The sequence below is a fragment of the Grampus griseus genome (genome assembly GCF_964374135.1).
Source record: "Grampus griseus genome assembly, chromosome: 6".
In the NCBI taxonomy this organism is placed as follows: domain Eukaryota; kingdom Metazoa; phylum Chordata; class Mammalia; order Artiodactyla; family Delphinidae; genus Grampus; species Grampus griseus.
Genome location: NC_139000.1, coordinates 14,329,295 through 14,473,473, shown reverse-complemented (window position 1 = coordinate 14,473,473; position 144,179 = coordinate 14,329,295).

The window sequence follows — 144,179 nt, the reverse complement described above, 5'->3', positions numbered from 1 at the left end:
TTATCATAAATCAGTGTTAAATTTTGTCGAAAGCTTTCTCTTCATCTATTGAGATGATCATATGGTTTTTCTCCTTCAACTTCTTAATATGGTGTATCACATTGATTGATTTATGTATATTGAAGAATCCTTGCATTCCTGAAATAGACCCCACTTGATCATGGTGTATGATCCTTTCATTGTGCTGTTGGATTCTGTTTGCTAGTATTTTGTTGAGGATTTTTGCATCTATGTTCATCAGTGATATTGGCCTGTAGTTTTCTTTCTTTGGGACATCTTTGTCTGGTTTTGGTATCAGGGTGATTGTGGCCTCGTAGAATGAGTTTGGGAGTGTTCCTCCCTCTGCTATATATTTGGAAGAGTTTGAGAAGAATAGGTGTTAGCTCTTCTTTATATGCTTGATAGAATTCGCCTGTGAAGCCGTCTGGTCCTGGCCTTTTGTTTGTTGGAAGATTTTTAATCACAGTTTCAATTTCAGTGCTTGTGATAGGTCTGTTCATATTTTCTATTTCTTTCTGGTTCAGTCTCAGCAGGTTGTGCATTTCTAAGAATTTGTCCATTTCTTCGGGGTTGTCCATTTTATTGGCATAGAGTTGCTTGTAGTAATCTCTCATGATCCTTTGTATTTCTGCAGTCTAAGTTGTTACTTCTCCTTTTTCATTTCTAATTCTATTGATTTGAGTCTTCTCCCTTTTTTCCTTGATGAGTCTGGCTAATGGTTTATCAGTTTTATTTATCTTCTCAAAGAACCAGCTTTTAGTTGTATTGATCTTTGCTATCGTTTCCTTCATTTCCTTTTCATTTATTTCTGACCTGATCTTTATGGTTTCTTTCCTTCTGCTAACTTTGGGGTTTTTTTTGTTCTTCTTTCTCTAATTGCTTTAGGTGCAAGGATAGGTTGTTTATTTGAGATGTTTCCTGTTTCTTAAGGTAGGATTGTATTGCTATAAACTTCCCTCCTAGAACTGCTTTTGCTGCAACCAATAGCTTTTGGGTCATCGTGTCTAAATTGTCATTTGTTTCCAGGTATTTTTTGATTTCCTCTTTGATTTCTTCAGTGATCACTTGGTTACTAAGTAGTATATTGTTTAGCCTCCATGTGTTTGTATTTTTTACAGATCTTTTCCTGTAATTGATATCTAGTCTCATAACATTGTGGTCGGAAAAGATACTTGGTACGATTACAAATTTCTTAAATTTACCAAGGCTTGATTTGTGACCCAAGATATGGTCTATCCTGGAGAATGTTCCATGAGCACTTGAGAAAAATGTGTATTCTGCTGTTTTTGATTAGAATGTCCTATAAATATCAATTAAGTCCATCTTGTTTAATGTATCATCTAAAGCTTGTGTTTCCTTTTATATTTTCATTTTGGATGATCTGTCCATTGGTGAAAGTGGGGTGTTAAAGTCCCCTAGTATGATTGTTTTACTGTCGATTTCCCATTTTATGGCTGTTAGTATTTGCCTTATGTATTGAGGTGCTCCTATGTTGGGTGCATAAATATTTACAATTGTTATATCTTCTTCTTGGATCGATACCTTGATCATTATGTAGTGTCCTTCTTTGTCTCTTGTAATTGTCTTTATTTTGAAGTCTATTTTGTCTGATATGAGACTTGCTACTCCATCTTTCTTTTGATTTCCATTTGCATGGTATATCTTTTCCATCCCCTCACTTTCAGTCTGTATGTGTCCCTAGGTCTGAAGTGGGTCTCTTGTAGACAGCATATATATGGGTCTTGTTTTTGTATCCATTCAGCCAGTCTGTGTCTTTTGGTGGGAGCATTTAATGCATTTACATTTAAGGTAGTTATCAATATGTATGCTCCTATTCACATTTTCTTAATTGTTTTGGATTTGTTATTGTAGGTCTTTCCCTTGTCTTGTGTTTCTTGCCTAGAATAGTTCCTTTAGCATTTGTTGTAAAGCTGGTTTGGTGGTGCTGACTCTCTCAGCTTTTGCTTGTCTGTGAAGTTTTTAATTTCTCCATCAAATCTGAATGAGATCCTTGCTGGGTGAGTAATCTTGGTTGTAGGTTTTCTCCTTCATCACTTTAAATATGTCCTGCCAGTCCCTTCTGGCTTGCAGAGTTTCTGCTGAAAGGTCAGCTGTTAACCTTATGGGGATTCCCTTGTGTATTATTTGTTATTATTCCCTTGTTGCTTTTAATATGTTTTCTTTGTATTTAATTTTTGATAGTTTGATTAATATGTGTCTTGGCCTGTTTCTCCTTGGATTTATCCTGTATGGGACTCTCTGTGCTTCCTGGACTTGATTAACTATTTCCTTTCCCATATTAGGGAAGTTTTCAACTATAATCTCTTCAAATATATTCTCAGTCCCTTTCTTTTTCTCTTCTTCTTCTGGGACCCCTATAATTCAAATGTTGGTGCGTTTAATGTTGTCCCAGAGGTCTCTGAGACTGTCCTCGATTCTTTTCATTCTTTTTTCTTTATTCTGCTCTGCAGTAGTTATTTCCACTATTTTATCTTCCAGGTCACTTATCCGTTCTTCTGCCTCAGTTATCCTACTATTGGTCCCTTCTAGAGAATTTTAAATTTCATTTATTGTGTTGTTCATCACTGTTTGTTTGCTCTTTAGTTCTTCTAGGTTCTTGTTAAACATTTCTTGTATTTTCTCTATTATATTTCCTAGATTTTGGATCATCTTTACTATCATTATTCTGAATTCTTTTTCAGATAGACTGCCTATTTCCTCTTCATTTGTTAGGTCTGGTCAGTTTTAACCTTGCTCCTTCATCTGCTGTGTGTTTTTCTGTCTTCTCATTTTGCTTATCTTACTGTGTTTGGGGTCACCTTTTTGCAGGCTGCAGGTTCTTAGTTCCTCTTGTTTTTGGTGTCTGTCCCCAGTGGCTAAGGTTGGTTCAGTGGGTTGTGTAGGCTTCCTGATGGAGGGGACTCTTGCCTCTGTTCTAGTGGATGAGGCTGGATCTTGTCTTTCTGGTGGGCAGGTCCACGTCTGGTGGTGTGTTTTGGGGTGTCTGTGGCCTTATTATGATTTTAGGCAGCCTCTCTGCTAATGGGTGGGGTTGTGTTCCTGTCTTGCTAGTTGTTTGGCATGGGGTGTCCAGCACTGTAGCTTGCTGGTCATTGAGTGAAGCTGTGTCTTGGTGTGGAGATGGAGATCTCTGGGAAATTTTTGCCGTTTGATATTACATGGAGCTGGGAGGTCTCTTGTGGACCAGTGTCCTGAACTTGGCTCTCCCACCTCAGAGGCACAGCACTGACTCCTGGCTGGAGCACCAAGAGCCTGTCATCCACATGGCTCAGAATTAAAGGGAGAGAAAGAAGGAAGGAAGGAAGGAAGGAAGGAAGAAAGAAAGAAAGAAAGAAAGAAAGAAAGAAAGAAAGAAAGGAAAGAGGATAAAATAAAGTTATTAAAATAAAAAAATTATTAAGAAAAAAAAATTTTTTTAAGTGAAAAAAACAAAAAAATGGACAGACAGAACCCTAGGACAAAGGGTGAAAGCAAAGCTACACAGACAAAATCTCACCCAGAAGCATACACATACACACTCACAAAAAAAGGAAAAGGGGAAAAAATAATATATATTGCTCCCAAAGTCCACCTCCTCAATTTGGGATGATTCATTGTCCATTCAGGTATTCCACAGATGCAGGGTATATCAAGTTGATGGTGGAGAGTTAACCCACTGCTCCTGAGGCTGCTGGGAGAGATTCCCTTTCTCTTCTTTGTTCTCACAGCTCCCAGGGGCTCAGCTTTGGATTTGGACCTGCCTCTGTGTGTAGGTCGCTGGAGGACGTCTGTTCTTCGCTCAGACAGTACGGGGTTAAAGGAGCCGCTGATTCGCGGGCTCTGGCTCACTCAGGCCCGGCGGGGGGGGGGGGGGGGGGGGCACGGCGTGCGGAGCGGGCCTGCGGCGGCAGAGGCGGCATGACGTTGCACCGGCCTGAGGCGCGCCAGTGCGTTCTTCCGGGTAAGTTGTCCCTGGATCCCGGGACCCTGGCAGTGGCGGAGTGCATAGGCTCCCGGGAGGGGAGGTGTGGAGAGTGACCTGTGCTCACACACAGGCTTCCTGTTGGTGGCAGCCGCAGCCTTAGCGGCTCACGCCCGTCTCTGAAGCTCCTTTAAGCAACGCTCTTAATCCCCTCTCCTCGCGCACCAGGAAACAAAGAGGTAAGAAAAAGTCTCTTGCCTCTTCGGCAGACTTTTCCCCGGACTCCCTCCCGGCCAGCCGTGGCGCACTAACCCCCTGCAGGCTGTGTTCATGCCGCCAACCCCAGTCCTCTCCCTGCGCTCCGACCGAAGCCCGAACCTCAGCTCCCAGCCCCGCCCGCCCCGGCGGGTGAGCAGACGAGCCTCTCGCCCTGGTGAGTACCGTTCGGCCCTGATCCTCTGGGCGGGAATCTCTCCGCTTTGCCCTCCGCACCCCTGTGGCTGTGCTCTCCTCCGCGGCTCCGACGCTCCCCCACTCCGCCACCCGCAGTCTCCACCCGCGAAGGGGCCTCCTAGTGTGTGGAAATTTCCTCCTTTATAGCTGCCTCCCACTGGTGCAGGTCCCGTCCCTATTCTTTTGTCTCTGTTTTTTTCTTTTTTCTTTTGCCCTACCCAGGTACGTGGGGACTTTCTTGCCTTTTGGGAGGTCTGAGGTCTTCTGCCAGCGTTCAGTGGGTGTTCTATAGGTGCAGTTCCACGTGTAGATGTATTTCTGATGTATCTGTGGGGAGGAAGGCGATCTCCGCGTCTTACCCTTCCGCCATCTTCCTCAACTCCCTTTAGTGTGTTTAAAGAGAAGGTTGCTGCTGGTCAGTTACTGTCTTCGCTCATACAGGAGTGACAAGGCTTCTAAATTCCACATTCTGAATACGTTGATGGTTTTAGATTGCATTTCTTTACAGTATGGAATCATCCTGCAGCAATTCTGCTTCCCTCCAAAGGAGGGCTTGTCCCTAGGGGTCAGGGGCAGACGAAGGCGCAAACCTCTGCTGGGGGACCGAATGAAGAGGAAGTAGAGTGTGGAAGGGAAAGTCAAGGTCTTAGTGTGTACAACGGGGTTCAGAGCAGAGAGCTGCCATTCATATGCACTCGTGCCATAGACCAAGCAAATTTTTGTTTGTTTTTTCTTTTACTCTCTTTAACTGAAAAGGGAGTGATGGTTAATTCTTCTCCCTTGTTCCTTGAGAATAGAATCTGCACAAAATTCATCTCTTTATGTGATCAGTAAATATTTGATTAATAAAAGCTTTGTTAACTAGAAACCATTATAATCATATGACGATTTTCCAAATACATTCAGGCCCCTAAAGGCATCCACAACTTTATTGGGGGTCAGTCCTGACCCACGCCCAGCAAGAGAGGCCATTCTTATTTTTTTCCTAAATTCGACACTGATGAAGAGTACGTAGGGCTTCCTTCCCTTCACCCATTCCTCTCCCCAGGTGCCCAGATGGCTGCCACAGCTGTCGGCACCTCCAGTGATGCAAAAAGACAGGCAGTAAATTATCTCTCTTTGGTTACTGCCTCTGGGTAAGGACCGACCATCTATGAAGTTATCATGAGTGGCGTCAGCTTGCAGAAGTTACGTTCTCCCTGCAGACATTGGGAGCTTTATACTGCTCTCTCCATCTGCCTTTGATCAGCTCCTTCACTCTTTCTCCCCCACCACCCCACCCATGCTGAGCGTCCTTAGACAAGTCGCTTTGCCTCTCTGAACCTAGCTACCTCTCCTTTAAAATAGGGATCCTAATTCCTGTCCGAGAGCGCTGCTGTGTGGAAAAGAAAAAATAATGTGTGAGAGGTGCCTAGCTTCAGGCATGGTGCATTTTAAAGGCGCAATATAGAATATCTGCTATTAATTTCTTCATCAGCAGCTGATGAAAGGGTGGATAGGGGATTAGGTAAGATAATGTATGTAAAGTACTTCACATCGTGTCTGGCACCTAATGAGGGCTCTAGAAGTGTTGGCTATCATTAGTGGAGATAAAGACATGTACATTACAGAAATAATAATAATGCAAAGTAGAAATGGATTAAAAAGAATACAAAGACTTCTCAGCTAGATCAAAGGAGAAAGAGACAGCTCCTTCCAGCTGAGCAAACAGGGTCAGTGTTTCCCTAACTTCCCTGATGGTAAGAATCACTTGGGGATCATGTTAAATAAAAGTTCATCAGCCATAGCCCATGTCCTATTTCTAGGGAAGGGGGGCTGGAGAATGAGCTGGGGAAGCTGCATGTTTAAAAACACCCCAGAATTTATCATGAAGGAAATTTGGAAAACTCTGGAATGAATGACATCCAAGCTGGGACTTGACAGCTAGGTGACAATAGCAATAGTAATCTCGAGCTTTTTTGTGAACCAGGCATTGTGCTTACACTTCCCATTAATCATCAGAAACATTCCCACGAGGTAGACAGGTATCACTAGACCCATTTTGCAGATGAGGACGTTGAGATTCAGGGAGTGGAAAGGACTTAAAGTCACAAACTGGAAAGTGCCAGAACCCGGCTTCAAACGCAAACCTGTCAATTTCAATGTCTGTATGCTTTTCACTAAGCAACACTCTAGATATTGATAAGGGCCACTCCAGTTGTAGAAACAGCCTGAGCAAAGAACTGGAGGGGGAAAAGCTGATGCTACAGAAGTGGCAATAACATTAGTGTGATAGTAGCTAAAGTATAGAGTAAGTGAAAGGCAGTCGTGGAGAGAGGTGGGCAAGGTACCTTGGCCTGTATTGGTTGGGTTCAGATTAAGCTGCCGTTACAAAGAGACCTTCCAAAATGCAGGGGCTTAAGTAAGTTCAGAGTTTGTTTCTCTCTCACATGAGTGATCGATGGTGAGTGTCCCAGGGCCGCAGGAATTTAGAGGAGGGGCAGCTCTGATGCACGTGGTTATCCTATGACCCAGGGCGATGGGTTTGCTGTTATCCTCAACACAGAGGCTCCATCCTTAGTCCAGGGAAGCTGCCCCAGATGTTGCCATTTCTGAGCCAGAAGGAAATGGAGAAATGGAGCACAGGGAAGGCAGGTTTGCCTTGTAGGAAATGGCCTAGAATTTGCTAGAAATGGGAACAGCACTCACCTTACTTCCACTCACCCTCCATTGGCCTGAACTGAGTCACATGATCACACACCTGCAAGGGAAGCTGGGAAATGTAGTGTCTAGCTGGGCAGCCACGTGCTCTACGCCAGGGTCTAATGCCTGAAGATCTGAGGTGGAGCTGAGGTAGTAATATTAGAAATAAAGTGCACGATAAATGGCACGTGCTTGAATCATCCCAAAACCATCCCCACCCCTGGTCCTTGGAAAAACTGTCTTCCACGAAAATGGTCCCTGGTACCAAAAAGGTTGGGGACTGCTGCTCTACAGAACTTGGCAGGAAGGGTGGTCGAAGGAAATTATTAAAAGCAAAGAGTGGTGAATGGATACTGGGGGTTTCTGTTACAGGGCATATAGAGCTGGAGCATTCCAAAAGCAGTGCTTCGTCTTTGGCAGAAACTTTCTAAGTGTTTCATCTGTCTTACCTCAGTTAATCCTCACAACCAATTTGAATCCCAGGACTGAAGGCTTGGTCAAAGAATAAGACCTTTAATTGGTATACAACAAGTGCTGAGGGTTTTTTAACAAGAGGGTTCTAATCATCTAGTCAAGGGATGCATAACATCAGAGGCAATTGAAGGGGACCCAGGACTGGCAGTTGGACAGGTTTGTAAGCCCAGCCCTGTGGCTGCTTCATTCATTGTCTCTGTGGAGTGAGGGTGCTGGAATGGTTGGTTTCTAAGGTGCCTCTTACTGTACAATTCTATGTCCTTGCTAGAGGCCCTCCTGTGAGCACAGAAGTACAGAGGACACTAGAGAGAAGAAAAGATAGATAGGTGGAGAGATATGATGGATCCCGCAGGACAACCACAAAACAAAAAAAGTCTATGTCAACAAGACTGGTAGATGCCATTCCCTCTCTATCATTAAAGTGTCCATGAACACCGCCACTACCCTTCTGGCAAGTAGGAAACTTGGGAGTCATCCTCCATACCTTCCTCCTGTTCACCACCACCCCCAGTGTCTAATCCAACCCTGACAATTTTATCTCCTAAATGTCTGCTGAATCCACCCACTTCTTTCCAGCCCTACCATATGGCCCTAGGTGGAAACTTATCCATCCATCTCTCACCTGGACTACTGCAGTCACCTCCTAGCCAATCTCCACCTTCCCTTCTCTCCCTGCTCCAATCCATTCTTACCAGCAAAAGAGATCCTTTTAAAGCAAATGTAAGCTTGCCATTCCCCAGCTTAAAAACTCTGCAAATGTGTCCCATTGCTCTCAAAAGAAAGACCAAAATTTTGCAGTGTCTTATAACCCCGCCCACCTCTCCAGCCTTATCTCATTCAACTTGTTTCCTCTGCCATAGGCTCCAGTCTTCCTGGCCCTCTTTATGAATGGGCCATGCCCCCTGTCAGCTCATGAAGACTTTTGTAGATGCTGTTTGCTCTTCCTGGAATGACCTTCCACCTCTTCACAGACCTACCTTCACATCTTAGCTCAACTGTCGCCCCTTCAAGGAAATCTCCCCCATCTCCCCACCCCCAGTCTACATTGCCCTTCCTCTCTTAAATTCTACCAACTTATATATTTATCTGTGTGATTATATGGTGAACGTTTGCTGTACATGAAACAGTCTCAGCTCCAAAAGTACAGACACCTTGTTTATCTTACTCACCGTTATCTTTCCAGTGAGTAAATATGGAATGAAAGAATTCATAAGCTAGTGTACATTATTATCCATCATCTGTAGAATACAGTTCTAAACTTCCTATGCTGTCCAAAGCCCAGCTCATTCTCAGTTCCAGCCTCAGAAATATGACCTCAGACCTATATATATCCTGACCCAGATCCTTTCCATCCTCACAATGTCTGATCATGTTAAAGACTGTACCCATTTCACAGATAAAAAAAGTAAGACTTAGAGAAAGACAGTGACATTCTCTAGCATCAAGTATTATGTCTATTTTTAATAATCCTTTATATCAGTTTGTTTAGATTTTCTAATATTCTCAACTGACCTTAGGTGGTGTTAGAATGGTAAAAAGAGACAATGAATGTCTGCATGTGTACAGGGTTTCTAAGAAGTTGGGAGTTCAGCCTTAGAGATCCTGTGACAAAGACATGAGCTGTGGAACCAATGTCAAAAATATAGGAAAGAGGGCTTCCCTGGTGGCGCAGTGGTTGAGAGTCCGCCTGCCGATGCGGGGGACGCGGGTTTGTGCCCCGGTCTGGGAAGATCCCACATGCAGCGGAGCAGCTGGGCCCGTGAGCCATGGCCGCTGAGCCTGCGCGTCCAGAGCCCGTGCTCCGCAGCGGGAGAGGCCACAACAGTGAGAGCCCGCGTACCGCAAAAAAATTAAATAAATAAATAAATAAATATAGGAAAGAGAAGAATTAAGTTCAAGAGTGGACAATCTACTTATGAAGCTGGAAACCCCACATTCTTGAACATTTGAGTAGTCTCCTGGTGGGAGACAAAACCTCTGAGGATGAACCACGTTAAGTTACCTGTGTTGGACTGGTCTGGACCCATAACTGCATACACACACATGCATACACAAACACACATGACCTGAATTTGTTCCCATGGGGGTGCTACCCACTTATTCTTACCAAACCACGTTATTTCCCTCTGAACACTGGGAAAGCACAGCGGATGACTTGGAGAACAGTGAATTTTGTACCAAAGGTGTATGCGTGGAGAAGATCTAATGTTATCAAAGAAAGAAATCAAAGTTTCTAAATCTTTGGATTACACAGTAATTTAAATACAAGGCTTGTTGTGACAAAATGTAGCATGCAGAGTTGGTGGGAGGATTTTGTAAATGAAAGGAAGGAGAAAGTGGTAACTCAGGAAAAGCAAGGAGAATGGAAATCGAAGCTCTCTGGTTGGAGCAGGTGGGAAAGAGCTCCAGGAAGTACGTTAAATGGGAAACAGCAGCATGTGTTCAAGTTACCAGAAGGCTCCAGTGCCCCTTGTCACTCAAATTAACCACGCCACCTGTGGTGTCACCTGCCCACCAGCAGAGGTAGGGAGCTGTGCACCTCTAACGTCTGGATTTGGGTCCATTGATCTACCCTCAATGTAAAGGAGCCCAGGCAGTTCCATAGAGAAGAGCTTGCACTGAATCTTGAGGAGGCAGAGAAGGTCAAGGTGCACCGGAGACCTTCTGTTACTTTCAGGAAATGAGATGTCAGGGATGGCGATCAAGAAGACAAAGGTGGCTGGAGAAAGGCTCACCCAGAGGAGGGACTCTAACTTGAACAAGCTGAAATATAAAAGAAAGAGCCAAGAGCGTAGTTAACTGAAACAGTATAAGGAGCTGTAGGCCTAGATGGACGACGATGATGATTAATGTTTATTTGCCAGGTCCTATTCTAGACCCTCCACAAATATTAACTCACTGAGACCACAGAACAACCCCATAAAGTCTGTGTACTGGGATTAAAGCCCAATTTCCATAGAAAGAACTGAGATTCAGGAAAGTGAGGAAATATATTCAAGGTTACATAAGGACTTCCCTGGTGGTCCAGTGGTAAGGAATCCACCTTCCAATGCAGGGGACGAGGATTCGATCCCTGGTAGGGGAGCTAAGATCCCACATGCCATGGGGCAACTAAGCCCGTGTGCCACAACTACTGAGCCTGCTCGCCGCAAACCGCAGAGCTCACGCGCCCTGGAGCCTGCAAGCCACAACTAGAAAGAGAAAAAAAACCCACACACCACAACTGGAGAGAAGCCCACGCGCCACAATGAACAGCCCACGCTGCAGCCAAAGATCCCGCATGCCTAAACAAAGACCCCACGTGCGGCAACTAAGACCTGATGCAGCCAAAAAAAATAAATAAATAAGTAAAATAAAGGAATATATTCAAGGCGACACAGAGTAACAGAACCAGGATTTGAATCCAAGGAGGCTGATTCTAAACTCTCACTTCTCAATCACCAGCCACGCTGCAGTGTAGTATATACAAAAGGCAATATTAAGTGCCTAAAAGAAAGCCCTAAGGTCCAAATGACACTGGGCCTCCAGTGTCATTTATAGAAACACTGTATATTGATCAACCCAAAGTTACCAATCACAGGTAGTGGAGAGTGGGCACAGGGGCGTAACTGGAGAAAGACCTACTGCCCAGTGTTCTTTCGATGGCATATGTTAACTATTTCATGACCGTCGAGAAGGGTAAGGGTTTATAGATGGAGCAGGTGAGGCTTAAGAGGGTTGAAAGTGTGCAATGAACTTGAATAGAGACTTTGTGTTAAGTGAGAGGTAAGTTATACCCTGGATGAGCCTAGAAGTCATAGCCTGGGTGAGCCAGCATAAGAGGGCTTCTTAGAATCATCCTCAGTTCTAACTTCAAGCTGGTTTCACCTGCCAACTCAACAGAACCTTTGTGTCCAGCTTTGGTGGGGCATGTGGAGGGGGATAGCCCTCTACGTCACAGCAGAGTGGGTTTGAACCCTGGCTCCCAAACTCATCAGCTGGTGAGATCTCGGGCAAGTCTCCTGACCATACTGTGCCTCTATTTCTTCATCTGTAAAATGAGGGTAATAACAGAACGACTTCAAGAGGTTGTTTTGAGGATTAATAATACAGGTATATCACTTGGCACTTAATAAAGACTCAATAAAGATAAACAAACGAGCTATAGCTTTTCTCTGTGGACAAGCCCAGACAGACTAATTACTTATGCCATGCAGGAGTTCCTTTGGGAGAAAAGACAAAACGAGGAGGATCAAACTGAAAATTGATGTTTTTGTTAGCTTGTCACAGGCCTGTTTATCTTCTCTTAGGAATATGAAGCGGTCAAGTCCACAATTCACATTTGGATTATACCCTAGATTTTATCCAACTTAACCCTTTGAGGTAGGTTCATACCCATTTTATAGGTGAAGAAACTGAGGCTCAGAAATGAGAAACAACATGTCCCAGGTTGCACAGTAGGACAGCACCAGATTGCAGAGCCATAACCGAGGTGTCCTGCTCCCAAGACCGGAGTTTCCCTGGCCTCTTAGGGGTCCTGGGCCCCTCCTCTTCTCCTTCCTGCTCTCCCCATCCTGCAGCCGGAGAAGATTAGATGAACAAGCCCCATCTCCGCTGCGCTAGGGCTGATTTTCCGCCTTTTGTAAGGATGATTATCACAAACATTAGTATCCACAAAAGTGCGAGAGTGTCAAATGACATATTAGTTTTCTGTACATGATTGTTTTTTTAATCTGACAGCTTCAAAGTAAGCGTTATATATTGTGTTGATTGGTTTTTGTCGTTGGAGCATGTGTCTGAGAGTTAATTTTAAAAAGTAGTTGTTAGCAAAGGGTAAATACACACATAGGTACAGCATAGGTCTCGTGGGGTATTTGTGTCTTAGAGCTGTATATCTCTAAGAGGTATGTGTGCATGTGTATGTTGTACCTTACGTGTGTACCTCCATAGTGTGTGTGTATTTATGTAGTGTATGCATGTGTGTATGTGTGTGTGTGCATGTGTGGTGCCTGTGTTTATACCTGTGCTAAGTGCACCTGCATTTATATGCATACATCTCTAAGTATATATATATATAGTGAGTGTGTGAGCCTATGTGTGTAGTCTGTGTCCTGTAGGTTAAAATATGGTGTGTCCTGATGTGTTCAGCATCTGTAGGCTGTGTCCTAGGTGAGTGTGTGTGAGTGTTCACACTGCATCTCTGAGTGTCTGCACTGCTTGTGTGCCTGACCTGTGCTCAAGCACACATGTGTGACTCCCTCCCTGTGCCTCTGTCTCCAGGAAAGCTGCGCTCTCCCTGCCTCTCTCACCCCGCCCCTCCCCACTCCCTCCCATCTTGGTGCTGGAGTCTGGTGGTTATGAGCTGGTCAGACACTTTTATCTCCTCCAAATATCCTATTGCTCATACTCAGAAATCACAGGAAGGGGCCTCAGAGACATCGTATATGCTGCATCCTCCGCAGGCCAGGAGCACCCCTGTCCCTCTTACCTGTTAGTCACTGAAAAGAAAAGCTCACACGCCAAATAGCTGCTATCTCAGCCGGGTTTAACTGTTTCTGAGCCAGTTTGAGGTTTGCTTCGATGTAGCTGTAAGTCTATTCCACAGGCCCCAGCTGCAGCGGGAGGGGCTAGGAGCTTTGGAATACCTACAGACCCCAGCTTCCAGCCACTATAAAATTGGATGATTAGTCCTCAAGTGGAATGCTATTTGCAGGGTGGGGTGAAGGGGACTGTGCATTATTGAATCCGACTCTTCTGTGGAGATGATGTGTGAATGAGCAGGGCGTTTAGCCTGGCCAGCCCTGCCCCTTGATGCCTGACGCCCTTCGTTCTCCAGTCAGTATGTCTGCAAAACGTCCCCTATTTTCAAATTGCCCTTTGGGGGAGGGGCTGCCACCCTCTTACAAACCACTGAGCTAAACAAACTATGGAAGTGAGAAACCATTGGACTAGAAGGGACTTAAATGACAGCTTTCTGTCATTATCCTGCTGGCACACTCTACCGTCTTTATTTCTTCATCCATCCATTCATCTGTTCGTTTTTCTGACAAATATTTATCGAGCACCTACTGTGTGCCAGGCACTTTTCGAAGCTTTGGGGGTAGACTGGGAGCAGGGCAAGCAAGGCCCCTATTCTTAAGAACCTTATTTTCCAGGAAGGAAAACAGTCAGCAAACTTAGAAACAGTAAGACCATTGGTAGCAGTGAAACAGGATGATTTGATCATGTGAAGGAGTGGGGCTTCTTCAGATTAAAGGAGAGAGGGAAGTGGGGGGCTCCGAGAGGGATATGTAAGTTGAGGCTTAAAGAATAAAAAGAACCCAGATGAGTAAGCATTCGGCAGGAGACCATTCCATTCTAGGTGGAAGGAGTCATAAGTCCTTGGTGTGCTGAAGGATCAGAAAAACAGCCAGGAAGGTGGAAAAGGATGGGGGTGGGCAGTGAGCGGGGGTGGAGAGGGCAGGGGGAAGGGGTAGAGGAAATTGGAAAGAAGGCAAAGTCCAGATCACATACTGCTTTCGGGATGTGGCTAAAATTTAGATGTTATTCTAAGGTCAATGAGCAGCCAGGGTAGGATTTTTACAAAGTAAGCCACGTACAGAATGGATGAATGCACGTTCTACGTGCACTATCCTACCCGACGATATTCTAAAGAAGATAGTATTATTATTCTGATCTTGCAGATGAAATGAAAGGTTTTAGAGAGGTTGGGTGTCTTGTTCAAGCTCAAACATCCCGGAGCCCAGTTTCTAACCCCAGCAGTCTGACCCCGGAGTCTGCAGGTTTAATCAAATCTAGGAATCCTGCTGTCAAAGGTCCCAGAACTTCTTTGGGTTCTGAGTCATCATCCAGTTTGGGCTTCTGTGAGTTCTAGTTTTTCCTATTCTTGGATCCCCCAGCAGGGGGGTGTCCATCCCTCTTTACTGTACCACGTTCACCCAGACAATAAACCTGTCTCCCCTGAGGTAGCCTCAGGGAGTGCCTGTGTCTTTGCCTCCTACATGGTAAACCAGAAAAGTGACAGGGCAGGGGTCAGACAGAGGGCACCTGATGGGAACCCACTGGAGGGCTCTTTCTACTTCAGCTGGCAGCTCTCCCCAGGCAGAGGAAGGAGGCATTCTCTCTCTCTCCCTCTCTCTCTCTCTCTCTCTGTCTCTGTCTCTCTCTGTCTCTTGCACACACACACATACATGCATGCACAATTCCTCAGTCCATCAGTGCATCAGCCGGGCTCCCCGACTGTAAACATTTACTCCAGGCTATTTTATCTACAAGGCATAAACAGTCCCAGCATATGCTCAGCAGGGGCCCACCCCATAACTGTTCCAGAGCATCTCTGCCTCTTTCCCAGGAGCGGTGATGATGGAGGTTCCAGGCTGCCTTCTGAGGCTTCCTTCCTGACCACTGTCTCCTCATACCCGAGTGCCACAGGCGCTGGGGCAATGACAGCCATTGATGTCCTGGCCCCTCCAAGGGGTACCCGTAGCGCCACCTTTCCCAGGAGGAGGGCCTTCAAATCCACGGGCCACAAAGTGCAGAGGTCTTGGACAAGGCTGGTCAGCACTTTTATTGAGGGTCAAGTTTAAATGTGAACAAAAGAGATTTCCAGGAGATACAAAGGAAATGCACAAATGTTCCTGAAATGGATTATTGTCATACAACATGTGAAAGTCTCTGCAGAGAACTTCATGAAGCCAAAAAAAGAAAAAGGATGGCCTAGTTACTGAGCGCTTCCTGTGGGCCAGGTGTTTTGCTTCTAGCTTCTCACTTATCCTCACTACAATCCTATAGGGTAGATACCATTACCATCTCTGTTTTGTAAGAGGAAACCAAGGCCCAGAGAGCTTGAGTCATTTGCTTCAAGGTCACACAGCCCATAAATGGCAGAACTGGCATACTATCCAGCATACTCCAGTTACTCCAGAGCCCAGAGGAGTCCACAGTGCTGTGTTGCTTCCCTGGGCCATGGAAGCCCGTGTGATAACGGCTGCACCCTAGCCTGGGGGAAGGCAGGCAGGTGGCCTGAGCCATCCACCTCCCTGTACTCCCACACTGGGAGACTGTTTGGATCTTCTCTGTTGTTTGCATCATGGTCACTACCTTTTGCTGGGCTGATAGCTTCTCATCTGGAATGTGAATTCCAAAGACTTGAACACTTATTATTGACACAGGGCAGATGAGGATGTGGGAGGTATCTGAATATTGAATCAGACATGGCTTCTGCCATCAGAAGACTTAAAAGATATAATGATGAGGAAGTATAAGACAGAAATGTATGAGTCCCAGTTGCTTCATATCCTTGACAACACTTAGTACTCTCAGGCCTTTTAATTGTACCCTTTTTGCTAGGCCTGGGGTAACATCTCATATTGGTTTAATTTATATTTTCTTAGTGGATAATGATGTTGAGGAGTTTTCAGATGTTTTCTGGCCATGTGATATCTCTTTTGTGCCAGTCTTTTGTCTGTTCAAGTCTTTGCCAGTTTTTAATTGGGTGGTCTTTTTCTACTGATTAATCTTTCTTTATATATTTCTAATATGAGCCCTTTGTCAGCTATATGTATTGTAAATATCTTCTCCCGGTCTGTGGCTTTTCTTTCACTCTCTTGTTGTTGTCTTTCAATAAACAAATGGTTTTAATTTCAGTGATGTTCTGTTTCTCATTCTTTTCTTTTAGGGTTAGTGATTTTTGTATGTCCTGTTTAAGAATTCTTACCTACCCGAAAGTCATGAAGATATTCCCCTATATTTTCTTCTAGAAGTTCTGTTGTTTTGCCTTTCTCACATAGGTCTATAATCTATCTCAAATTAACTTTTGTATATGTTGTGCAAAAGAAGGGTCAAGGCTGACTTTTGTCCATATGGATAGTCAAATGAATACCACATGATATCACTTATATGTGGAGTCTAAAAAATAATATAAATGAACTTATTTACCTAGAATCACAGACATAGAAAGCAAACTTATAGTTACCAAAGTGGAAAGGGTTGGGGGAGTGATAAATTAGCAGTTTGGGAGTAGCACATATGAACTATTATATATAAAACAGATAAACAAGGTCCTACTATATAGCACAGGGAACTATATTCAATATCTTGTAGTAAACTATAATGGAAAAGAATATTTTATATATATATATACACATATATATGAATAACTGAATTACTTTGCTGTACATCAGAAACTAACACATTGTAAATTAACTATACTTCAATTAAAGATAAATAAATAAACTCTCCTGCCATTAAAAAAAAAAAGGGAGAAGTGAGATCTTTGGCAAACTGGAGAACAGCATCTCACTTACAAAGCACTCAAGCGACATGTTTGTGCTGCCAAATAAAGTACTGACTGACCACAGGCCAGGATCTGTATCCCTGAGCCCCGCCAATCTCTAGCGATGCTCTTTCTAGCTCCGACATCTGCTGGCCTTTGCATCGCTTTATCTTATACGCATGTGTGTTCTTACTTTTCCACCTTCGGCATCAGAAGAGGAGGCATGAAGCCGAAATGAAGCGCTTGTATAACAAGATGGAGAAAAGAAGGAGCCGAGGGCTTCTGTGGTGGCGCAGTGGTTGAGAGTCCGCCTGCCGATGCAGGGACCTCGGGTTCGTGCCCCGGTCCTGGAAGATCCCACATGCCACAGAGCGGCTGCGCCCGTGAGCCATGACCGCTGAGCCTGCACGTCCCGAGCCTGTGCTCCGCAGCGGGAGAGGCCACAACGGTGAGAGGCCCGCGTACCGCAAGAAAAAGAAGGAGCCGAAGAGAAAGATCAGAACCTTTCTCCTCCTCACCCCTCCTCACCCCCAGCCTGCAAATACTCTGCTCGGAGAAGGCAGCATCCCAGCTGGGCTGGGATCAGCTTGGCCAAGGCTGTGAGGAGACCCAGCGCAACCCAAGCCTCATTTCCGAAGTGTGTTATTTCACCCCTGCTTCACAGATAATGTAACTGAGTCACTCAATTGAGCATAAAATAGAAATTTGGCTTCTTATCTGCCTCAGACCTGACTTTACTATTTTCTTTCTGCAAAATACATTTTTCACTATCTTATCTTCTAATAAACAATCCTAGCTTGGCAGCCTTGTGGCAATGGCACTGAATGCATTTAAGAGACATATTTTTCCTCTCTCACTCCCTGCTTAAAGTCTTCTGTTTAAAAGCCTACATGTTTTTTTCTTCCCTTTTGGAAAAAATATATATCCCATTTGTATGCCGTTTTCCTTTAAAGAACATACATATTTTTCATGAGGCGTTCTGATGGATCCCTCCTTATTTTCCCTTTTGCTCACTTGATCAGAATTAAAAGAAGGAACTTAACCTCCACAGCAATGGTGTGTGAATTTGATGGATTTTAGGACTGGATGGTGATGGTCAGGGCGGCACCTTTAAGAAAGGGGCGATTTCTAGAGTGGTCAGACCCCAATAGATCCTCCAAGATTGGGTGGTGGGCAGGACACATTGATGAGAAGCCAGCCATGAATGTTTAACGCCTCCCTCCAATGCAGACTGCCATCAGATGCGTCAGACAGGGAGGCTTAAGCCACAGAGGAAAGAAGAGGGAAGGGGAACCAATATTTATTGGAGCTTTCAGAACAACCTTCTCAGAGAACAACTCCATTAAACAAAGAAGAGGAAACACCCCCATTATTGCAGAGCAGGAAACTGGGGTTCAAAAGAGCTAATGCACATCCAAAAGACGAGATACAATGGCAGGTCTCCAAGCACCACTTTGGGAGTTAGAACCACACACAGATTTTGTCGTGTAGTATGTGTAGTGTTTAGGCAATTGTTTCATTCTGAGTGTCAACTGTAAAAGCAAAGAGGCTAAAAGTCCTTCCTCATCTGACCTCCATGCTATGAATTCCAACTCCTACCATTTTATGCTGGAAAATATAGGAAGTTAGACGTGCATGGATTTTACTGTTTACAAAATCATTTACCTCCACCGCTTTCGCAGTTTATACTCAGAGTGAACCTCAGCCTCTGTCACATCTGATCCCTGATAATGTCACTGCCTCATTCACGTCCTCCAATGTGCCACACCCTGTTTCCCCTTAAAGTCTTCGGGTGTGTGTTTCCAGCAGTACCAGGAACACTTACCCTTACCCATCCTTCACACGGGAGCTCCGAAGCTGCATCCCCAGAGAAACTTCCGTGACCGCCCTACCGCAGGAACCCCCCACCTTTAATCTCTCCATAGCATCCCACTTCTCCTTCACAGTAAAGGACAGGCCATTGCTTCCTAATCTGGCGTGGACACTTGGGACAGTCCTGGGGCACAGCCCTTCTGGAACAGCAGCATCCACCTGCTTCCTTTGCTGTCCCCTGGGGGCTCATGCCTCAGGCTCAGCTGCCCTCTGCCCACACCGAGCAGTACATTTATGCTTGTGTTGCACGTTTAATATCCGTCTCCCCCACCAGTCTGTCAGCTCCGGAGTGAGGAACTGTGTCATTTTGTTCTATAACACATCTCCCTGTGCTCAGTACACTGTCTGCCACCTAATGGGTGCTCTGTATATATTCGTTGAACAAATGAATGAATGAATGTGATTATCACAGCAGCCCTGCGTGACAGGCATTTGTATCCTCTTTTTCTAATAAATAATGAAATCAGTAATAAGAGTTATCATTTCTTCTGTGCTTACCATGTGCCTGGTCGGATTCTAAGAACTTTAATACTCACCATAACCGTCTAAGGCGGGCACTATTCTTATTCCCATTTCACAGACGAGGAAACTGAGGCACAGAGCACCCACAGGCTGAGGCCAGAGAACAGGATTTCCTGTTTAAAGCACCTGCTCCTTCTACTCAACCACAGGGCCTCACATCTGAGCCACCAATGTCATGAAAGAAAGAACGAAGAGAGAAGAATCCCATGAAAATCACCTTGAACTCAGGTTACCATTTGCATTGGGAAGTGATCTGATAAGAGTTTGCGATCTCCTCCAACATTTACCAATCTTAGGTCAAAGACGTTCATACAAAAAGGCCATAACTTCCTAGTCTGGTGTGGACACTTGGGACAGTCCTGGGGCACAGCCCTTCTGGAACAGCGCCATCCACCTGCTTCCTTTGCTCTCCCCTGGGGGCTCATGCCTCAGGCTCAGCTGCCCTCTGCCCACACCGAGGCCTTTGCCAGTCTGAACACCCCATTTCTCACTCACAGCCTGGAGAGCAGGATGAGGTCAATAGGTCCTTCTGTTCCTGCAGGAAGCCAGAGAAGATTAATCTGTGGGACAGAGAGATGACGCCCAGAAGCGGAGGAGATTTATAAAGGACAGAAATTCAGGCCAAGGTCCCTGGTTTTTGTTTCCCTCTATCTGTCTTATGACTACCACACAGCACTGTGGTTGGAAGAAACTTCGAGAGGTCATCTGATCCAGCCTCCTGCCTCCTTCAGGCGAAAAATGATGACCCTCTAATACTCGCAACACTTAGGCTCTCAAGAGCTCTGGCCTCTGTAGGGCTGATAGTGCAACCCAGATCAAGTCCAAGTATTTTAACCTGGCACCTGAGATCCCCAGAGATCTGGTTCCATGCTGCCTAATCTCCTCTTAACCCCCAGGCAAAACTCCACTGCAGCCAAACGGGCACTTCCCCATGTCTCCCAACCTCCGGCCATTTGCCCACGCTCTAACTCCCACGTGGAATGACTTTCCTCCCACGCTTCGGTAATTTGTTAAGGCTCAGAGCAAATTCCCATCACCCGTAGGTCTTCTCCGCCATCACAGGTCTTCATCATGTGAATTCATATTAATGCGGGTGTGTCTTATTTGCTAAATGTTTGTAATCTCATCACTTCTTGGTGACTTAAGTCACAGCTATGACCTATACATTTCTATTTCTTGTGCGCTGAATGCATAAGACCCACACAGTGCAGGGTGGGGCTTCCCTCCCTAATCAGCCTCCACATACAGCATGCTCCACTTCATCTTCGCACAATGCTATTGCCTCCACTACCATAGCTCTTTCCCTTCTTCTCAGCCTGGAAGCGTCCTTACCCATCAAGGCAGCAAAGAACTAGCACTGCAGGGCTATCACATGGCAGGTACTAAGCGAAGTTGGGCTTGGTGTGTATCACCTCACTTAATCTTTACCAAACCCCAGGATACAACTAGTATTATGCCCAGTCTATAGATGATAATACTAAGGTTCAAAGAGTTTAAGTTCATTTATGTATTTATCTCTTCATTTGATCAACAGTTATTTATTTCACATCTACAGTGTTCCAGGCATTCTCCTGGAATGTGAGGAAAATAGGGCTGAATTTAACCAATTCAGTCCCTGCTTTCTTGAAGCTTGTTATGAGATGATAGTAATGTGACAGACTCTCTTCCATTAGCATCACATCAAAACAAGGTATCACAGGGGCTTCCCTGGTGGCGCAGTGGTTGAGAGTCCGCCTGCCGATGCAGGGGACACGGGTTCGTGCCCCGGTCCGGCAAGATCCCACATGCCGCGGAGTGGTTGGGCCCGTGAGCCATGGCCGCTGAGCCTGCGCGTCCAGAGCCTGTGCTCCGCAACGGGAGAGGCCACAACAGTGAGAGGCCCGCATACCGCAAAAAAAAAAAAAAAAAAAAAAAAAAAAACAAGGTATCACAAATGCTGTGAGGGTTAGCAAGGAGAAGCATAGGACTTTTGTAGATCTCACCCAGCCTGGGTGACAGAAAAAAACTCTCCGGGAGCAACACTTCCAGAGACCAGAATGACAAGTAGCATCCTTAATTTAGGCAAGAAGTAGGGGTAAGCTACTACTAGAAATTACAAAACTCATTTTATTGGAGGCACTAGGATTCTATCCCCAAGTCCCTGCTCTTTCAAGCATGCATCACCTCCTCTGAGAAGACGTCCCAGAACACCTACTCTAGGCCAAGCCCGTGTTCCCACAGAACCCTGAGTCTAAGGCCACCTTCTCACTGTGTCCTCACTTGGCCCTTTCCTCTGTGTGTGAACATTGCTGGTGTCTCTTCCTCTTCTTATAAAGACACCACCCAAACGGCCTCATTTTTACTTAATCACATCCTTAAAAGCCCCATCTCCAAATACAGTCACATTGGGGATTAGGGCTTCAACGCAGGAATGTGCAGCAGACACAGTTCAGTCTCTACCACCTTCCACACGTAGAATATGTTACATTTCAAAGTTTACAAAACATTTTAACTGCTATGAAGAACGTGAGCTATGGGGACAAGCAAACCTAGGTGTGATTTCTGGATCTGCCACTTACCTGCTGCTTCACCTTGAACAAGTGACTACGGATCCTCAGTTTGTCTGTAAATTGAGACAACAATGTGTACATTACATGTGTCTTGGTTGGATTAGAGAAAGAGTTATAGAGAGCCCTTAGTGAATGGTACTGTTGCTGCTGGTGGTATTTACGACCAGTCTAGGTTTAGATCCAGACATTAACAGCCAGCATTTAAGGAAGCATGAATATGCCAAACACCATTCTAAGTGGAATCACTCACTTAATTCTTAAAACAAACTTAGGGATTAGGAACTGCTATTATCCTCATTTTACAAATGGAGAAAGTGAAGCACAGGTTGAATAAATGACCTCAAGGTCATACACAACAAATAAATGGAGGATCTTGACACCAGAGCCCGGGATCAGTCTTATTACAACTAATTCACTAAGCACTTTAGACAATGTCTTCAACTTCTCTAAACAAAAGCAATACTATCATGGCTTATGATTGGTACAAAAAATTAACTCCTACATGACGAGGTGCTCAAGAATGGTTACTTCCCTTTTTGCTTGAACTTCACAGTTTTCATAGATTTTTATTAGGGAAATAATAGTAACAACATTTTTTCAGACAAGGCAGCCAATATAAAAAATGTGACATCTACAAATGAGCTGATGAAATCCCCACCCCCCCAGTAGAGAACAGAGCTTGAGTCCATCTTTTAAAGCCTAAAATGTTGATTAAAATACTTTTACAAAGTAGAAAAAATAAAGCTAATATTAAAAAATCCTGCTTTATTAATCCCCAAAGGGAGGATTTTATTAATTCCTTTAGAATCCAATAAAAGTGTATTTTTTAATCAACTTTGTTTTCCAACTCCTGCCCGAGTGTTAAATCATAGCAAAGTAGCTCACATTTCTTGAGACGCTTCCAGACCTGGGTCAGGAGTGTGGGGCACAGATACGGATGCAGAGCTCTTAGACGATCCAGCTGGATAAGACGAACACATGAAGTATTAAGTACTATCAAAGTGATGTGAAAAAGTGATGCTTAGCAGGGTGATCTTTGACCATCTTATTCCCATACAAACAGGAACCATTTGTACATGACAGTACCTGGCACATAGTAGGCCCTCAATAGATACTTAACCAATAAGTAGGAAAGAGAATAATCATGTCTTGCAGACATGGTAAAAAGTTTGGCTTTAACTCAAAAAACAATATACCTAAGACTTTTAAGCAGGAGAGTAACATGGTCTGATTTTTTTTTTTTTTTTTTTTTGGTAAATCACCTTGATTTACTGTTAGGAGACAGGATACAGGAGCTGGGAGGGGAAAGAAACAGGATACCAATTAGAAGGCCATTATATAGTAGGGATAATGTTGGCCTGGACCAGGGTGTAGCAGTGGAGATGGGAAGAAGGGGAGGGATCCAGGATGTAGTTGGGACCTAGAGTTCACAGGATGTGCTCGTAGGTTGGATGTGAGAGACGAAGGGAAGAGAGAATCCGAATGACCTCTTGGCAGTTTGCTGGAGCATCTGAGTGGAAGGTTTTGACACTTACTGAGATGGGAGCAATACAGGAGGATTGGGTTCAGGGTCCAGGGAGGGCAGAAGTCATGTGTTCTGCTTTGGACATGTGAAGGGGAAGATGTCTACAGACATTCAAGGAGGGATGTCAGACAGTGGATGGATGGGTGAATCAGGACTAAGAAAGACGCTACAGTGTTAGCGTACTGAGGGGTGGAGATGGCAACGTTGGGTGGCCCACCGGAAGCCTTTGAATCAAGAGGAAGCCTTGCTTTTGTACCACAATATTAAATCCATGCCTCAGCCAAACTCAAATCATAGAGTTCTCAGAAATAGACAAAACTGTGAGTGTAAAATCCACAAACACCAAGGACACCAGGGTTCAGTGCTTATGTTTCAGGCAGAAACCCGAAGACGACCAAATGGACCTCCACCTCCCCCCTGGGGCTCCTCCAAAGCACTCTAGCCCTCTCCCACACCCAGCAAGTTCTAGGTGAGAGTCACTGGTACCCACATATGGTTAAAGTCCATCCCGAAAACTGGGGGTTTAATCGGATGCATGGCTTCATTGCTTGGGCTTAATGAGGTAAACTAGACCTCCGGTAATATTGCCTGTATAATTGACATGGTTCTCTGGGAAACATTATGCTTTATAATGAAAATACTGTATATAATTAGAATCTAATAGGAAGAAAATAGTAATTAGCCAGAATTAACTGAACAGACGCAATCAGGCAAATAAAGGTTATCCTCAGGAGAGGACCCTTAAGAGTTCAAATGCACGTCCTATAATTGTAGAGAAGCCCCAGTAATTAAGGGTAATTTCTTTCCCTGCATCGTGGTAGAAGGGGGTTTTTTTCTTTTTTTTGCTGAGTGGCAGAATGAGTCTGGCCAAGACCTAAAAGGGATCTGGAAGGTCATACACACAGATCCACAGGAGAAGAGGGAGGGCAAGACAAAGGCAAAGGGCCCAAAGCCTAAAAGTCCAGGTGCGAATTCCAGGTGCAGCTCTGTCATTAACCAGCTGTGTGACCCTGAGTGAGTCACTCCCCCTCTCTGATGATAATGATAATAACAATAGCTACCATTTATTGCGTATCTACTTACTGTGAGCTGAACTAAGCATTTCCCATACGTCGTCTAATATAACCTTCGGTTTCCTAAACACTGGATAAACATTCTCTCTTTTTCATTTGTCTTAAAGCACAGATTTTTCTTTTCATCAGCTTAAACCAGGCAATAAAAAAATGAATATAGTAATGGCAATAATAACAACTCTCTCCAGGGTTGTCGTGAGGACCAGTTAAATGATACCCCTTTTCCAGCTTAAGAGAGAAGGAAACCAGCCTTTATGGACCACTTGTTCACACCAAGAACATTCCAAGAGCCTGGAGCTGTCAGACCCCAAGCCTGAACTCCCCTGGCTATAAAACACCCACCCCATTAAAGACAGTCACGACTGCTTGCGATACTAGGTAGCAAGGTCGTGCTGTAAGGCTGCAGCCGCAGATGTGCTCCTGGGAGGACATGGGGTCACTCACTGAACTGCCTAACCTGCGGGAGGATGAGAGTGGAGTTTTTGCTGGAGGAGAGTCAGCCGTGAGAAAAGCCAGGAAAACTCCTAGGTGGGCCGCTGAGAAACAGGTCTTCACATGCTGGTCCAGAGCGAGAGCTTCAGCGTCATGTGCTCCAGGGTCCCGACATGGGAATTGGAATGCCGACAAAAAACCTTGCTCTCATCAGCGGGAGAGGGGCATGTTTGGCCCAGGGTTACACATCACAGCACTTGGCCCTGTGCCCCCAGACAGCTGATTCTCTGAGCGAATCCAATCAACCTTCAGGAGTACAGACCCTGAGCCAGGCTAGGGTGGGCACTGGAGTTACAGGGGCTGCCCTTTGTGGAGACTGCAGCCCAGGGAGCAGGGTTAAGAATGGGGAGAGGGCAGAGAGGTACATCACGTGTCTTCAGAACACAAGCAGGTAAGGGGTGTGATCAAGGATGCCCAGAGGAGGTTATTGAATACAACCTGAGAAGAATGGACAGATCTGGGAAGACTTCAGGGAGAGGCAGTGTTTGAGTACGACCTTGTCAGGTGGAAATAAGAGAAAGGGACAATCTGGGAACAAGGGCCAACCTGGGCAAAGGCATGATGGCAGATGGATACACAATATATGTCAGGGGAAATCACTCAAGGCTCTGCTATGGCCGATCTGTAGAGAAGCAGGAGTTTCTGGTCCTCTCCTGGAAGGAGATGGGGACACCTTGGGTTCCTCTCTCTGCTCCCACCTTCCTCTCTCCCCGTGAAGGAGTAGTTGGATTTGGGAGACTGAAGGGCAACTCGTTCTGTTGTCCGAAGGCCATTCATGGGAAAGAGCGAACAAGAACGGTGTCTTCCAGGGATGACTAAATACATCTCTCTCGAGGGTCCCGCTACCTGCCTCTGCCCAGGACGGGTGGGTGTTGCTACCGCAGTAGGCCTGTATTTGCTGCGCAGCCTGTCCATCTGTCCCAGGGTGGGTGACTTCCACAGTCCAGATTCAGGCAAGAAGTTCCAAGTGCAGCTGAACCATGAGTGAATCTGAGAGTGGTTTTATTTCCTACCGGAATCTTCGTGTTTGACATTCATTGGGTCCAACCTGGAGGGGGGATAGGAGACAGGGAGTGGCAGTCCTGGCCCTCCCGTCGTGTGCTGCAGGGTCAGTGCAGGGCTGGGTGTGCTTAGATCACAGGGCAAGTGGGGGATGGTGGGAGATGAGGCTGGGAAGGTGGACTTAGGAAATGGAGCAGGTAAGATTCAAGCCATCAGGCAATTTCAGTGCCCTTTCCCCCATACCAAATATCAAATCCATCTGAAATTTGAAATGCACCCTCTCTTTGGGAAATAGGGATCCAGTCTTAAGGGGCCTGCCTATCACTCTGTGTGTTCAGACTTGTGCTCAAAGCATGTCCATATCCCGGATCCTAACATCCCATAACCCATCTCTCCACCTGCCTCAATACAATTTTTTTTTGAAGAAGAAGATGTCGGGGGTAGGATTTTATTAATTAATTTATTTATTTTTGCTGTGTTGTGTCTTTGTTTCTGTGCGAGGGCTTTCTCTAGTTGTGGCAAGCGGGGGCCACTCTTCATCGCGGTGCGCGGACCTCTCACTATCGCGGCCTCTCGTTGCGGAGCACAGGCTCCAGACGCGCAGGCTCAGTAGTTGTGGCTCACGGACCCAGTTGCTCCGCGGCATGTGGGATCCTCCCAGACCAGGGCTCGAACCCGTGTCCCCTGCATTAGCAGGCAGATTCTCAACCACTGCGCCACCAGGGAAGCCCTCAATACAATTTTGATACTAGAGGTATCATACATGAGAGTGGAGAAAGGTTGGAGGGTGTTCATAAGTGCCACCAGAGGAAGAAGGAATGGATGGATAGATGGCCATGGGACCTCAGTCTCTAGTTATGACCAAACTGATGGATATGTAAAGCATGTATTTGTCAAATGCCTACTGCCTGCAAGGCTTTGTAAGAGAAGCCAGGGAAACTTTGGGAGAGGCTAAACATATTCCTTCCATTTGAAGAATTTACCATATAGCAAGAGAGAGAAGATTTGTATAAGATAATTCTAATACAAGGTGAGAGGAAATAAGATGATTAGATTACGTGCTATAAAGCGCTATGGGTATGCAAAGGAGAGTGTGAGAATTCTTTGGCAAGATGATTTAAAATAAGTTTCCTGGAAGAGGTGGTCTTGAAGCTGAGGCTTGAACCCTAGGTAGGATGCAGAGATAGAAGGAAGTTCCTCCTGGTGGGGGAACAATAACAGGCAAGGCCAAGAGGGTGACATTAGGAGGCGAACATGGGGACAAACAGGAAATCATGAAGACCACTAGCTCCATGTAAAGAAGCATTCTGAAAAAGTAACTGCAAGCCAAATGTAGCAGGATTTTGATGTCAAGCCAAGGTGGACTTTGCCTTGCTTTTTGTTTTTGGCTGCACCAGGCGGTATGTGGAATCCTAGTTCCCCAACCAGGGATTGAACCCTTGCCCCCTGCAGTGGGAGTGCATAGTCTCAACCACTGGACCGCCAGGGACGTCCCTGTCCTGCATTTTGAGAAGTCATTTGAGCAGGTGCATGACTCAAGCAGAGCAGGATCCTGGTGCCATTGACCACAGTAGCGCCCCCTAGAGGAAGGGGATGACGAAGAGGAGGCTTCTTCGCAGAGTCTCTGCCCTGGAGCTAGTCTCCCACCTGTGCTGAGTGACAGGCCGAGTGATAGGAAGTGACGTCACAGGATGGTTTTTGCAGACCACCGAGCGCCTCTGCCCCTTTCCTTTTCTCTGCCAGAAGCGGGCCCCAAGGCAGCTCTGATGATCAAAGGTGGAACCTTTTGTCTGGGCCTCGTATGTCTATTATTAAAGTCACTTAATGCCTAATTATTCAACCAGCCACAAGGCTTTCATAGAGCTCCTTGCCTGAGAGCAACTGGATTTGTCAGACACTTCCAAAAAGCGCACAACTCTCTTGGAAGTCTCGGAATAGCTATGTCAGTGGCCCTAATGGAACATAATTTCCTATAAAGGCAAACTAATTTAATATTTTCAGGTATTATGTAACCAAGTGCACACAGAGCAAGGGAAAACAACTGCTAACGAGAAACAATCAGAGTGCAGTACCCCTGTGGAATCAGAAAGCCTGAGGGTCTATTTAATGCTGCAAAGGGGGGCCTCGGGAGTGGCTGACAGCAGAGACAGGAGAAGGGTGGCGTCAGGTGAAAGCACATGGGCTCCGAGCCTGGCTAGATTGGAGTTTGAGTCCCAGGTCTAGCTGCTTATCAGCTGTGAGGCTTTAGACAAGCTACCTAACATTTCTGAACCATAATGAGGTTTCAGCAGCAGCAAAATGAGAACAACATAATCCAAACTCCTTTGGTTGTTGTGAGGATTAAACAGAAAAATTTACGAGAAGTGCATAGCATTGTGTCTGGCACTTAAAAACACTCGGTAAAGGGTTACTGTTTTATTACAGCTGCTACTATCATGGGTCAGAGTCAAGTAAAACTTCCTTTCCTCTCACTCCCCTTTTAGGAAGAAAGGATGAGGTTAGGGTACCAATCACAAAATCTTCTGGGGTAAATAACATACAGCAACAGGATGTGACGGCTGATTTTACGTGTCAACTTGACTGAACGAGAGATGCTGAGGGAGCTGATAAGACGTTATTTCTAGGTGTGTCTGTGATGGTATTTTTGGAGAAGATTACCATTTGAATGGGTAGATTGAGTAAAGATGGCCCTCACCAATGCAGATGGGCATCACCCAATCTGTTGAGGGCCTGAATAGAACAACAAGGCTGAGGAAGGGTGAATTTGTTCTCTGCTTGAGCTGGACATCCATCTTCTCCTGCATTCCAACATTAGTCCTCCTGGATCTCAGGCCTTTGGACTCAAACTGCGAGTTATACCATTGGCTTCCCTGGGTCTCTAGCTTTAGGAATTGGACCGGAAGTAGACCGCCAACTTTCCTGGGCCTCCAGTTTACAGACAGCAAATCGTGAGACTTAGCTTCCATAATTGCCTGAGCCAATCTCTCATAATAAGTCTTTCTATAGAGCTAAATGTGTCCTATTGGTTCTGTTTCTCTGGAGAACTCTAATACACAGAACCCTCCTACAGACCCCACTCCAATAACCTTCCTTTTTTTTTGTTGTTTTTTTGCGGTACGCGGGCCTCTCACTGTTGTGGCCTCTCCTGCTGTGGAGCACAGGCTCCGGACGCACAGGCCCAGCGACCATGGCTCACGGGCCCAGCTGCTCTGCGGCATGTGGGATCTTCCCGGACCGGGGCACGAACCCGTGTCCCCTGCATTGGCAGGCGGACTCTCAACCACTGTGCCACCAGGGAAGCCCCAGTACCCTTCCTTGACTTCACCCCTTGAATGATGTCTTCATTAGCCAAAATCTGATCTCCTCCAATTGGAAGGAGCCATGGCCGTCTGACTCTGTGTTGAATCCCTAAACCAAGCCCAATGTCTGGCACATAGAAAACACTCACACGTTGTTGGAAGTACAAGCATGATCTCTTGCCTGGACCTTGGATTGCAAAAGCCTCCTTATTCTCCACGCAGGGTCACAGCCATCTCCTCCAGGGCACCCTCCTTACTGCAGTCAAAAGGTATTTCCAGAACTTCAGCCCGACTACATTAGCCCTCTGTTTAGAAGGCAAACAGGATTTCCAATGCATAGGCAGGATTGGGAACTGCCAACTCTAGATGCCAGTGGGAAAGCTCTGTCAGAGGATCCTCTGAATAATGGCTCCAGCATCCCTTCCAGCCCAGACAGGGTGGAAAGGATCAAATTACTTTTCTGAAATAGCTTAGGAGTAAGAGATGACCCCAGAAGACCTGAAGGGCATGGCTTCACCCAGTGGAGAGTTGATACCTAAAGCTGCATTCATTTATTCACTCACAAATACCAAGCTCTTATTATATGCCAAGCCTGGTGCTCAGACTCAGGTGACGGCTCCAGCTAAAAGACTTCCTGTTTCTGAACCGCGGTCCCAAGTCGGGAACTAGTAGAGGTGGTTTCTGAGCCTGGTGTGAGAACACCAGCAACTCGCCCTGAGACCCTAATGCCTCCAAGGCAATGACTGACCAATGGCAGTTATTTTCGTTTTATCCAAGACTTTAATTGAACAAAAAGTTATTGAATATTTGTATTTAGAGTAATCAAACTATGTTTCATTTACCAGCCACCATTACACAAGATAGATTTGTTATCTCCAATTTACAGAGGATAAAGAAGTTGAAAGAGAGGAGGTAATTTGCACAGCTCTTAGAGAGTGAAGCTGAAATTTCGCCCCACGTCTGTCTTTACCCTTCCAAGTATAGCATGTCATTTCTGCATTTATTCGCTGATCCATTGATTTAATCAAATCTCACCAACAGTTGTTGAGCACGTCCTCATGCCAGACGCCAAACGAATGAATACTCACAACAAGCCTTCTTCTGTAAAAACTCGTACTGTAAAGATTTTTGGCTTTGAGGGCCATGTGGTCTTTGTCGCAATTACCCTCCCTAGAAACACAAAAGCAAGCACTGACAATACATGTTCCAATAAAACTTTATTTTTTAAAAAAGTCCCAGACTGGATTTGGCCCATGGGTCCTAAACTGTCAACCTCTTCGAGAGAAAAGGAAACTGGGATTAAGATGGGGAAGGGGACTTGCCTAAGGTCACCCAGCTGCCCAGCGATAAGCCAGACTCCCGTCCACATCTGTAGGACTCCCCTGCCCAGGCTCTCTTTACCACACTGCCTCCCAAGAAACCCAAGGGACTCATTCTTTCATCATTGGATCTCCCTCAATCCTCTAAGACTTATCTGTTCTGATTAAGACGAGCTTACCGTGCTTGAGATGGGTTATTGCTTTTCACAATTCTCTCCCAAGAACATAAGAATAAATCAACCTTTCTGTCTTAATAAGTTGATGATCATTGTGAAATATTTAATGTGCTCAGCGCCATCTTTGATCTTCAGGCTTTAGTCAGAAAATCATTCCCCGTTCTTTCCTCACTCAGACATTATGCCCTGCATTTGTTTTTCTTTATTCTTCTTGTTTTTTTCAATCTAATAGTACCTTCATTTCTCTCTGTTTGCCATCTATTCTCTCTCTAAAGTTGAATTTCGTCCTTGATGATAGGTGGTCCCTTTCTGCTCATCTGGCCTTTTTTTTTTTTTTTTTTTTTTGCCTTTGCTCATCACTTTGCATCCCCATATTTACTTTGTGAAAGATCCCGAGACTCTCAGTTCTCAGAAGGCAGCTGTCTAATCCATCTCTCTTCCTCCAGGCAAGACTTCATTCATTTATTTACTCACTCATTCAATAAATGCAGATTGGGCATCGCCAAGCAAGGGTGATATAGTGATGGACAAAACAGACATGGTCCCAGCTTTCACAGAGGGCGAGAGATTTCAGTGTAGTGGGAGAGATAAACATTAATCAAATAATTACAAAATATACAGTCTCAATTTGCGATGCTGAGCAACATAATAACAGAGGGACCCTAATTTATCCCATGGGCGGGGTTCATTGGGCAGGGTCAAAATAAAGCCTCATAAGGTATAGAAGTGAACAGAGATGGGAGGTTGAACGTGTACACCCAGCAGAAGGAACAGAGAAGGGAAAGGCTGTTCACCCAAAACTATCTCCTACCTACTGCTTAAAGTTCTCTGGAGGAAAAGCAACCATACTCTGTTTCAGACGATCACTTAACAGCATCTCAGGTTAGAGGTGCTGCTTCTTGCTTTACATTATAACAAACGCTTTAGGATAAGATAATTAATTGCATTGGAACTAGGAGGGCGGCTAGGTATCATCTGGAATACCCTCTTTACTTTACAAACGGACAAGCTGGTGCCTAGAGAAGGGGAAGAGCTGCCTAAGGCCAAAGGAAACTCCAGCCTGAGCCCTTGACTCCCAGGTAGGTGCTCTTTCTCCAGCTTCAAAGTTAAATTCCGTTACCACGGAGTTTCTTAAAGACGGGGTGTGAGCGTCTTCTGTTATGGACGAATGGCTGTAACATTAATAGTAATAGCCATCTTTTGCTTAGGTGTGTCCATATCCCAGGTACAGTTAAACATTTTACATGCATTAGCTGTTTTAGAGTCGCCCCAGTAACCCAGTGGTTCGGGGCTTGATCCTGGCCCCTTGTTTCTTCCTGTCCCATCTCAGCTGGCTGAGCCCTCTGTTCAGCTGGGGACATCAGGCCAGGAAACAGAAGGGGCTCTGCACACCCAGCCTGCCTTCCCTCTCCGTACCACAGCAGGTGCAACACGATTGGCCATATAGGCAGAATCGGGCTGTGGGCATCCACAGCATACTAATCAGTCCGTAGAAATAGATGCATTAGGGATGAAAACATTTACTGGCAACACTATCTGGCTTCAATCTTTCACCTTCACTGGGTAATAGATGAGCTAGAACATTAAAACCAACAAACAGCCTTTGGTGTTTACAGCAAATGTTTGCAAGAGCATGGAAGCCAGAGGTGCTCTGGGGAACATCTGGATTTCTGGAAACTGTGATTACACAGATGTGTTAGATTCATCAAGCTATAAAAATATCCTGTGATGTATGTCGGGGAAGAAAAACCACATCCCGAAATGGATTTGGTACAAATGATCAATCATAGCAAAGACACCCAAAGAAGGCCGATGTGAATCCAGGCTCTGGGGAAAACTTCAAAACTGGGGTGAAGTGGGTATTTTCAGGAATGGTCTTTGATTGACAAGGGCAGGGTGGAGGCAAGGCCTGAGGATGTCAGAGATCTGTCTGTTTCCACATCTCATAATCCTCTCCACGGTCCCCATTGCATTACTTGGACTGAGTCCTTCCTTTTCTTCACACTTTGGGGTCTCTATATTGCCCCCAGAATATCTTCTACTGACTTATAAAACTCTGTGTAATATGCCCTAAAGCCCTTTTCCACATCATTCATCTTCTGCAGACACTCCCTACTACCAAAATAAGACCCATCCTATTTCCCTACACATTCAATTTGCCTTCACGCAAACACAGAACATTATGCCTGATTTAGTTTGTCTCTGCAAAAATCGTTCTGCTTTTTTTTTTTTTTTTGAATGGTTAAGCAAATGACTAAGTGAATGAGTTGCTTCAGGGCCTTTGCATGTGCCCATGCCCATGCCTAAGTTCTCCCTGAGTCCCGGAGTTCACGCAGGAGCTCTTCTTCCTCTCAAGTCTGATGCCAGGTGGCATCACCTGTGGATCGATTTCCCCTCCACTCCCTTCCCCAGGGAAGAGATTTGCACAAATCTGTACTTTAGTCCATAAGACTTCTTTTTTCTTTTAGACGTGTCTTTCTCACTGTTCTATTAGGCTTTCTCAAAGCCAGAAATGCGGTCCTGTTCATTTTTGTAGCCCTGATGTAGCCTAGAACAATATTCGATACAGAGGAGTATGGCGGCACTAGATGACTGCCTTTCAAGTATAAAGAACTCTTTTCACATGACGTTCCAAGGGTTTGTAAGGCTAAAATGAACTTCACCGTAACCCTGAACACACCTCGGAGAAGTTACATTCTCCGGGAAAGATTCAGGGGGAGTTATTTCTCTCCATTTGGAAGCCAAGATGGGATGAAGTGGTCATAGTGAGAGTTACAGGTTTTATTAATGTAAAAAATATAACAGTGGGCCCAGATGGACATTTAAATCCAGCTGTAATTATTTCTTTTATGAGTACAGTTTTGCAACCCTGAATAGCGTGAATAGGAAATAGTATGAATAGAAAGATAAACACTATGAATAGAAAAAAATGATAGAAATAGAAAAATAAAAGTGTGTGTTATCGATGGCTGCACGTTGATGGAAACGAGTTGCAGTACCAGGTGTAAGGTCTGGGCTGACCCAGTTTTCCTGATTCCTGGCACAGTCTTCATCTCTTGTAGCAGAAAGTGATGAATGAAACTGCATGTGTTTCATGGAGGTTGGTCGCCAAAACAGCCCTTAATTTAGCAGAGAGCATTGCCAGGCAAAGCCCATGTCCATGCCTAGGAGAGTGGGCCCTCTAAATTGCCTTCACGTATCAATATGTGCATTTATACAAAAGTAATTAGGAACTAGAATAAAGCAACAGAAGTTCAGCTAATTACTTAAGAATTCCTAGCATTTAACGTAACAACAGACACTCTCTAGAAGTTAGGTATTCGTCTTTCTGTTCTATGGAGGAGGAGACAGAAGTACCAAAAAGTTCATCATGAGCCCCGTATTAATCAGCACAGGGTATAAATGCAAACCACAGGGATCAGAAGTACAAAAAAAAAAAGAGAAAGTAGCGCTAATGACTAGCATCTCAAAACCTACACCAGCAGTGACAGTGATTGCTCTTCATTATGCACCTTCTATGTGCCAGGCACTTACGATGTCTCATGCCAGCTATAAAAAATAACCAGGACAGGGCTTCCCTGGTGGCGCAGTGGTTGAGAGTCCGCCTACTGATGCAGGGGACACGGGTTCATGCCCCGGTCCGGGAAGATCCCATATGCTGCGGAGCAGCTAGGCCCGTGAGCCATGGCCGCTGAGCCTGCGCGTCCGGAGCCTGTGCTCCGCAACGGGAGAGGCCACAACAGTGAGAGGCCCGCGTACCGCAAAAAATAAATAAATAAATAAATAAATAACCAGGACAAAATGCTATCTTGAGACAGCATTTCTCAAGGGGTGTTCTGGGGCCACTAGTATCAGAATCATCCAGGGATTTTTTTAACTGTACAGATTCTTCTAACCTCAAACTTAGTAAATCAGACTCTGGAGGCGCGGCCTAGGAATCTGCACTTTAACATGCTCCACGGGTGAGTCTTGAAAACACTAAAGTGTAAGCACCAAGTTCATCCAAAACCTCAGAAAGAAGAATTAGCGATTAAAAGCAGGCGTTTACTCACGTTACGTCTGTGTGTTATGCTGGGTTGCAAATGTAGCTAGTTAGGTTTAAATTCACTGAGTCCAGTGTCCACTTTATTCCACAGTGGGAGCCCCATTAGTCTCCATATGCCCTTCTAGAGCCCTTGCAAAGGCCAGAGTTCAAAGCAACCCCTTTGACCAGCAAGCAGGAGCACGTGCCTCTGAGTCGAAACCACAGCAGAAAGGAACAGGTCACCTTCCAGCCCCTTCCATTTTCCACCCTAACCAGAATCCCCCTCATTCTGCAAACGAGACCCTGTAGGGCTGGCAGAGATAGGAAATTGCTTCACCAAGAGCGACTCTGGGAAATGAGGGCCTCCCTATCTGGGAGGCATCAAGAGACAGTGGATGGGCTCCGAGAGAAAGAGACCGACACCCATCCCAATAAGGAAAAGGCTTTAATCTATCGAAGTAATTCTCCTTTCGGGGAAAGAGAACATGAAATTGCACAAAATGACTTGCAGAGTGGCACCCAGTCTGATTAGCGTGGGACCCATATCTCTCTGCACTTAGTATGTAAGGTAGAAACCCCTTGTGAATATGCTTCAAAAAACAAAAAAAAATCCTAACATGAAAAGGGAGAACACATTTGTCTCTTCAGAAGATAGAAGTTTGGTGGAAGGAAGCACATATGTAGAAGACATTACAGAGGTGCTTAATGGGAGGATGGAGAGCCTGTGATCATCAGAAGAAAATGGTGTTTTCGTTCCTGGCGCTGCCACCCCACCATGCCTCCCTGTCACCCGTGGGCTCAAGTCTAATCCCTTAGTTGGGTATTCAAGTCACTTTAGGGTTCAGACCAGGGACCAGTAAACTTTTTCTGTAAAGGGCTAAATAGGAAATACTTTAAGCATTACATGCCCTATAGGCTCTGTCTCAACTACTCAACTCTGCCTTTGTAGCCAAAAAGCAGCCAGAAATAAAACATACATGATAGGTAATGACTGTGTTCCAATAAAACTTTATGTGCGGACCCTGGAGTTTGTATCTCACATCATTATAATGTACCACAAAAGATTATTCTTCTTTTGATTGTTTTTTCCACCTATTTAAAATTGGGAAAAAAAAATTAGTTCTCAGGCTGTTTGAAAATAGGCAGCAAGCCAACGTGGCCCCTGGGTTGTAGTTTGCAGAACCCTGGGCTAGTCTCATCTTGCATTTCTTGCCCCACCTCATAGCTCCTCTGGCTCTGGCAGTAGGAAGGGCCGTCTTTTCCATGCTCATGCCCCTTCACTTCCAGATTCTGTACCACCTGCCTGTTCATTCTGCCTGGATCATCTTTCTCTGCCCTTCCCAAACATCCTCCCGGTTCCTCAAGCCCAGCACCTCTTCCTTGATTACCCCTCCAAGAAGTGACCTTCCCATACATGTTTTATCCACAAGTTTTATCACCCGTTGCAGACTCTAAGCTACTTATAAATAAAACAATATTCATCCTTCAATTAATTCCCCCAAACAAACCTCTGACGTAGGCACTCAGAGGTTTGTCATATTATCCCCAATTTAGAGACATGGGAACTGTATCTTCAAGAGGGCTGTTAATTTGCCTGAGGTCATGCAGTGACTAAAGCCAGAACAAGAAGAGCGACCAGGGCATCAGGTACAACTCACACTCTTAACATTAATGTTATGCTGTCTGAGAAAAGACCTCATAACTCCCAAATTGCATCCTGCACAGTGTCTCAAAAATAGGGGTGCTCACTGGGTGTTTGTCCAGATGAATGTAGAGACTTGTTTACCTCGTTTCTGAAGCCCCAGGAGATTAGTAGTAGGCAAGGACCCCAACACCAGTGAGAAATGACCAATAATAGCTGACAATCCGACTTTGAGAGAGAGCAGTAAAAACAAACCAAAGGATGGTAAACAGCCCAATTCACTCACAAAGCAAAGAGGTCTGGTGCCATTTAGTGTAGGGTCTGGTGGTCCTGCACGCACCAGAGTCCCCCAAGAGCCCTGTTGTGTGATGATACCCTCTAGCGTGGGCTGATTGTAGTGGCAGTGCTGAGTGCTCACAAAATGGTGGAGTAGATGGTCAGCTTAAAAATCAGGGGAGTATGTGATCTTAAAAATCAGGGGAGTATGTGATCTTAAAAATCAGGGGAGTATGTGATCACTTTGTGAGTGGAGTAGATGGTCAGCTTAAAAATCAGGGGAGTATGTGATCTGTTTAGTGGGATACCCCACACAGTGGTCTTTCTCTTCTTTCTTTTTTCCTTCTCTTCCTCCCTTATTCCTTTCTTTCTTTCCTTCCCTCCGTCCCTCCCTCCCTCTCTTCCTCCCTTCTTTCTTTCCTTCTTTCTTTCAATTCTCTGTATTTGAAGACGTTAACTCTTATGTATCTAATGACCCCTACTGTGAAGACTCACTTCTTCCCTGAGTATAATGGGGACTCAGTAGTTTTTCTGAATCATAATAATGCCCAGTGAGGTCCCTCTGTTTTACCTGCTACTCTGTATCTTCTGACTTGGCTGGGAATAGTCTCCCTGTTCTCTGGGGTTTCATATGTGCACATTCAATACAAACTAACACGTACTCAGTTACTCCTGTATGTAGCATCCTGTGCTGGGTGATGCTCATGTGGGACTGGCGATAAGTAAGATACAGTGGTTGCCTTCAAGGAGTTGATGATCTGGGAAAGAATCAGATGCTAACACAACTCAAGAGCTCCATCTTTCTCACTATGCTGAAAGACCACAGTTTCACCAAAAAGGAAAAGGACATGGAACAAGTAAAACTATAGATAAGCCCCTCCACCAACAAACTAACAAACAACCAAAACCTTGGGTTTTCACATATATTCTTGGATTCTTGGTTCCCTTGATCATGTTCTCCTTATGGTCTAAACTGGAGACCGCACACTTTTATTTCTAACATCAGCCCAACACAGTGTTGGAGTCTCCTGGTATCTGGTTTGTTTCCTACAAGGCTTGTCCAAGACTTTCTTTTTGCTCCAGGCTGGCATATGTCATCCATTCTCTCTCTGGAATCTGAACTTGGTGCGTCCCTATCTCCGAATGTGCTGCTCTGGCCTTGACCCTAGCAATTCAAATGGTGCCTAACCAGGTATAAAGAAACTACAGCCACCACTGTGAGCAGAGATCGCCTATCACTAATTCCATAGTAATTCCTTCGGTAAATGTTTAGTGAGAGTCTGTTCAATGCCAGGCACTGTGCCAGGTACTGGGGTACAGAGATAAGGCTAATCCTTGGCCTAGAGACGTTTGTCATTGATGGGGATGACGGGCACTCCATAGTAAGTTCTGGGATCCATTGAACACACACTCCCAAGGCTTCCTCTTTACAGCAGCCCCTGTGCCAGATGCTGGGGTTTCAGGGATGAATAAGACAAAGTCCTTCCTTTGTGGAGCTCACTGTGTCATGGTGGCCTGTGTGGTCTTTAAGGCTATTTGTACATATTCTGGCTTTTCTACTTCTAAGCACGTGTAGTACTGCTTTTCCCTACCTACATTCACCTTAGCCAATGAAACACATGTCACTTCCAGAAAAAAAAAGCTTTTAAAATGATGAAGGCTGTTAGGAGGACAGGAGGAGGTATGATCTTGGGCAAGTGTCTTCACTTCCCTGAGCCTCAGTTTTCTAATCACCAAAATGGGCATAATATCCCCCTCAGAGGACTGTCGGGAGAATTAAAAGATACAGTAGAGGTCAAACAATTGGCACTGTATTATTTCTAACCTCAGGATTCTGAGTTAACAAGTAACAAAAACAACGACAACAAAATCTTAAGATACCTCAAGCTAAGAAACGGGAGGATCAATTAGCCAATATAACTGGGAAGTCTAAGGGACAGAGCTGACTTCCAGAATGGCTGGATCCAAGGAAATTATGTCCTTAGGTCTCTTCCTCTTTCTCTCCCAGCTCGACTCTGGTTGTCTTCATTCTCAATCAGCGATCTTCTATAGGCTGGGCGAGAGCTCCGGGCAGCTCCAAGCTGACGTGACTGCAGAGCAAGGAGGAGATGCTTCTTCAACAGCTACAGCAGGACTCACAAAACAAAAGGACTCTCTGACCCCAGATCACGGGGCACATCTTGGTGTGTGTGGAGACAGCAAGGGAAGGGAAGTGGGGTACTCTGTTAGATGCCCCAAGTCACCGCGTCAGGGCCACTGATCGACAGCTTCCTCAGATTCCCAGCAGTTGAGGGGGGTCTGCTCCCAAAGGAAGAAGTGCTGTACAGGAGTAACCGAGAGGTGTCTGCTGGGTGGGCTGCTCTGGGAAGTAGGACTAGCATATACGGTGGGATGGCTTGTTGAAGTGTAGTATGCAAAAAACAGAAAAAGAAATCTCCTCTTGCTAGAGCATAAAGTGATGTGTGCATGGGTTTTTGTGCGTTTATGTGTGTATGGGTGTGTGTATGAGTATGTGTTTATGGATGTGTGAGGATGAGTGTGTGCATGTGTGTTTGTGTGCCTGTGTGTGTGGATATGTGTGGATGAGTGTGTGTATGTGTACTGGTGTGTATGTGTATTTGTGTATGTATGTGCATATGTGTATGGGTGTGTGTGCATGTGTGTGTGTGTACAGGTGTGCGTGTCTCTTTGCGTTTGTGTGTGTGTGAGTCTGGGTGTGTGTATGGGCATGTATTGTGTGTTTATGGATGAGTGTGTGTATATGTACGTGTGTGGGTTTGTGTGTACATGTGCACATGTGTGTATGGATATGTATGTGTGTTTGGGTGTGTGTATGCACGTGTGTGTGTGTGTGTGTGTAGTGGGCAGGAGATGGCAGGTGATGGGACTAGACAGGCCAGCTGGGGCCAGAGGATTCAGTGACACATCCTACGGGGTACATCTTAAGCCATGAGACTGGTGATAGAAAAGCCTTTCTGGAGTTCTAAAATGTTTGAAGCGGACCAGCAGGCAGCTCTGCAGGCATCATGACGTCTCAGAGTTCACTGTAATCCAGAAAAATAAAAAGGACCAGGAACACAGAGGCCATGGAGGGAACTGAAGGATTGAATGCCAGACACCCCCTGGGTCTGTGCTGGTTCTCCTGGGCCATGCTGCCCTGGGGCTATTTTAGACAGTGACGCAAGGTTTCCAACAGCATCTGACTCGCTGGCCTAGTTCTTATTCCATTTCATTAAAAGTGTCCGTGGGTGGCCCACACTCCATGCCCTACCTGAAGGTACAAAGGTGGGGAGCCACCAGGGGACAGATTCAAGAGAACACATCGGGCTCCAGTCTTTTTATAGCACTGAGAGGATGCTGCCCAGGGAACACGAGGGTCTACAGCACAAAGAAAGAAAAAAGGGTGACTGTACAAAGCAGGAAGCCATTTGGTCAGGAGTGGGATGGAAGAGAGAACAGACTCGGATCAAATCTCAGCTCCTACACCCATCTGGCTGTGTGGCCAGAAGGAAGTCACTTCACCTCTCTGAGCCTCAGTTTCTTCATCTGCACAGTGGGGATAGCAGTACCTTTTCCTCACGGGATTACTATGAAGCTTAAATGAGAGCAATATAGCTGAAGCACATATTAGATTCCCTGGTGACTTCTGAGGGTCCATGCCTGTTAACGTCCATCCTACTGGTCACGCTTAACTCCCAGCCTCCTCTAGAGAGTGTCTCCTTCCACTAAGTCTGTCCGGAGCTTCCCTGGTTGGGTGGAAGTCCCTACTCTATAATAGCTCATCCTCTCTCATCCTACAAGTCTCTACTCAGCCACTAAACTTCTTGGAAAGTCACTGTTCCTTGGAGTGTCACTCTTGCCCTCTGGAAGACGAGAAGGGTGTACTGGTGTGTATGTGTATTTGTGTATGTATGTGCGTATGTGTATGGGTGTGTGTGCACCCACACACATGGGTAGACTTAAGTCAGGGGTCTGTGATACGAGGGACTGTGTGCTTTATTTGTCTTCACAGGGTTTGGTAGCACTTGAACGTGGATGCTTTAAGGTATAACATGCTCTACCAGTGACTGCAGTCCTCACCCTTCCCTCATGTCTCCCCAGCCATTTTAACTCACGTCTATCACTCATCAGGCCCCTGTGTGTGCTTGCCCTTCTGACTTCGGGACTAAATCATTTCAATGACTTTTCCAGCCCAGAAGTTCTATATAAGTGGTCCTCCTGCCTCCCAAATGAATCATTCTCCTCGTCATCATTGCTCCCACTCTCAAAGCGCCTTCTCATTCTAGAACATCTCATTCTCTGCTCTTCCACCTCCACCCAGATTCTACTCATCTTTGACAACTTTCCTATTCCCCAGACTAACTCATGTTTCACGAGAAGCCTCTCGGAAGCCAACCAGAAGTTGCCGTGTTCAGAGCAGGCAGGCAGCAAGTACTTCGGGAAGTTTCTTTAACGAAAGAAAGCTGGGTTTATCCATCAGTTAATAGTTATCATCCTCCATGTCTACACTTGGTACCATCTGTGTGCCAGACACTGTGTTGACCTGCTTACGTACAAGTCCTCATAGGATACACAGGCCCTGCAAGGAAGGTGCTGTTATTCCCATGTTACAGATGAGGCAGTAGAGTTTCAGAGAGGTGAAATAACTTGCCCTAAGTCACACAGTTAGTAAATGGAAGAGCTAAAATTTGAAATCAGTTTCATGCGATACCCAAGTCACCAGTTCTTTTTTCTTTGACTGCGTGAGATCTACTAATAATATCAAAAGTTATATAATATATCCATCAGATGAATATACCACATCTCACTTCTCCAAGGGTTTTCTCAACCACTCATTCGATCTTCACAACAGCCCCTGGCACTGGGAGGAAACAGCTAATTCTTCCCATTTTGCAAATGGTGAAAGAATATAGGCAAACTGAATTTCCTTTCCACCCAGAAGCTGCCCTGGCCAAGCCCTGAGATGAAAGAAAGACAGAGAGAAAGAAAGAAAGAGAGAAAGAGAGAGAGAGAAAGAGAGAGATAGAGAAAGAGAGAGGGAGGGACGGAGGGAGGGAGGGAGAGAGGAAAGAAGGAAGGAAGGAAAGAAGGAAGGCAGTGGGGGAGGAAGGAAGAAAGAAAAAAGGAAGAAAGAAAGAAACAAGGAAAATTCCTCCTCCTTGGCTTGGGGCTGGCTTTAGGGGCAAGACTGAATTTATACCGATCTGCAAATATTTTCCTCTTAAGTGTCCATTTTCACCTGACATAAATTGGACTGAATTGCCTTTACCTAAAGGGGCTGGAACACCCGTCTTTGTCAATTGATCCTTTAACTCCACCATCCTCCTGAAACAATTAGCTGCTCTCTGACAGCTTCCACCTCTGTGGGCATCAGCTACTGGGTCACTAACACCAGAGTTTTTCCTGAGGGTGGTCTGCTTACATCTCTATCCCCCACTTCTCTGGCCCCAGGGGAGGACACAGTTCCACTGGTCTGCACTCACTCACTCCACATTTCTTCTCTGCCTGCATCCAGTGCTCACGTGCTGAAGTAGGTCCTCGGTTCTGCTGTTTCCTTGGCATCCTCATCATCTCTGCCCTGGGTCAGGCCCTCAGCATTCCAGGCCTGGATCTTCCTCCCCAGCCTCTCACCTCACCTCGTCTCCCATCGGTCCCCCTCCAGTCTTCACACTGCAGCCAGAGTGCTCTATCAGTCCAGGGATGCGATGGCAATTATCCGTCTTCTTCGTGGAGGGGGACATACCTGTCCCTATTCCCCATAAGGAATAAGTCTCTATTCTCAATTGTCAGTCTCTGTTCTCAACTTGAGGTGGGGAACGGCTCCGATCGCCACTTGAGATGACACAATAACGTATCCCCCTTGTCCTTTGGGGATGGGGAAAGGTGCAGGCAAACTGTAATAGCTATCATTTATTCCACATGTACTATACGCCCTTTGGTGGTAGCAGCATAACATGGAAACTGCCCCAGTTCCCCTTCGAGCTCTATCACTGCCAGCCAGAGGACTGGATATGTTCTGATTGCTCCTTTGTATCCTTTTCACCTTTCTCTAGCCTGCTGTGTGTTCTGGGAGCTGACCTCTATGATCAGGCTGGGGTTGGGTTCAGCCAGTGCATTGGAGGAGAGTGAGGACAGGGTAATCACCATCCCACTCACCGCACCCCAAGTTCCCTCCCCATCTGGCCAGGACATCAGCTCTTTTAGGGGAACCGTTTCCTAGGATACCGCTGCTCTCTCCAGGTTCTGGTAACTGCTCCGTCCCTCGCCCCTTAGCCTGGGATGACTCACCGCCCACCTCCTCGGCCCACCCCTTTGTAAATAGACTTTCTTTAGTTACTGCAGTTTGAGTGTGTCATCCATTTCCTGCCACGCTCTGACTTCTAGAATGGAGGAACAGAGGTGACGTCGTCATAAGGTAGAACTTGCAATTAGAAGATATAAGTCCTAGAGATCTAATGTACAGTGTGGTGATTACAGTCAACAGTACTGTATTAGATACTTCTGGCTTGCCAAGAGACTAAATCTTAAATATTCTCACCACAAAAAAGAAAAGAATTATGGGCAGTGACAGAGGTGTTAGCATAACTATGGTGGTAATCACTTTTCAATATTTAAGTGTATCAAATCAAATCAACACACTGTACCCCTTAAACTTGCAAATGTTTTTGGTCTGAATCTGACCTGAATCTCATCAATCTGCCTAAGGAGGAGGGTAACGAGGGGATGATGAAAGGAAGAAGAACGAAATGCACTGCTGTTGTGAGAATTAAGTAAGGAGAAGCACTTAAACAGTGTCTGGCTTCTAGAAAACATCCAAAAATACTAATTGTTCTTCGTATTATTAAATGCCCAATGATGTAGGGTTCCCTCCATTTTACAGGCAAGATACTAATTCTAATAGAAGTCAAGTGGCTTGCAAGTTTACCCTGCACTTAGCAGAGTTAGAATTGAAATCCAGGGCTGTCTGCCTCCGGAGACTGAATTTTATCCTGTGCAGAAAAGCAGTGAACTGGGGGAGCGTTGAGACCCTCCCCTGAGATGCTGCGATGGGAGCTGCCTTCTCTGGTGCCTCAGCCTTAGAGGAAACCCCAGGCCCTCTGTGAGGACCCACAATGCACCTGGATAATCGCTCTGTGGATGCTGAGCTGGGGAGGGGGGCCTCCTTGACCCCTGCAGGCAATCAGCTTAGCCCATGAAGCGTGAGATTTAATTACCCTTATCTAAGCTTAAATAACTGTAAATGTTATTGTTGGTCACACAAATTATCTCACCCTTTGAAAACATCCAGGCATTTCCCTGACTCAGTACTTTCCACAGGCAGGGAAACAATGCTGTTAATGTCACAGGAGCCCACCGCTATTTGAACCCCAGTGTTGTGCAGACTGTGTGACATTTTGAAGTACCCAATATGTGGCTTCCTGTTTGTCAGCTGTTGGCAAAAAAAAAAAAAAAAAGGCAGTTGGCTTAGTGGCTGCCACCCAGAGAAAGAGAGAGTGAGAGCTAATGGACAGAATTTGTCACTTGGTAGCTGGGAGACACTGGGGAATTTCCTTAACCTCTCTGGTCTTCTATCCTGCTGCGTGTCTTCAGCCTCTGTTTCTGGTGGAAAGTGGAAAGTTTGGAGATAAGTACATGGCAAAATGGGAAAAATGGGCAAGGGTTTGGACTCACCCAGGAGCAAGGGCTTGGAGGAAGTCGAGACCACTCAGTAGGCATTGGGAGACAGTGTAGCCTGATGGCTAATGCACAGGTTTTAGAATTAGACAGGCTGGGGTGCAAGCCCAACTCATGGCCAGTTGCTAACTAGATGCATTGATATGCATTGAGCAAGTTGCTTCGCTTTTCTAAGCCTCCTTTTTTTCTGGGAAAATAAAAATGATGGTGCCTTCCTTATAGGAGTGTTGAGAATATGGTCGGTGGAAGATAGGGATACAGGAAGATAAATAGATAGATGATGGATGGATAGATAGATAGATAGATAGATGATGAATTTATGTAAAGCACTGGCAAAAAGTAAACACTCAATAAATAGGAAGAATTACCATGAATTACTATTTTGCTGTTATTATTTATAACCATCTCAAGAAGTTATGAACAGACAAGCAGCTGGTGTCCAAGAAGCCAATGACGATATGTGATAGAAGCACTTTTTTATCATTATTGTTAGTATAGTAAGTAGAATTTCTTTTCTTTTTTTTTCTTTTTTTTTTTTTTTGCGATACGTGGGCCTCGCACTGTGTGGCCTCTCCCGTTGCGGAGCACAGGCTCCGGACGCGCAGGCTCAGCGGCCATGGCTCACGGGCCCAGCTGCTCCGCGGCATGTGGGATCTTCCCGGACCAGGGCACGAACCCGCGTCCCCTGCATCGGCAGGCGGACTCTCAACCACTGCGCCACCAGGGAAGCCCAGTAAATAGAATTTCTTAATCAACTATCATACATCAACCCTATGCTAAACACATTAAGGAAAGAAAAGAGGTTTAAGTGGGACTGGGAAAGGAAGAGAGGGAGGGAGGGAGGGAGGGAGGGAAGGAAGGAAGGAAAGAGAAAGGAAAGAAGGAAGGAAGGAAGGAAGAAAGAAAGAAAGAAAGAAAGAAAAGGAGAGAGGGAGAGGGAGGGAGGAAGGGAGGGAGGAAGGACGGAACAAAGAAAGAAAGAAAGAGACTTTGAAAACCACCCATCTAATCCACTTTATAGATTGAAAGCCTGAGACCCAAGCATTGAACAGGACTGGGCCAAAATCTTACAGAAAGTTACTGTAGCTGTGATTTGAACACAGTTCTCCTAACTCCCAGTCCCACTTAAACCTCTTTTCATAGTGCTTCTGTCCACAAGGCAGTTCAAGGATAAGTGAAGAGAGGGAATTCAGATTTCTTTGGCAAGAAAAACTGACAAAGGGGGCAAAATCAGAAATGGAATGTTGAAGCTGAGACCATCATTAGATGCTGCCTGCCAGAGAAACCCAAGCCAGAATGGCAACATCCAATCTGTGTGAAGATCCAGCCGGGACATGTCAGGAAGCCCAGGACCTGTGTGCAGTCCCAGAAAGCAAGGATGTAGACTCCCAGCTGGGTGGATGGAGCCCATCCCCACTGGCAGGCCCTCTTCCGGGCCAAATCGACCTGGACCATCCGCCTCCTGACATTCCTGGGTCCCCGTAGGTCTTTCAGTTGCCTTGATGGTCAGCTTCTGCTCAGACCAGAGGTGCCTCCAGAGATTTATGACACATCTGGCATCTTCTTAAAGAGCAGTCCTATCCCCTCTGGACAGATTCCTCTTCCTCTCAAGAGTTCAGGCACTCCTTTTGCATCCATACAATAATTCGTCCCCTCATTTAATCAACAAACTTCTTTTCATGGCTACCAAACGCCATGCTGAGCCCTGTGTTGACACTGACATGTGACAACTCACAACCTGAACCTCGTTCAGCAGCTGAGGTTGGTAAAGGGGAGGTGGCTTCTCTCCATACCAAGGTGGTCCTAAGAGCAACCTGCTGAGAGTCACAGGCACATCTATTATGAAGGAAGCTTCTCCAGTGCATATCATCGCCTAAAAGAGGAAGACTGGTCCATGATCATGCAGTATAACTGCATCGTACAGGAGAGTGATGCTCAAAGACGGCAGGACTTTCCAAGGCTTCACGGTGAGTCAGAACCCAAGCTTCCAGGAAGAGAAGCATGAGGTCAGTGCAATGTTAATATATACAATTGCTTAGGCCTTATCTCCAAAGAGCAGTCCTCTTTTGGACTCAGACATAGCAAGCTCTTTCTCACCTTAAGCCTGGAACACTCACACTCATCCACTCACCTGCCCGGCACACGCTCCATCCCTGTTCCTTTCTTGGCTAGCTCTTCATCCCTAGGTCTCCACTGAAATGTCACTTCCTCAAAGAAGCTCTCCAAGAGACCCACATCTAGATTTTCTCCCAGGTAATTTTGTTTCGTAGCACCCTGTGCTGTGTGCATACTTCAGGGCACTGATCAAAATTTGAAATTTTTGTATAGTTAGAGATTGATTTTTCCCATGCATGACTCCTCCAAGACCTGAAAATCATCTCTTGCCTGAATGGGTAAGCAAGTGGTGTAACCAGTACTAGAACCTTCCTAGAAGATGTCTTCGGTTCTGACTAATGTAGGGAAGGTAGAAATTACGTAGCTTGCTGAATCTTTGGAATGTTATTGATGTCAGGATGAATGGCACACTTTAGTCTCAAGAGAGTGCCTTTTGGTCAATTCATGTGCAAGTCAAGACCACAGCACCATCAACTACAAAAACCTTTCACTAATTTGAAAGTTGCATAACCCTTCCTTGATCAGCAGCCCAGCCCATCTCCACAAAAACCCAACAGAAGTAGGCATGTCAGTGCAGAAAGCAGGAGGAATGTCTTTTGAGGTGTTTGTTCTCAGCGGTTCCATCCAGGCACTGCTTTTCCTTGGGTGGATCTTTGCATCTTGGGGCATACACCACCCATCCGTGAGCTCTGGGAAACAGTCTGGATAGATCTGAGTGCTCCAAGGATATTGACCTTCTGGTCTTTTTTTGTGGCCAGAACATGTCAGTGAGGAAAAGGTGAGAAGTTCTAAGATAAAAGGAGGTCCAGGGTGTTACCAAGTGTCTCTGTTAAATAGAAAAGAAAATGTAGATTGATTCTTATTTTTAAAAAAGCGTGAGGGAAACACAGTACTAACCAATGTGGATTTGAGTCCTGATGAGGCTTCCCACCTAAGTGGGAAACTCTCACCCGCCCAGTCCTGTAAGAAGTTCCCTCAACAGGGGTGATGGTGACAACACCAGGGTATGGGCCATGGTTATGGAACTGCGTGTGGACCATTCTGCTCAATCTCCTCCACAGCCCATTTTATTTAATCTTCTCAACACTCCTTCAAGCTAGATCAGTGATTCCATTCCCTAATCAAAGAGTGAGGATCCAGAAAGGGGAAGTGACTTGCCCAAACCACTTAGCTACTGAGATTGGGAACGGAGGTTAGAATTCAGCTTTACCTAATTCCAAGACACATTCATTCATTCATCCCACAAAAAAGTGTTTATTGAGCACCTACTATACGATTAGAATACGATTCTAGGCCTTGTGATGGCACCATATAAAGCAGAAGATAGAAATTTCTCTCTTCATAGAGCTCAAAGTCTGCGAACCTACATACGCCTCCCACGTTGCTGGAAAGTGAGTCAGAGACAGAGATAACTGAGGTACTTGGGCTCCTAGGTTTCCGTTTTAAATTTCCTGCCTCCCCCACCTACCACCACCACCCTGATTCTCCCGTCTCTAAAATGGGGCACACGTGCCAGAAGCAGGAGAACTAAGCCCAGCACTGCAGGCCCAGGACCCCTGGTAGGGTCCTGTTACTGCATTATCTGGGGCTGTTTGCAGCCACAGTTTGATGGGCCAGGCTCTGAGGTATGCTGGGGGAGAGGTACTGAGTTTTAGGAGCATCCAGAGACCTGCCACAGCCTGTGTATTTCGAGTGTGTCCTTTTCTAAGCTTACCTGTTCTTCTTGTGTGCTTTCTCAGGCCTGAGGTGCCCGACTTCTGGTACCCAGGCCAGCCCCAGCCACCTGCCTCCAGGCCTGCTGCCTCCACAATCCTGCCCGAGCATCCAGGAATGGAGGAATGGATGCATTTCATCCCTCTGATTTCAGCAGGTCCAGCCCCTTGCTGAGCTTCTGCATCTGACCTGTAAAATGGGCAAGTCAGTCTCTGGGTTCATTTCGGACCCTTGCAACCCTAACTGTCTAAAATCACGCGAAGGAATGTTGACCTGCAGCTCGGGCAGCCTGAACAAAGAGATCATTGAGTTTCTTGCCCTACCTCCTTCCTCCTGCTCCGTGATGCCTTCTGTATCCACCCCCCAGCCCCACCCACCGCTCACCATATGCTGCTTTGTTTACGCTGAGAACTTCTCGCCCCGGAGGTGGCGGTTCTAACGCTCTCTGCTCCTGCAGCCTGTTTTTTCCTGCAGAACAGCTCGCTGCCTGGGTGACAGGCACCAACAGCCCCAACTGCGAGGGGTGCAGCCCAGCCTCTGCTGCTCTTTCTCCAAAGTGCCCAGCAGTATCCCCCAGCTCGGGTCAGCCCGACGGTGTCCTCTGGAGTCTACAGCCAGAAGTCCTATCACTTCAGGGTTTCCTGCCATAGGTAGGGAGAGTTTGTCCCAAGAGAGGGAACAAGGGAAAAGAGAGAAAGAAGAAAGGGAGAGAGAAAGAGAGACAGACAGAGACAGAGAGAGAGACGGGGGGAGGGGGGGACATGGAAGGAAGGAAGGAAGGAAGGAGGGAGGGAGGGAGGGGAAGAGGGAGGGAGGAAGGAGGGAAGATCCACCATGCCTAAGCTGCATACAATGTATATAAATACATCATTCATTCATTCTTTCATTTGTTAAACAAATATTATGAGAATTTATTACGCATCAGACACTATGATGGGCATTAGGGATACAACAGTAGATAAAAGTGGACACATCCCAGCCCTCATACTGATGGAGACCAATAATATCATTTAAGCCTCACAACAAGCTTAGGACGTTTTAATATCTCCATTTTACAGATAGGAAAACTGAGGCTCAGAGAGGTTAAGTTACTTGCCCAAGGCACAGAGAGGAAGCCGGCAGAGCTGAGATTTAAACCCAGCACTGCTTGGCCACACTGCCTCCTGTCCTCAAAAATGGGCTCTGCTGAACCCAGGAAAGACCAGCTGCCATGCACAGACTTATCTGTGAGAACACAAAAGAACCTTCCATCATTTCACCCAACTGTTTCATTGACTCAGGGAAAATTGAGGACCAGAAAGGTTATAGGACTTGCTAAAATCTACAAAGTCCAGTAGAGTCAGGGGTCCGGATTGATACTGGGATTTCCTAAGTCCCAGACTCTGGCTCTTTATACCACCCTCTACCATGTCCCTCTTCTTCTACTCTGTTCTTCGTGTAAACTACATATTTTTTGAGAATACAAAGCAATGTGTTTTCCACTCCTCAATTCATGACGCACTGTTGTTTCCTAGCTGTGGAATCAGCACGTTGCCAAGATTCAGAGGAAGGACAGTTGCCAGCTAAAATAATGGTTATTCCTCAACTTAGATTATCAATTGAGATTTTTATTCTTTTCTTTTTCTTCTAGAGGTGTTTGTTTGTTTGTTTGTTTTTGTTATTTTTGGCTGCATTGGGTCTTTGTTGCTGTGCACAGGCTTTCTCTAGTTGCGGTGAGCGGGGGCTATTCTTCGTTGTGGTGCATGGGCTTCTCAGTGCGGTGGCTTCTCCTGCAGCGGAGCACGGGCTCTAGGCACGTGGGCTTCAGTAGTTGTGGCTTGCGGGCTCTAGAGCGCAGGGTCAGTAGCTGTGGCGTAGGGGATTAGTTGCTCTGCGGCATGTGGGATCTTCCCAGACCAGGGATCGAACCTGTGTCCGCTGCATTGGCAGGCAGATTCTTAACCACTGTGCCACCAGGGAAGTCCCGAGATTTTTTTTTTTTTTTTTTCAATGAAACAGATGTCTTCAGATTTTGTTTGGAAAGAAAATGATTTCTAAATTCCTCAAGTTCCCATTAGGCATCAACTTAGCCAGACCAATCTAAACATTAAGTTATATTCTACACCGAGTTTCCACCAGACGGGAGGAGGAAGGGAAAATGTTTTGCCCAGGGACAGAGGTTTGGAAGGGATAAGACAAAGGTCGAGATGAGGTCAAAGTCCTTAAGAAAAGAATCAGGACTCCACCCGCCCCTAGGGCCCAAAGAAGGATCAGGGAGAGGACAGAACACAATAGAATCCGGAGCAGAATCCCGGGGCATCCAGGCTGCTTCCTCACTGAATATAACAAGACGCGAGGAATCAGGAACCCAACCCTGGTAGAATGAGCGCAGCCGACTCCCAACGGCCCGCCTATGAGGACCTGTCATCTTACTCAGACATTCTGAGGTCAGCGGTCTATTCCAGCGCAGATTCTGAGGCCCCGTGGGAACTGTTACCTCACTGGGGATTAAGGACAGGGGCAAGTGCCCAGAAGCAAGTAGGGCAAGACCCCTGAACCAGCAAAGCCAGAGGCCAGCTGGTGCCCAAGATCCCCTCTCTCCACCACAGGATAATTCAGCTTTTCCCTGCGCCCTCCCATTATCTTGGGAAGGAGAGAGAGGAAGGAAGAGACACACCAAAAGACTGAGCATGTACACGAAAGAAGCTGAGTTCCTCCAAGAGAAATTGTTTAAAACTTGGAGAGATCGCGTTCTCATTTTTTGCCAAATTTTAATATCATCCTTCCTCATCCCTTCCTGTCAGTCGGGTTGGAGGCTAGAGTGACATGAAAGTTAAGGGGTAATTAGTAGGATACTTGTTGGTTTTTTTCTTTCTTTTTTTCTCTCTCCTTTTTGGGCCATGCCACGTGGCTTGCGGGATCTCATTTCCCGGACCAGGTATTGAACCCAGGCCATGGCGGTGAAAGCCCGGAATCCTAACCACTAGACCACCAGGGAACACTGTGGATTTTTTTTTTTTTTAATGTTTGAGTCATAAATTATTCACTCCAGGATATCTGAGTCTCTGGAAACCTCTAAGGGGAGGGAGGTGAAGTCAGATGTAGAAACCCAGATTGGGGGGCTCTCTGCCTTTTGGGGTTCGTGTTCTCTCAGCCACTCCTTGACATGGTTTCTATCGTCTTGATTTACACCAAGAAAGCCAGGGATGGAAGACACCTGAGAGCCTTAATCAACACTGCGCACACACCCTTACTCCGTTTAGGAACCCCAAACCCGAGGCCCACAGGGGGGCTGCCCTGCCCACGGCGACAAGGCTACAAGTGGACGCTCTGGAGGTCATGGTTCTCTGGCTCTGAGCCCAGCGCTCCAGACACCAGAGCGAGGAACACTGAGCCTGTCTCTAGTTCTCTCACGTTAACAGCACTTTACATTTCTCTGTCTCCTTTGTTCTGGTGCGGACTTCTTTTTCTGATGAGGTGACTACTAAGAACCCTCCGATTAGAACACCCTGTGACTCCTGCCCTGTCTTCCTGCCTGGCCTGGAATCACCCCATTTAAAGAGAGCAAACACTTTGCTTAAGCATCTGACTTCCAGGCACAGAATTAAACCTGGAGGGAGGGGTGAGTGTCAATTTGATTAAACTGTTGTCAGCGCCCTGCCCAGCATCCTTTCTGACAGCCCCTGTGAGTGATGTTCTTGTCCAGGGGGTGGCCACAGCACCCCCATCGGCTGTCCTAGGATTCGTGGCTAGGGTACCCTGTTCCTAAAACAGTTTGCTTCATTTCTCAGTTAGCCTCCAACATTCCAAGAATAATCAAACTGCACAATTTCAGATGCATTCTTTTAGACGTTGTAAAAATTCAACCAAAGCTTTAAACATTTTGGTAAGCCAGACAGGGAGGAAAACTAGTTAGCTAGCTTAAATCAGCCAGCTTCTCTGGACAGACATAATGACAAGAGTCACGTGGCATGAAGGTCAAGGCTTAAGGATGGATTCAGATACGTATGCATATAAAATCACTGGGCTGATTACAAAATCACTCTCATCTATTCACTTTGAAAAGATCTCCAAGGAGCTATACTATATGAGACTTGGGTAATTCACAACTGCTGCTTCTTAATTTTTCTAAATGTACAAACCTTCCACTGAGCTTATTCTGCAAAAGCACTGTGGCGTGGTTTCGATAGTCCCAGGCAGGAGCTCTGAAAATCTGGATTCTCACCATACTGCTTCCTACCTGTCCAGTGACTCTAGGTAAGTAATTAACCTCACTAGGCCCCTCTCTTCCAGAAAGCAAAGGCACTACTCTGGGTTAGATTGACCTCGCAAGGCTTGGAGTGACAGAATAAAATCATTCAATCAACCAGCCAATGAACACATGCATTGAATATTTACAATGGGCAAGGTTAAAGAAAGGCACTATGAATTCATTTATTCAGTCAGTATTAGCAACGTAGCTCCTATATCCCAAGCACTGTGTGAGCACTCGAGATACAGTGAAGAAATCAAGACAGACGTGGTCCCTGTGTTCGTTGAGTTTATATTCTAGTGAAGGAACTTGATAATTAACAAGAAAACTAATAAACACAGAAAGTAATTAGCCCTGGTCAGATCCTGTGAGGGGAACACAGCACTGTGATAGAAAACACCAAGGCTGAGGAAGATGACACAATTTAGTACCCTTTAAGTAACCTTGGGGAGGCCTCTATGAGGAAGTGACATTTAACTGAAACTTGAGGGACTTCCCTGGTGGTCTAGTGGTTCAGACTCTGCACTTCCACTACAGGGGGCACGGGTTCGAGCCCTAGTCTGGGAACTAAGACCTCGCATGCCATGAGGCGCAGCCAAAAAAGAATTAAAAAAAAATTATAAACTGAAACTTGAAAGATGCAAAGAAGCTGGCCATGAGAAGAATGGAAGGTGCTTGGGAAAAGTGTTTCCTTCAACACAAACCATAAGTGCCCAAAGCCCAAGAAAAGGTACAGCAGCATGTATTCCAGGAACTGTTAGAAGGGCAGAGTGGTTGGAGCTTACAGAGCAGGTCTGAGAGTGGTCCAGGCACAGATCTCTTCTGCAGGGTGTTCACCGTCTAGTAGACGGGATAAGATGTAGATAGACATCTTAATTACATCTTGGTATATCTATAGACTTTACATCTTATCTATCTGTATGATATATGATATATATCATATATATATGACATCTAGATACATGATAATTTAAGATAAAATCCTCAAAAAAGGGCTAAATCTTATGAAAGAAGAGCAGATTGAAGACTGCATGTCCAGATACGTGGCAGGATTCATTTGAGGCCAATGGGAGAAATGGGGTGAGTTGAGTCTAAGAGGACTGCTCTATCAGTTAGCTCTCGCACATAACAAACCACCCTACAACTTAGTAATTTAAAACAACAACTAGGTATTTAGCCTGCAATGCTGATGGTTTTCAGTTTACGCTGGACCCAGCTGGGCAATTCCTTTGGTTTGGGCTTGGCTGTCGGCTAGAGCGGCTCTGTTTTCAGTAAGGCTTAACCTCCATGCGTCTTTCATATCCTTCTAGCATGTTCTCAAGTCAAGGCCAGAGTGAAAGAAAACCAATTATGCAAGAGACTAAGTAGGAGTAGACGAGGCTTCAGGAGGACTAACCTTAGACTCAGCGCCCTGTCACTTCTGCTGCACATTAGTGGTTAAAGCAAGTCACAAAACCAGCCCAGAGCCATCGATCAAGGTGGCAGGGTAAGAGGGCATGAAGCTCACCTCCCATCACAAACACATCAAAAATACGTCTACATGTGGAACAGTCCTCGCTGAAAACTAACTGGAAACTGGCAGAAAGGCTCCTGTACAACCATGGCTGTAAGAAAAATACACACATAACCAGGAAAGAAGGGAAGAAAAGAGATTGGATCCGGACCTGTGCCCCTGGGAGGGGACTCAGAGGAAAAGGGAAATTACACGGGCAGACACCCGCCCTGGGTAGTGAGTAGTGAGAGCCACAGATTGGGTCCCCCAGTCCTGGGGTTCTATGTTGAGAACACAAGCCACCTTGACTGGTTAGAGAAACACTGGGACTAAAGGAGGACTGTGGGAAGCCTGGACTCCGCTCATGAGTCCTCTCACGCGTGCTGTCTGGCTTGTCCCCGAGCAGGGCAGAGACAGGTCTGCTCTAGCAGCTGGTGTTCCTCGGCGGCCTCGGCATGAGCCGCAGCCCAGGCCGAGCGAGTGCTCTGCCCACACTGACTCCCCATCGTAGCTCAGCCCTGGATCTGGGGCAGCCACAACCAGGGAGAAGACTCGATGGACTAACTGACCATGGGACACAGGGGTGACCAATCCAGGGGTGGAGGCTGGATGGGACGGCGGTGGCCATCGTTGGCGCTTACTCAGCTCATCCCCCAACACGCGTCAAGAGGCCACATGGGCCCCACCTGCCTTGCAATGCGGCCGCCTGGAGGGGGCGTGCTGGAGGCTCGGGGCAGAGGTCAGCTGTGAAAGACAAAGAGGACTTGCACCCAAGGCTGCGTCTGAGTGGAGTAAGGAAAACAGTTGCAGGAGTCTGCACAGGAAGCACGTCAGAGACAGCCCAGACCTCTGCCTCTGGCTGACATGAGCCTAGAGCTCACACAGGCCCCACTTGCTTCTGCACTCCACCTCTCTGGGGCAAGGTCCCGATGCTGAGAGAGTGAAAAACACAAATGTAAAGGGAAGAGAGCCGACTCAGGCCCAACCATCACGGCTTCTGCTTCAGCATCACCATCGGGTGTGGGATCAGAACCCACACCCCATATGGCAGTGACGGCCACTGAGCACAGGGGAAGTCCCACCTCACACCTGAATCCAGCTCTAGCCTCCCATCTCCAGCCCCAGCCCCTACCAAGGAGATAGCCGCCAGCACACCCAGAGGAAAGACGTGCCCTGCACCTACATCACATCCAGCTCTCTCACCACAGGCATGAGGCACTCGCAGTCTGTACAGGGACACTCCCTCATAAGAACACCCCTTCAAGGCCGCAATAGACAACTATTTCACCTATATTCATAGAGGCAGAAAACGTTAAGCAAAATTAAAAGGCAGAAGAACTGCTCTCAATTGAAAGAGCAAGAGAAAATCCCTGAAAAAATAAATAATAAAACAAAAATAAACAGCTTGCCAGATAAAGAATTCAAAGCATTGGTAATAAAAATGTTAAACTGAATTAGGGAAAAGAATAGGTATATAAAGTGAAATTTTCAATAAGGAACTAGGAAATATAAAAAAGACCCAATTAGAAATGACTAATCCAATAGCTGAAATAAAAAACACACTAGAAGGAATGAATGGCAGATGAAGGGATAGAGAAGAACGTATAAGCGATCTGGAAGATAGAATAATGGAACTCACACGAACAGAACAGCCAGAAGAAAATCAAATTTAAAAAATAAAAACAGTTTAAGAGATCTCTGGGATAACATTAAGCATACCAACATTTGCATTATAGGGGTCCCGGAAGAAGAGAGAGAGAAAGGGATTGAATGTATTTGAGAAAATTATGGCTGAAAGTCTCCCAAATCTAAAGAAGAAGGAAGCAGATATTCAGGCACAGGAAACACAGGGGCCCAGACAGACTCACACTAAGACACAGCATAATTTGAAGGGCAAAGTTAAAGAGAATTCAAAAGGCAGCAAGAGAAAAACAGAGAGTCATATACAAGGGAATCCCCGTAAGGCTTTCAGCTGATTTCTCTGCAGAAACTTTGCAGGCCAGTATAGAGTGGCATGGTATATTCAAAGTGCTGAAGGGGAAAAACATGCAATCTAGGATACTAAGCCCAGCAAGATTACGATTTAGAACAGAAGGAGGGAGAAAGAGCTTCTCAGACAAGCAAACACTAAGAGTTCATCAATACTAAACCTACCCTAAAAGAAATGTTAAAGGGTCCTCTCGAAGGGAAAAAGAAATAAAAATTTATAGAAAAGGGAAAATCCCACTAGGAAAAGTAAATATATAATAAGGACTGACAGCCACTTACATAAGCCAGTACAAAGATTAAAAGACAAAAAATTATACAAGAAATTGTATAATTTTGTATAATAATATAATATATTATATTATAATATATTATATTATATAATATATTATAATATATTATATAATATAATATATTATATTATATATATATATTATATTATATAATATATTATATAATATATATATAATATAATATATTATATTATATATATTATATATATAATATATATATTATATATATAATATATAATATATATAATATATAATATAATATATATAATATAATATATATAATATATATAATATATATTATATATATAATATATATAATATATATAATATATATAATATTATATATAATATATATATATTATATATTATATATATATATATTATATATATATATAATATATATAATATATATATAATATATATATTATATATATATAATATATATAATATATATTATATATAATATATATTATATATAATATATATATTATATAATATATATAATATATATATAATATAATATATATAATATAATAATATATATATAAATTATTATAATATATAATATATATATTATATTATATATTATATATATTATATATATAATATATATAATATATAATATATATTATATATTATATATATTATATATATATTATATAATATATTATATAATATATATAATATATATATATTATATAATATATTATATAATATAATATATTATATAATATATTATATAATAATATAATATAATATTGTATAATAATAACTATAATAAACAGTTAAAGGATAAACATGAAGATATAAAATATGGCATCAAAAACGCAAAATGTGGGGTAGGGGAGTTAAAAATGTAGATCTTTTAGACTGTGTTTGAACTTAAATGACTACCAGTTTAAACAAGTAGCTATAGTTGTAGGTCAACGTATATGAACCACATGGTAACCACAAATCAAAAACCTACAACAGATACACAAACACTAAAAATAAAGGAACATAAGCATATTGCTAATGAAAATCATCAAACTACAAGGGAAGAAACAAAAAGAAAAAGAAATGAATAGAGAAGAACTACAAAAACAACCGGAAAACAAGTAACAAAATGGCAACAAGTATATACTTATCAATAACCACTTTAAATGTCAATGGACTAAATGCTCCAGTCAAAAGATATAGGGTGGCTGATTGGATAAAAAAAAAAAAAGACCCTTCTATATGCTGTATGCAGGAGGCTGACTTCAGAACTAAGGACACATAGATTGAAAGTGAGGGGATGATATTTCATGCAAACAGAAATGACAAGAAAGCAGGGGTAGCAATACTCATCTCAGACAAAATAGACTTTAAAACAAAGGCTATAACAAAAGACAAAGAAGGGCATTATATAATGATAAAGTGATTAATACAAGAAGAGAGTATTATACATGTTAACGTATATGCAACCAACGCAGGAGCATCTATATATCTTGAAAACACAAAAGCACTAATTTGAAAAGATACATGCACCCCAATGTTCTATTGCTGTATTTACAATTGGCAAGACATGGAAACAACTCAAGTGTCCATCAACAGGCGAAGAATATGGATTAAGAAGATGTGGTATATTTATACAACGGAATATTACTGAGTCATAAAAAGAATGAAATCCTGCCATTGCAGCAACGTGAATGGACCTAGAGAATATTATGCTTAGTGAAATGTCAGACAGAAAAAGACAAATACTGCGTGATATCACTTATATGTGGAATCCATGAAACAAAACGAATGATGTATATACAAAATAGAAACATACTCACAGATACAGAAAACAAACTAGTTGTGATCAGCCGGGAGAGTGAAGGGGGACAGGCAAGATAGGGGTATGGGATTAAGAGATACAGGCTACTATGTATATAATAGATAGGTAACAAGGATAATTTGTATAGCACAGGGAACTATAGCAATTATCTAGTAGTAACTTTTTTTTTTTTTTGGCTTTGTGGCATACAGAACTTCCCTGACCAGGGATGGAACCCGTGCCCCCTGCAGTGGAAGCATGGAGTCTTAACCACTGGACCACCAGGGAAGTCCTTGTAATAACTGTTAATGGAGTATAATCTGTAAAAATATTGAATCCCTATATCACACACCTGAAACTGATATAATATTGTAAATCAACTATACTTCAATTAAAACAACAAAACCAGCCCAGAGTCAGAGCAGAAATGACAAAGTTATAGGGTAGAAGAATGTGGATTCAAAGAGGCCATTAATTCGCATCTTCAGTATAATCAATGCACCACGGTTGCTTAAGTGGAGAGGTCTAGCGCATTGTAACTGGAGGGAGAATGGAGATGGTGGTGGAGAGGAATCAAGATTGCAGTTAGAATAACAAGGTGTTAAATTTGAAGACTGCACTGAAGATAGAAATGAGAACTCGGCGATGGAAATAGAATTAGACAGAATATGTGGATAAGTCTTGAGGGATGGGTTAGGCAAGATGTCCAGAATTAACTTGATGCACCTGCAAAGAGAAAATGTTGTTGATGTACTGTATACAGACTGCTTCACTTTTTCTCTTGTTGCAACTCCACTCCTGATGCCATTTCCACATTACGAAAATCCTGTAGTCTACGAAAAAAAAATCACTCCTAAAGGGGTTGTTTCTTCAGGTAGGCCTTGAAAGATGAGTCAATTTTATATACAAAATCCACTTTAGGCACTTCTCGGATTATGGTTAACACTATACATATTCTTAGACACAGAATTAACCGAAATCATTGAGACCAAAGGAAATAGAACTTGTGGATGCCCCAATTTCTTTATCTCAGTGATTTTCAACTCTCTTTAATAGCAGAGCCCTTTTATTAAAAACGAAATTTTACATGGAACCCTAATATGGAAAGCAGATGAAACTATATCTTAGCCATATGCATTTACTTCCTAAGTTCCTTCTTTACAACACTTATTTTAAAACCCATCATTAAAAACAATGAGGCTGTTTTGATAAGACTGTAACTCAGAAGTTACAATCTTAAAACAGCCTGAGTGTTTAATATATTTTGGTACTTTGTTTGAGTTGCACTGTGTGAAAGAGAAAAACCTTCTTTCACACAGATAAGTAGTGGTATTCACTCATAGAGTTGTACATGACTGGAAAATCACCGCCCTGGGGTTAAATCAGAAATTCCACTACAGGGTTACAGGCTTCTAATTAATTACACATTCACATTTCAAAGGTATACAAATAGATACATTAGATAGATAGATAGATAAAGTTAGATAGAAACTAGGTAAGTAGGTTTTTTCCATTTATTTCAAAGTCTACATACATGCATACACACACACAAAATAAGTTAACTCTTTGGTAGCCATTGTTGTATGTAAATTTGTTAGATGATTTAATGAAGTGTGTACATTATTTTTAATTATATTTAGTTTTAAAGTAAATTTTTAAAAAGTTTACTTTTAACCTGTGTATTCACAATTGCCCTTCTGCAGAAGTTCCCACCATTCCCTGGAACTCAGCTTTGAAAGAACTTTGCATCTGAAGCATCTTTTAGATGTGCTCATTTCCAAGACTTTGGCTAAGATGACTTTCCAAGGCAGAATAGAGAAGGTAGGAATATAAACATGTTGTGATCTTGAGAGAGAAAGTAGAGAAAGAACACGAACTTGGTGGTCCTATTTGTGTTCAAATTTCACTTCTGTCTTTCACTAGCAGCGTGATCTTGGTCACATTCTTTAAGGCTCTTGAAAACTTAGTTTTACCTTCTTTAATATGAGTATTACAACCCTCATTTCATCCAGTTGTTATGGATCCTTAATAAATGTTACTTCTTTTTTCTCATCCCGGTTCAGTCTACTCTTATATCAGGAGTGAAAGATCTGATCTTTGATTTGATCAAATGCTCCTCTAGACGCCCCCATGTTTTAATAGCATCAGCCTGTCAGGTTGTATCTACGAGGTTTGTAATTCAGGTAGCAAATTGATTTTTGAAAGCACTCTGGGCCTGCTCTGTCCATGTCAGATAAGCTCCAAGCATTAATTATGCACCAATATTGATGTTTTTGTCTGACGAGGTCTAATGTCACCATATTCAAATTTGGCTCCTTCCTTGTTAGAAAACCCTTCGAAATGTGGCCTTGGAAGAGACAGCATGTGTCACCTGCAATATTTGAGATGTCCCAGAATTGAAACCCTCAATTAGAATTAAAGACAGTGCTCGTCCTTGTTCTGGGCCCCAAAGAGAACGAGCTGGTGTGATTCATGAAAGCAGTTTGAGATGCGAGTACATCAAGCATTGCTCGAAAGAAGGCAATCAAATCTTCTTCTGGTAAACTGCACATGGTGGTGATGTGAACAATTTGAATACGGTTGGATTTGCGGAATACACAAGTCAGGTATTACGCTTTGTATTTGGAAGGCTACCCGTTTGCTAATTGGTATGATCAACCATAAATATCCAGCCAGATCTGCATGATTTCACAGAATCATTAGGAGAATGGGGATCAACTTATTTCTAAAAGAGAATTATAATCATACAAATGCCAGTTTCCCTAACTGGAACTGAGCTTAAATAAACCAATCTCATTCAAAGGTTCTTATTGGACCCATTTAATTTACCCAGTAAATAATCACTGTGCTGTGACTATATGCCAGACACTATTCTAGGCACTGGGGGTACACAGAGTGCAGACAGACAAGGTCTGCTCTTGGGGATCATTTATTTTAATGAAGCATTTTTAATTAATTAATTTATTTATTTTTAAATTTTTTTGTGGTACACGGGCCTGTCACTGTTGTGGCCTCTCCCGCTGCGGAGCACAGGCTCCGGACGCGCAGGCCCAGCGGCCATGGCTCACCGGCCCAGCCGCTCCGCGGCATGCGGGATCTTCCCGGACCGGGGCACGAACCCGTGTCCCCTGCATCGGCAGGCGGACTCTCAACCACTGCGCCACCAGGCAAGCCCTGAAGCATCTTTTAGATGTGCTCATTTCCAAGACTTTGGCTAAGATGACTTTCCAAGGCAGAGAAAGGCAGCTGAATGAATCTCTTCTCTGAGTTTAGGGTTTTTATTAATATAAAGGAGTTTGCTAATTTCATCTCAAGCAACTGAGAAACATAAGAGTATGAATATAATTAATGTTTCTTTCATATTGAGTTGTACTATGAATGTTTTCATGGTGTCAGAGAAATAGTGGGAGGGCTCTTAACAGGAGATAATTATTCTACTTGCTCTGCATTTCCTGAAGAGGAATTGGAAAGATGGTTGCTAGTGCCTATTTATCCACTAAAGGGAAAGAAAAGGACCCTCACTTCTGGTAATGAATAGTTCATTTAAGTGATGTTATAGGTATCTGAAACATGGGAGGGGGGATTTTTTTCACACCCTAAAATATTTTCTGCTTTATTGTTTTCTTTCTTTCTTTCTTTCTTTTTCCTTTCAACAACATTTTGAGTGTGTGCCTTGTCCCAGGTACTATATGAGATTAGGAGAATCAGACAAAATGAAATATGGCCTTAACACTCAAGAAATACACAATCTCATTTTTAAAAATAAAAAGGTACATGAAGTCAATTTAGCATAGGACTTATATTTGATTTCTTCTGGAATTCATAGGATGGTCACAGTGTAATGGAAAGAGTAATGAACCAGATATCCAAAGATGTAATTTCAAGTATTTTCTATGTCACTTGAGAAGGCCACTGAATCCCTCTCTATTTAAGTTTCCTCCTCTGAAAAAAGGGAGTTCACAGAATTGGTTGTGAGAATTATTTTATTTTATTATTTTTTGTGTGAGAATCATTTTAAATGGTTGATGTGAAATGTGATGATAACAATAAAACTACAAATAAAAGTAATGGACCACGATAGGTAAAATTTGTGATAACCTGTAAACCTGTAACCTGTGAACTCTGAGATAGTTGGGACTAATGGTGATAAATAATAGCTAACCTGTATGTACTTATTCCATGCACTTGTCAAAAGAATTTATAAATACTAACCAATGTAATATTCAAATTAGTCTTATGGGGTAGGTTTTTTTTTTTTTTTTTTTTGGCCCCATGCCATGTGGGATCCTAGTTCCCTGACCAGGGACTGAACCGGTGCCCCCTGCATTGGAAGGTGCAGAGTCTTATAAACCACTGGACCACCAGGGAAGCCCCATGGGGTAGGTTTTATTCTCACCTCCATTTTTAAGATGAAGGTACCAAGGTGCAGAGATGCTGAATGATTTTTCTAAGCCGTGCAGTAGTTCAGACCATATATGAACCTGGGAGTCTGGCTCCAGAGGTCTATTCCAACATAGTAAACACCTACTCTATGTCAAGGACTGCACTAGGTGTTGCAGGAACTATAGGATGAATAAACTATAGTCCCCATCTCAAAGGGTTTATAGTCTACTGAGAAAAACAAATGCACTGGAACATAAGGGCACTGGAACGTGAAGCGGGGGTGGATCAAGGGGACACCTCCATGAATGGAACGGTTAGGTGAAGTCAGCACGTAGGGGTCTAGAGCACGATGCAGAGAGATTTGACCTTGAGTCTGCAGCCAGTGAAGTTCTTGGAGTGAGGAGTGTATTTCAGAAAAGCCACCAGTGGGAGAGGATTGAAAAAGCTAGAGGTCAGGAGATGAGTTAGAAAACCATGGCATCAGACCGAGAGAGAGAGAGAGTCAGAGCCTCACGTAGAGGGTCAAAGTGCACTTCGTCCAACTTCCAGGTTTGTTCAAATTCTAGAAAAGAAGATCCAGACACAAGGACCAGAAGGTCCAGACACAAGGACCTTGAAAGGGAAAAGAACACCCCACATACCAGCCTAAAGGATCCCCATGGGAAATGACAATATTGAGTGCGAGAACAGGAGGACAACTCCCTTTCCACATCAGAGTCCCCTCTGACAGCCCCCTTCCCAGCCCCCATGGGGTACGAGGAGCAGCTATCAGATGAGTCAGAGCCTAGGGCCCTAATTAGGCCACACTTTACCAGGGAGGGAGACTACTGAGCCTTGAAGGCAAGCCCCATGTTCTCCTAACGGTTTGCACATCCTGTCCCACACCCAGGCAAGGCTTTCCCTCGGGAAGGACCAGCCATGCTCTGGCAGTTCTTGCTTCTGTGCCAGCCAGAGAACTCTATAAACTGAGGCACAGTTGCTCTCAAGTGCTGGCCATCTCTCTGCCTCTCCTCGGCATGCTGGCCCCAAGGGGTGGGTTCCATGCAGGCAGAGCGAAAGAACAGCAAGCTCTGTGTGGCCCTCCAGCCTAAGCCACGTGCTCAACTCTCACTTTGATCAATAAGCCTTTGCTTGGGAGAGCAGGCTCTGTAGAGTTATTGTGCCATCTCAAGCTATAGTCTCTTTATTGTTCTGCACATCTAATTAGTTGGGAATCCTGGCAGAAGGAGGGCTGAATAGCACAGTAGGGTCTAAGCATTTGTGGGTCTCTTGCTGAAATTTCATCCCCAATACACCCATACCTTATCCTGAGCACCTACTATGTGCCAGGCGTTTCACATATTTTATCGGTCAAACCTCACAACTGGTACACAGTAGACATTTAATAAATGTTACTTCTTTCTTTCTCATCCTGGCTCACTAAGAAGGATCAGATCTTTGATTTGTTCAAATTCTAAGTGAAGCAGTTATTACTTCCATTTTTATTGATGAGGATAATAAGGTTCTGAGAGGTTCAGTGATTTGCTTCATGATTCAAACTCAGACCAGTTGGATTTCAAGCCTTTTAGTCTTTTCAATACACTCAAGGAGAGGGTGGATGCCCCCTTCTTCCTTTTATTCTCCTGTCCATCCTACACTTTCCCACTTCCTTTATTTTCCTTCCACATCTTGTTTTGAAATGTATTTAAGGCAACTGACTGTACTGCTTTGCTTGTTTTTATAGTGATGGAACATATCTGGCTGGTTGTATAACGTAATGGTAGCTAATTCACTGAGTACTTACTATGTGTGAGGCTCAGTGAATTAATAACTTTACATATATTATTTCCTTATATCCTTTCATCAACCTTACAAGGTAGCTTCTAATAAAATCCTTTAAAAAACGGGAAATGGAGATGAGAGGTGGTAATTAGCCTCCCTAAATTCCCACAGGTCACAATGAACAAACTAGGATTTGAATTTGGAGAGCCTCCTTGATAAGCCATGTGTGAAGACTACTACTCTGGCTCAGAAGTATTTGTACCAGCCAGTAAGGCACCCTCTACCTCCACTCTTCAATATTTCCCCCATTGCTATCTCCAAAAGTCCCTACTCAGCTTCAAAATCTGTATAGATACCCATGTCTCCAAGCAGTTGTTGGGATTCTCTGCACCTGGGAGAAGTTCTGAGGGTAGAAAGAGAAGGAGTCACCATACATTGAAAGGACTGCAAGCCAGCCACCTGCAAATCTCATTTCCCTGCCTGCTTCTAATAGGCTTATCTCTTTCCCCTTGACACTATCCCTCTGTGACTTTAATAGGGTTGAAGTCAACATCACACTACTTAATCAGTCTTTTCTTTTTATTTGTGCTGAAGCAGAGTTGTGAAGTTAGCAGGAAAGGGGTGGGGAAGGCAAAATTCTGTCTTCCAGGGCTCCCCAGAGACCCTACACGCTTTGGATCAGGGAGCATCCACAGATGCTCATCCACAGATGAGCAGCTGTATTTTATAACTGTAATAATAACTACAAAAGTAGTAATGATAAATAACACGCTTACAACCGTTTACAGTTTATAATTTATTTCCACCTCCATTTGTATGTAGTTTGGTCCTTCCAATTGCTCTCTGAGGTGGGGATAACTATGATATATGTGTAAATAAATAGTTTTAAAATTTATATTTTATTTATATGCATATATATCTTTAGACCCGTGAGCAAGTTGTGAATGGTGTCAAAGGAGGTAGGAAGAACAGGGCTTAAGTTCAGGACTCCTGAGACACCTCTAGTTCTGCCATGAATCAGAAATGTGACTTGGAGCAAGTGGATTCACTTCTAGAATCTCAGTTTCCCGCTCTGTACAACAGACATCATGATTCTCCCAACATTCTCCCTACCACCTCCCAACACTAGATGAGAAGAGTTAATGAGATAGTACATTTTAAATGTTTGTAGATGACATCATACATGTAGAAATCTGAAGACTCAACAACAATACCAATAAAAAACTTAGAACAAATAAACAAATTCAGTAAAGTTGCAAGATAGAAAATCAACTTACAAAATCAGTGGCATTTCTAGACACAAACAATCTAAAAAGGGAATTAAAACAATCCCATTTATAATAGTAACAAAAAGAATAAAATACTTAGGAATAAACTTAATCAAAAAGGTGAAAGACTTATACACTGAAAATTAAAGAATACACAAATAAATGGAAAGACATCCATGTTCATGGATTGGAACTATTAATGTTGTTAAAATGTCCATACTACCCAAAGTGATCCACAGAGTCAATGTAATTCCCATCAAAATCCCAAAGACATTCTTTATAGAAATAGAAAACATGACCCTAAAAATCATCTGGAATCATAAAAGACCACAAACAACCAAGGTGATCTTGAGAAAGAAGAAACAAGCTGGAGTCATCACACATCCTGATTTCAAAATATATTACAAAGCTACAGTTATCAAAACAGTATGGTGGGCATCCCTGGTGGCGCAGTGGTTGAGAGTACAACTGCTGATGCAGGGGACACGGGTTCGCGCCCTGGTCTGGGAAGATCCCACATGCTGAGGAGCGGCTGGGCCCATAGCCATGGCCGCTGAGCCTGTGCGTCCAGAGCCTGTGCTCCGCAACGGGAGAGGCCACAACAGTGAGAGGCCCGCGCACCGCAAAAAAAAAAACCCCAAAAAACAGTATGGTACTGGCATGAAACTATATAGACCATGGGAATAGTATAGAGAACCCAGAAACAAACCCACATACTTATGGTCAAGTGATCTCCAGCAAAGGGTGTCAAGAACACACAATGGGGAAAGGATAATCTCTTCAATAAATGGTGATGGGAAAACTGAATATCCACATCAGAAGAATGAAATTAGACCATTATCTCATACTGTACACCAAAATGAACTCAAAATGGATTAAAAACTGAAATATAAGACCTACTACCATAAAACTACTAGAACAAAACATAAGGAAAACGCTCCTTGACATTGGTCTATGCAATGACGTTTTGGATATAATACCAAAAGCACAGGCAACAAAAACAAACATAGACAATTGGGATGACATCAAACTAAAAATCTTCTGCACAGCAGAAGAAACAATTGACTAAGTGAAAAGGCAACATATGGAATGGGAGAAAATATTTGCCAACCATTTATCTGATAAAGCATTAATATCCAAAATATATAGAGAACTCGTGAGGGGCTTCCCCGGTGGCGCAGTGGTTGAGAGTCCACCTGCCGATGCAGGGGACGCGGGTTCGTGCCCCGGTCCGGGAGGATTCTGTGTGCCGCGGAGCGGCTGGGCCCGTGAGCCATGGCCACTGAGCCTGAGCATCCGGAGCCTGTGCTCTGCAACAGGAGAGACCACAGCAGTGAGAGGCCCACGTACCGCAAAAAAAAAAAAAAAAAAAGAACTTGTGGAATTCATGCAATTCAATAGGGAAAAAAACAAAAACAAACAAACAAAAAGAACCACAAAAAACAAACAAACAAAAACAACCCTGATTTTAAATTGGACAAAAGACATGATTACACATTTCTCAAAAGAAGATATACAAATGGTCAACAGGTATATGAAAAGGTGCTCTTGACATCACTAAACGTCAAGAAAATTCAAATCAAAACCACAATGAAATAGTACCTCACGCCTGGTAGAATGACTAGTATCACAGAAACAAAAGATAACAAATGTTGGTGAGCATGTGGAGAAAAGGCAACCCTTGTGCACTTGGGTGGGAATGTAAAGTCATACAATTGCCATGGAAAACAGTATGGCGATTCCTCAAAAAATTAAAAATAGAACTACCATATGATCCAGAAATCCCACTTCTGGGTATATGTCCAAAAGAAATGAAATCTGTATCTCGAAGAGATATGTGAACTCCTATGTTCATCACAGTATTATTCAAGATGGCCAAGATATGAAAACAACCTTAGTATCTATCAATGGATGAACAGATAAAGAAAATGTGAGATAGATATAGATTTAGACATAGCTACAGGTACAGCAAAATTAGCCTCTAAGAAAGAAGGAAATCTTGCCGTTTGTCACAACATGGATGAAGCTGGAGAACATTTTGCTAAGTGAAATAAGCCAGATACAGAAAGACAAATACTGCGTGATCTCACTTAAATGTGGGATCGAGAACAGTCAAATTCACAGAAGCAGGGAGTAGAATCACGGTCACCAGGGGCTAGAGGGAGGGGGAAATGGGGAGATGCTGTGAAAGGGTACAAAATTTTACTTATGTAGGATAAGTAAGTTCTGGAGATCCCTTACAGAAGGGTCTCCAAACTGATGGTTTTCTTCATCCTTTAGCACAGTATTTCCTCAATAAATACTTGCAGAATTGAACTGAATTGGTGACCTAACTTATGATAGAATATATATTTTGTGTGTGGTGGTTGACTATATAGATACCAGAATAAAATCACTTAGATTCTAGTCTCCAATTTCCATTACTAACAGTAATAAACCAGCAAGTGCTTTAACCACTCTGAAGCATCTGGCACATGTAATGGGTATAACAGTACCTACCTCATTGGTTTATCATAAAGAGAAAAAGCATGTAAAGTGCAGAGTATAGTGCCAGACACACAACTGGTATCTGTCAATCAGGACTGTTGGTGTTGTCCTCTCCCTCCTTCTCTTCCTCAGATGATTGCCTTTGAGGACTATGGGATGGCCATACAATCCTGTCTAATAGCCCCATCTCTCATCATCAACACATCTGCCGGTGCTAAAAGTATCCTGTAGTATCAGAGGGCACAAGAGCATTTGGACAGTGTTGCCAGTTTCTAAGCAACTGTGGACATCAGTCATCAGCATCACTAAGGTCTACAGCTGGCCTCTGTTTCTACAGAGATCCCACCCACGGGGATGAAAAAGGTCCAAAGCTGGAAGCAGCTCCTGAAGGAGGGAGGCCCATGTTAAACCAAACTCAAAGAAACTAGGGTATATTTATATTCCCCTTGGTATTTCCTTCCTACTGCTCTTGGGGCTCCCAAATTAAGAAGTCAAGGCACCAACAGACAGCCGTGTATATACCAACCAAGAGAGAAATACAAGACAGAGATACGCAGAGAGAATCCCACATCCCTTAGAAACCACCTAGCCCTGCCCGCTTTACAGTGAATCACTTTCCCAGGGTTACACAGGGAATGGAGTCCTTTCTCCATGGAGGACCGCTGTGATACCCAGAGTGTTGTATCCAAGCAGTCTTACCTTTATCACCTCCCATGTTCTCTTCCTCTATCAAAGTATGCAACTTATACATTGCAAATAACTTTATTTCCTGGTATGACCATCTTTTCCTCTGATTTGACACTGTTATTAACAAGAGTGAAGAGGGGACAGGATTCCTTCCTTCCAACACTCACAGACTCCTCATCACAGTCTGCCTTGCAGACCTTCAGAATGAATCCTGTCGTGCACTGCATCCCTGTTTATATGAATCACCATGAAAGCCAAGACTTTGAAGTCATTTCTCATAACCAGACTCTCATCCCCACACAGTTCTATATATGCCCACGTCCCACCCCTCCTCCCTCCTCCCCAAATTCTTCCACAGTGCCCTCTTCAAGTCAGGGTTTTCCATCAGGAAGATCTCATATGTCTTCCACTACTTCTCTGGAGATCCTTTCCACAGCTTCGATCTACCTGAACTCTAGCTGATTCCCTGAAGAAGTTTATTCTTGGAGTCCTCTCTTTCACTGTCTGAAGAAGCTGAGGTTGATGGTCTCTTTATTCCTCACCACCTTTTCTAGATCATTCTTCATTCCTCCTACACACACACACACACACACACACACACACACACGAATTGAAGCTGATATCATCAGACTATCCCACCTCTGCCCTCTCCTTGTTCCTGTCAACCCTCAAGTCACTAGTCCTTATTCATTGAAGTTCTTAGTTTGCAGATCACCATCACTCAGTCCAATATTATTTCTAGTATAGTGTTTTTCATATAACATCTGTATTGAGACGGTATTCACATTCAGAAAATTTACCCATTTAAGATGTACAATTTCATGGTTTTTATTATATTTACAGAATTATGCAACCATCACCACAATCTAATTTTAGAATGTTTTCATCACCCCTAAAAGAAACCCTGCAACTCTTAGCAGTCACTCTCTCCCAACACTCTTCCCCAGCCCTAGGCAACCACTAATCTACTTTCTGCTAGAGATTTGTCTATTCAGGACATGTCATATAAATGGAATCGGATAACAGGTGACTTTCTGTGTAGGGCTTTTCTTCACTCAGCATAATATTTGCAAAGTTCATCCATGTTATAGCATATATCACTGCTTAATAATGTTCCATCGTAGGGATATATTAAAATTCTACTTATATATTCATCAGTTGATGGACATTTGGTTGTTTCTGCTTTTTGACTGTTATGAATGAACACTGTTATTCACATTTGTGTGCAAATTTTTTGTGTGGACATGTTTTCATTTCTCTTGGATGTATACCTAGCAGTGGAATTGCTAGGTCACTTGCTGGTTCTATATTTAACAACTTGAGGACCTGCCAAAATGTCTTCCAAATTGACTACACCACTTCACATTCCCACCAGCAATAAAGGAGAGTACCACTTCTCCACATCCACTCCGGCACTTGGTATTGTCTTTTTTTATTTTAGCCAACCTGGTGATAGCTCATTGTTTTGAGTTGACCTCATGGTTTTGATTTACTCTCGCCCCTTCTTCTCCCTTTCCTCTGGGGAACCAGCCTGCCTGCAAAAATCATTTGCTCAGAAATGTTCTTGACCACACAGAAACTTAATGGTAAAGCCTACCTCACATGGGAAGGTCTCGCCTGGACCAGCGTTGCATGTAACTGAGTGAAGAGTCCTCCTACCCAGTATTACGAAACCCATTTTCTACTAATATAAGCTACATTCCCCCCATACACCTACTTTTGTAATTTTATTTTATAATCTATTTTGTAAATCTAATGTGTAATTTCTCAATCATTTCAAAACCTGAACAGGGAGGAGGAGTGCTAGTTAGTGAGCTACCTCAGTTCCCCAACTAGGAACTTTGTATACATTATCTCACTTAATTCTCACCACAGTCTTGCAGTGTATTATCCCAGTTTTACAGACGAGCAAAATGAAGGTGAAATAAGTTGTTCAAAGTCACTCAACTAAAAAACTTATAGAAGATTTGAGCCCATGACTGCATTTCTCCTTTATCTTTTAGTCTTGAAACTACAGAAGGCCAAAGATCTTAACAGAATTTCAGCTCTGGCTCTCACCAGCTGTATCACACTCAACACATTAATGCACCACCGTGAGCCTCAATTTTATCTTCTGTAAAATGGAACCAATAATACTAGCCTTTCCTATGTCAAAAGGGATGTGTGATCCTTATGATGAATATCATATGAGATGATGAAAATGAATGCACCTGAAAAAGTATAGAACACCTTTCACCTAAAGATCTTATTTTTTCAGGTCATATAAGGTATCTCTCAATCCCAAATGTGGGAAGAACAAATTAGGAAATAGTCATAAATTGAATAGCTCTTTTGCGAATGTGTCTGTCTCAAAGGAAAGACAAGATTTAGCTTCATTTCAGCTGACTTTCCAGTCTAATGACCTAGAATTCACTGCTATGCTTTTATTCTCATCCCAGTGTGCTGCAGCCCACTTGGAAATGTCTGATAAACTGGGAGCTTCTTTTGATGCATGAGAAAAGAAGATGTTTTCTATTCCAAGCAGCCATATCTCTTCTGAATATTTTTCTTCATATTCTTCTGGGAGTTTTGATCTCACATTATTTCTCTTTTGATTCAAAGGAAGGGGGAAAAAACCTACAGGACTTTTCAATTATTTATCGCAGAAGGCATTTAAGGCCTCGTTTCAAAGTTGATTTCTGGATTTCTACACTCACTCATGCACATTGGGAAGCTGGTCTGACCTCCTGGGAGGAGAGCTCAGTGAAGGTCAGAAGATATGTCTGACTGACACATGGGACGTCAGACATTCTGACCCAGAACTCTGTCCCCAAGCTGTGGCCAGGAGCATCAGTGTGATGGAAGGGGCTGCTGGGAAACTCTTCCAGCCATCTGACTCTTCAGTTTGGACTCTGACCTCTACTACTCTTCTTGCCATGAAAGAGGAGTTCATAACTTTATTTTAAAATATTATAATTTAATTCAATTTCATTTCAACTGATACTTATTGAGTGCCTATGCCTATTTTGTGCCACACATTGTGCTGAGAGCTACAAAGGTGAAAATTATTCATCATTCATGGGGAAAGAGGTCAAGAGTACCCAGGACTCAGACTGCCTGGGTTCATATCCCAGCTCCGCCAGTTACTGGACGTGAAATGTTAAGCAAGCCTCTTCTGTTTGAGACTGAATTTTTTTCATGTGTAAAATAGGGATGATGACCACAATAATAATAGCAACCATATACTATTTTAATCCATATAAGACACAGAATTCAGTATCTAGCCCATGGCTGTGCATTAACATGATGAGGAAGAGGATGAGAATGATGTTCTAAATGCAACTAAAGCGAAAGAACTATGATCCCTGCCTTGATACTCTAATAGGGAGCATAGACATTAATCAAATAGCTACATAAACTTATCATTACAAAAGTGCTACAGTGCGTTGTGTCGGCTGCCCTTCCAACATCTATCTCCACCCTCCCGCACTGTGTAGCAGCCATGCGCATTTGGGGTGGGGGCAGGAGCTGAACCCAATCTCAGCTCTTCAAGTACATCCTAAATGGCCCAATCCAATCTGTGTAATTTCTATTCCATTGCCACTGTGATTAAGTCAGAGGTGGTCATGTGACCTAAATCAATCTAAGCAAAGGGAAGCCCAGGACTTCTATAGTAGGGAAGAGAATGCTCGTTCTCTACCACTGGATATGACAGAGGAAGTATTTGACCCAATAGCATAGTTAGCAGCCATTTTTGAACCGATGAAGGAACCAAGCTTAAGATGAAGCCAATACTGTGGGGGGGCAGAAATAAGATACATAAAGAAAATGGTCTTTGGTGATATTGTTGAGCCACTAGATCTAGCCTTACCTGAAATCCAGAGGATCTTTAGAAAAAAAAAATAGTCTTCAATAATAAAAATGAGAAATAACCAATTAAAAATGAGCAAAATGATCTGAATAGACATTTCTTTAAGGAAAACATACAAATAACTAGTAAGCATATGAAATGATGCTCAACATCATCAGGAAAATACAAACCAAAACTGCAATGAGATGTCACTTCATACCCTTTAGGATGGCTGGAATCAAAAGCTCACATACTAATAAATGTTGGTAAGAACATAGAGAAATCAGAACCCTCATACACTGGGCTACTTGTTGAACCATTCCCCAGCTATAACCTTGCTCCTTGGATATCCAATGTTTTGACCCCAGTGGACAAGTTAGCTCTCCATGGACCCTTTATCACCCACCCCATCTGGCAATAACTAAAACTGGTGATGCCCAGTAAAATAACAAAATACATCTGCCAGACTGCAAGCCTGAGTATAAATGCCACAGGGGCAAGGAATATCTATCCGTCTCACCTTGTGTCCCTACACAATAGCACAAAGACTGGTATATGGTAGATCCTTGGGCAATATTTGTTAAGTGGTTGAAAGTCTCCCCATTGTACTGAAATTATCATCTAAACGTCTGGCCCATCTTCTACTCTAGGTCTTGCTGTTGAGGAGCACCATTGTCTGATCATCTATGGAACTCCAGAATCTGGCACAGAACCTGTATCCGAGTAAGGCACTCAGTGTATATTGGTTGAATTCTTGGCTTCTTTCATCAAGTCAATTAACAAACTAAATAAGATGTCTGTTCCCTGTGAACACTCACAACTTCCCCAATGCAACTCTTTTGACACACCCAAATCTGTCTTGCACTGTAACGATTTGCAGGAATCCTGTTTACTCCCAGGAGACTGTGAGCTCTTCTGAAGGTGGGGTTCCCATCTCATTAATCTATGGGACTCCCACCAGTTGCACAGAATAGAAAGCAGAATAGAAGCTCAGGACACACACTTGTCAGATAACGGATAGATGATTGAATGAATGAATAAATACAAGGAAAGAGAATTACTTGGCAGAGGGAATGAAGCTGTGATATCTGGAAGGCTGCAACATGGTCTGACTCAGGCTCAGTTTCCACTACATTGAAGTGACACTGGGATCAAGATAGATTAGTAGTTCTCTTGTTTGTTTTATTTTTTCCTTCTCCCACCAGACTGTATTTTCCCTGAGAACAGCACCCATATCTTACGTGCTCACCATTGTGTCCTCACTGTTTAACACATGGTACGTGCTCAATACATGTGTTGTTGACAGAACACTCATCCACCCAGTAACCCCTCAAGGATCCGGCATTCCCTTCCACCTCTCCTCTTTTAATGCTACAATAAGAGGTGGAAGCTCCTTGCCTCCTAAATGAATAAGGATACCATCACCGTGGTGATCAGCCTCCTGCCATGTGCTCCCTCCTTCTGCCTTTGTACTTTTCCAACTGGATCAAATCATTTAATCTGCAGTTAATTCAGAAGCGTCCAAGCCAGGCTCTGATATAGCGGACGATCAAGATAAACGGCTGGAGTATTTTTATGAGCAAAATCTCTCCAGATTTTAGTCTGTAAATCATTTGTTGTGAACCCGCTCGTTGTCTTTAGGCAAGGCTATAACATGAGGAAAATTTCTATTTATGAATCAAAAGTCAGGGGATTAGCAACAGTCTGAAGGAAAGAGACTACACTATAAAAATAAGATGTATCTCTTAACATTCTCCTTACCTATACCCCTCAACCCCTCTCCCTTACATACTTTTCAGCATGGGATAGGAATTCAATTTCATGTTTGTTCTGCAGAATCACAGAGGAAGAAGCAGATCTTAAGGGGCAGATTTTAGAGACTACTTTAGCTCCACACAAATTCAAACAATTCCCTTCAGATCTCAAGTTGAAAGTCACTTCCTCGGAGAAGTCCTCCATGATGACTTAGACTAAATTAGATCCTTCCTATTAGTCATAGCACAAGTTGTTATTATTTTGATTTGCTCTCGCCACAGTTTTAATTATATATTTATTTGTTTGCCTGCTCACTTACTGCCTTTCTCCCTCAGTAGACTGTAAATGCCTTTACGTAGGGATTATGAATTTGTTTTCCCCTGTATTCCCAACCACTAACACAGTTCCTGGAGTAAAGTAGGTGCTAAGCAAATATCTGTTTTAATATGTAAAGATAATTTTCCCAGCTCTTTTTCAAAGTTAACCTAGAAAGCCTACCACAGGAAAAAAAGCACTATTTAACTCTTTCAAGTATTTTAAATTTTATTGACTAAACATAAAATGTTCCTTTTTATAAAATAAATATAGGTTTATTCTATGCAAACCATTGCGTATGTTATCTTATATAATACTCTCAACAGTGCCAAAACCTGGTAAAACAGATGTTATCCTCCATCCTAGTGATAAGCAATTTGTAGCCTGGGAAGGTCAATGACTTATCCAATGTGTTCTAGACAGTGATGGTAGAGTAGCATGAGAACTCACATATTTCAACTCCCAAATTCAAATTCCTGCCACCGTGCTTTGTACTCTCCCTCCTGAAAATCTCTGCATCACAGAGATGCAGAACGAATTTCTTTCCTGATGGAAACTTTTTTCTCCTTTCTGGCTCTCCATCAATAGAAGGAACAAAAGAGGTGAAAACAACTGAAGACCAAAGAAGGGATTATGTTTTCCTTTTCTCTTTAAAACTTGCAGAAAATAGTCAGAAACGATTCTGGACATGGTCAATGTTTTTTAGACTGTGCTAGCGTCTGCCTGCAAAAAGATTTTTCAGAAAACCTTGCAGGATGTCAGCCCTTGGGGCCAGGTCCAGCTCTATGCGAGAGTCATCTTTTGGTACATTGATCCAAAATGCTGCACTTCCAACAAGTTCTAACAAAACACACCCACACCCGCGCGCGCACACACACACACACACACACACACACACACACACACACAGATGCATTTGAAAGAACAGGCAATACATCGTCCCCTTCACCACCACGGCAAGCACAGCATCAGATGAATACAGCAAGTCACACATGTCTACACACAAATGCACCCTCATAATAAATGGTCAATGCACCACTTTTACAAACATATAGTCCTTTTCTGCCCATTTTCCCACTTCACTCCCATAATAATGCATGTGTTATCTGATAAACAAGATACGTCAACCCAATGGTTTAACAGGGGTCTTTAACCTAAGCCTCATAGGATGAGTTTCAGAGGATCTCTGAACCACCCACCTCCGAAGTCGGGTGTGTGTACATTTTTCCCCTGGATGTTAGTATCCACAGATTTCATGCTTATGGCCCTCCCTCCTCCAAAAGAAAAGATTTTGGACCATCAAGTCATGGGGACAATCTCATTAATCTGAAACTCAAGATACCAACGAATATAAAGTTTATAAACTGTCTTTTTCTCCATTTCCTCACTCACACATCTGTAACCCTATGTAGTTCACCTTGCAATTATGACTTTTTTTTTTTTGGCTGCGTTGGGTCTTGCTGCACGTGGGCTTTCTCCAGTTGCGGTGAGCGGGGGCTACTCTTTGTTGAGGTGTGCGGGCTTCTCACTCTGGTGGCTTCTCGTGTTGTGGAGCACGGACTCTAGGTACGCGGGCTTCCATAGTTGTGGCACATGGGCTCAGTAGTTGTGGCTCGCAGGCTCTAAAGCGCAGGCTCAGTAGTTGTGGCACATGGGCTTAGTTGCTCCGCGGCGCGTGGGATCTTCCTGGACCAGGGCTCGAACCTGTGTCCCCTGCAATGGCAGGCGGATTCTTAACCACTGCGACACCAGGGAAGCCCTCACTGGCTTATGTGACTGGCAAGTACAGAGACAGAGAGACATCGGGACCAGCTTGATCAGGAGCTCAGAAAAGTCATGGTGGACCTGATTTTTTCCCCCATCTTTCTGCCCTGAATTCTGTGATGCTGGCTTTATTCTAAGGCTGGGTATCGTCTGAGTCTAGTTAGGAAAACGAAAAACAGATGCGCTCCATTTGTAATTGAAATGTTTATCTAATTGTAGATTTGCATGTAGTTGTAAGATATAATGCAGAGAGATCCCTGTTACACTTTGTCCAGTTTCCTTCAATGGTAACATTTTGTAAAATGCTAATATCACAACCAGGGTACCAACATTGATAATATCCATTGACCTCATTCAGATTTTTCCCCATTTTACTTGTACGTATGTGTGTGTTAAACTCTATACAATTTTAATTTTACCACCTGTGTAAGTTCATGTACTCACCACCTCAATCAAGATACTGAACATTTCCAAAATCTCAGGGATGTTTCTTGACCACACCCACTACAACCTATCCCCACCATCCCTAACCCCTGGCAACCACGAATCTGTTTTCAATTTATAAAATTTTCTTTCTTTTTTTTTTTTTTTTTGCAGTACGCGGGCCTCTCACTGTTGTGGCCTCTCTCGTTGCGGAGCACAGGCTCCGGACGCGCAGGCTCAGCAGCCATGGCTCATGGGCCCAGCCGCTCCGCGGCATGTGGGATCCTCCCGGACCGGGGCACGAACGCGTGTCCCCTGCACTGGCAGGCGGACTCTCAACCACTGCGCCACCAGGGAAGCCCCATGAGTCCTTTCTTGAAGGAGGATCGAACAGCAACAGTGGTTGTTACCCAATGTTGGACCTTTATCAGCCAGTGCTCTCTGTAAGTTTGTGCTCATGGGTTAGACATCCAGCAGGACATGCCTCTTTCACTGTAGCAGTATCCCAGGGGACTTCATTATTGTCACAGGAATTTCCCAGCCCAGGCTCCAAGTGAGAGCCTCACTTGGAGCCTCACCCCATCACTAGCCACCAGCCTGGCACTTCCCGACGGTGGCGGCTGTTAGCACCCTGTGGACAGCCAGGTCCAGGGAATGTCTGCCTTGTTCTGAATCTTGTCAGGGGACAACCCCACCCTGACCTCACTGATCCAGGGGGTCAGACTGATGTCATGGGTGCTCTGTGGCTTCTGGCACTACTGAAGATGGCTTCAAATACTCTAAGAAAGACAAATGAAACCAACCACCGGGACCTACTTCTCCCATGTCAGACGCAGCCCATGCGCTAAAAAGGAGCCCGTCCTCTTTCCTAGTGTAAGCAATTAATGTTTTAAAGCAACATTTAAAGCTATAAATGAATATGCTTTATGGTGTTCAGAGCTGGGATGTGGGCAAAAGTTGACATCGCTGAGTCAGATTGGATTGGACACTCAGACCAGTTTTGTGACCACAGGCAAATAACTCTCCACTCACTGACCTTTGTGTCTGTTTACAGCACTGCGAGGAGGAAGAAACTGGTGATTTTTAAGGCCTCACCTGGCTCTAATATTCTAGAATTTCCCATTGTAGACTCTAACTGGCACACTTAATCTGGGCCAGTGATTCTGTTGGTTCCTTTCACAACTATTATCTACTTATCCTCGCATCTCGGTAGATTTCAATATTCCCACCAATCCCGATGTTCCCGACAGGGAAGCTGCAAAGTGATGGGAGAGCAAGCGGATTGACTTTTCTGAAGCCACATAGATATCAAAGGCAACACTGGGATTAAATCCAGGTGGTCTGATGCTTGCAGCGTCTCCCCGACCTCAAAATTATCTCCGCATTCGTATGTGAACACCCCTGCCAACCACCAGAACCCACAGAGTGTACTGTGTCGTGACTAGCAGAAGAAGGGGAAGGGGATTAAGCTGCAGAATGAGAAACTGAGATTGGAATAAAAAGAAATGGCCTGAAAGTATGTAGGTACCAGAATGGAAATAAGAACAGCCTCATTTTTAAAGACAAAGATGCCCATAAACCCAGAATGTTTGAATCTGGTCCAGGCTGGACACCAAGGCATCGGTTAGGAGTCCTGCAAGCCTCTTTTCATGTTTGAGGCAAAGAGCAGAGTTCAGAAATGAAGAAGAGAAGCAGAGCTATTCATGATGGAGGATGGTCTTTATCTTCTGAAAGGTTTTCTTTATAAAATAAAAAAAAAACCCAATCTCTTCATTTTAGAGAGTATCTTTTATTTAAGAAATTGTTTCATTACTATGTCTCATATAATTTCCACGAACATTATTTCCATTAGATGGAAACATAATTAACCACATTACATATGTGAGAAAGCTGAGGCCAAGCCAGGAAAGATGGAATTAGACAAATTTCCTCCTGATCCCTGGCTTCATAATCTTCACGCCTCAGTGGTGTGGCAGACACAGCTGGTTGGCTACCCAATAGCCATGTTTCCTTTTCTTCCTTAGTAGCAGACTCTATTTTATTTTCAGCGAGACATTAAGCAGAAAACATTATGTTTCCAAGCCTTGCTTTCAACAAGGGTTGATCATGTGACCAAGTTCTGGACCAACAGTAAGTAGACTTTTGTGGGATGATTCCAAGAAGCCCTTTTAAAGGGACCTGAATCAACGAGGGTAGATGCTTTGTACCCCTCCCTCCTTCTTCCTTCCTGATCCCTCGTCATGGAAAGCAGAAGCTCCATCCACCATCTCGGGCCATGAGATGACCTTGGCATCTCAGAAAGCCAGGCATTGAGATGGAAAAGTCAGAATAATAACGGGAGGCTGAGGATCCTGAAGTGGCCGTGCCGATGCTGGCTAGGCTTTCGCTGGAATTTTTTATTTGAGAAAGAAATAAATGATTTTTGTAAAGCCACTATTATTGGGAGGGGGCTTCTTTTATATGCAGCTAGCCTTAACCCTAGCCATGACAACCAGACAGCGTAATGTGAGAAGTGATGCAGAAAGAAGATTCTATCCACTGTGAGACCTGGTCCTCCTTTGCTTCACATGACCACACGAGGAAGCAAGGAATAATGGACGTTACATAATTCATCAGACACCAGCTGCCACCAACTGTATGACAATTATCTTATGTATCACCAAGAAAGAAACAACATTGCCAATTAAACTATGACATGCCACTGATGGCAAGATACAAATCGATTTCAGAAACGTTAAGATGTAAGGAAAAAACAACCTGTGAAATTTGAAGACTCGGAATTTAGCAAAGCACAGAGTTTAGGTTTAAAGAAAGGAAAACTGAGGACCATCCGGGAGCAGTGACTTGTCTAAGTTCAGCAATGGAACCAACATGAGAATTGTTACTGTAAATCTGTAACTGTAAATTGTTACTTTAATAGGTCCCAATAAAGACCAAATTTTTACCTTGACTGCTAGTGACATGTTTATTTAATCAACCACCTGTTCCTGTTTTTCTCTCTAAAATACGTGGCACTGAATAGGCAGAGACAATGGCCCTCACCCCTCCCACACACAATGGACTCTGCAGTCACAAGAAATGATGGAGGCAGATTTCACAGAAAATTTACATTCACACATTATAGGACCTTTGGTCAGCAGCTCTGAAGTAGATGGAGGGCACCAGGTAGCCACAGAGAACCACAGGTTAGGAATCTTCTGAAACACAGGAAATGGAGGTGACCCAGCAGCAGCTGATGGCTGGGACTCCAAGGGGGCTCTGCTCAAATCTCTGCTCCCTCCTCCTACACAATGAAGAGACATTGGTGAATGGTGCCCAGCACAGAGGACACCAACAATCTAGACACCCAGTCATCAGAGATGGAAGCAGTCTGAGAAATTATGCGTCACTCCAGCATACGTGTAGATAGAAATGCTTCTCATCTCTCATAGTGTGATAGGGGCTAGAAAGACCATACTGGTGCCAGTGGGGTTGATCCTGGAAGCAAAGGATAAATTACAGAGGCCACTTCAACCATTCACATAAAGGACACCAGGGTCTTGGACCGAAGAAGTGAAGCCGGAAAGAATAAAAGGGATGATCCAAGCAAACATCTATAAAGCTTCTAAAATATCAAGCTTCTGAGGTCATTTTCCTGGTTTTGGTACCATTTCTTCTTCTGCCGCAAAAAGTCAATGTTCTCACTCTCGACATTCCTCGCTGCAATCTATCCTTCTTTTAGACGATGTATAAATAAGGCGTGAATGACTAATAACATTGTAGACGGCTGATGACAGCTGCATTCATACAGGGAATCCAAGATAGTCTAAATGATGCAGTTGTGATGGCCGAATGTCAAACACAGCCCTGAGAATGGAAAAGTACCTGAGTTCCTGGGACTTGCGTTGCTATTGACCTCCTCACCAGCCTTTCCTGCACTGAGGACGCTCGCATGAAAAATAAGCATGGTTTTCCCAATTTTTTCCTAACAACAACAACAAACTCAATATGGGGTATGTGTGTGTGTAAGAATATTCAAACTAGTGAACTTTTTGCCCAATAAAACAATGTAAAGAAAGGTAAAGGATTACTTTTCAAAATATACAAGAGCAAGGATCGGACTCCGATAGCACAGGGAAGCAGAAATGTCTCGGAGGCCTGCTTTAATGACGACATAAGAATGGCTCAGAATTAGCAGAAGCCTTGAAACCGGATTTTTCTCTGATACTTAAACAAGATGAAGTTCATGAAAAACCTCTAAAACGCAGAAAGCACTATAGACATGTTTCTTCAACGCCACACGGTTGTTTGAATTGGTTTTGTTCTCACAGTGCATTGATTGTATCTCAGTTGAGTCCTCCCCACAATCAGAGCTAGAATTATAGAATTATAGAAAAGTAGCCCAAGCCAAAGCTCTTCCCCAAATTGTACAGTTGTCTAGATGGGAGACAACGGGCGGGGAGTGGAGTTCCAAAATGCAAGACCTCTTCCTTGCAGCTGATCCCAAGGAAAGGCAGACACAGCTGATATTCATTGGTCACTTACCATAGTTGGGAAAACTTTTAAGCATCATCGCCTCAGGCACTCCCCCAACCAACTTAAGTGGGTACTATCTTTATCCCCACTAAACTGATGAGAAAGCTGAGGTTCAGAGAGGTTAGGAACCTGCCCAATGTCCCCCCAAGGAGGTGGAAGAACCAGATCTCAGACAGAGGTCTGGTAAACACCAAAGACATGGCTAGTCATTCTCAGTTCAGAGCTTTCCCACCCCGTTTTCTCACATATGTAATGTGGTTAATTATGTTTCAAATTCCCACTAAATGCCATAAATATGCATTTAGTTTATTTAACATAATAACGCCTCCCAGCTCCTCTGGGAAAAGAGGACCTAAGAGTACCTTCAATCTGGGTGCATCTTGCTGCACGGGGAATTCATTTCTGGAGCAAGCAAATGGTCTCCCTCTCTCTGTAAACCTGCATTCTGCCAAACGCATATATAACGAGGACTTCGGAACACTGAGACATTATTTTCCCTGCAGATCCTGGACCATTTAGAAGGAGATCAGACCTTGTTTGCTTGGCAGGGGGGCTGTGTTAGTGATGCGTTCCAAAGCATAAAAGGACAGGACAGAAGCAGTCACTGGAAAAAAGGTGCACGAGACCTGAGAAGAAGGGCAAAGTTAGGGGTGAGAGGGGAACGCAGGGGAGGAAGGAGGAAGGAGAAGGAGGAAGGAGGCAGCAGCTCTACATGCAGGACTGAAGATGCCTTTGAAATACAGACACCAGATGAGATCTCAGTACAGCAGCCGATCCTAAGCTTCTAGAAGAGAAACTGGAGTTAACACTTCTGTCTGTCCAGAAAGGCAGCTGGAAGATACACATAAAAGAAGGGCTACTCCTTGCCTCCCCCCACCTACCACTCCCCATCACACATATCTTTGAATGCAGCCGAATGCAGGGGAGAGAGAGAGAGTGCTGGGCCCAAAGACACGGGTAGGCCGGAAGGAGGGAGCGGCCTGAAAGCTGATCAAAAACACTTTCAAGTTAAGATTAAACTCTGCAGATTGCAGGAGGCCAATTTAATGGGAAACATTCCTTGTTCTCCCTGTCCCCTCCTCTGGCTTCCCATGGGAAGGGGACTGGGCTGTGATGCTGCTCATCAGAGAAACCCCTGGGTACCAGATCTTATCCAAATGAGCAGCTGCGAAAGGCTAAAAAGATAGAACTGGGGAAAAAATAGTTTACAAAGTGTTGAAAGGGAGAGGAGGGTGGGAAAGGGGGATTTTAATTATCCTGCATCCTTTCTGTGGAGGGGCAGGACACCCAGGGACATTGAAAGGCCATTAGCTCTGAAAGATGAAACTGGCTGGGGAAACAGGGTATCTGGGTTCCAGCTCCAGCTCAGCTCCTTTGCTTTTCCTGGCCTCAGTTTCCTGATAGGACAAATGGAAAGGATGGGGCGATGTTGAGATTGAAATTGTGGTACACTGAGCCCATGTGTACAGTGGTGAAACGTACAGTCTATTCAAATCCCTCCTTGAAGCCAAGTCAGGCCTTCTGAGCCTGGGAATAACAATACCTACCATGAAGTGTTGTTGACAGATTAAAACACAGAGCATACTTAAGCTAGGAGCTAGCACACAGTATGTGCTCAATAAATGCCAGGGTTTTTAAAAAAATCTGTTGCCAGCTGATTTCATGGGGCTCTTAGCCTAGGTGAGTATAATTTCAGTCTTTGTAACCAAGAAGCCTTTGTAACCTCTCACTGAGATGGTTGGGTGGAAACATTTATCAGTTTTTGGTTCAATCATTACGTGGTAAGAATCTGCTGTGTCCAATGCTGAAACAAGTTAGGAGTATGGGTGAAAAACACAAGACGACAATGCACATGGAAGAGAACACTCCTGGTGGTGAAGCCAAATCCGGCCTCTGTACCCCACCACCAAATTAAATCTCAGAGACAGTTTCAGGTGAAGTAGAAAAGAATAGCTTTATTGCTTTGCCAGGCAGAGAGGGCCACAGTGGGGTAATGTCCTCAAAACTGTGTGTCCCGACCTGGAGGGGGTAGTGAGGAGTTTTATGGTAATGGTTCAAAGAGGGCGTGATCAGCTCGTGGACATTCTTCTGATTGGTTGGTGGTGAGGTAAGTGGGAGTCAGCATCATCAACCTTCAGGTTCCAACCAGTCAGGGGTCTGCGTGCTTGTGGGCAGCATAGCGTTAACTCCTCCCACCTGGTGGAGGTTTCAGTATCTGCAGAACAGCTCAAAGATAGTGTTGTGTGTATCCCTTGAGGGGAAGCAGGACCCTGCCCTAAGGCTGCACTATTGTTTCTTAACTGTTCCTCCCTTTTCTCTGTATCCCCTCCCTTTCCTAATTAGCAACTGTTTGAACCTGCCCATTGGAACTCAGGGAAGGTCATGGAGGCTGAATGAAGCCTATTTCCTGTAATCGAGAAATGGGGGACACAGAAAGGCTTTTGTGCCCAGGAGCCCCACAGGGCCCTGCTCAGTTTCAGTCTGAATAGGGACAGGGCTCTGAGTTGAGGCTGGGGAAGCAGGATCTCTGATGCAGGGCCTTGGAGGCCACACGGAGGGGGCCCTGGACTCCTGCCGGGGCTCCAGAACTGCCCTCCCATCCCAGGATCTTTAGGGCCTGGCCCGTTCCTGGGCGCTGGTTCTTTGATGATTTCCACGAGAACTTCTTCCGCATTTTAACTTCACATGTATCTTTAAGATAAACTCATCTTCTCTGAAATAGTTTGAGTGAGGTTTTGTCTCTTTCCAGAAAATAACCCCAGACAAAAGCAGCGCCCATTTTGTGCCCGGCCCGGGTACCAGACTTCACATCAGTGAATGGATTCAGCGGTTACAATCAGGGCAAGGGCCAGTCCTGCACTTACAGGTGCCACCCTGATGGCGACCAGCTTCTTTCACTTGGGGCCCTAAGCACCTCACTCCCATCAGCCTGGTCCTGGCCTACCTACCATAACCCTGTGAAGGAGGCTTGATTACACTCCAGTTCCAGATAAGATGCCCAAGGTCACGACCAGCAGGGAGGCTTCATGTGCCCTTGAGGAGCCGGCCACCTCAGAGCAAGACCTGGTTCAGTTTGCAGGCATGAAATGAGCTTCTGCTCCGGTGGGAAAGGGAAAGGAAATTGCTATTGACAAGGGCCCACCATGTTCCAGCCGCTTCACCAACATGATCTCATGTGATGCTCACACCCACCCAGTGAGTCAGGTATTATCACATTATTTTATAGAATAGGAAACTGGGATTCATAGGGAGTAAGTCACGCACGGGTCTTCACTGGAAGAACTGGGTTTTAGATCCAAGTCCAATTGACTCCAAAAAGCCACCTCTGAACCTCTGAACTGACTCCTGAGATGCGAAGATCTCTATCTTCCTAAGCTCTGTGTTGTCATTGTGTGTTGAGAGCACTTCCTTGGCAGACCCACAGCTCCTAAAGATTGCATCCCCAGCCACTTAAAACAATCCCAGCAGGTAGCAGTTTATCAATAAACATGTGTTACTGGAACAAAGATGTCAACACCAAACCTCTCCCCTGGCCTCAGCCCTCTGCGAACTTGAAAGTCCCCAGCATGACTCAGAAACCTAATCAACGTCAAGGGGTGCTCCACTCCCCATACCTGGGACAGGTGGACCCCGGTCCCTGAGGATGCCGGCACAGTCTTGTCTCTTCCTGGCCCTTTGGAAGGGGAGAAAAGCCAAGGAGTGGTGGGTAAAAGACTTTATCATTAAGGCTGGACTGACAACGAGCACTTGGGGGGTCTCACACAACATCTGCCAACTTGTCCTGGTGCTCACATGAAACAGGGAATTGGAAAGATAAAAGTCCTCAGTGGAACAAAGGAAAATAAAACGAAATAAGTGAAAACAAAGGTGAGCTACCATTGATGTTTGTGGGTCTTGATCTTGATTCCTTCACACCTAGTGCCTGGTACCCATAAGAGAACCATTAATACATAGTGATTAAATCAATGAAGGATGGAGGATGGAGGATGGATGGATGGATGGATGGATGGATGGATGGATGGATGGATGGAAGGATGGATGGATGGATGGATGGTTGGATGGATGGATGGTAACTGAAAGGAATACTGGACCAGGGGTCAGGAGACCTAAGTTCTAATCCCAGTTCTGCCGAAACAGAAACTTACCCTCTGACCACAGGATTTATTCCCTCTAGACTCCATGTCTTCATCTCTAAACCCAGACCCAGAAAAGCTCTGTTGCATGACCCTGAGCACCACAGCTTCCTTGCTGTGTGATGCTGGAGAGCCTGGAAACCCCTTTCTGATACAATGTAGCAGGATTAAGATAGCAACCAAGAGCTCCCATTACAATCCCATGCCCATAACAAGATCATTTGGCACCCTTCCCCACCCTGACTTGAGGTCTACACTGGTTCTCATGGGCAATGCAGAGGGCATCCTTTCTCACCAAATCCCATTGGCTAAGAGTGTTTTTCAATGGGACTCGGGGACTCAGATTCAACTGGTGTGCAGAAAAGGATGCTGTGGAATAAGTACCCACAGTGGGTCTCCTGACGTGAAGTCCTGTTTGCCCTGCTGGCTCAAATCTGAGGTCTATGTCCTTCATTCCTTCTTTCAGTAAGTATTTATCGAGTGCCTACTGTGCATCAGGCACTGTACTAGACACTGGCAATACGTGGAGAGCAAAAGAAAGCCATCCTCTGTTCTCTTGATGCCAAGAGTCTTGTACAGGATCTGGACATAATTCAAATAACCACACACATGAGCACACACTGTAGTTACAGCCAGGCTAAGTGCCACAAGGGAAAGCGCAGTGAGCATTGAGGGCATGTAGCAAGGTGCCCCGTCTAGTCTGGGGGATCAGGGCAGACTTCCCTGAGGAAGTGGGGTCTAAGCCAAAATCCAAAGTATGCGTGAGACTAGGGCAGGTGGAGGGAAGAGTGGGCATCCCGGGACCTCTGTTTACAAGAGCAGGAAAGCACAGCACCTGCTTTCTTGGAGTCTGCAGTCCACGGGCTGCTATGCCTCATTTCCAGGAGCTCTTATTCCAATTTCATCTGTCAATTTTTCTAAGTCTTTATCACACTTTATCAAAATGTGTATCAGTGTGAGAAAGCGAACGTCTGTCACGCCTCCCCTCGGGCAACGGCAAAATTGAAATCCTGCGAAGACGGCAGCACGTTTCTTATTTTAATTATTTTTACATCTTCCTTGGCTGATCTCTGTTTTGGATGATTCTTTTCATTCCCTTCTAGAAGCAGGCCCCACTGTCTCCCTGGGTAGAAAATATGCGTGTCTCTACCAATGTAGAAAAAGTTTCAAGCATGTCAAGGTGTCAATGGGAGAAATAATGTGAGGGAAGAGGTGTCGAGAGAAAGCAATTTAAGTAAAGAACATACCTCCACACGTGGGGGTCGTCTGAAGAGCAATGGACTCAGAGGTGACCTTGGACTCCAATTTCGACTAGCGCGCTATCTAGCTGGATGACCTTGAGTCTGCCAGTGCACTCAGTGTCAGAGCCTGTTCTGAGTGCTTTGCAAGGACTGGCTCATTTAGACTGTACGTCTCTTTGAGATAGGAGCTGCTATTAACCCTATGTACAGTTCAGGCGAGAAACAGGAGCATCCTAGCTTTGTCCCAAATGCCCCGGGAGCCAGGGCAGAGCTGGAACGCAGCTGTGAGCAGTGTGTCTCCAGAACCCCTACTTTAATCACCAGGCTTGCCTTCCTTGGTGCAGTAAAGTGAGTCCCCTTTAAAGATGGGGAACCTTGAGACACAGAGGAGTTCATCACTTGCTGAAACTCACACAGCTAGTAAATGTCAGAGCTGAGATGCGAACTCAGGTAGTCTGACTCCAGAGTCCTGCTCTTATCCACCATACGCGGCTGCCTCGGAAGATGGTCACGCCTCCGTGAGCCTGGCCATGTCTTCGCTGGCCAGCAGCGTAGTGAGGAATTCCTAGGTGCCCTGGCCATAGAGAGAAAGAAGACAAGCAGCATCGCTGCCTCTAGTGATGGTTGTCTGGTGGGGAAGATAGGTGTCAGGCAAACAAAGAGCAAATGCTATAAAGGGCAACACGAGGGCGCTCTGGGGGTTGGGATGTGCTTTAAACAAGGCAGTAATGATACAAGGTCTGGTTCAGTGTCTGGCTCAGAGCAGAAAGCCAGCAAATGGAAGGTATCCCTTCTTTCTTGGTCCATGAACATGGAAGTGAAGGGGCTGAGCAAGAGGTATCGAGAAAGGAATGTCAGGGTGGGAAAGACACCGTAGTGGTCACTGGGTAGAATCCACTGCGTAGAACACAAAACTCCTAAAAAGTATTCTTCCAGTCACTGTTACAATGCTTTCTACGGCAGACAACTCACTACGTCAAAGAAAGAACGAGCACACGTTAAGGGATAAAATATATGCTAAGGTTGGGGAGGGGTTAGAGTTATGAATCTCTGAAAATGGGGGAAGATGACTTTCCCATCAGAATTTTTGTGACGGTTAATTTAGTCCGCAAAACTCTTACAGTGATGCTTAACCTATAGTAAGTAAACACCTGGTAAAAGTTAGTTCTTATTATTCGTGGTGTTATTATTATTGTTGTTGTTGTTATGTGGTACCTGAGTTCCAGTTTCAAAGTAAACAAACCTGGGCTCAAAGCTCACCTCCATGATGTATCAGCTGCAAGGCCGTGGGCTAGTCATTCACCATCTCCAAGCCTCAGTCTTCCCATTAGTAATGCTGACATCAAAGAGTCAAAGATTTTGCATCTGAGATGCTTAGCACGGTGTCTGACTCCCAGTCTGAACTCAACATAGAGAAGCTCTTCTTACGAAGGAGAAGTGGACAGTTGGGCCACTTCTGAGGAGGTGCACATGCCGTAACCGGCTCATCCCAGAGGAGAAGAATTCAAGGGCTCAGATTGTACTATTTCTTCCTCTGAGCTACACCAGAAACCATCACTTTCCTACCATTTTCCCTACCCCATTTCTTCTATTATATCCTAGAGCTCCCCAGGAAATAAGACATCACTGTGGGACAGTCAGAGCTGTGCAAAAGTGGAACTGGCTGTCTTAGAAGGGAGAGAGCTCCCGCTCAAGGAGGTATTCAAGCTGAAAAACCATGATAGAGATGCTATGGAGAGAAATGACTCAAGGGAGGAGAGCTGGGCAGATAGTGTGGGTCATGGTGGCCAAACTGTGTTCCATGGAACACCGAATGTAGAATGTGGCCTCAGGCTTAGCCATAGAGGATGTGGAAGGTCAAATTGCTGAAGGTCCAGGCTCCCCTCCCCCAACTTCAACAAGAGAATCTCCATGTTTACTGTTTTTTGGATGAAGGTTTATATAAGTTAGCTATTGCCCTGGAATTGCTGTTATAAAATACCACAAAACCTCAGTGACTTCAACAGTGAGCATTTGTCTCTCCCTCATCTGCATCGTTCATTTGACCTAGACTAGGCAGTTTTGATCTTGGCCATGCACGCCTATCAGGGTGGTGGGGGAGGGCAGGAGTAGGGGGTGGAGTTGATTGATCTGAGTTGAGTTTGGCTGGAACAGTTTGGTTCTACTCTGTGTTTCCCTCATCTTTCTCCTGGAACCCATGGGCTAGTCTAGGTGTGCCCTTCAAAGGACTCATCACATGTGTCTCCCATATTTTAGACTATTTGGAAAAGCAGACACTTCTCTATATGCTATGGCCTCAGAAGGAAAGCAGACACAGCCGAGAACACTAAAGCCATTTGCCTTTCTGAATGGATTTGGTTTTTACTACATAACTAATTCTGCAGATTGAAGCTTACAAAAACAGCATTTTTGAAAGAGAGGAAATGACTTTTTGCTGTCCATAAATATGACTTTGCTCATTAAGACCTAAAATCTAAGGGACCCAGAATAACAAGTGAAGAGCATAAAACCGCAGAAAGGGGAAGAAACATGGATAGTGCATGAAGAGAAATTTCCTCTCCACTGAGAAAGGAGATTAAAGTATGACTGGATGACAAGAGGAGGTGTAGAGGAGGAGAAATACTAGATCTTAGGGTCCTCCAGCTTCCCAGTCTCCCAGGTCAGTTTTGGATGTGGGATTGTATTGGTTAGTTATTGCTGTGTAACAAACACAAAATCTTAGTGACATATTTCAATATGCTTTTATGCTCTCAGATCTACCAGTCAGCTGGGGGTCAACTTATTTAGTCTGGGCTTGCCTGGGGTGGTTCTGCTCTATGTACCCCTCATCCTCCTTGAATCAGAGGGAAAGCTGAGGAATGTTATCTTGGTGATGGCAGAAGCACAAGAAGGCAAGTGGGGGAACAGAGAAGGCCTATGAAGGCCTAGGCTTAGAAATGACACATCATTACATTTGCCTCATTCTATTGGCCAAAGCAAGTCACATGGCTGAGCTTAAAGTCAAATAAAGCAGGAAGGTTGTGGGTGGGGGGGATAGAAGTGATGTGCCCTGTCTTCGTGGAAAGAATTCCAAAGTCCCATGCAAGGAGCATGAATAACAAGAGTGGCAAGAGTAATGCAATCTACTCAGAGTGGAATGTCGGAACCCAAGTGAGCTTGGGGAATTACAGGGCGGGGGTACAGTTACTTGGCAATCAAGGACCCTGCACAGGCCAGGCACCATGGTGGCTGAGCCAGGGACAGACTCATAAATTCCATACATCCCCAGGGGACGCTGAGTAAGCAGACCAGTGGAGCATGGAGGTGTTGGTGGACCCGAAGTGACACAGTTGGGATGCACAGGAGGAAGTAAGAGGATCTGACAATCATGGGTGGGAGAGAGACCACCAGCAATAAATGCATCTGGATGGAGGCCCACAAGGTCCAAATGCCCACCTGTTAATATCAGGTTGACAAAAGTAAGGGCCACTGGAAATTAGCTCACCCCTCCCACTTTGGGGAAATGAGGAGGAGGGAGGTAGAGAGAATTTTGACCTGCCTGCATCCCAAATTGATCACATTTAAATCTGAAAGTCACTGAGTCATTTAAATGTACAAGATTAAGTTTCTTGCCCCTGGCAGAAATGGGGACTCACAAGCTGAGGACAGTTCCCAAGAAATAATGAAAGTGACATCTAAGCATTGTTTATAGATGGTTGTGACTGTAAACTTTAAACCTGCAAATTAATATGTGTCTACTTCTGTACATTGTAATCACATTTTTTCTTTTTTTTTTTGCTGGACTTCGTCTTGCTTTTCATCAGAAGATCAATTACATTGCTAATGGAAACCTTTCAAAGGCTTGTGTCAAAGCCGCATGTGAAGAAAAGGAGAGACACCCTTACAGAGACCGAAGCTCTGCACAGACCAGCTGGCTTTCTCAGCCCCTCCTCTTCTCTGAGCTCTCACAGATACTGACAGATGCTTTTCTGCATCAGCTAATGTGGAGGGAGTCTGGTTGTCTAGCATACTCCAGGGGAAGTTTTAACTTGTGGCTGAGTGCATTGATTATGTTTCTTTTCCTTTTCATTCTGTGTTTCTGGGAGCGGGTGGGGGGTGGGAAATGAGCCCAGATTGGAGCCAGGCTGTCCTCACTTGACTTACCAGTATTTGGAAGGCATTTAAGATTCTCTCTTTTCTATTGGAATGAGAGTGAAATCCAAAATTCCTAGCTGTCTCTAAATACCAACTGACTAAGCTTGAAGACTCCCAAAATAAACAGCTTAGCATTCCGGAGAGTTACCAGAGACCTGGGGGTTTGGTGAATAAAGCACGTACCTCTTGCCCTCCTCACTCATATTCTGCTCATTCGGCCCCTGCATTGCCAAGGAAGCGGACATGTGTTTGTTTTGTAGCCAGTCAATAAAGGATGAGTTTCTAATACTTTGGCTTGTGATGCTGCGGTCCCAAAATAGAATGTTATGTTGGCAACAAGATGAAATCCAAATTCAGCAGGGTTAGTTTTTCCCCCTTCCTTTCTACCCGCCCCATACCTAGCTATCCTTAAGGAGTTAATTCAAGTCTCAAACTCCCTCCGTGTATCCTCCCATAACACATTAGGCTAGCCTCATGCCTCTTAGCTTTTAAGCAACATTTATTATAGGGTTGACGACACCTGGCATTCCCTGCCCTGTACAGACATTACTAATAGATCAGAGCACGTCTTCCTGCTGATCTCATATGCACCCTCACAATTCTCTGCTCCAAGCAGCCAGTATTGATCAATGAGAATTGGCACTTAAGGTGAAACTGCTTTGTAGTACCAGATTTAGATTCTATTTGGAACCTCTAAGCACTCAGAATAAAAATAAGTATAATAATAGCTACCATTTATTGAGCAAAAACTGTGCAAGATGTTTTTTAAATATCACCTCATTTATTCCTTTTTGCAACATCGCCAATTAAGCGGCATGTTCCCCCATTTCACAGATAAGAAAACTCAGAGGGGTCAAGTAATTTGCACAAGGTCACACAGCTGGGAAGTGGTGGGAATGGAGTGACAGTCTAGTTCTATTATTTTTTGAGGGCCCTGAGGTATTGATTTCTCCAACAATCCATCATGTGCTACAGCTGGTTTGTCCCTAATGTGCCATGCTATTTCATACTCTGAGGCCTTCATTTACATAACTCCTTTTTCCCAGAACGCCCTTTACCCTTTCCAATGGGTAGAAACCTTCTTATCTCCAGAGAACCAGCCCCACAGGCATCATGTCCTTTAGAAAACCCTTCCGGGTCCAGTTATAACTAACCCCATCCTTTTGCGCTGCCCCCTCCTTCAATGTCCCAACACTCAAGTGGATTCTGACCTTTAAAATTCCTCTTCAAAGAACTACTTATTCTTCTATATCAAATCAGTACTAAAAGAACAAATGAATGGGGCTTCCCTGGTGGCGCAGTGGTTGAGAGTCCGCCTGCCGACGCAGGGGACACGGGTTCGTGCCCCAGTCCGGGAAGATCCCACTTGCCGCGGAGCGGCTGGGCCCGTGAGCCACGGCCGCTGAGCCTGCGCGTCCGGTGCCTGTGCTCCACAACGGGAGAGGCCACAGCAGTGAGAGGCCCACGTACCGCCAAAAAAAAAAAAGAAGAAAAAAAAGAACGAACGAATGAATGGATGAATGCAACCCCCTTCAAACAGGAAGACATAACTAGATGATGCTATCCAATGGAGCACACTCAGAGTGGAGACCCAGACCTCTGACCAGCAGAGTGAAGGTCTCCGCCAGGAGACACAGGGTGTCAGATCCAAAAGGCCAGGCCAGAGGAATGATGGATGGATACAGCAGCCTTCTCACTGGTCTCCACCTCTGTCTGCCCCTCCAGCTCTCCTCCACACTACGCTAGGGTTATCTTTTTCAGACAAACAACTGGTCATATTCCTCTCCCTCCCCAGCCTGGCCAATAAACCCTTCCTAATTGCCCCCAGGAAAAAAAAAAGCCCAAACTTTGTAACATGGCGCACAAGGCTCTCCATCGTCTAAGCTCAAACATCCTCTCTAAAGCCTTCTCCTGCTTCTCACCAATCCTGACATCCCAGTAACCTCAAGCAACTTGGATCTCAACAGCAGCCAGCTGGGTTCTTGTGTGTGGACTTTTGCTCACACTGCTCTCTCCTCCTGCAGTGACCACCTTCTTGCTTTAATCCTGGGGAGCTTGTCCTCATTCTCTATGACCCCGCCCACTCATCACCCTCTGCTGCCTCCCAGACTAGGTCAAGGATCCCCCTGTGTGCCCGTAGCCCTTACCTTAGCCACGACACTTACCTGTGCACCTATAAGGCTGGCAAATCAGTGCACAGACCATGTTTGACGAAGGAAGGGTCAGTGTCAGGAAGGATTAGATTCACAATTAATGTCTAAATTGAAGTGTGGGTTAAGGCCAGTGGCTCAAAACAAAGACCAGGATGGCAATTTGAGTTGGAACTTGGTTTCTACGGGTCGCCAGCCCATATTCCAGGGGGCTAGCATGTATGGTGGGAGACACAACTTAATCCTCTGACCACTCTGGGCAAGAAGGAGGATTAGAACATGCAACCCTATTTGAAAAGAACAGTCTAAACGCCTCTCTCTACCTATGGATGTCCCCCTTGACCCTGAGTCTCTGGGCTGCTCCTACATGATGAGAAGTGTACTGTCTCTCTTTCTAGGTCTCTCTGATAATGATACTGAACTTGAACTAAAGTCTTTGACCTTTCTTTTCCATTTCCTACTATTATTCTTGACACAGTTGGCTGGGCCAGGTCCACCTCTTTTTAGCTTCTGGGACTCAATCACTTCCCTTCTATTTTCCACTACCTATAACAACAATAACATTAGATAGTTACACATTAGGGGATGCTCGTGGTGAGCCAGGCTCCGTGTTCCATGTGCATCACCACACTGTATCCTCCCAACATTTTTCTGGTGCCCAGAGAAGCAAAAAAATGTGTCTGATGACACACAGCTAATAGGTTTAATGGCCAGCATTCCAACCTGGTTTTCTCTGGCTCCAAAGCACTAAGAAATTTCTCCTTTTGTTCTTAAAAAATTTCTCCTCTGGAGGCACCGTCTCTCCCTGCCGGGCGGGGACTATGAACTTCTAGCAGACAAAGAAAAAGCCACCTCTAATACATTCTCTCTACCCTGGTGTTTTTCCTTTCTCAGTAAATCCATGTAAGTGTAAAGGGTTTGATGGACAGTTTAATAGAGCTCTCCTTAAACCTGGCCACATTAATGGTTTGGGGCTGGCTAAATGTCAACTTCCGTAGCTCAATAGCTATTTTCCTTCCTTAACAATCAGTGTTTCATTTGGGGTTCTTTATTTGGTGGACAGGGTACAGTGCTTTAATGGGTCACCACCAAGTCAGTGGACCTGGGATTTAAGTTGGATTCACTGTGTGACCTTGAGTAAGTCATTTAACCTCCCTGGACCTTAATGGTTCTCAAATGGTGACAGTGATGTCCAGGTCCTGCCTACATATTATGAGGGAGTATTTCATTGTGTCTGTAATGATGTTTAAGCTCCTTGGAAAAGGGACCAAGATACGTTAATAAATGTTTAGCCCCACTGTGTTCTTAAGTATAAAAATGCAACCTTTCTTCACAGATTGTTTTGCTACTTTACTGCCACTTGGATACTGCAGATGAGTTCTGTCCACTAAACTTGTAATGATCTGTAGTTTCCTGGAAACCGGGAATTTTGTTTTTCTTTGACGGCATTTTTATCTTTTTTGAGCTAATGTAAATTGAACTATCTTCTCTAAGAAAAGAGAAAAAAGAAGCTTTATTCTGTTTCTTTCATATACTATATGTCATAGACACTCAGCCCCATATTACCAGACAGAGAAACTGAGCCTCAGAGATGTTAAGTAACATTCCCATGGTCACACAGCAAGTAAGTGGTGGAGTTGGGACTGAACTTTGTGTCTTTAACCAGCAAGCAATATTGTCTCCAAATGGATAGAGACAAGGTCCAGGCAAGGGCAGGGCAGGGTGAGCTGGAAGCTTCTGAGCAATGGGGAAGCTTTACTCTGTGGCTGCAGAGTGAGTTGAGATGTTTAAAGGCTTAGAATCTATGTTCAAAGCCATAAGCAATGATCACTTTTATTTTCTAAAATCTTTTCTTACTTTTAAATTCCCTGACTCTGGCCCACTTCCAAAGCCTTGGGTTATATGTTTAGATAATAAAAGTTGTCATCCTGGGTCCTGCTTGTGCAAAATTGCTGCTGCAGCTCAGCCCAGTGTCCTGTGGGGAAAACGCAGAGCAAAGAGCTTGACATAGGAACGGCAGTCTTTATTAGATAATATCCCAAGACTGCAGACGTATATTTCAATAGAGTGACTCCTCACCTATTTGAGGATTTAGATAAACTGACCGTCTCACTGGTTCAGAATCTGATCTGGACATCACAGCAGCACAACCTCCAAAGACACGGGTCAAGTAAGCACTTACAGGCTTCATCTCATTTAATCCTCACCACCAGCCCTTTTTGCTGAGGAAGAAACAGAAGCTCAGAGAGCCTGAGTAACTTGCTTAAGGCCACACAGCGAGTAAGGGGTAGTGCTGGTCCGGGTACCCCAGCTGCATGTTCTTAATCACGGTTAGATGGAATAAGAGGACAACAAGGACACAGCTGCACAACCCAAAGCTATAATTACCAGCTGGGGTGCTCTACTCCAAGGCAAGCACTACTTTCTCTTGCTTGGTTTATTTACACCAAACTGACAGCAGAGATCTAACCTTCACTACATTGTAGACACAGCAGTGCAGACACTGAAAGAGGCTGCAGACGCCGCAGCAGTGAGGGAGATTGGTGGGAGGAGATTAGTGGGAGGAGTCACAGGTCTGGGAATGAGGATGTCTGGGTCTTCCTTCTGGTCCATCGGCTAATTCAAAGCTCTTAGGTTCTCAGCAGTGAGTTGAAAAGTTTGACTAAGTGGTCTCTGAGGATGCTTTGGGCCAGAGAGTATATAAAGAAAAATAAAATAAGACACAGTCCTTGTTTTTGAGGAAGGTACAGTCTTCTAAAGGAGACAGATGAAATACACAACTCTGAGACAAGGCAGACAAAAATTAGTGTTTGATAGAGGAAGATGTGGAGAGTTTTTCATGGGAGCCAAGAGTGGAAGGATTCATTCCAAACCAAGATACATCATGGCACAGGTCCTATTGCAAGAACACTGTGCATCTTTTTTTTAAAAAAAAAAAAAAGCTGAATGATAGTCATTGCTTTCAGATTAATGGTACTGGATAGACTAGACCATTGGAGAGACTGTTTGGCTAAGTGTGAAGTGCTTAATACCTCAGTTATGTGGACAATTCATCTATCCAGAAAGTCACCTCCTGGCTTTTCCCCCCACAGTCAAGGTTTATAGCCCAAGAGCTCAATGTTCCTACAAAAGGGGCTTGTACTCAGTAATGATTCTGGCTTGTTCTGTTGTAGAAGCCAATTTATTTTATCCATGTGAAATAGAATCCAGTTGTCTTTGAGTCTCTCTTCTGAATCACATCTAATTTGATTCTTTATTAGTGTTAGTTTTTTTCTTTTTCTTTTTTTTCATCTGAAGTTTTATGAATGGCCCAGAACTGATTCAGAAGTAAATTGATGTAATCGGAGAGGCTTCAAAAACGGAATGAGAACCTGATGGCCTTTGGAGAAGCAGAGGAACTCGAGGTCTGATCCCTCCCCCAACAGGGGGCTTTGGCAGAAGGGAGACACAGCCTGCCCTCTGAACTCTGGTTATGGGAAAATCTGAATCCAGGACTTGAAACCTTCCTATGACCTAGTCACTATTTTCATCACCAGCCTCTGCCCTCTCCTGCACCCCCATGGGCGTCTCAGGCCACATTGAGATGTTTCATTGTTTTTTTCTTTTCCATTATCATTTATTACAGGATATTGAATTTAGTTTCCTGTGCTATACAGTAGGACCTTGTTGATTATCTATTTTATATGTAGTAGCTTGTATCTGCTAATCCCAAACTCCTACTTTATCCCTCCCCCACTCCCTTTCCCTTTTGGTAACCATAAATTTGTTTTCTATGACTGTAAGTCTGTTTCATAAATAAGTTTATTTGTGTCATATTTTAGATTCCTCATGTAAGTGATATTGTATGGTATTTGCCTTTCTCTATCTGACTTACTTCACTTAGTATGATAATCTCTAGGTCCATCCATGTTGCTGCAAATGGCATTGTTTCATTCTTTTTTATGGCCAAGTAGTATTCCATTATATATATATATACATATATATATATATATATATATATATATATATATATATATATACCATATCTTCTTTATGCATTCATCTGTTGATGGACATTTAGGTTGCTTCCATGTCTTGGCTATTGTAAATAGTGCTGCAATGAACATTGAGGTGTATGTATCTTTTCTAATTATGGTTTTCTCTGGATATATGCCCAGGAGTGGGATTGCTGGATCATGTGGTAACTCTATTTTTAGTTTTTTAAGGAATCTCCATACTGTTCTCCATAGTGGCTGCACCAGTTTACATCCCCACTAACAGTGTAGGAGGGTTCCCTTTTCTCCACACCCTCTCCAGCATTTATTGTTTGTAGATGGTTTGATGATGGTGATTCTGACCAGTATGAGGTGATACCTCATTGTAGATTTGATTTGCATTTCTCTAATAATTAGTGATGTTGAGCATGTTTTCATGTGTTTTTTAGCCATCTGTAGAGATCCTCCAGTCTTAAAGCCTCATTGTACAGGGGAAGGAGCTGGAGCTCAGAGAGGAGCGGTGACTTCCTCCAACACAGATGATCAGAGGGTGGGGAAAGGGTTAAATGAAGTAGTTCACTCAAAGTTCTCAGCACAGTGCCTGTCGCTCCTGCAGTGAGGCTGGACACTGGCTGGTTAACATCATCCTCACGGGACCACTGCTCCCTTGTCCCCTCTGCTATGTGGCCCCAGACAGCATCAGCCCCCATCTTTGGGGTCCCCAACCTTTTGCATCCCTAGCTTTCTGACCCTCCCAGGAGCATGGACTCTGGTATAGGATCAACACTTCAGTTTCCTGATCTCCGTCCTTCAGCACCCAGCATGAGACACCTAGTAGAAGCACAGTGATGTTTGCTGGTTTCTCTTGTGCTCAACCCATCCTTGGACGGGTGAGCCAACTGGATTTGTGTTTGTCAAAGAGGGAAAAAGTCTTGCCCTTGGGTTCCCATGTGTTCTGCATCCCCTCCATCTTCCTAAACGCCCTGCAAAATGGGCACCATCTCCAGGTTCACTACACAAATGTGGAAGCTGAAAGCAGAGAGGTCGGAATCTTTCGTGGTGGCTGCACAGCTTGTAAGGGTTTGAACCCACATGGGTGGGTCTAGGTCTGAGCTCTTCATGCTGCCATAAGCTGCCTTTCTCAGGCATCGCCTTCTAGACACCCCTCTTCCATGACCTTTGGAATTTCAGGTCCCCATGCCTTCTTGATTTCAGACTTTGTGTCTTACTATAACTCTGAGATCACACATCTCGAAGGATTCTTTCATCCTTACCCTTGACCCTAAGCATACTTGCTGCTTGGATTCCCTGTAATAATAGACTCCTGGGGAGTGGAAAGGACCTATGAGGTCCCCAGTCAACTCCATCCCAACCCAATGAGCATGGCTCATACTCTGGTTGCACGTCAGAATCTCCAGGGGGAGTTTTTAAAAAGGCAGATGCATGGGCCTCACCCCTGCACCCCCCTCCCCCCGACCAAATCAGAAATCTGCTGGGGTCAAACTCAGGCATCTCTACTTAAAAAGAAAATACCCCCTATGCTTCCAAAGGGCACTCTACTCCAAGGAGCAGACTCGATTTTGGGAGTCATACATCCCTGGATTCAGTGTTGTTCTTCTGGTCCCAGCCCTGTGACCTTGAAGGAAATATTCAACCTATCTGAATGGCCATTTCCCAATCTATAAAATGGGAAGAAAGTTTTTGACTTGTAGAGATATTAGATAAACCAAAGGCAATAAGGCTGGTGGAGCACGGAACACACAATAGACATTCATGAAATCACCGCCACTCCTACAGCAACTGTCTGGGTACATGCCGCTTCCTCTTTTACTCTGAGAAGTCAAGATAAACAGGTCAAGCACTAGTGGACTGCAGCTGAAATGAGGGATTTAGGTGTAAATTCTGGCTTCACCTTTTCATGCCTTTGTTAGTTTGGGCAAGTTGCTGGGCCTCACTTTCCCCATCTGTGAAGTGGGGCTGATGCCATACACCCCAGGAAACATGCAAGGAGACAGTCTACAATGCATTCAGCACAGACCCTGCTTCATCAGAAATACTAAGTACATGAAAACTGAAATGTCCAACATTCACATCTGTTCCTGTTGCCCACGTTTTACACCTCTGTAAAGTCAAACCAGCCACCTCCCACTGACTCCAGCCAGGAGTGTCCAGAGAATGGACCAGAATTTCAAGAACCTTCAGCCAAGTGAACAGATTTTTGTTTTTAAACCATGAGGATTTAGGACTTAATCCACAGGAAATGGGCTTGGCAAAGCACCAGAAGAACCAGCACAACTTCTAACTCAATCTCTGTCCAGGCCATCACTGATGCAAAATTAATTTAACAGTCATCTCTGGCTGGAGCAAGTCCAACAAAAAGTGTGGTCACTTCCAAAGTAGGAGAAGAGGGAGCAAGCCCATTAGACAAAGGCGTCAAGATCAGAACAGGTCTGAGAGATGAGGCCAATCTACCAGGGTGGAATTTAACAAGGACAGATGCTCAATAAATGCTGGTTTGGGAGAACGTTAAGTCCTGTTTCTGGGTTCTCAAAACCAGACACATCAATGCAGGATAGGGAAATTATGGCGTTACTGGCTTCAGTTCCCAGTCAGCTAACAGCTGTCATGCCTTCATGTCCAGGTCACTGTGGGGTCGTAGCTGAGAGAGAAGCTCTGGAACCATCCTGCTTCCACCATTTACCAGCTAAATTATTTATGTTTGTGCCTCTGTGTTCCCATCTAGAAATTAGAGGTATAATAGCATCTAGCTTACAGGACTGTTGTGAGATTTAAATGAAACAGTGCATCAGCCCTGTCCTAGGAATGCAGGGAAAAATAAAGCGACCCCTGTTCTCAAGGGAAGCCCAGGAGATACTGACACATAACCCACCAGGGCTAAGCAGTATGCGAAGTCTGTCCCTGAAATGTTTTAGAGCAGGAGTTGGCAAACTGCAACCCACGTTCCAAGTCTAGCCCTCTACCTGTTTTTATAAATAAAGTTGTATTGAGACACAGCCATGCCCATTCATTTACATATTGTTTATGGCTGTTTTCACACTACAACTTTAAAGTTACATCCTGGCAACAGAGACCATATGGCCTGCAATACCTAAATTATCTATTACATGGCCCTTTATAGGAAATTTTTGCCAACTCATTTTAAAGGAAGAAGTAAACTCTGTCTTAGATGCCAAGAAAGGAGGGAGTTTTTGAGCCCCTATTATGTGTCGAGTCTTCCAAATAGGTGGACGCTTATTTTTTTCTTTTAATGAATCGGAGGTTCTAAAAGTTTTGATAACTGTCCCAAAGTCCTAAGTGTCAGAGTCAGGATTCAAATCTGGGTCTAATGACTCTGCACATCAGGATCTTTTCACGGTCCCAGGCAAACTAATACAATCAGATAGGATATTTGAGATGGGTATTGAAGAATGAATAGGAGTCTTCCAGGTAGAGATAATGTACAAACGATGGAAAGAGTAACCAAAAATAAATGAAAGAACAGGAACAAAATGTCCAGGACATAAATGTGTTTGGAAAATGCAAATAATTTGGTGCTAAGGGGTTTGAGAATATGCTAGCTAGGGAGGGAGATGTTAAAGAAGAAAGGTGTTCTGAGGGTGAACAATGATTGAGAAAAAGCAAAGAACTATCCACTTATTGTAAATCACCCCCCATAATAAGGTCCAAGGAATAGCACTCACACAAAAGTGGATTCCAGGGGCAATATGCACAATCATAGTAAGTCGGACCCCATCAAGCCCAGTTATCCCATTTTACAGATGGCAAAGCTGAGGCCCCCCAAACGAGGATACTTTGCCAAAGGCCACACTGCACGTCAGTAGCAGAGAAGTCAGGATCCCAAATCCTTTCACATCCTTGGATCACCATTCTGCCAGCAGGGGGCGCTGCGGCTACCTCACTGACCCTATAGGATCCTTGAGACTCTGCAGTCAGCTGATGAAGGTCACTCGTTTCCCTGGGACTTGATTAGGTTCAATCGAATTATCCATCTTGTGTGATGGCGTCCCAGACCCATTTCTGCAGGGTCACCACGCTGCTTAGGATGAACGATGCCGGCTGCATGCTGCTTAGGATGAACGATGCCGGCTGCAACGATGCCGGAGGCCTGCCAACGCACCTGTGGTATTTTGGTAACTTCACATATTGCCAACTTCTCATATTAAATACACAACTTACAAGCAGGGCAAAGTTTAACTCACTCTAATCAACTGTAAAATGAACCGGGGACTTGCTGGACCCCTCCAAAGACTTGCATCTGCATCAGGCTCGTCAGTAATGGGGAGCGCTCCGCTTCCCAAGATTGGTTATTAATGAGAGCTGGAATTACGGGTTTCAATTAAGTGCTTTATGCTGGTCCTGAAACGCAGTGGGATCCACTCTGGGGAAATACAAATGCTGAGATGAAATGCAGTCCTCCCTCCCCACCCCGCTTACTTCTCCAGGCACCATCCTCTCAGCCCCGTCTCTGTCTGTGAATCGGCAGCAGCACAATGCAGGGCACAGAGGGTGGGCGTTGGGTCCAAGCCCCGGTTACACTCTCTACAGCCCCTCCCCTGGGTCTGGGCTTCCTTTGCTATAAGGTGGGCTTGTGGAGGGCTCAGTAGGTGTCAGAGGCTCCAGGACAAATGCAAATAAACATGCTCACACCAGCTGCCCTTTCTCTCTAAGCACTGTTGTGAGATTTAATGTCATTTAATAAGCACTGATTAAGTACCTACTACGTGCAAAATGATGTCTTAAGTTGATGCCTGAGAAAACCATCTGGAAAATGCTTTGAAATCCAACAGGACTGAGTTTAAATCTTGGCTCTGCCCTGCTCAAACCATGTGGTCTTGGGCAAGTTCCTCAGCTTCTCTGAAACTCAGTTTCTTCCCTTCTAAAGTGGGAATAACAGCATCTACAAGTCTAAGGCTTTAATATGATAGCCTGGGTGATGCAGCTAGCTACTCCAGAATGCTAGTCCCCAGATCTTGAAGAGTTATTTACAGGTGGTAGGCATTTCTTTGCTCTCTGTCAACTATCACCCATCCTTAGGACTCTTGCTCTTAACATCTCCTCCCCCACTATCATAAGCGTTCAATAAAACCCACTTTTATTGCTATTACTACCCATCCCCAGACCTTTACGGAGCATCTACACGTTCTTAGCCTTGTACTAGGTGCTTTGGAAAAATGCATCGTCCCATGAATCAATATCTACCCTCCAGCACTTTAAGCTCTAATTTTAAAAACAGGAATAGCACAAGTTGAGAATGATTCTGTATCTAACGTGCAGTGTCTAGTTCAGAGAAGGGGGAGGCTACAGCAGCCTGCAGAACTCAGGAGACTGGTCTGGAATTGAAAGCAGCCAACCAGAGAGGAGGCTGCTGGTCACTGAGGCTGGGGGACCGTGATGGAGCAGGGAAGCATCTTCTTGACTGGTTGGAAGGGCACTCCCAGAAAAGCGACAGGGACTGTGGCATAAGCTGTCATGTGGTAAAGAAAGCCTGGACTCTCCCAGCTCTGCTGTGTGACCTTGACCAAGTCCTTTCCTATGCTGGGCCTCAGTTTCCCCACCTGCAAAGTGGGGAGAATAAAACTCACCTCCTTGTGGGCTCATTTTGGGGCTCACCAAGAATGTAGCATGTGAAAATGTCTTGAAAACTAAAACTTATGGACACGTGGAGAAGCATCCCAGGCATCAGGGAGAAACCAGACAGAACAGTGGACACACACACACACACACACACACACACATATACACGCATGCCTTGGTGACTCAAGATCTTCCTTCACCTTGGGGCGTGTGACCCCGAGAGATCTCACTTGGTCCTCGTCACCGGCCGCAGTCCCTGACCCTGGCTGCCTTCCCCTGAGCTGGGCAAGATTTGGGTCCCTGCTCTCACCCTCGCGTTCCTTCACATTCCAGACAGGCCAGCTCCCCATTACTCTGAAACCACAAACAGATTTCCCGTGAACTCATGACAGCCTCGCTGCCGGGAAGGCAAAGCTTCCTTCTCCTACTCAGCACTACCCCAAGGAGGCAGGGAGGAGGCATATGGGGAGACAGACAAACAGCTAGGACCAAACATTCAAGAAGAACTAGGAGGCAGCACGATGATTCTCTCGTGCCAACTAAGCGTTCTGCTGCCTTCAACATAGCAACTTAACCTCTCTGAGTCTCAGATCTTACAAACCAAATTGCTCTTGTATGTGCTCTGTTTTTTTAAAAAATTAAAAACCACTGGCCCTTTTTTCTCCTGTCTTAATAATCACAACTCATATGTGCAGGAGATTTGGGAGTTTATAAAGCTCATCTATACCTATTATGGTAATCAATTCTCACAGCAAACTAGGGAGGAAAATGGTAGAAGTTTATTTTCCCACTTTAAAGATTAGAAAACCCAAGCTCAAGATGAGGTCATCATGGATTAGGGAAGACTCTAATCCTATGACCTGTGTTCTTATAAGAAAAGGAAAATTGGGACACAGAGACATGCCCAGGAAGAGCACTGTGAGATGAGAGAGGCAGAGATTGAAATGAAATGTCTCCAAGCCAAGGAACACCAAGTGTTGCCAGCAAGCACCAGAAGCTAGAAGGAGGCAAGAAAAATTCCCCCCAGAGCCTCCAGAGGGAACACGGCCCTGATGATACATGGATTTTGGACTTCTAGCTTCCAGAACTGTGAGAGAATAAATGACTGTTGCTTTGAACCACCCAGTTTATGGTACTTTGTTAGAGCAGCCTTAGGAAACTAATGCGACAGCATTGGCAGAACAGGAAATGAGTGACAGATGTTCCATCCACTAGTATTCATCTTCCCCTGAAGCTCTGGCCCCTTCTGACTGATAAAGTCTTTGTGGATTTTATTGCCCATGTGATCCTCCCATGTTGTGGAAAGCAGGCAAAGCCCCATCTCAATCCATTGCAGAGAAGGTTTTAGAAACATTGTACAAGTTTTTTTTTTTTACTTCGAATTTTAAATTTTTGTTTATTTTTAACAACTGTGTGAATTGAAATATAGTTGACCACAATATTATGTTAGTTCCAGGTGTACTACATAATGATTTGGTATTTGCATACATTATAAAATGATCACCACTATAAGTCTAGCAACCATCTGTCCCCATACAGTTATTACAATATTATTGACCATATTCCTTATGCTGTATATTACATCCCCGTGACTTATTATATAACTGGAGGTCTGTACCTCTTAATCCCCTTCACCAATTTCCCCTACTGCCCACCCCCCTCCCATCTGGTAATCACCCATTTTTTCTCTGTATCTGAGTCTGTTTTTGTCTTGTTTTGTTTGTTTTGTTTTTTAGGTTCCACATATAAGTGAGACCATATGGGAACTGTCTTTCTCTGTCTGTCTGACTTACTTCATTTAGCATAATACCCTCTAGATACAACCATGTTGTTGCAAATAACAAAATTTCATTTGTATGGCTGAGTACTATTCCGTTATATATATATTACCTCACATCTTATTTACTCATTTGTCTGCTGATGGCCACTGAGGTTTCTTCCATGTCTTGGCTATTGTAAATAGTGCTGCGGTGAACACTGGAGTGCATGTATCTTTTTGAATTAGTGTTTTAGTTTTCTCTGGGTATATATCCAGAAGTGAAATTGCAGGATTATGTGGCAGTTCTATTTTCAATTTTTGGGATAATATGCAAACTGTTTTCCATAGTGGCTGCACCAATTTCCAATCCCACCAACGGTGCACGAGGGTTCCCTTTTCTCCACATCCTCATAGACCCTTGTGATTTGTTGTCTTTTTGATGATGGCCATCTGACAGGAGTGAGGTGGTATCTCACTGTAGTTTTGATTTGCATTTCTCTGATGATTAGTGATATTGAGCATCTATTCATGTGTCTGTTGGCCATCTGTATGTCTTCTTTGGAAAAATGTCTGTTCAGGTCCTCTGCCCATTTTTAAATTGGGTTGTTTGTTTTTTCAGTGTTGACTTGCATGAGTTCTTTGTATGTTTTGGATATTAACCCTTTATCAGATGGGGTTAATCAGATATATCATTTTATCAGATATATGTTTTTGACAGTTTCTTTCACTATGCAAAGTCTTTTTAGTTTGATGTGTTCCAGTTTGTTTATTTTTGCTTTTGTTTCCCTTGCCTGAGGAGACATATCTAAAATAATATTGCTGAGACCAATGTCAAAGAGCAGACTGTCTATGTTTTCTTCTAGAAGTTTTATGATTTCAGGTCTTATCTTTAAGTCTTTAATCCATTTTGTGTTTATTTTTGTATGTGGTGTGAGAAAGTAGTTCTGTTTGATTCTGTTGCATGTAGCTGCCCAATTTTTCCAGCACCTTTTATTAAAGAGACTGTTTTCCCCATTGTATATTTTTGCATTCTTTGTGGTAGGTTAATTGACCATGTAAGTGTGGGTTTATTTCTCCTCTCTCTATTCTGTTCCATTGATCTATGTGTGTGTTTTTGTGCCAGTACCATACTGTTTTGTTTGTTGTACCTTTGTGGTGTAGTTTGAAATCAGGGAGCATGATACTTCCAGCTTTGTTCTTCTTTCCTGAGATTGTTTTCGTTATTCAGGGTCATTTGTGTTTCCATACAAATTTTTAAATTATTTGTTCTATTTCTGTGAAAAATGCCATTGGTATTTTGATAGGGATTGCATTGAATCTATAGACTGCCTTGGGTATATGGTCCTGTTAACAATTTTAAATCTTCCAACCCATGAGCATAGTGTATAGAAATACAACATATTTCTGTATATTAATTTTGCAACCTTCAACTTTGCTGAATTCATTTATTAGTTCTAATAATTTTTTTGGTGGAGTCTTTAGGGTTTTCTATATATAGTATCTTGTCATCTGCAAATGGTGACTGTTTTACTTCTTCCTTACAATTTGGATTCCTTTTATTTATTTTTTTTGTCTGACTTGCTGCAGATAGAACTTCCAATGCTATTTTGAATAAAAGTGGAAAGAGTGGGCATCTTTGTCTTGTTCCTGATCATAGAGAAGATGCTGTCATCTTTTCACCATTGAGGATGATGTTGTCTGTAGGTTTGTCATATATGGCCTTTATTGTGTTGAGGTATGTCCCTGTTATACCCACTGTGTTGAGAGTTTTTATCATAAATGGATGTTGAATTTTGTCAAAAGCTTTATCTGCATCGATTGAGATGATTATATGATACTTATTCTTCAATTTGTTAATGTGGTGTATCACATTTGCAGATACTGAACCATCCTTGTGTCCCTGGAATAAATCCCACTTTATCATGATGCAGGATCCTTTTAATGTATCGTTGGATTGGGTTTGCTAATATTTTGTTGAGGATATTTGCATTTACATTTATCAGGAATATTGACCTGTAATTATCTACTATTGTAGTGTCTACCAGGTTTTGGTATCTGAGTATGCAGACCTCGTAGAATGAGTTTGGGAGTGTTCCCTCTTCTTCAGTTGTCTGGAATAGTTTGAGAAGGATAGGCATTAACTCTTCTTTAAGTATTTTTGAATCCCCCTGTGAAGTCATCTCGTCCTGGACTTTCACATTTTAATTATAATGTGTCTTGATGCAGACTTATTTGGGTTTATCTTATTTGGGACTCTGTGCTTTCTGGAACTGGAGGTCTGTTTCCTTTCCCAAATTAAGGAAGTTTTCAGCTATTCTTCAAAAAATATTTTCTGCCCCTTCTCTCTCTCTTCTCCTTCTGGAGCTCCTATATTGCAAACGTGAACATGCTTGATGTTGTCCTAGAGGTCTCAAACTGTCTTCAATTTTTAAAATTATTTTTTCTTTTTTCTGTTCAATTACAGTAATTTCCACTACTCTCTCTTCTAGTTCACTGATCCATTCCTCTGTATCATCTAATCTACTGTTTATTCCTTCTAGAAATTTTTTAAATTTCAATTATTACATTCTTCAGCTCTGTTTGGTTCCTCTTTATTTTCTAACTTCTTATTAAAATTCTCACTGTGCTCATCCTTTCTTCTCCTGAGTTCATTGAGCATCTTTTTGACCATTATCTTGAACTTTTTATCAAGTAGATTGCTTGTCTATACTTTGTTTAGTTCTTTTTCTGAGATTTTGTCATGTTCCTTCATTTGGAACATATTCCTCCGTCTCCTCATTTTGCCTAATTCCCTCTGTTTATTTCTATGTATTTGGTAGGTCAGTTACATTTCCTGATTTTGGAGAAGGGGCCTTATGTAGGAGACATCCTATGGGCCCCAGAAGCACAGTCCCCCATGGTCACCAGAACTATATGTTCTAGGAGTGCCCCCTATGTGGGCTGTGTGTATCCTTCTGTTGTAGTAGGGCTAACTACTGTGGGTGTACTGTTAGACAGGGCTGGCCCTCCACTTTGTTGGCTGCCAGGCCTTGCCTTGTGCAGTGGCTGCTGGCCCTCTGATGGGCAGGGCCACATCCTGGCACAGTTGGCTGCAGGGTTGGTGGGGGCCCAGGGTTGGTGCTGGCCTGCTGGTGAGCAGGAAAGCCCCCAGTGCCAACAGGCTGGAGGGAGGACTTGCTAATACCAATGTCCTTGTGGTGGAACCAGCTCCCCAAAAAGGCTGCTGCTAGCATCTATGTCCGCAGGGGGAGCCCCAATTGCCTCCTGCTTCTCTAGGAGGCTCTCCAAGATCAGTAAGTGGATATGACCCAGGATCCTTTCGAATTACTGCTTCTGTGCTGGGTCTCAGAATGTGTGAGGTTTTGAGTGCACCCTTTAAGAGCAGAGTCTCTGTTTCCTACAACCCTATGGCTCTCCCATATGCAAGCCCCTCTGGCCTTCAAAGCCAGGCATTCTGTGGTCTTGTCTTCCTGGTGCAGGACCCCCGGGCTGGGGAGTCTGATGAGGGGCCCAGACTCCTCACTCTTTGGGGAGAACCTCTGCAATTGTAATTATCTTCCTTTTTGTGGTCGCCCACCTGGGGGTGTGGGTCTTGACAATATCACGTCTCCACCCACCCACCTGTCTCGTTGTGGTTCCTTCTTTATGTTTTTAGTTGTGGAAAATCTTTCCCACTGGTCTTCAGGCCATTCTTACCCATAGTTGCTCTGTAAATAGTTGTAATTTTGGTGTGTCCGGGTGAGGAGGTAAGTTCCTACTCCACCATCTAGGCCACACCCCCAAATTTTATAAGTTTTAAATTTCAGTTGCTTCTAGGTCTCTATCAATTCCTCCATCTTCCACAAAGTTATCTCAACTATCTACGTTCATCCAACCATCCACCCATCCATTAATAATAGATAACATGTTCTAAGCACTTGGGATACAAAAGTGAACAAGATGACAAGTCTCGTGTTCATTTGAAGCTTAGATTCATTGCAGCAGATGGGGTGGAGAGAAACATAAAATAAACGAGCAAGCTAATGATTCAAATATTGAAAAACACTATGGAGAAAACAAATCAGGTAAGAGGACCAGAAGGAACGGAAGTGCGGAAGGTGACTTTAGATCAGATAGTCATGGAAGGCCACACTGAGGAAGTAATCTTTGAGGTGGGTAGATAGAAGCTTGAAAAAAAGAAAGAAAGGAAGAAAAGAAAGAAAGAAAGAAAGAGCGGGAGGGAGGAAGGAAAGGAAGAAAGAAAGAGAGAAAGAGAGAAAGAAAGAAAGAAGGGAGGGGGAGGGAGAGAGGGAGGAAGGAAGGAAGGAAAGACAGACAGAAAGAAAGAAAGAGAAAGAAAATAGAAGGAAGGAAGGAAGAAGGGAGGGAAGGAGGAAGGAAGGAAGGAAGGAAAGAAGGAAAAGAAAAGAACAAATGGATGTTACTACCCATGAGGTTCTTCATCCCAAGGAGATTGATATCCCAAATAGCTTTTATCCTGACTCCATGCCCTCCTCTTCCCACACTGAACCAAACTCTAAAAAAATCTGAATTCTAGGTTTGGTGTTCCTGAGGTTCAAACATGAACCACTCTTCCCCTTCCCTACCTATATGCAACACTGTTTATAGGTAGGATGACTATAAAACTCATCATCCAAACCGGACCACTTTTGAGGGGAGGAGGGGGCATTCTTGGTAATGACACCAGGCATAAACCAGGACTGTCCCAGGCAAGCCATGGTGCATGGTCGCCCTATTTATAGGGGGCTGAAACTGGCACCAAGGTCTGTAAGTTCAGTTATTTAATACAAATCTCCCAGATCAATTATCTAGGATGGAGAAGAACAATGGAAGGCCATTATGTAAATAGTGACCAATCAAAGTCATCCAGACTCAAGATGAAAGCCTCCTGCCTTCCTCCAGATTCACTGTGATTCCATGTGAACACAAGACTTATTTACGATGTATCATGATACATCAACAGCAGATGCCAGCCCGCCCGTCTTGATCTTCTTTGTCTTCCACATGAAATCCCAGAATGTTAGAGTGTGAAGGGAAGCTACAGCTTATAGCAGAGACAGCTAGAGACCCCCTAATATTTGTGTTCCTCTTCTTTCATAACAATAGAATTTAGCTGCCCAGAATATGGTCTACCTTCCCCAGATTCCCTTGTGGTTAGGAGTGGCCTTCCGACTTAATTCTAGTTAATAGACGTAAGCACAGGTGTTAAGTGAAAACTTCCAGGAACCTCTCTGAAGGTGCAGCTGTTGGATAATCTTTCCTTGTATCCCACCTTCTTTCTGCAACAAACATTGATATGTTGGCTAGAGTTTCTTTTTCCACCTTGAGATCAAAGGGCACACAGTCTTTGACTTTTAAACCAGAGAACTGGGGATTCATAGTGCCTTCAACTCTTACATCACTGGACTGCCCCCAGCCTCATCAGGGTACAAATTCAGGCACAGTTACATCAGCACCTGGATCTCAATCTCTCCAACACCCAACCTGCTTAACCACAGGACTATAATTCCTCCTCTTCTGACCAGTCAACTCTGGAAGGCCCTAAAGCTGGCTCATGAGCCTCTGATCCCAGACTGAGAGCCCCTTGAAGTCAGCACTGTGCCCTTCATCCCATATCCCAGCACAATGTCAGACCCATGGTGGGACTGGAAGGTGGCATGACTCTGCCATCCTCAACAGCAGAACCCTGGATTTGAATCCTGGGTTCACCATGGGCTAGCTGTGTCCCTGAGCAATAACTTAACTTCCCTGGGCCTTACATCCCTGATCTGTAAAATGAGGGACAATGATAGCAGCCATCTCCCAAGACTATCGTGAGGACAAAATGACAGAATCCACAGAGAGCACTTAGAAGAATTTCTAGTACATGATAAGTGCTTGATAAATATTAGTGATTGTTATTTATGATCATTGCATTAAATCTGGGTTGAACCACGTAGGCAACGTGGCAGCAAGGAGCCTTAGGACAAAGAGGCCTGAGAAAACAGTAAAGGAAGTGGGCAAGCAAGGAAGAGAACGATCTTTCCTGAGCATCCAGGTGTGACAACACGTCCTAGGTGTCACACATGTAGCTAACTTCTGAAGGCAAGGTCCAGGTGGTGTGCCTCCCAGCTCTCTTGTCAAGTGCTCAGTGCCCTCCTCCAGTGGACATGCCCAGGCACGTTCCCTTTTTCCTTCCCTGGCTATCTTTTGCCTCTCTGTAGAACTTTCTCCATCCTTCCAGGCTCTGGTAGTGGAGGAACTCTCTCATCTCTCATTCACAAGAAAGGAGTTAACGTCCAGCAATTAGCTAAGGCAAAGATAAACAAAAGCTATCAATTTCTGTGCTAACTTAGATCAGTCTGGGAATTCTAATTCAAAAAGGGATCTGAAACCACAATGGTGTCCATGCATAGAAGTGCTGAGATTGATTAGTGATGTCTGCCCTGAGATTAACCGGAGAGGGTAGCAGTTTGTGTGCCTTGTATCTACCAGAACTCCTCATGAAGAAGTGGGAAGGCAAACAAGGTTTTACCACCTACTGCATGGCAAGTGTTTTAATTGTATGCATTAATCATGTTTTATCCTCATAACAACCCTAGGAAATAGATATGATTATCTCCATTGTGAAGATAAAGGAATTGAGGACCTGAGAGTTTACTGAAGAATGCACATGAGCAAATAAGAAATGTTTGCATTTTAAAGGATTTTAAGTGCCTTTATTCAAAGGTATGGGGGGATTTTAGACATCCTTCGCAGCTGGTGGGAAGAAACTTTGATGCAAAAAGAGTGTTTTCAATGTTCCTTAAATCACAAAGCACACGTTGTTAAATATAGTTCTTTACCCACCTTTGCTTAGAATAAGATAACAGGGAAAAAAGAAGGAAAAAGTATAATAATATCTTAAAGTGCAGATGAATCTCACTTTAAGAGCAGGCACACAGTACAGAAGCTTGGACTTCATGCCAGACAGGTTAAAGGATAGACATCCACCGGGCAAAAGGATCTCGCCGCAGGCCAGGTTGCAAAGGCATTGGAGGAGGGCCCACTCTACACCTGACTCTGCAGTCAAGTCAGGCCGATGGGAAGGCCCTGGCCTGGCAGACGGGAGGGCTGGGTTCCAGCCTCCCTCCACCTGGAACTCTCTGTGTGAGCTTATGCAAGTCCCTGCCCTTCTCCAGCCTTCTGTATCTCCATCCAAACCATGAAGGTGTTGGATAAGAACTGTGAGTCTCGATGGGGGCAGTGTGGACATTTCCAGAGGTACTTTTGGCTGTCATGGAAGATGGATGGGGCACTGCTGGCATTTGGACGCTAGGCAGCCCTACAGCATACGGGAAGGTCCTGCTCAATAAACTGGACCATACCTGACTCGACTTGGGGATGTCCCACCTGACATATAAGTGCAAATTCCCTGCTGTAGTTATCTGGGCCCAGGTCCTAGTTCTATTTCACATACAGACACAAAGAATTTTTGCATGATTTTACTATACACTGAATTTTTCAGGAATGCAACTATCATTCAAATGAAAGAGGGACTGTACCTTGTTTTGTTCTGATCTCCACTGTTTCAGAAAATCACACCTCTGAAGGCCACACTGTTTCTATATGTGAGTGGCCAGTTCCACACATTCATTCCAGTTTCCATCAGTTTCCATCATCTGACACCTATTATGTCTCCCCATCTAGTCATTGCCTCTCATTCACATAGCAACATACATAGTATTTTATTATAAATTACTTTGCTTTTTATTTTTCATTTACTTTGCCTCATGGGCATTATATAGATTTTTTAAATGAGATGTCTAGGTGGGTTATCTAATTTATGAATTCCATTTCAGGATAATAAAGGGCACATCACAAAGTATTAGTCTAGAAGGGTTGAGAACTACTGGGTCACACAACTCTGGGTCCCTCCCAGCCCCACAAAGCCTGGGCGTCATGCAAAGTGGAAGCGTGCCCAGATCACGTGCCCTACATTCCAGGTAGAGAATGAGGGTAAATTATCTTGTTTTCCACAAATCATCCTCACCCACTGAATGTTCCTTAGCCATCCCGGAAGGCACAGCAAACTGCAACACTGAATGCATCCTGTCTAATCCCCCGAGTGACAGAATTGCCTGGAATTGCGTTTTGGCACATTTGGAATGGTTCAAGAATGCCACGGCTCCGCGATTGGAGCTGAGCACGTGCTGCTTTAAAATTTATAGTGTAATTGATTTCCTTATAAGCCATTCAGGCCTTATTATTTATTAATCCACAGTCAAGGTTAATTTAAACTACTTCTCAGTAAGGCAGTTTGACAAAACTTTTGTTTACCAGATTGACAGCCTTGGTGAGTAAAGAGGGGGCAGAGTGATTCCTCTCCCCTTAACAGAGAGCTCTGAGAAGGACCTTCCACCAGGAGAGTGCCCCAGCCCTCACTGGGGAATAAAGAGACCACCCCCCCACCCCCGCTTCATACTTGGTGGAGACACAGATCAAAAGGCTTTACCCTTCATTCCCAAGGACTTGTACTGGATACCCAGTGGCCACTGTGCAGCCTCCACTTCTCCTGGACCTTCCTCTCCTCCCCATTCCCACTGCCATGACCTTAAGTCATGGCCATCTCCTCCCCAGCCCATTGCAACAGTTTCTAACTGGACCCCCTTGCCTCTACATTTGCATCCCTCCCATCCATCCCAGGTGATCTTTCCAAAATGCAAGTCTAACAGTGTCGCACTCCTGAATAAAGCCTTTAAATGGTTCCCAAAGAGTCAAGTACAAAGTCCTCCATGTCCCAGCCACTACCTACTGCTCCAGCCTCAGCTTCCACAATCCCTCTTCTGCCACCTTGCACTTGATGCTCTGTCAATATCACGCAGCATGCTGTTCCCTGTAATGCTCTTCCCTCTTATTATATCCTGATCATCATGGAAATTACAACACTAACGCAGTCTCTGCCACTTGCTGCCCTGAGCACCTCTCCCAAAAGATGGTCGATTTCTACCTTGGCTTGATGTTCTTTAAATCCACGTTCCTTGAGTTAGTAAGTAACAAATATGTTACAACAATTGAGTGTTGACTGTGGGCCAGATATGGGGCTGAGCACTGAGGACACAACGAAGAACTAAAAAGACCTCATAACTGTTCTCCCAAAGCTTACAGTCCAGACTGGGAGCCCCTTGAAGGTAATTATTCTTAAGCATTTCCCAGCACAGTGCTGTGGGAAGCACGGGAAGACAAATGAAACTAATGTTTATTGAATTCAAGCCACTATACTTACACTCTCTTATTTCATCTTAGCAATAACCTTACAGAGCTAGTATTTTCATATCCCCCTTTAAAGATGAAAACTGGAGCTCAAGGAGGTGATGTTTGCCAACCTACCCCCAGCTCATTTGTGATGAGTTCAACATTCAAACTTGGGTCTGACTCATTCCAAAGCCTCAACTTCATCTGACACTCTACTTCCGGTACAGAGTTCAAACCTGTTGAATAGTAATAGCTATGCTCCTTTTGTGTTTCCTCAAGTAGAAACACAGCATCAAGGTAGAAAGACTTTGATTTTAATGACATTGAGTGGCTGAGTCTGCATTACTGGCGGGGTCCATGACACACTAGAATGTAAGAACCTTAGAGTCCAGGATTCAGTCTGCCTTGGGTAACATTAGGTCCCTAACACCTAAGAACCACCTATCAGTGCTGAGTACCTGAAGTTCCCTGAGAGACTCTGACAATGAAACTGCAATTGACGTTGAGTGGGACAATGCATTAACCTTGGATGAGAAGAATGCTGGTTGGATCCAAGTCCACATTCCCCACCTTCTCAAGTTCCAAGAGTATAAACTTGGTCAGATATTTCACAAAAGAAAGTTTTCAGAGTCAACCAGATCTCCAAGTCCTGAAAATGTCACAGGTGACCATGCCCTAGGCCTATGTAAAGACAAGCTTAGTGCCCCTTCTACAGACACCGGACCAATTCTGTCAGAGTGATGCAGTTGGGATGGGAGAACCCCGGGGTGTACAAAACTTTTGAGGAGTCCACGTGTGATACAAAAAGAGAGGAGGCTTTTCATTGCTATTCCATTTGCATTTATAAAAAGTAACTGTTGAATGTATAAATAAGCCCAATTTAAAAATAACAAACACATTTAGGATCATGTGGGCTTGAAATGCACTGCTCTGCTTCACAGCTCTCTCATCCAGGCCTTGAGGTGGGAGCAAAACATGTAAGTGGAGCAGTTATTTAACCAGCCCTCCCAACCCAGGGCCTAGCTTCCCACCATCTTTTTGAACTTGGACATGAAAGTTAATGGCAATAAGGAGAGATGCAAAGGAGGGGTCAGGAGAAGAGAGAGGGCAGGGTCTTGAGTATGTCTGTGCCAGCTCGGAAAGGGGAATGTCGCACCCTCTGTGTGGCCTTCAGTCCAATTATGTGAGTTCAGGACATCAGCCTAGGCTTTCAGGAATGGTCTTGAAGACGTATGTATGGTCTCTGGCCACACTTGGCTAGCTCCGTCCACAGGAGGAGGAGTTATTCATGTGATTGTCAGGAAGAATCTGAAATTCTAGGCCATGTTTCACTAATGGGCAGGTTGGGTCCCAGCATGTTAAAGGTTTGCCCTGTTGTCCAATATTTCACAGGCAGGGGACCTGTTTCCCATTTAATCTTACTGCCTGCTTCATGGAATGATGAGAGTGCCAAGGTTCAAGAAGGTACTCAACCCCCAAACATCTCTTTATTGTGATCTTTCCTTCCTTGTGGCAGCCTGGCCAGGTCACTGTCCCAGCTAAAAGCTGGGCAGCTGGACCAGCTCAGTGCATCAATATTTTAGGGGTAAACTTGCTCATTCTCTTTATGTTTCCAAATGGCCTTTCTTCTCAGGACGGAGAGACTATCAAGCCATCAATTTTCTGGAGGCAGACAGTTGGGGATGATCTAGATAGAGATTCAGGGTAATTGTGGGGGAAAGTTGGAGGGAACCTCACTCAAGCCTCATGTATGAGGCCACCTTCACATTTTTCAGATCAACTTGGACCAGCACTTGGCACTGGGAATGGGGAACCGCTTTGCTTTGTAGAAAGTCAAGCTTGACTTCCCATTTGTCTGTTGATTTTGTGCAAAGTTCCCTCAGAATCCAAGAGAGGAAGAAGGTGAATTTTAAATCTTTGGAATGCTCTAGGCTGCCGGGCTTAGAATGGGCTTGGTGATGTCTGACTTCCTGCCACCAGGGTTTAGTAGCAATCCACTAAGAACATGAGGGTGAGCTCCAAGGAGCTCCATGTGAACTGTCAGCATCCCCTCAGTTGCCATAAGGACTCAAGGCTCCTTCCCCCTCCCATTCCAGAGACCAGGAGGCTTTTGGTGGCTTGGCTTTGGAAGTGACTCCTGTTAAACACTTCAGCTCCAGATACCTCCTTGACTCAACTTAGGAAGAGGGCAGTGGCTGGGAGTTAGGAAGGTGCTAAACCCAGGTCTAAAACTAGGATAAAGTACAAAATGCATTTAAAAATGGCAAAGCCCTCGACCACCTAAGCCCTGACTGTGTCTGCCCTTGAGGCATTCATCTCGAGTCACTCTTTCTTGCACTCCCTACACATTCCAGACACATTGTTCCTTTCATCTCTAATTGGGCTGGACTTCCTCTTGCCTCTAGACTTTCAAGCGCATCAATTCTTTCTGCCCAGAATGTCCTCTCACCCCAGCTTCTCCCTCACCTGGCTAACTGCCGCTGACCCCTCAAATCTCAGCTTGAAAATCCCTTCCTTGGGGAAGCCTTCCTGCATTCCTAGCATAGGTTATGTCCCTCTGCCATCCATTCCCATAGCACCCTACATCTCCCCGTAGGAGCACACATAACCCCCACTGTGCTTTTATGGAAGCTGCTGGATTGACTGCAGACAGTGAACTTCTCAGTACAGGAATATCTCAGTCTAGTTCACAGGTGATCACCAGTGAACTATCCTACCGATTCAGTCAGGAGAGGCAAGGATATGCTGCAGAAACAAGTATCCCCAAAGATGCGGTGGTTTAATAGAAAAATGGGTTATTTCTTGTTTGTGGTACATGGGTCTTCAAGGGACTCTGCTGATTGCAGTCCAGGCTAATGCAAGTCCCATCCTGATGTGTGCGTCCATGGTCACCACCCAGGTAAGGGGTGTCTTACTCTGACAATTAAATGTTCCCGCCCAATCATGTCACACATCACTTTCACTCACAGCTCTTTGACCAGAACTAGTCATGTGATTCCATGACAACACAAAGGAGCCAAACGGTGTAGACTTCCAAATATCGGTGAGCACTTTGGGCCCTGATCAACCCTTCAGATACAAGCTTTGCCCAAGGTTGCCGACCAAACGAATGCTTAAGGAAGATTAATACAAGCGTGAATCTCTATTGGATCAGTACTACTCTTTCCTTCCCCTCTATTATTTAGTGACTCTGTAAGTTAAAAAACAAGCCTTATTATTTAGCTGTTAAGAAATAATGAGATCTGCTGAAAACACCCTCTTGGACTCAGTGTGCCCCGGGACTATATTAGCATTATTTTAAATAAATACATCTCCTTTAAAAAATAACCCCTGGAGCACGACAGGTTCTCACTCAATATGTGTTAAATGATAATAATAATAGCCCCTATTTATCAAGCTCTATGTCTGAGGCACTGTGTATTAATTGTTTTACTGAAATACAAATCCATTTCTTCCTCTCAATGGCATACATGGGTCATAATGACACCTACCTTTATAAACACTGTTAACTTCAGAGACCCTTCCAGCTATTATATTTCCCAGTAAAACGCCTGGAAGATCTACCCGTATGTGTTATGCCCACTTTCTCAACTCCCATCTTAACTCTATCCCTCTCCAATCAGGCTTACTTCCCACCATCCCCCTAAGACTCTTATCAGAGTCATCTGTGACTCACCTCGGCCAAACCAACAGCAAGGCCTCTGTCCCCCTCTTACCTGATCTTCCACCAGCTTTTATATGGTTGACTCCCCTGCTTGGGATGATTTCTTCTGCAGATATGCATACACTTTACTCTCCTTGTTTTCCTCGCAGCTCCCTGACTATACCTGCTCACCTGCTCGGTCTCCTTTGCTGCCCCTCTGCTCTCCCAGACTTCCTGTCCAGCCCTCTTTTCTACCTCACTCTCTAGAGGATCTCAACTGTCCCCATGGCTTAAACTGCCATACATATACACATCCCTGGTACCTCTCTCCCAATCTGCTGCCCTCCCAGCAACTCCATTGGAAAATTTAAATTTAATATCCTCAAGCATCTAAAATTTAGTATCCTCAAGTCAGAACCATTGATTCCTACCCCCTCCCTTCACCCCAAGTCGCCCCCATCTTAATAAAGAGCAGAAGTCTCCCCTCAACTGTCCAAAGCCCAAGACCTAAGAGTCATCTTAAATTGTTCTCTCTTCGTTATACTCTACGTCCAATCCAATGGTGAATGCTCTTGGCTCTAACCCCACCATTATGATAGGGCATGAATCCAAAACTTGCCATCATTTCTAACTCGTTTCCAAACCAGAGGACTCTGCCAGCTGGTTCACTACTCTACCTGCAGTGCCTAGACTGGGGTTGGCGCATGGTGGACGTTCAATAAATATTTGTAGGCTGATTGCCTTCAGTTTACAGAAAAGTGAGGCTCAGAGATTTCAAAGAGCTAGTCTGATGTTACCCAGCTAAAAAGTGATAGAGCCAAGGTTGGGGAAGGTTTTGTTTGCTTCTCAAGTCTCTCTGCTCACCATGGCCCTGCCTTCTACTAGAGAGTGATGGTGGAGCGCATTATCTTTGCCTTTCTGCCATTCCTTTCATATTAAAATTCCATTTCCTTCTAAGTGTATCTTTGCAAAGGCCATTAAAAGGTCATCGAACATCTAATCTCTTTTCTTAATTTTGGAGCTAAGAGAGTCCTCTGGCGCTATCTCGGCTGTAAAACAAAGATAACACCTGCCCTGTGAGACTCTAAAGAGAGTCCTGACAAAGCATCTGCACACAGTAGGGACTCAATGAATGTGAGCTTCCTTTCTCCCTGAGACCATTTACTTATTCCACAAATACCTCCAGAACAATGATCCGTGTCAGGTGCCGAGGTGCTGTAGGGTTAAAAAGATGAGCTGGAAGAGGATTCTGCTCTCTAGAAACCACAATTCTCATAGGGAGCAGAAAGCATTTACTCAAATACTTTCACACAAGGTAGGAAGTGCAAGGTGCTTGGATATTGGAGTCCAGCAGACCTGGGTTCAATTCTTGGTCCCCTCTGACCAGCTGTGTGATGTGGGGGAAGTTACTCAACCTCTCTGAGGCACAGTTTCTTCATTTGCCAAATGGAGTCAACATCAAACAGCATTATTTATAGGAATGAAACAAGTTGATATGCATAAACTACACACCAAGGGCTCAGTAAATGAAAGGTGACATTTGCTGAGGCCTTACTATGTGCCAGGTGTGTTCCAGGTGCTTTGCATGTAATAACACAGGTCTCATAGTCACCCTATGAGGCAAGTATACTTGTTTCCCTCATTAGAGGATACAGAGAGGTGAAATGCCCTGCCCAGGGGCTCACTGCAAGCAACTGGCCTGCAGTGTTGCGGAGCCACGGCCCTAACCACTGGGCAAGACAGTCTCTCCTAGAGGCTACCAAGGAGATGGAGCACAGAGCAGCGACAGCCAAACTCCCCCTGCATGGGGCAGTCAGGCTTCCCTGGGGATGGGGTGTGCAGCTCCCAAGTCCCCCTGAGCACCAGACCTTTCCCTCAACTCCACATCCATCAGAGCCCGGAAGGTCGCAACTACCCCACCTCCAAAGTCTGGCAGGACCGAGGTGTAATATTTGAAAAAATTGTCCAGTAAAGTGTGAGAGCAAACCAGGCAGAATGCTAAAAGACCGGAAAATGTAGAATTTTAAAACAACCTCTGACAATGCAGGAATCAAGGAAGCACTTTTGCAAAAACAACTCTGTTTCCAGCCAAACGGAGCTTTAATCCACCTGGTAATTTAGTGTGTCTGCTCTCCTTCCCCTGAAATAGGACCACTCCATCCTGGGCGTGTAATACGGCCAGGCTGGAACGAGGCCCTCCGTTATGAAGGCATGTCTCCTCCCTGGAGTGTGGGGTGAGGGTTCAGGAGAGACAGAAGGAAGCCAAGGGCAGTATGTGGGGGCAGTGTCTGGGTTCGAAGCCCTTTGTCCTGCAGAGTCACTCTTAGCCCATGGGGGAGGGGGATCTTTCTCTAAAAGCTAAAGTAAAGGAGACACTTAACAGAGCTCCCACCAGTGGGGAAAGGAAGACATTGGGAGTCTGGGGCCTCACAGAGAGCTCAGTGGGGAGTTGATTCTTAGATTTGGGGAGCTTTATCAGAAGAAATCTTGAGTTACAGTGTGGGAGCAGACTCCAGGGAAAGCACGGATGCTGGAATCAGATGGGCCTAGGACCAAGCCCCAACCCTGCGGCTTCCTTCTTGTGGGACCTTGGGCAAATCCTCTGGCCTCCCTGAGTCTCATTCTTCTGTGGAGCAGAGATAAGAATACCTGACTGGTGGGGTGATGGGTAGAAAATTGCTACACCATCAACCAGAGATGCAGCGTCAGGCACAAAGTAGGAGCTCAGCCAATGCTGGGTCCCTTCCCCTTCCTTACAGTATTAGCCTGGGAATGTGAGCCTGGAGCTGGCTCCTTTGTCCCCTGAAAATGACTTTGATGACCTTCCTCCTGCCCCAAGCACACATTCTGACTGACAGGGGGCGAGATGGAGGCCAGATGGCTCCCCAGAACACGTTTGCAGAAATGCTAGCTCGAAAGAAATGATTCTGAGGTCCCACAAGACAGAGGAGTGTTCCTTGCTCTGTCGCCCCATCAGCACATTAAAGGCTCTGATAAGGCGTGCAGTGGAGAGCCTTGTTCAACTTTGTTTCTAATTGCCCTGGGGACATTTTATTCTTTGAAGATCATCTATTAACACTTCCCCAAACCCACATCCCATGGAAACATATTTTAGGTAATGTTGCCAGATGATACTAAAGGCAAAATTCAGTTTTATGTGGAGGGGGAAAAAAATGTATCTAATTATTATAAATACATTCCAAAGCGGAAAACTTACTTTCCCACAACTGATCCTGGGACTTCCTTCCTCCTTCTCCATATCCTGCCCCGGCTTCAAGTCTCAGCTTACTGACCCCTCGTCCATGGAGCCTTCCCCAAGGCCACTCATCCTTCCCCCAGATCACAGGCGTTGTCTCTGCCCCTCTCTCCAGGCACTGAGCACACCCCATCTCGTGCTCAGGTGGTACTCTGAGAATGAATGTGTCTATGTCCCATCAGAAATAAACCCTCTGAGAGCAGGGACATTGCCACTCTGGGGCTTCCCACGGTGCCCAGAACCTAGTAGGTGCTCACTGATGTCAGCCAAGGGCAGCATAATCCCTGTGTCCCCCATCGGACTGAGAATTGCAAATCCACACATGATTCCAGCTGGAAGGAGACTGGGAGTTCACCTGCCCTGACTTCCCATTCACTGCATCCCATTCATTTATGAGGCAAGCCTTTAACGAGCACCTGCTCTGTGCTAGGCATTAGACGAGATGCTCAGAACATTTAGATGAATCAAGCACAGTCCTAGCCTTACTAGTAGGGGAAGCTGATACGCGTGCAAATGGTACAGGGTGTGGTAGCTCAGAGCCTGGCATAGTCTCCATTTAGGACCAATATCTGTTGAATGACAGAATGAATGAATATTCAGGGTATGTTCAAAATGTGATGGAACATGAGGAGAGGTGATATTTGAGCTGCAGCTGGAAGAATGAGGATAAGTTTCCCAAGTAATGCGGAGAAGGGGTGGAAGGGCATTGCAGGAAGAGGGAACAGCATGTGCAATGGCACAGAAGTAGGGAAGGATATGGTATGATCCGTGCAAAGCTCTTTGTGGGTGAAGAAGCAGGTGTGTGGGGAAGGAGAAAACGTATGGCAGAATATGGAAAGGCTGAAGCCAATTTGTAGAGATAAGCATTGCCCTGCTGAGGAATTTGGCTCTAGTCTGCTCATGTGTCTGCAAGGATGTTTAGTGAGAGGTCCCCGAGCATGACCCCCTGTAATCACCCTGTCCTGGTTTGTCATGGATCAAAGCTGAGTCACGCAGGCCCCCCTTCAAGAATGAAGGACTTATTTACAAAACTGAAACAGACTCACAGACATAGAAAACAAACTTATGGTTACCAAAGGGGAAAGGGGGGGGAGGGATAAATTAGGAGTTTGGTATTAACAGACACACACTACTGTACATAAAATAGACAAACAGCAAGGACCTACTATGTAGCACAGGGAACTATATTCAATGTCTTGTAATAAGCTACAATGGAAAAGAATCTGAAAAGGAATCTGAAAAAGAATATATATATATATATATATATATACACACATATATATATACACACACACACACATATATACATATATATATATATAAAACTGAATCACTTTGCTGTACACCTGAAATTAACACATTGTAAATCAACTATACTCCAATAGAAAAATTTTTTTTTAAGGAATGAAGGATTTGTTCCCTGGGCCACTGAAATTGTTGGTGGAAGACAGCATTCAGCTTGCAGTTCTTTCTGGAAATTGCCCTCGGCTGAAGAGGGAGGGCCCGGCCTTTAGTCACGTCCCTTTCCCAGAGTGGTCTGCACCCAGTGACTGTTCAATGCTGGGGAAGGAAGCCCACGGTCATCACTCAGGACAATTCCAAAGGACCCTCTGGATCCAGAGTGCTCTGTGGCTTGGCTGTCCTCAGGACTGTAACACAGCTCAGCTTCTCCCTCTGCCCGTCCCTTCCTCCTTCCCAAGAGCGTTCCCTTATAAACATCCTGCTTGCTAATCTCTGTACCAGAATCTGCTCCCCAGGAAATCCAGCCTGTGATGTGGTCCCTGTACTTTCCTCCTCCCAGCCCAGTTCCAAGAAGAATCCTGCAGCCAGCTAGCTATGTGTCGCTGACAAGAGACACTAATATTGTCCAGAGATCTCTAGAGAGTAGGACATATTATTGAACAAATGATCATAGCTGGATCCTGGGGCTCAGGGTGGGTGGAGAGAAACTCTGCTTCTTTCCAGAATGTGTCTTTTTGTGTGAGTTGATACATATGTTAATTACGCACATTTACTGACCCCTCACCACGCGCCAGGCTCTACTCACTCATTCAAGCTGAAATGCAACGCTGGGGCAGTTATTACCACCCTCTTTTCATAGATGAGGAAACTGGGGCACAGAGAAGTTACATGGCCTGCCCAAGATCACAGAGCTAGTGTCGGTGGAGGTGGGACTGAACACAGGCAGTGGGCTCCACGGCGCCCACACTCTGAAGTACTATCCTGCTTCCAGAGACCTTGTCATTTGGGCGGGGGCAGGGAGGGCTCGGCATGGACAGAACCCAAGGGAGATAAGGACAGTGGAGGAATGGCCTGGTGTCCAAGCCCCATTGCACCCTTAGACGGATGGGGACCCTGCAGTAGGGAGTTACAGACCCAGCCACTACATGAGCTGCTCTCGTGAAAACTGGATGAAATGCGGGTGCAGAAGCATTGTTTGGAGGGTCAGGTGACAAGATGGGGTGAAGTGGGAAGAGGGTGATGAGGTGGAAAGAGGACACACTTGCCCCGCAGATGGGGAAGGTGGCTGTGGGATGCTGGGAAGCGACATCCTTGGTAAGAAGCTTGAGTTTTCACTGCAGAAACAGTGGTGAAACCCAGAGATAAGGACAAAACTCATGCCCAAGCTTCTTCATGACGACGCGGGGGACACTCCGGATCTGAGGACTCCTGCAAGCTGGGGAGGAGCCCTTGCGGGGGCTGAAGTCCTGGTGCCTGAAGGCTTGACACTGTCAAGATCTGGTTATTAGAGTCAATGTGGCAACATGTGAAGCCACAGATTGATAAGATCTGGATAGGCAGGTTACAAGAATGCTCCCATTGTACGGAGGAAGACAGTGAGGCTCTGAGTGACAAAGCAGTTCGCCCAGGGTCACACAGCTGCCACCTTCCACATCTCAGCCAGCCATCGGAAGAGCTCAAGATCACCTCGTGTCCTCTTCTGGTGAGGAGCCTGGGCTACAGTCCTGCAATCACACTGGGCAGACCTATCTTCAGGGCTCCCCAAACCCTCAAAGATTGTGGCAGCACACTTCACCTCTTTGAGGAGCTAAATCTTTCCCTTCTCAGCCATCTCCTTGTTTCTACCTCAGGCTCCAGTATCTGCCTGCTACCAAAATAATAAATAAATAAATTTTCATCATGAATAACGGAAAGAGAAGCAATTAAGCCACAGGAGACCTGAGCTCTAATCCCAGTTCTTTCTCTATCTCCCTCTAGAACCTTGAGAACCTCTCTCTCTCACTTCCCTAGACTACAGGAACCCCAGCACTAAAACAAGTGGGTTGTCCTGTATCATCTGTAAAGACCCCTCCAGCTGGAACAACTCGTAAATTAAGATTCACTCACACTAAGGTGTAAATGACTGCTAACAGTTGAAAAACTCAACTTGTGTCATGAGAACTGTAACCTAACAAAGATCCACATCTTGAGTTAAAGCTGAACTAGAGGAAGAATACTCCCATGGCAGTATTTTAGCCTCAACAAGCACTGATCACCAGTCTCCTTTAAATGACAGGGAAAAGAAGCTAACACTGATTGGGCAATTTATGTATATTTTCCTCCGGACATCATAACACTTAAACATTATAAGAGTAGGAAACTGAGCCTCAGAGGTGTTAAGGGACTTGGTCAATGTTACCCAATGACTGAGAGGCAGAGACCTGAGTGGGCTCCATCACAGCTGCCTGTATCCTGCCTTCCACCCCCCCCATCCACCCTATGGGAAAGGGGATTAATGAAGACCGCCCGCCATCTCCACTCGCCAGCCTAGAAAGGTCTCCTGTCTAGTTTGCATTGATTTCCCTGTGTTTGTTTGTTCTTAATGCATTTGCAGAATCCGAGATCCCGGCTGCAAATAAGGCAGATGAAAAGAGGGGTCAGAGGAACGACAAGGCGGGCTCCTTTCAGCAACTCCTTGTGTTGAAAATATTTCCTGCCTTCTTTATTCCCCCATGTGTTGTCTCCTTACTTCCTCCTCGGTAACGTTCCAGCCATATCTCCAGCTCATCCATGTTCAGATCCTGGATGGGGATGGGTCAGGAAGGTGACCGCAGAAATTGGTAGATCTGAGATATTAATTTCCGTCCCTCCTGCTTGAATGCAATAGCCGTTTCACTCATCTTCCTGCCTCCAGTCTTGTGCCGTCCCACCGCCCAGCACAGCCTATAAGATGCTACACTATGGATGCCCTCAAACACGACCTGACCATTTTCAGTGGCCCCTACTTGCCTTCAGAAGAAGTTCCCCAGGGTGTCTGTGGTTCAGCCACAAGCTGCATTTCAGATCTCAGACCCCACTGCCCCGTTGACCCTGCTACCCAGGGATGTGTGTCGCTTCCATCTGCTGTAAGTTTGCAGTGCTTTCCTACTCCATATGCCTGTGTCATGCTCCTTGTCCTCAAGCCCCAAACCAGCCTACCCTGCAGGTCCTGGGCCTGCCGAAGCCTCATTTCTCAGGGACAGCATTGAGAATTTTGAGTCTTTTGTGCTGGTAACTTGAATCTCGTCTCACCTACTCTGCATCCCTCCTCTCTCCACCTCTGCCCCTGCCCCTGATCCCACTGAAGACTTTGAGCTCCACGAAGGCAATGACTTTGATTAGTTCATTTCTGCGTCCTACTGTCCCTAGCAAAAAATCTGGAACACAGTAGGTCTCATTAAATGCTTGTGAACGAAGGAAGCCAACTAATAATAACAGCCCCTGCATTGGAACAGCAGTTTGCATGGATGAGCCATTCCTCAGCAGAGCTCTCTAAAGACCCCGAGAGGAGAGATGACCCATCGTCAGTGATGTGAGGACTCCAGCTTTGCTCTCTTGTCCAAGTGCGACGTCTGGAGGGTTTTACTGTACGGAGTCCCTTTTGTCCCTTCTGGTGATTCCAGCCTCCATCCCAGACAACTCCTGGTCGCAGACCCTGGGAGGACACAGAGGCTTCTCAGAGACGCCACTGCAAACTCCAGCGGGCTCAGTGATGCCACCTGCAGACTCACCTGAGAGGGCCTGGCCAGCTGCCCCTTCTGGTCATGGCTGACAGGTGGCAAATGCTGCCGCCCAGGACATAAGAGGGAGACCAATGTGTGGTGGCACAGATCATGGCAGCCGGGGTCCACCTTGCTTTCTTGGCATCCGCCAGGCTGATGTCACCTGCGGATCCGCCAGGCTGACGTCACCTGGGGAGATTTCTTGGCCCATCGGAATAACAGGATCAGGTTTATTCATTTGCAGCCTCCAATCCATCCCGTCTGCTGCTCTCAGCCCCAGAGTCATCACCCAGGCACCCATCTGGCGGCCCCTTTGAAAGGTCCTTGGACACACGCCTCCCGCTCGAATCGGTTTCATTCCTGGCAGTGAGCAAAGAAGCCAGTGCTCGTGGAGAAAGGTCAAATGCCTGCACTGTGTTTGTTCACAAGGGTGATGTTTCACCAAAGAGCAGATGCTGCCTAAATGATAAATAAGAGTAGCAGCTCACCGCAGGCCTCGGGGGAGGGAGGTTCTCCACTCCGTATGCAACACGGGCCCTGGCAAAGGCTGGGAAGGATGGAAGGGCAGAGTTTAATTCACCAGGATACATGCAGATGGTACAGTGTCCATCCAAAGAATGGATACTACACCTCGCACACTGTGTCCTCCATTAATGCTTATTGAGTAGATAATTAATAACGCTAACAGCCATCATTGATTGAACATTTGCTATATGCCAGACACTCTGCTAAATTCTTAAATGTATCTTCCTATTGAATCCCCTTCACAACTCTATGAAGAAATAGGCTCAGAAAAGTTGAGTTACTTGTCCAAGGTCACTCAGCTAATATGCGATGCACCTCAGGTGTATGTGACTGCAGGGACTGAGTTCTTAACCACCACAGTGTACGTGCATGGAGCCTAATAGATGTGGGTTAGATCTGAACTCTGCCTCAAATCAAGTAGGCAGAGGGTAAGAACTCAGAAAGGACCTTGGAGGCCGAGGAGACCAGCTCCTATGTAGCATGGGAGAAACATCACAGACCTTGGAGTCCAGCAGACTTGGGTCTCCGTGTCATTCCCGCCGCTTTCCGTTTGATCCCAGATCAGGAGATGCTGAGTTTCTGATCCTCAATCTCCCCCTCAGTTAAATGGGCCGAATAATAAACAGGTTGCAGGATTCTCACAAGCATTAAATAAGATGATCTACATAAAGGATGGGTACACAGTAGGTGTTTGAAAAACGTTAGCAGTTGTCATCATGTTTATGAGCTGGAGTAAGCAAAGCATGTATGGAATGAATAATGTCTGGATAGATGGACCACAGCCAGATTTTCAACATTAAGAAGTATCTCAAGGGACTTCCCTGGTGGTCCAGTGGTTAGCACTCGGCTCTTTCGCTGCCAGGGCCTGGGTTCGATCCCTGGTCGGGGAACTAAGATCCTACAAGCTGTGAGGCATGGCCAGTATCTCAAGTGTTTGTGAGGTCAAGGGCCACCTCTCAACATCCTTCCCACTCGCCACGGGCAGTGTGACGTAGGTGGCAGGAAAACACCCATCACAGAGCACATCTGGGGTCCAGACACCAGTTTAAAGAAATTCTCTGCTTAATCCTTCACCTTCGCACCAGGAGATCACCAGCTTACCCACCCGCAGAAGAGTCTGGCGGCGCCCCAGTCTGCTTAGGGGGCCGAGGTGGACCGTGGGGTCTGGGGCTGAGGGAGGGCCAGGAGAAATCCTTTACCCACCTCAAGATGATGCTGTGCCCTGGACCCTCCAACAACATGCAAAACCAGTCCCCTCTGCAGACAGCAGGGGACCCAGGCCACGGAATCCTGCCATTATTCTCTCCCTAACTCTTCCCTCCCACTCAGACACCTACATACTCCACACGCACACACACACGCACACACACAGACACACACACAAATCTCTTTCCTCTTCCTTCCTCCAAAAAGCCGAAACCACAAAGATATCCGGCGGAGTAATAATATCATTTATAGCTCAGATGTACCCACATCTCAACTCCGGTCAGGATATGGAATCACAAAGGAAGAAGGGAGCCATTTGCACTGGAAAATCAAGGAGGGTTTCACAGAGGAAGCAGCATCTAGACTGTGGTGTCTGGATAGTGGAGGAAAACCTGAGTGGACTGTGGGTTGTGTGAAGGAGAGTGGCAAGAGAAGGAGGTGGGTAATTAGGTGAGTACTAGTCTTGGAAAACCTTGAATGCCATAGCAAGGTCTAAATTGTATCCCGAAGGAGGGTGTTTCTTAGTCAGGGTGATGTGTCAGATCCCTGAGCAGATCTTTTGATAATACACATACCTTCCCTCTCCGCCTCACTCCACATTCCTCATCACTTCCAACATTTTACATCTGGGGGGAAACTGGAACCTGGGGGAACCTGGGAATCCCAGTATTTTGATAATGTGAGCCATGAAATTCTGGAATATGCCCTTTTCCCACCACCCTTGCAAAGCTCTCTCACAGACAATGGGGAGCCATAGAAGGTGTTTGAGGGAGGGAGTGGCACGATCCAGCGTGTATCTTTGGAAGGCACCTTTGGTATCTGCAACAAAGCATGGACGGAGGAAAACCCCATGCATATGCCATAGCCTGCCTGCCCACTGGGAGCCAAACAGTGCCTTTGTGCAAATTAGAAAAAGACACCCTACCTTCAGCAACATTTTTTGAGAGTCAGCGTATTAACCCAAGCAACCATAAGCAGTCTGGCTTTGGCACAGCAGGGATGGGGGCAGATGGCCCCCCAGATGTTAGGGGCCCCTGACGTGGCCTTCGTGTAACGATGGGAAGGATGGAGGAAGGGAAGTGAGGGGACATGGCCAGGGTGGGGAAAGTTCTCAACCAGACTTTAATCTGCCCCATCAGCTAAAATTCACCAGCACAGACACTCAATATCTCCAGCTTCTTTTTAAATAGATGTCAGAGTGTGTGTGTCCCTTTAAGAATCAGGTGCCACCGTGGCTGTGTGGGTGTGTCCCCTGGGCTTGGCCTGGCTCTGCCCCAGCGGGTGTTTCAGAGATCAGAGATCAGTGAACAAATACACTGACACCTCGCCCACTCACTGCCACCTTGCTTGGCACAGGTACACGTGCTTTTGCAGAGTACACTTTCTGAGACCCCAACCCCTTCCCTCCAAGAGACCAGTTAGATGCTCTCAGGAGTCATCTAAAGTGTGGTCAGGACAGCAGCAGCCGTGCACGTGTATTTTCACAAGTGGGTGTATTGTGAGGGGCTCCCCAAACACTTGCACAATCCTGCGTGCCAGCTGGGAGCCCTGGGTCCTTCATGACCAAGCACACCCTTTCAGAGAAGTTAGTCTGTATTTCTAATACAAATGGCATTTCCTCAGATGTGTTGCCCTTGTGCAGTGCACAACCTGAAAATCTGTCCACAGTGGCTCTGATGGTCCAGGGGAAAGTCCTGTGTAGCTGGCTTTCTTCCTACAGGACTGTTGGGAGAATCAGATAAGAGATGGAAAATCACTGTGATCTGAGATTTTATTACTGCTATCTTACTTCCCTAAAAGAATGTCCCTCCTGGGTCTTTGAATTACTTAGACCATTTCTTTTTCTATTGACTTTTGATCCCCAAGAGAGAATCACATTTTTAACAAGTTGTAGCTGCTGTAGCTTTGTGAAATGATGGAATGACAGACCAGGAAGGCACCCTAGGGATTATCTACTGCTACTATCACGCAGGTGGGGAAACTAAAGACAGGAGCGGGACCTAGTCCAGGGACATGCAGTTAGCTAAGGCCCTTCACCTTGACTTGTTTGTGTGGTGCTGTCCAGCGCTGAAGTGGAAAGATTGCTCTGGGGGTCCCAAAATTGGAGGACCTCAGGCATCCTCTCCTCTCCATAGCTCTTTCTGCAAGAGCATCTGGAAGCTGAACAGGACTGTGGACCCCATCTCATTGTCTCAGCTGAATCAAGAGGCTTGAGTCAGCTCAGGGCTCGCCAGAAAGGAAATCAACAGGCGTCGGGACAAGGCTGTCCCCGCACACTGCCTAGGCTGCCGCCAGTGTTCAAAAGACAGTTAACGCTTCACGTGGAACTCTTGACAGAAATACACTATTTTGTGCAGAGTTCTTGACAGGCTGGCAGGAGAGTCTCAAGAGAAACAAAGGGAGATTTATTGGAAAGAAAAGAGAAGGCAGTTGGGATTGAATGAGGGGTGGAAGGGAAAAAAAAAAGAAGATGGTTGTGGGAGAAGGTGTGCTGGCCAACCGGCAAAGAAAATAGAGACACTTCCAATCCATCTTGTTCAACAAACTGCACCTCCAAGATGCCTTTCTAAACGCGGTGATTTCACTCTCCATTTGAAAGGCTCCTTGCTACTGCAGACTGATAAGAGCGAGAGTACAGTTACAGCTCTATTTCCACGGAGGCTGCCTTTTGGTGACTGACTTTATGATCAGAGGCATCATTAGCAGACACACTCTGGTCCGTGTGTGCCTTGTCCCAGAAGCAGATGGTGACCTTCTCTCCAAGCAGGGACGATGTTGTTTTGGGTACCTCTCCCAGCATCTAACCCAGGGCAGAGATATAGCATTAAATATATTTTTGAAGGGATTTTATTTCAAAACAAAATATTGGGATGTCTGATCTGAATGTTCTCTGGGGGACAATGAGATGGAATGTTTTCTTTTAATTTGGCCGCACCAGGGCTTCGTTGTGGCATGCAGGATTTTTGTTGCCATGTGTGGGATCTTCACTGTACTATTTAATTTTACTTTCTATACAATTTTTAAAGGTTACACTCCATTTACAGTTATTACAAAATATCGGCTATAGTCCCTGTGTTGTACAATACATCCTTGTAACCCTATCTTATACCCAATAGTTTGTACTTCCCATACCCCACCCCTATATTGCCTCTCCCCACCTTACTGGTAACCACTAGTTCATTCTCTATAGCTGTGAGTCTGCTTCTTTTTTTGTTATATTCACTGGTTTGTTGCATTTTTAGATTCCACACATAAGTGATACCATACAGTATTTGCCTTTCTCTGTCTGAGTTCTTTCACTTACCATAATACCCTCCAAGTCCATCCATGTTGCTGCAGATGGCAAAATTTCGTTATTTTTTATGGCTGAGTAATATTCCGTTGTATATCTATACCACTTCTTTATCCATTCATCTGTTGATGGACAGTTAGGATGCTTTCATATCTTGGCAATTGTAAATAATGCTGCTATGAACACTGGGGTGCGTGTATCTCTTTGAATTGGAGTTCTTAGATTTTCTTGGATGTATACCCAGGAGTAGAATTGCTGGGTTATAGGGTAGTTCTACTTTAAGTTTTTTGATAAACTATGGATTATTTAAAATAGAAACTTGCCTGAGAGTCTGGGACAGATGAACAAGTCTATACGTTACTTAATGTCTGAGAAATAACAGCGATCAATTCCAGGACAATAACAACAGCAGATACCTTCTTGCCCCGTAGATCCTAAGACTGCCCTCTCTAATCTCCAACTTCTCCAGTAGTTATTCAGTAATTCAACAAATATTGATTGAACCCCTACTAGGGGCCAAATATGGGGCTAGACCTTTGGGGAAGGGGATATAAAAGCTAAGATGCGGTCCCTGCCCTCCCTCAAAGGGCTCAGGTTCTGAGGCAGGGGTCGGAGGCATGAATGAAGATACACAACGCAACCACTGATATCATCAAGGTAGGAGCTATGTGTTGTAGGAGCAAAGACTAGATTCCTTAACTTTGCAAAGGAAGAGATGGGTCATAAAGGAGGTGACTCTCATAAAGGAGTGGGGCCTTGGAAGATGGGTAGAGAGTGGGTAGGTGGGTAAGGGACCTGGAAGTTTCTTCTAGACCGGAGAAACTACAGAGATACCTTGAAATGCAGGGATGTTTGGGCAGCAATGGGGGGCTCCGTGGGGCTTGATGTAGGTTGGGCAGCAGTGATATATGGGTCTAGGAGTGCCTGGCTGCGGAGTTAGAGCTTTGGACTTAGGCAGTAGGGGCAGGGTGGTTGTGAGCAGGAGAACAGGGCTGTGGTGGGGCGATGGGAAAATGACCCAGCTGGTGCAGACCCCAGGTAGGAACGGCAGGTCCGAAGCTGTTTCCTTACTTGGGAAGAGCTTTGGAGGGCTGCCTCCATAATAAAAGAACTGGAAAGCGAGCTAGATTTGGGAGATGTTTGTGAGGACAAATGATAAGACTTACTGACCATTTGGCTGGAGAAAGAAGAAAAAAACATATGGTCAAAAAAACAAGGTTTCAGTTCATGTAACTGAGAAGCTACTGGTGCTATTAGCCAAATTTGGAAATAAGATTGAGAATCTAGCTCAGGAGAAGAAACAATGAGTGCATCCTCTGCCTCCTTCCCATGGTTAGAGCCACTGACACTGAGCGGGTATTCCCTTATTAATTATTGTTAGCTGCCCTCTGGAAACATAGGCTCTCTCTTGGGGGTGAAGACATGTACCTAGATGATGTAGTACAAGACAGACTGAGGTGCCTTTCAAAATAGAGGTGACTGGAAGGCAGAAAAAAGATAATTGTTGGGGAAATCAGGAAAGGCTTCCTAGAGGAGGTGTCATTGGATTTCAGCCTTGAAGGATGAATAAGAGTTGAACCCACAGAAATGGCAGTTTGGCAATAACAGAGGGTGATCAGAGGGGAGTTGTGAGAGAGAAAGCAGAAGATATTGGAAATGCCAGTGTGAATCGGTACTGAATCAGGAGCATGGCGGACAGCCATTGAAGGACCCGGACTTCTGAAAGTCATGGTCGACAATGGCCAAAGCCCTGATGGAGCCACAGAGGGAGCTTGAACTGGGGAAGGAGAAAATGACTTTCCGAGCTGCCCACCTGATTTCTCATGCATGGGTTGTCAATTCTTGGGCTCCAGATAGCCCTCTTTTGGGAGGAACTGAAGACAAGCTCTCAGAGCTAATAATTTTCTGTCGAGTCTTGTGTAAAACCAGGTTGGAATCAGTAGTGACGCAAACTTAGGCCAATGAAAGCTTGCTCTGGCTTGGCAAGGTTCCCCTCAGCGCAATTGGCTTACCCAGCTCCGGCTGCCTCCTGAGGAGAAGCACATGCATGCGGCTCAGACGCACCAAGAGGGAGGTGCACGTGGAGGGGCTTTGAACCCCTGACTTCAGATCTGGGCCCAGAGTCTCAGCCACCTCCCGACACCATCTGGGCCGGGGGTGGGGAATGAGCAGGGAGCTCACTCCCAGGCCTCCCGTGGATTCCCTCACTGCCAGGACGTGAGCAGAAAACGGTATCAGCGATAACAGCCTCTCAGATTCAATTCCATCCCTTTTCATGAAAAGGCTTCAGCCCTGCAAATTGCAGTGATGGATGCAAGCTCACGCCAGACACACAGCTGCAGACCCGTGACACCTGCACTTAGGAAGGGGCAGCAAAGACCAGCTGCCCCACAGGGAGAGCCCGACACCAGGCGAGGCGAATGAACAAGGGGAACCCACTTCATCCCTCAGCCCCCCCGGGTGGCCATGCTTCCTTCAAGCATCCCTTTGACAGACATTTATGGAGGACCCACTATGTGCCAGGCCCTGTGTGGGAACTGGAAATACAGGGGTGAGAGAAATGGCCTCGCCGTTAAGGTATCTGGTCTCTTGGGGGCACAGAGGAGCAAGGAGCCGGTGGCATGCTGGTGTCCCTGCTGTTCACAGGAGAGACAAGTTAGGGGTCCCAGGCAGCCCGGAGGGCAAAGGATGTGCAAGCGTTTGGATGTTACCCTGAGTGGACAGGGGTCCCTGGGGGCCGGGAGAGGGTTGAGCAGAAGTGGATTTATCAAGCACACACCATGTCACAGACACCATGAAAGTGCTGATAACATTGCAGGAAACAAAACATTCGAGAGCACCTCTGCCCTGCCCCGCCCCCCAGGCAAACATCGAGCCTATGCGTTAGCTCTAGGAAGTGCATCCCCAGACAGACCAGAATGAGGGGATGAAACCTGGAAGAAGTATTAACGCGGCATTAGAGGATCAATGACCTTAGCCGTACAATTGCCTGGGGCACTTTCCCCATCCGAGAAATGGTTATATGCAGCCTGTTCTGCCTGTCACGTCTCTCATGAGATTCAAATGTGAAAGGTCAGGTACACAGTAGGCACTCAAAACATGTCTGGAATGAATGAAACATAGTGGAAGTCCTTGGTCAAGTGGAAAGCACTGTACAAGATAGAAAGTGAGTATTGTGCTCTGGAGTTTTCCGTCGCCTCATTTGTTGAGGGTCCGTCCATTGCATGTGACAGTTTACAAAAGTGAACAGGGCTTGGGAATAGCACTTCCGAGCATTCATTCATTTATTCATTCATTCATTCATTCAGCAAATATTTACAAGCCAGCTTGCCATCTTTGCACCCTGTGGTTACAGTGGTGAACACAGCAGACCTGGTCCCTGCCCCCTTGAACTTCGTGGTCAGTGGAGAGGTGGATACTAATGAAATAATCCCACAAGTGAATATAAGATCACCCAGTGTGGTAAGGGTGTCCTGAAAGAGAAATGCAGGAAGATATAGGAAATGGAAGAAAATGGCAGTGAGAAGACGTCCCACCCTGGGTTCTTCGCCTGCTGTTTCCCCTGCTGGGATGCCTTTTCCACAGCTCTGAACTGGGCTCGGTCCTTCTTGTCTCTTAGACCTCAGCTTAGCATCGTCTCCTTAGAACAGCCTTCCCTAAGCATCCCTCCAGGCGCTCTGTAACACCGCCATTTTGTTTTCCACAAAGGACACATCATCGTCTGATATTCCCTTTTGTATATAAACATATTCCTTCATTACTTCATTGCCTGTGTCTGCCTGGTGGACAGTAAGCTGTATGAGAGCTGGGGCTGTCCCAGTGTTCCCAGCCTCTGGAGCAGCCGTAATAGGAACCAATAAACATGGAATCTACCAGTGAAAGGCACACGGCCAGAAAGATGTGGGGCTGAGATCCCAACTGGATCTCAACCCACAGCTTTCCCAACAAGGGTGTCCTCAGAAACCATGATCTGAGAAGGACTGGCTTTGAAGGAGACGTGATCTCTGAAAACATGAGCTGTCATGAATCTCATGGGGTTAATAATAGAGCTGCCTCCCAGGGTTGTTATAGAATGTGCTTCAAAGAGTTCAGGCAAAGTCATCAGTAGTAATTGAGGTAGTGCTGGAGGTGGGGGTAGCAGAAGTGTTGTGAGACGTTGGGGTTTTTTTTTTGTATTATTGAAGTAGAGTTGATTTATAATGTGTTAGCTTCAGGTGTACAACAAAGTGATTCAGTTATATATACATTCTTTTTCAGATTCTTTTTCATTACAGGTTATTACAAGATACTGAATATAATTCCCTGTGCTATTCAGTGGGTCCTGTTGTTTATCTATTTTATATATAGTGGTTTATATAAAAGTACTATATATTATCTGTTAATCCCCAACTCCTAATTTATCCCTCTTCCCTTTCCCCTTTGGTAATCATAAGTTTGTTTTCTATGTCTGTGAGTCTATTTCTGTTCTGTAAATAAGTTCATTTGTATTACTTTTTTAGATTTCATATATAAGTGATATCATATGATATTTGTCTTTCCCTGTCTGACTTACTTCACTTAGTAGGATAATCTCTAGGTCCAAGTATTGTGAAAGTTTTAAAGCTACTCTCAAAAATATGTGGGACTAAAGTTGATTTTGAACATCACCAGAGAGATTAACTCATTCTACTGAAGGCTTCGAACAGCCTCTTTATTCTTAGATTAGTGAGAGGATCCCTGTGCACAGCTCCAGTGTGGTTGCCCAATATTTCCCGTGTGTCCCCATATAAAAAAAGTGTGGTTTGGTAAAATGAACCCAGAGTTAGAGAGCGGAGTGATGGAGATTCAAATTCTGACTCTTGCACCATTTGCTAGAATCTGAAGAGGTTTCTAAATCTCAGAGCTTCCTTTCTTCATCTACAAGATGAGAATAAGAACTGCTTTGTGGGCTGTTGAGAGGATAAAAACGATACTATATAATGCTGTCTATAACGTGTGGTACAGTGCATGTCACTAGAAGGTGCTCCATAAATGTCACTCACCTCCTCTCTGAGTTTGCTCAACTCAAGAGGAGTTTATGACATTCTAGAGGGCTCCCTAAAGACCTTTCACCTCCCAAACTCATCCCCAATTTTCCAACTGACTTTGGGCCACAAACCTACCCTTTCTGAGCCTTGGTCTCCCAGCCTCAAATGCTAGAGTAGCCAGTTTTTTTCCTAACTTAATTATACCCTCAGAGAAAGTGCCTCATGGTGCATGTACTAAATTAAAACATTAATTAAAATAAAACATGAGCTCAGCAACAATTAAAGTGGAAGAAGAAGTGTATATAAAATAATTCATACACAGACACATATGTGTGTATATATATATATATATATAAAAGACCCCAGCCTTGGTCTCAAAGCCCTCAGGATCTAAGAATGGCTTGAAGGCTGACAACCAGAGACTTGTTTCCAAATTATGTAGGATATCCAGGGGGCATCAAATTTCCAAAGGGTGTGCTCTTCGAGGCTCTCACGGTTAGTGTTTTGAAATGTTAGCAGAATTCAGCGTCTGCCCACTTACTCCTTCAACCAAAGGCATCTGGTTAGATGCTGTGGGGCGTTGAGGTGCAGAGAAATCCCTTCTTTCACCAAACAAGTATTTTTTATGGTCTGCTCTGTGTCAGCCCCTGTGCCAGGCTGTGGGGATGCAGGAGTGACAAGGTGGCCCCTGTCCCCAGGGCAGCTCGGAGTCTAGTGGTCAGGCAGATGGATGCCAGTGAGAGGCAGAGGCCAAGGATACCCAGCAGCCTCACTCCCACTCAGCTGACACGTCGCTCTTTCTAGAAAACCTGTTGCACACTCCTTCCTTGATTCTCTGCTTGGGCTGTTTCCTCTGCATTATCATCTTTTGTCTAACAAAACCCTCCTGATCATCAGAGACCCCCTAATCATTAGCAGTAATTGTAGTAGTAGTAATAATTCGTGTTCATTCAGTGTGCCTCCAGCTCCCGTCCAGCAGAAAGCCCTATCAAAGTCTGGGTGTTTTTTCAATATAATCCTCACCTGTCCAGGCTCCCACAGTAATGGAGTGCTTACTAGAGCTCATGTAAGATTGAATTTGATTTAACAACGTTATTAAGCACTTACTATGTGCCAGGCTCTGTAACAGGTACCTACCAAGGTACATAGGACAGCCCCTACCCACAGTCTACTGGACAGTTCCAGACAAGGACACAACTCAGAGTGGCAGATTCTCAGGGGATAGCTACTAATCCTTCACGATGGCATCAGCTGCCCCAACATCACCTCCTTCAGAAAGCCCTCCCAGATTACCCCAGCATCCTGAATGCTCTCCTATGAAGTCTCCACTGTCACACGACTCAACACCTCCTTGATGAGAAGAAATGACTATTTCTTACCTTTCTATGCACCCAGCTCTGCTGATCTCCAATGGTAATACCCCAAACCTCCGTTTCCTTCCCTTTGTATAAATGTGACATTTGACGGAAACTGGATCCAGCTTCTGTTCCTTAGTTCCCTGGCCTCAGAATATAAAAGAAAGAATTCTCCACCCAGAGGCCACCAACTTGGTTTAATATCACTTTCGAGGACTCAGATGAGACACCTCCCTTTCTGGCCTCAAGGGTCTCCATCTACCAAATGAGGCTGCCCTCCGGGACTGTCATGATGACAACACAGCATAAATCCCGGTGCGGCTGGCACGTAGTGAAACTTTCCACAAGTCATTTCCATGCTTTCCTGGTCCTTCTCTCTAGAAATGCCACTGACTGCTCACACATCCCTGCAGAGCCTGGATGCCGGGCAGGGAGGGAAGTCGAACGCAATTAAAATTTCACTACCTTTCCCAAGTAGAGTACAGTACATTTACTCGTATAGTTACACTGCAATTGTCAAAGTCAATGAACAATGTACATTTACAAGACAGTGTCCTCAATAATTACAGCCCCTTCTTTCTTCCTAACCCACACACATCACCCATCTCACCCACTGAGGACTTCCTACCACGCAGAGGAATAGCCTAACTTTCTTGAAAGAAATATGAGGTGGGGACCTAAGGGCTCTTTTATTTTTCCTCTTTGACTCCTCCAGACACCCTGATGGCAGACAGAGGAAAGCGAAGGAGAGAAGGTCAAACTACCCCTTCCTTCTCCTCTGAGTTCCAATCTTGTGAAACTCACCTCACCTTATCCCTGCAAAACCTTGAAATACATACACGTGAATTTCTGATGCTCTCACCTGCACACACACCTCACCTGGGCAAACGCCTTCTCTGCATCCTCTGTGCAGGGCTGCTGGCATTCAAGAGATAAATTCTCAGACGTACACCCATTTTACATAATCTGAAGCAAAGCAAGAGGTTGGCCCTGCCGGGAGGCATTTCCCTAGCATGGCTGTAACAGTACTCAAACCCCAGCCTAACACTGTCATTTGGCCAGAGCCATGCAAGATCTTTGGTCATGTCATCAGAGCTATGATATGCAAAGCACTTCTGACTTTTCCAAACTTCCTCCTGTGTTACCTCTTCTGAACTCTCACCGATCAATGCAGTGGGTCTCCTTCCCATTTCTCAAGGAAGGAACAGAGGCATGAAGAGATGAACGGACTGACCCAAGAATACTCAACTAGGAAGTCGTAGGGCCGGGATTCAGACCAAGTCTCCTGGGAAGCCTGCCTCCTCTGTGGTGGCAAACAGGCAGCACCAAGCCTTCTCCAGCTCTGAGTCCTTCCAGAGGGGGCTTCTGTTTCCAGCTCAGCTCTGGAACCTCCTGCAAGTCACTTAAGTAGCCCTTCTCTGATTTTCACTCAAAGACTCCTTCCTAGGGCTTCCCTGGTGGCGCACTGGTTGAGAGTCCGCCTGCCGATGCAGGGGACACGGGTTCGTGCCCCGGTCCGGGAGGATCCCGCATGCCGCGGAGCGGCTGGGCCCGTGAGCCATGGCCGCTGAGTCTGCGCATCCGGAGCCTGTGCTCCGCAGCGGGAGAGGCCGCGACCGTGAGAGGCCTGCGTGCCGCAAAAAAAAAAAAAAAAAAAAAAAGAATCCTTCATGGCCCCCAAATCATAATTATAGGCTTACCTCTGCTATTATCTGTTTATTTTCTGGTTTCCCTATTAGACTATAAGCTTCATGATCGCACTGATTTTGTTCACAGATACCCAGCAGGGCGCTGGACTGATACGTAGAAGTAGTTGATGAGAATTTATCAAACAACTGAATGAATGAATAAATTCATGACCAAATAAGAGGCTGTTGGGAGAATTGGGGAGAAGGTGTATAAAGCACTTAGCTCAGGGCCTGACACATAGTGGGGGCTTAATTAATGTGGGCTGTTATTATTATCATATAATGAACACGGCAAAGTCTCCCTTGACACACCCTGCCACCTCTGCCCTCAAGAAAATGGGGGCTTCAGATGTGGTGTTGATGGGCCGTGTGCTGTGTCGCTGACATTTTCATACAGATGAGGAAAGCCCATTAGGACCATCCCCTGCATATTGGGAGCTGAGCTGGTAAATTGCTTTCTCAACACACTGCATTCACCAATATCATATGATCTCAGTCCTGCTCAAACCCCTGCTTCTAGGTCCCCAGCACTTGCAACAGGTAGTGTGGCAAGAACTCACTTCCAACAAGGGTCTTTGATTGTCAACGAAGAATGCCAAAGTGTTCTTCACAGCCCAGTGATCAGATAGGAGCATCACCCTGGGAACCTGGGAGCCTGAGCAACAGCCCCAAGTGAGCTGAGTGTCCTTAGGTAAACCACTCCCCCTTTCGGGACTCTGTTTGCCCATCTGTGAACCCCAGGTTATGATACCCATTTCATACGATTAATGTTACTCATAGTGACCAGTAGTGGAGGGCTTATTATGTGTCACAAAGAGTGCTGAGTGCTTGACCCCATCACCGCATCTTTCCAACAATTCTTTTCAAATCAGATTATTATCATCCCCTTTATTCACATGAGAAATGGAGATTCAGAGAGGTTAAGAAACATGCCTGAGGTAACCCAGCACAGAGTGACAGAACAAGGATTTAAACTCAGGATCTTAACCACCAGGCTACCCTGCATCTTGATCAAGATGGGGTGAGATGAGGTTGGACCCAAAGGAACAGGTGTCCCTGATGTTCTGTGATGTTGGTTCCAACTCTGTCACTAACTTGGGTAGATCACGTTTGGGACCTTGGGTTCCTCATCTGTGAAACTGAGGTAGGTGATATCCAAGGTAATTTTTCATTTAAACATCCTAGACTAAGATGTCAGAGGGGTGAGTCCATTGTTGGATGGAGATGACCGACCTGACTCCCTTAAGCCCCACTTGAAGGTGGTACAATAAGCACACTGGAGGCACAAAGTCAGACAGACCTGGAATCTCAGCCTAGGCTCCTTCCTGGTGGAAGAAACACCTTATGCCTCAATGTTCCAATCTGTGAGATGGAGCCAATACATCCAACTCACAAAGCACTTATAAGGATCAGAGCCAAAGTCCTCACCCTGGCCTACCAAGTCCTATGACCCACCCGCCCCCACTTCCACCTCTCAGACCTCATCTCCTAGGCTCACGCTCATCCACTCTGCTCTGTCCACATGCTCCTGCCTCAGGGCCTTTGCACCTGCTCTTCTCTCTTCCTGGGCAAACTTTCTCCAGATAGCAATACGCTCACTCCCTCATCTCCTCCAAGCCTTTGATCAAATGTCACATTCTCTTAAGGCCTTACCTGATCGCTCTATTTAAAATTGCAAACCTCTCTTCCAACTCACCCACAGCCTATCAAGCCATCCCTAACAGCTGACCCTGCTGCATTTTTCTCCATAAGCTTTATCACCATCTGACATACTATATATTGTCTGTCTCTTCTCACTAAAATATTAGCTTCGTGAAAGTAGCAATCTGTTTCCCTGCTGTATCCCCAGTACCTGGAATAGTTCCTGTCACACAATAGGTGGTCACTAAATACTTGTTGAATAAACACATGAATGGGTATGTTTATTCAAGGAATAAATATTTTTCCTTTTCTTCTCCTTTATAAGTCTTGCCATTAATTGAACACTTCCTGTGAGCCAGGCCCTGGGCTAAGTGTGCTCCTAAAGGTATCCACCTGTGATGCCATTACCAATACCTGGAGCTTCAGACTCCTTGATCCCCCCAGTAATCAGCGATGCCCTCTCTCTACCTGTCATTTTTCGCATCCCTGGTTCTCCCCAAACCAGTCTCTCAGATGTGTTCAAGGAACCAGTGAATCTTTTAATTAAAACAGTCTGCTGTGATGAATCTGTTATTACAGAGCCTTACCTATGTAAAACATTAATAATACAAATTTCATTTGTTTATGTCAGTGCCAAGCATTAATTTTTAATAGCAAAATGTATGAGTTATGAAAGGCATTAATGCAAACCAAATCACCAGCTGAGGATGAAAAGGAAATCTATTTTTTAGGGTAAGCAGTAGCCATGAAATATTATTGTGGCTTCCACCCAAGAGCGAGAAAGAAAATATTTCTTCACCCTTCAGCAATAATTTAAAAAAAAAAAAAAAAAGACCCAGGTGAAAAAAGAACTTTATCATCACCTCAACATCAGTTCTAAATTGGAACGGAGAGCTGTCCCTTTTATCTTACTGGGTCTCTGGTGGCAATTTCAAAGTAAGAAGTTTATGCAAAATTGTCCTAATTACCCACCCCAGTCACATTTATACTTCTAGGATAAAATATTAATAATAATTTGTTACATTTGCACGGCACGGTAGAGTTTATGAAGCACTTTGATTCCTGATCTCAATTGATCCCTGTAACTCTGCAAGGCAGGGGAATGCATGACCATTTTACAGATGAGCCTACTGAGGCACAAAAGTGTTCAGTGGCAGGGCTGGGACTGTAGTAAGTATATTTAGTGAATAAATGAAGGAAAGTGGGAAAGAAAAGGCAAGAAGGAAGGAAGGGCGAGAGGAAAGAAGGGAAGAAGATTGGCAGGCAGGCCAATAGGACGATGTGAGGGGTTGGGGAAGGAAGGAAGGATGGAGACAGGAAGCCTAACTAATGCTCAGGTGACTCTCCATATGCCACACCTTCCATTCTCGGCCCTCCACTGCCCCCCTCTAGGGCTCAGGAAGCTCATACCCAAGGACTTCATCATCAACCTTCCTCCTCCCTGCATTCAGCCAGTGGGAGCCCCCTGCCCCTTCCCCCAGGAGATCAGCAGGTAGGAGGAGAAAGGAATAGGCACAGTTCTCCTGCCCACTGCCCCACCCTCCCTGCTTCAGCACCACCCCCTAGCAGCGACTACCCACCTACAATTCCAGCTCCCAGCAGGATCCCCCAAGAACCCTCTGTCCTCCCCTTGTCCCTTCATCCCTAGAGATGCTGATGGCTTCCCACTGATGCTGCTCTCTGGGTGCCTCCATCTCCCACGTTTACCCCCTTACCCTGACTCACACCTTTGTACGTGGTCCCTCCAGTAATCACTCTTCAGCTGAACCATCCAGAATTCATCAGGAGTGAATTCTCTTTCCTGCTTGGAACCTGACCTATATAAGCATGAGTCCTCTCACCCCACTATTCTAGATGGAATTGGACCCACCAATATGGACGCTGATAAAAAAAAAGAAAGGTCAGCTATCATTTCCCTGGAGCTTCTCACCCCACTAAGGGGCATCGCAGCCAGTTAGCTCAAAACCAGTATTTGAGCTCGTGGCCTCTGTTTTCAGGTCCTCTCCCATTCTGATGGTCACCTGGAACCACGGGAGGTCAGTGCTGCCCTTATTGAGAAGATGATAACAACATAAACATTCAGTGGGAGCCTTCCGGACAAAGAGGATGGCGAGTGTACCAACGTCTGACACTGTACTTAATTGTTCAAATACTTATAAATGTACACGTGTACCTTCCTGTGTAGCATTTATATGTTTACACACATCAACCTGTTAAATAGATATTATTATCCCCTTTTGTAGGTGAGGAAATTGAGGCTCCAGGGTTGTGACTAGCTTGCTTGTCTAAGATCATTACTTATTATCATTATCATCAAAATTTGCCTTTTACGGATTGCTGGCTCTTGAGTAACATGTTGAGTTATCACATTGAATCCCCTCACAACCCTACAAGATAGTTATACTTATTCCCGTTTCACAGATGTGGAAACTGAGGCTTAGGTCAAGGAAGAGTGCATCCACTGGAGCCCAGGCTTGCTGAGTCCAAAGCACATGCCCCTTTCTGTGATGTCATCCCAACAAGGCAAGGCTGCCGTGCTGTCCCTCTTTATCTCACACGTAGCCTCTGCCATGAAATAATAAGCACTAATTCACTCTCAGCCACCCCTTGCAGCTCCATCACACTGGGTCTGACCGTTTCCCAGGCTCAGATGGAGGACCACATCCTCTCTTAACCGCCTTCCCCACTCACTTGCTGCTTCTCTTCTCTGATACTCGTGGCTATCTTTAATCTCATTGAAGACGAAAGTCAAAGATAAAATCCTAAGATGATCAAAATAATTATTCCTGGGAAAGAATTAATCCTGTGGCCCTTCAAACCTGATAGAGTTTTGTAATTTTTAATTTTAAAAGTAATGCACTGTAACTGTTATAATATCAAGTGGTACAAAAGGGACTAAAGTAAAAAGTGAATGCCCCTTTCCTCTTGTCTGGCTCCCAAACCCATTTCTCAGAGGTAACCACATATCTAATTTGTGTCTTGACCCCCAACAGAAATTTTAATATGTTTGATACACATGGGATTAGGTTAGACAAACTGTTTTACAGTTTGATTTTCTTCCTCCAACTATATATCTTAGACGGCCCTCTCTACCAGCGCATAGGTGGCATTAGCTCTTAATGGAACTCTGCACTGTGCCAGGCACTCTGTGAGTGCTGAGTATACGTCGGTGAATGAATCGGTCTTCACCATCATCATCACCTTCATCTGAGGAGCTGACACATGCTAAGCCCTTCACATTGACCTTCTTTTATTATCAGAACGTGACATGGGTACTGTTAACATCTCCATTTTCAGAATAGGAAATAGAGGTGTCAAGAAGTTAAGTAACTCACATAGCGTCACCCTATCAGTTCCTGGTGGATCCGGGATTTGAACACAGGCACTCTAACTCCTGATCCCAGATTCTTAAGTGAACCCATGGTTCTTGTCCTCATTGAGCTCCCAGTCTGGGAGGCAGAGTGGGGAAAAATACAATAAATCCATATGGTAAGTGCTAGTTAAAGAGAGTTAACAGGGTGCCTAATATTATTTAGTGCGTGATATGCTAGTTCGTTCAGCCATTTCCCTGTTGATGGACATTTAGGTCATTTCTAGTATTTCATGATTACAAGCAGCATACAGTGAACATCTCAGGCCACCCAGCACTGGGCAGCTATACCTGTAAGCTAAACTCCTAAAAGTGGAATTACAGAAGCAAACAGCACACGCATTTTAAATTTTGATAGATATTTCAAAATCGCCCTCCAAAATGTGATGTCCATTTGAGATCCTACATGGGCATGGAGGGCCCATTTTCATTCTCACCAGGATTGACTATTAGGGCTCACTTTCATCTTTAGTGAAAAATTTCATTTCTGCTGTTATTTTCATGTCTTTTCCATTGAGACTGCTATGTATTTATTAACTGTGGTCACTTCTTGACTTTGACTCATTACCTTGGGAGAGAATGTGATTGAATGGAAAGAACTTAAGATCAGAACACAAGAGACTTGGGATTTAGTTTCAGTACCAAAACTTACCAGCTGGGTGGTCATGAGTATGCGGCCGATCTCAGCAGTGGAGTCCTGGAACAGAGGAAGAAGATTGGGGCTGCACCCCTCCAGGACCACGGTGGTAAGGAACCGAGAGGAACTCCCATCTGAGGGTTCTGGCACAATGCTGCCTGGACACGCTCAGCTGGAGGATTCAGCCACAGCACACAAGGCACTTCCAAAGCCTAGAGGACACAATGGGGTGGGGTGCCCTGTTGGAGTCCCTCGCATCCACTCTGGGCTTAGGATCCACAAGCTAGACCACTAATAATCAACTGAGATGAGGGAAACACGCTCTCCTCTCGTCCCTGCTCCCACCCCAGTGC